This window comes from Tubulanus polymorphus, chromosome 7 (genome assembly GCF_964204645.1).
Source record: "Tubulanus polymorphus chromosome 7, tnTubPoly1.2, whole genome shotgun sequence".
In the NCBI taxonomy this organism is placed as follows: Eukaryota; Metazoa; Nemertea; class Palaeonemertea; order Tubulaniformes; family Tubulanidae; genus Tubulanus; species Tubulanus polymorphus.
Window position 1 is genome coordinate 8,340,091 of NC_134031.1, and position 144,179 is coordinate 8,484,269.

The following is a 144,179-nucleotide window of genomic DNA, read 5'->3' on the forward strand; positions in this document are numbered from 1 at the left end:
TCTTTCGTTTAACATGTTGTTATAATATTTCATCTCTATTTTCGTATCCGCGCGGTTACCTTTTCTAGTCGACGTGACACATGCGGCCAATCACGCGTGTCCGGACTTTTGTTCCAGCCAATGAGAGTGCGAAAGGGATAGCCGCGGGCAATGGAAGTCCGGCGCAGAGCGGAGATTCGAGGCCGACTTATCGTTCACTCGTGTCCGCCGTGACCGAGCTGTCCACGATTGAGAGTAACACAGGGCGCTACTTAAGTCGAACGAACATACGTTCCTCAATTGAAAATGTAATTATCCGGCCGTTTGTCGACGTGTCTGCACCCGGACCGAACTAAATTGCGGCGCCGTAGTGTATATATATAGTTTATTAAAGTGTCATCTTTACAAGTAAAGCCAGCCTATAGAAGGCTTACAAGACACAAATTTTCATACAATTATAACATATTCATGGCATGTTACCGTTACGTCGTAAGTGTAAATATGTTGTCCGCCCCGGATATTGTCCCCGGCACCGGACCGTTGTCCTGGGCAATATGTAAATACTAACATGATCACGATAACCGCTCACTGAGAGAACCCGAGTAATGCAAAAACCACGATGAACTTCAGCACCAAATATATTTTTTTCTTATTTATTACAAAAACGAATAACTCGTGAGGTCGTACGCTCCTGCCCGCTCTGAGGTGCGACGTATGGATTAACGGTTCCGGACGGTGAGGAGTTCACGCTAGTACCAAGAATAAGCCGATAAGAGGAGAGTAACTTCGCCCAACCGTATTACATGCATTCAAGAGAAGGACGAGTGAAAACTCGGACGGAGCCAACGTGAACCCGGTGGACACGACCGGTCCGGGACGGAGGGGAGGTTGGAGCCTCAATCCCATGACGCCGGGGCGTACGGACAGACACAGCTGCAGAGTTGTCTGTTTCGATGAGTGTTTTCAGTGATTTTGACCAGGGTGTCAAATGGTTTCGGATTTCCGTTACACAATCACGGCTCAGTGACACACTATCAGAAAGCAGAGCGATTATACGCTCCGGCGCGTATCAGGTGCTGCCGTCCCCATTGATTGCATTATTTTGTTATTTCTTTTATCTTATCCTATTCGGCCTATATCTACATTATATGATTCTCATGGAACTTTCACCTCCTGTCTTTACTTAATTGATTTTTTTTCTCGAATGTCTTAATATAAAATTTTTTGGTTCAATAAAGTTATACTGTACTGTCGTCGAGAGAAATCCCACAATAACAAAGCCAAAATTGAAAAATTCTATATCAGAGGATTGTATTTGAGGAGCGACGTTTCGGCTAACAACTGTTAGCCATTATCAGGCGTACTGAGAACAAAATCAAATAACAGGATATTTATACAAAAATATGACAAATGATAACGATTAAAGGATTAAGATTAAAGTAACTAAATAACAAAAACCGGAACACTAAGGAAGAAAACGAAGAAAGCAAACGACAATATATTGCATTGTATTGTATTGGCATCCGAGGCAAGTCAGGATGTCCCGATATAGATAACATCGGAGCTGCCCGCTATGCCACCTGCATGTACCTACCTGAAACTGTGTGATACACCGAGACTTTCGTGTCCTTTTGGCTTTGCGTAGGCCTTTCAATCAAGGAAGGACGAGGTAATACTTAATCGTTGCTTTAGTTTCGCAGTCGGAGAAAATTTCACAAACATCCGAAAAATCTGTGCTGTTTGTGCCTCCCACCACCAACAACAACCGTTCTCTCTGCATATATATATGAGCCATCCACGTTCCCGTCTCGACCCGTTACTGTCTCGACCCGTTCCCGTCTCGACCCTACCGTACAATAGCGCCACCACAGTCGATTATTTGAACTAAAACACTACGGCGCGTATCGGATTCGTTTTTCGCATGTGAACCTACCAACAATTTTAAAAAATCAAATTAGATTTTTGAAAACTTTTCATTGAAAAGATCGAATGATGGAAACGGTATAAGCTTAAGTGCAGATCCGCACCTCCCCGCGTAAACGGTTCAATCAATTACATTTAATATCAACACGTATTTCAGATTCAAAATTCAGCAATTCAGTGGTTTGCCATTGGTTAATTTTTAGATATCTTCACTAGAAAGATTTTAGCCTGGATTCTGTCATTCAGCAGATTGCGTCAATCACGAGAGGTGTGGATCTGCACTTACCAAGAAAACGCCTCCAATGTCAACAGAAGTAAAAATTCAAGATGCGAAGTAAGCAATTTCCCGTCGAGATTTCCTCCCAGAAATAATATATATTTACTGGTAAAGCTAAACTAATTTCAAATATAATCTTGAATGAATTACACGAGTGTAATTATTTTGGTTTCTAAAAAATAAAATCAACTTTCTTTAAATCTCTCAAACCGTTTTTTCAAAAAACGACCCGGCCCGGGGCATTTTGTTTGGGGCATGTTTATTGCCATTAATCAATTCGAATTCATCAAATTTATGAAGAAAATTAATGTCTGAATTTTGCAAAAAAAATAAAGATGATTGTTAAATTCATGACGCGTTATCTTTCTCTACAGATCCCGTGGGTTTCTCCATGGACCCTATGTTCCTGTCTCGACCCTTCAAACCTGTCTCTAGTCTCTACACAGTCCCGTGGACACTATGTTCCTGTCTCGACCCTTCAAACCTGTCTCTACTCTCTACACAGTCCCGTAGACACCATGTTCCCGTCTCGATCCTTCACACCTGTCTCTACTCTCTACACAGTCCCGTGGACACCATGTTCCCGTCTCGACCCTTTAAAACTGTCTCTAGTCTCTACACAGTCCTGTGGACACCATGTTCCCGTCTCGACCCTTCTAACCTGTCTCTAGTCTCTACACAGTCCTGTGGACACCATGTTCCCGTCTCGACCCTTCACATCTGTCTCTACTCTCTACACAGTCCTGTGGACACCATGTCCCCGTCTCGACCCTTCTAACCTGTCTCTAGTCTCTACACAGTCCCGTGGACCCTATGCTCCCGTCTCGACCCTTCACACCTGTCTCTACTCTCTACACAGTCCTGTGGACACCATGTTCCCGTCTCGACATTTTTAGTGGACACAGGTTTAGTGAAGCCATTAAGATGGTGGCTGTGTGTTACGTATCTTGTATCAAGATATTTCGATATAAGTAATGATTTGTCATTCACGATTTGTCGGGCTACAACAGGCAGAAAAAAAAAGAAAATTAAGATGAGAATGAAAGCCTTTCGTATTGAAGACCATGGGATTCAGCCAAGGAACATTGTAGCCTAGTTATACTTCTGATATACCTACCGAATTATCGATTATCAAAAATCTAGAATTTCGACTATTAGGACAATGTCGGTTGTAATCTTCTGGTTCTTTGAGTTCGTTCTAATGAGTTTTCATGGTAATGTGTATGGTACATATTCCTGAAAATTTCACTGAGTTTGATTGAAAATTGTAGAAATTTTCCTTATGTATACATGTATCAATATTCAGTCCGTCGGCATCGATTTTGTAGATTCCTCATCTTTTTAATCAATGAATATTCGACCAATTTTAATATTAATTTCCATCTTTTTTAAAGGCTCGTCCCACTGAGTGGAAATATTACAAGCCGATTAGATATGTCAGAGTATCCCAGAAACTGTCTAGAAACGGATGTGAAGGGTCGAGACGGGAACATGGTGTCCACAGGACTGTGTAGAGACTAGAGACAGGTTAGAAGGGTCGAGACGGGAACATGGTGTCCACAGGACTGTGTAGAGACTAGAGACAGTTTTAAAGGGTCGAGACGGGAACATGGTGTCCACGGGACTGTGTAGAGAGTAGAGACAGGTGTGAAGGATCGAGACGGGAACATGGTGTCTACGGGACTGTGTAGAGAGTAGAGACAGTTTTGAAGGGTCGAGACGGGAACATGGTGTCTACGGGACTGTGTAGAGAGTAGAGACAGGTGTGAAGGGTCGAGACGGGAACATGGTGTCCACGGGACTGTGTAGAGAGTAGAGACAGGTGTGAAGGGTCGACACGGGAACATGGTGTACACGGGACTGTGTAGAGAGTGGAAACAGATTTGAAGGGTCGAGATGGGAACATGGTGTCCAGTGGACTGTGTAGAAACTAGAGACAGGTTAGAAGGGTCGAGACGGGAACATGGTGTCCACGGGACTGTGTAGAGAGTAGAGACAGGTGTGAAGGGTCGAGACGGGAACATAGGGTCCACAGGACTGTGTAGAGAGTGGAGACAGATGTGAAGGGTCGAGACGGGAACATAGGGTCCACGGGACTGTGTAGAGAGTAGAGCCAGATTTGAAGGGTCGAGACGGGAACATGGTGTGGGGAACAACGTGATCTAGAAATCAACGCGTCATAAAATTGAACAAGATCTTTATTTTTTTGCAAAATTTATACAATAATTTTTTTTTCATAAATTTGATGAATTACATTTGAATTGATAAATGGCACAATGAAACATGTCCCAATTAAAATGCCGCGGGCTGGGTCGTTTTTAGAAAAATGGTTTGAAGGATTTAAATAAAGTTGATTTTATTTCTAAGAAACCAAAATAATTCAACTCGTGTAATTCATTTGAAATTAGTGTAAAGCTTTTAAACAGTGAATATATTGTTCCCAGATTCTGGGAGGAAATTTCGACGGGAAATTGTTTTTCGCATCCTGAATTTTTACTTTTATTCACATTGGAGGTGATTTCCTCATTCGATCTTTTCAATGAAAAGTTTAAAGAATCTAATCAAGTTCTAAAATTGTTGGGAAGTGTCACTGATCGTTCTGTGAAAACCGAATCCGATACGCGCAAGTGTTATGGTTCAAATAATCGACTGTGGTGGCGCTATCGTACGGTAGGGTCGAGACGGGAACGGGTCGAGAGAGTAACGGGTCGAGAGGGGAACGTGGATAGCTCATATGCAACTCTCTCTCTGACATCAGTTCAATTCAATAAAGGTTTATTGCTTTGCAGTATTCAGAATACCAGTTCCCAGTCTTATGTCTGATTACGCAGTTTGGGTTCCCTGTTTGGTAGTCAGTAACCTGGATCCAGTTCCACAGTGCTGAGTAAAATTTGAGAAAAGTTACTTTACCGTAGGCCTATATCATTTCTGATTGATTGTCTGATTTGGAGTGAGGTGATCATCTGTAGTGAGCTGTTCACTAATGTACGGCTAGTCTAGTACCTAGCGGTCGTTCTACAAACAGCATCTAGGGCGAAAGTGCTCATATAAGGTTAATTTTCGTCCTTCATTTTGAGGGACGAGGCTTTGAGCATCTATTTCACCCCTTAAAACACCATCAACTTACCTCAAACTGACTGTTCTGTTAACAGATGAAAGTTAATTATTGTTTGTGCATAAATTTGTAATCCTAAGTTTTTGACGATTGTAGTAGCTGAAAACTTTGGACTTTCTATATATCTTTGCAGATAATGGTGTTTTTAAACATAATGCAGCCAGTTAGATATATGGTACGAGCAGTAGCTAAGACATCTTTCCAAGGTAAGCATTTGTAGGTGATAGATCAACAACACTGATTTGACACAATATTTGGTTGGGTATAGATACATGTATGGAGGAGATGAATAATTTTTTGGGCGAAGAGCTTAGAAATATTGGATCCAAATCTTGAACCTGTGAAGCGGGGTCAGAAAGGAGGTACGCTGTGTCTCTCCAATGATCTTGGGTGGCCACTTACCTGGAAATCAGGGAAAATTCGGTTATTTTATAAAAGTTCATGACGGGGAAATATGTTTAGATTGCTATTCATGTATTGTTTCCATCTATGTCTTACGTATTTGACAGTGTTAATTGATTGGATTCTCAGCAGATCATGTTGCTTATTATAACCTTTACCGTTCGTCACATCCAGTATGAAATAATTAAAATTCTATTTGGGACAAAATTCTAGGTTTGTAATAACTGATAAGTCATTAAATCTGAGGATGTCATAGGCCTACAATGTAATTAGGTTCCACTGTATTCAGGGTGAAAGCAAGTCATATAAAAGAGTCCACCCTGAATTCAGAGCTATGAAACTAGAAATGCTGGTTTTCCTCTATCAGATGTATGAAGAAGAATGTGGGTGTGATCGCGGCTTAGCCTACATGTAACCAAACAGTGCTGGTCTAAGATAAGGTCTGCCCTGAAGTATCCCTGTTCAAGTGACGATGATACATTCTTTTACAATGCTTTACGCCCTAATTATTGGTAATTGATTGGTGGTGGCGCCCAAGATTCTTACTAAAAAATTATTGTCGTATAATTTATTTTTCAGGTACTGTTAGCAGGAGATTTTCACTGCCTGGACGATCCTACTCGAACTGTCAACATATCAGTGCCACTAGCACCGAGAAGCATTATGTTCTCCCAACGATACACCAGTTTTTCGCTACAAAAATCACTATTCTAGACCCCCGTACTGACAATAAAACGTGCTCTTTGCCACCGTGTTTACAAGACGTAACGAAAGCATTACCAGCTTTGAATGAATCGAAAAGTATATCAGAACCGTCTAATGGTTCACCGTTGGTTCGTAAGGAAGCGCAAAATGTGCTGAAATATCGGCGGCGAAGAATGAATCGACACAAACTGAAAAAATTACGCAAACGAATGAAACATCATTACGCGAGAGTTATACTGAAACGAAAAAAGCGTAAAGAGGATGCATTCGTTTCATTTCTGGACGGCCTCCGCGCTGAAGCCGAAAAGTTTGACCCTGAAAGAGATGTTCGAGAAAAGCTTCAAATGGCTCGTAAAGGCGGATTTAAAATAGATTTATTTGCTGACAATCGTTAGTTTTGTGAAATTCATTGAGTCAAATACAATAATTGTAGATTGATTAGTCTCATACCAATTCGACTTGATGATTTTTAGGTCCGGAGGAGCTGTTAGTGTTGTGTGATGTGTACTGTGAATCAAAGTTCATCATTTTTACAGTCATTGGGTTAATTGAAAATCCTGAGGTTAAATACGTTGCAATAAACACTTCTGGTTACTTAATATTCAACATTGTTGGGTCGAAGTCACCATTAGGCCCCATCATGACGGTAGAAAATTATCTCAACAGGCTGGTTCCATAGTAGTCACGACTTATGCTTAAGATCTAAGACCATCTACAGCGGAAAAAAACATTGGCCAAATCCTTCTCATTTACAGTTAAATTTCATCGGAAACAGCAACCCCTTTTCTAACGAACTTTCGGTTATAACAACCTTATTTTTGGAGTCCTATTACATATTTTCATCGGTTCTAACAATCGCCAGCCACTATCAATCACACTTGTTATGGACTTTTGCTTTAGCGAAGTCCATTTTGTTATCGCATATGAAACTTTCTTCCTTTGGTACAAAATAACTTCCAAACAAGGCTTAGTTTCTCTTTTAAAACATTCAGTGCAGTAATAAAAGCTCTGACCCTATTGAATTTCATCGGAATTCGTTGCTTATTTAGTTATTTATTTCTTGTTGGAACTACATTTCCTTTCGGAAGAACGCATGCCCTTTTACGTATACTCATGCTTCACACACGTGCCTCGCTGCTATGTGGTATATTGATTTGTGCTTGTATATGAAAAGTGCGCCTCGTGCCCGGCCTAGTTAAAAGTTTTCCTGGAAACTGCAAATGATTCAACTGCCAGGGTTCCTTGCGTCTGGCCGTGAAAAGCAGTGAATTTTATAGAAGGGCAGTAAAATTGACCGCTATGAACGTGGAGAGAGTCTATTTGAGAACTTAAGTCCCAGCGGGCTATAGCGTTCACTTTTCATCCGTAGATGGAATCCAGTTATTTTGGGAAGTTTTGAAGACGCTTGAATGTAATGTCTTGATATTTGGGTTACACATGTATCTACGATAGACACATCTTCAGCCCAAAAACTGGCCCTGTCAGAATCAAGATGGCCGACTGGCAGCCATTGTTGTTCGCCAAAATCAGCACTTTTTACACATTTTTGAACTTTTTGAGGGAAATTTTGTAGACGCTTTGATCAATTACCTTGATCTTTCGTATTTATTCGAATTACCCAAGGGCCCATCAGCTTAAGAAAAATTGGGTCGATCGGACTCGAGATGGCCGTCCTATGACCTTTTTAGTGCCCAAAAATGTCAATTTTTAGTGCCCAAAAATGTCAATTTTGGTCTGAATTCTGAGTCCTGTAGCTTCCTACTGGTTTGCCATTTCTCATTGCAATTTGTGATGGGTATTCTTTGGAAAGGGATGTTTTATACCTGAGACAGGTATCTTTGATCAGCCAATTATGGCGCAATTGGCGGCCAACTTGGTGTCATCAGTACTCATTCGTAGGTGGGAAAAAGTTTTTCCACATTATATTGATACCAAAGAATATATTTTGTTAGCACAATCAATTGGAAAAGTGTAGCTCATAACGTGTTCTATGATTTTGGTGAGTTTCATGGTCATTGGTTTTTGTATATGGCCGTCAGGGGGCGTTGAATAATATAATAACTTAGTATTTCTATATTATATTTGTACCTATGCATATTTTGTTACCACAATCAATTACAAAGTTGTAGCTCATGACTTCGTCTATGATTGTGGTGAGTTTTAAGGACATTAGTTATTCTATATGGTCACCAGGGGGCGTTGAATAATAGAATAACTAGCATTTCCTTATTTATTAGATTGGTACCTAGGCATATTTTGTTACCATGATCAATTGCAAAGTTGTAGTTCATGACATGTTCTATAATTGTGGTGAGTTTCAAGGTCATTGGGTTTTGCATATGGTCACCAGTTGGTTTGTGTTTCATCACACCAGAGGTTGGTCTCTTTTCATTCATGATGTTAAACGGATCCAGTGAACCATCGGATACTATGACCTTCTTATTTTTCCCCAGCGGTTCGCTAGATCGAGGTTCCATTGTAATAGTTCTATAGTCAAGCTTAAGATTTAAGACCACTTTGGACTTAAGTTTTGACTGTGAAACTGGCCCCAGGAAAATAATTATAACTACAGTGGAACCTCGTTGCAGAGAACTTCATGGGACCAGAAAATATGTTCGCTATAACCGATAGTTCGTAGTAGTACACATGTATTGTGTTTCTAGTATTCCTCACTTAAATATGGTAAACATTTTAGTAATATGGTGAATACAGGTTATTAAACTTTTGAAATTTTTATTTTGTATATTTATGTACTTAAAACACAGGAAGAAAATATTTCGAAGTTCCCAAAGCACTCAATTCTAGCTGGTCCAGCGCTCAACTTGGCCTCTATCATGACATTCATACAGAAAACAGAAAAACCTATATTATACCAGGTAATCGTCGGTAGCCAGTTCTACCGTATTCAAGTTTTTAACTTAGGGCCATTCGTTTGTTACGTACATTACATACCCTGCAGTGTTTAGGCTTCTGTATTGGTTTCTTGGAAACCCTCATTTTGAAATTACGCTGTTCAGGTCACTTTCAGGCTCCTAAGCTAATCAGGCTGTTTGATCCACTATGGAGGAAATGGAATAACGAGCACACACTACAGATTCCGTATTTTTATGTGATGTCAACTTTGGGACCGTCGTTTATTTCCAAATTGGCTCTCGTAGATTTCGATGACATTATCCTCAATTTCACCGCCCATAGGCACCAGCTTGCGTTTCAGGTGTGGTGGGTCTGCCAGCGACACCCGATCAAAAAATCAAACGAAATCTACCAACAAATAAATTACAGGGACAATCCCTATTTTAAGATAAAAAAACCCCTCTAAACCATGATACCGTGACTCCATGATCGTTTTCACTTCAACAATCTGTAATTCATTGTGGCACTCGTACTGTTGCAGGTCGAGCGCGAAACAATACATTTTCATAACCAGATATCGTAGTTTGACGTTTGAGTTCGCGAAAAATGAGCTTTTCCGGACAGATTGTTTACTGGCACATCTTCCGCAAAACTCAATTCGACAAGTTAGCTTTCAGTTTCACGTCACAAGAGCAGTAAATGCACTGAAAGCTACTTTGAAGAAACTTGATCTTTTTATCCAAACTCCATGTTATTGTTTGTACGACTTCAACAACTCCAGGTGCCACAGGTCTGGAACTTGCCCTGGCTGTAACGAAAATGCCTACTTGTTCAATCATCCACGCGACCAGTCATCCAATCACCAAGTCATCCAGTCGGCCGGTCGTCCACTCATCCAGCTGCCCAGTTATCCAGTCGGCGGGTCGTCCAGTCATCCAGTCGACCAGTTCATCCAGTCATTCAGTCGGCCGGTCGTCCCGTCATCCAAACACCCTGTAACCTACCAGCCATACTATGCGCGTATAATCATTTATGCGGAGGAATATCAATATTGTACTGGAACTACTTAACCGGGATTCTACACTTGGGCCCATCGGCCTTAATCCAGAGCTCTCAGTCGACTTACAGGTCGGCCGGTTCTCATCGGTACCCTCATATGTATTTATTTATTCGGGTACGGAGAGGTTATTTGGGAGACGGATATGGTACTTAATTTTGATTGACATTTACAAAATCATAGACATTCATCTCATTATTTTTCTATTTCCAAGGTAAAGGTGTACGATTTAAGTTTGTGTTTGCCGCGTGAAACATTGACACAATAGATGGCGTTGCGACTTGTGTCACACTTTTATTCACCATTAGCATATTGTGTATATTATGACTCGGCTATACCGTAGCTAGACCAGGTGTGTCTTTGTTAGATATGTGCCATATCTATCGGCTTGGCCTATTTCTATATTGTTACCTGTTCCGTGGTATATAATATACAGGCATACAGCATTTTATACATGTTATTTGATCATTCGTATACATTGCCATCCGATTGATATTATTTCGTTAGGTTCGTAAATTCGGCATTGGGAGACGGATATGAACTTTAGAAAGGATAGTGTATCGTAAAGGCAATTGTTGTGATATCGGACTCTAAAATGAATGATTTTATACTTTGCTCGCTTTCCATTGTAATACTACTAGGATGCATATCTGGTAAGTAAATACACGTATACATATATATACATATACATATGCTAATCGGCTATTCCTAAGTGTCTACGATGTTAAATGAATTATGGACATTTAAACACAGACTATACATGATTGAATGGTTGGATCATGAGTCGGTTGTATGTGAAAATCCCCATTAGATGATATTTCTGTTTTCTCGTATTATGATTTTTAGTATGTTTTGCTAAAGTGAAAATGTTTTTTCCCGGACTATATATTATTTAAGGAAACAAAATGAGATGCCTTTTGTCGCTTTGTTAGGACTTATTGTATTTCGCTTCGCAAAGTTAACTTTATTTCTTCATGTATATATAAGTCTATCTAGATGTCGACGGTTGAAAAATCATTTATTAAGAGACATCGAGAAAGTAACCTGTTACTATATTTTTTATGAATAACGTAGCTAATTAGCCCACTGACTCAATTGAATGAATGGGTAACAAACTGGTTAGGAAAATATGAATAAATTGACCTTAATCTAATAACACCCCATTCAAAAGGAGGGGTATTTTATATACTCTGTAGAATTGGGGATTTTTACCGCTAAACTGACTAGACACGAATAACCTAATCATCGAGGCGAATATTTGACATTTTTTCGCTTTTCATATGATATGGTTATAATTCATTTAATTTATCTTTTTATTTCGATTGCACATCATGTTTGAAAAACAGGAGATGACAGAAAGGTCAACGACCGAACATAGACATTTAGAATATTTCTGGCAGTTTTTATAGGGTTAATAGTTCATGTAGAAATACCCTCAGCATATTGTACTCCATCCCCTTTTACATGTAAAACAATATCAGACCTCATTTTCTGGACTGCTCTTTTCTGTGATAAAAGGTTCCTATCAGCCTTTCAGTTTCATAAGAACACTTTTCATTTTTAGCCCAATTAGGACGTTAGTCCCAGCGAGAAGACTCCAGCGGGCTTTTGCCATCACTTTCGTCCCGCCCCCTCCTTTCGTTCGTTCGTTCGTTCGTTCGTTCGTTCGTTCGTTCGTTCGTTCGTTCGTTCGTTCGTTCGTTCGTTCGTTCGTTCGTTCGTTCGTTCGTTCGTTCGTTCGTTCGTTCGTTCGTTCGTTCGTTCGTTCGTTCGTTCTGGACGAAGTCCAGTTATTTTGGGGTTTTGAAGGCGCATCCAAAGATTCTCTTTATATTTGGTTTATTATGTTTGGTTTCGTGTTTGTGTATGTTGTAACAGCACACCGGTGTATTTACCCAAAAATCTTTAACAATTTCTCTTAAAGATGGAAATCTAATTTTCCTCTTTTTAGGTACGGAAAGCATCAGGTGTCATAACATGGTTTGCACAGGTAATGTCGACTGGTGGGATAAAAAGTGTACGAAACTCAAATCACCAAACCAAATACTCGGGGAATGCGAGGATGGTAAATGGTGTGCGGTAAGGATTTCAGTTTAGAATTCACATATAGATGCACATCGCAGTGTTGAGGATCAATACTTGTTTCTATATCACCCAGTTGACGACCCCTGTCGGATTTCTTGATACCATAGACTAAAAAAGAGTCCATGCCTGCACCGAACGCGTGTGCTGAGTGTTGGCATATTGACCCGACCGAAGGCCTGAAGCGGAAACTTTTCTTCTTCCCTAAACACCTCACAGCGATAATCGTCGTGTTCATAGCGTATCTCAAACATTAATTCCTGTATACTTGTTACAGAAATCCGAAGGAGCAGACAAGTTTGGAAAAAGATTATCGATTCACGAGTGCAGCTTTTCCTGCAATCAATGGGATAAATTCCATTATAACGATGTTTATATGGAACAATATTGTTGCCGAACTGAAATGTGTAATGGTAGCGACCGTCCGTCCGGAAAGATAATACTTTTGCCGTTGTTCACAGTTTTATACGCATTTGCTAGCTGAATACTGTACGTACTACAATTAAAAAAGAAAACAACTAGCTTAACCTTCTTTAAATCGAGCTTTGCGATTGCAATTGATTTTTATTACCATATACCTTATATATTATGCTGTAAATTATTGAAAAAATAAACTATTTTCAATATCAACTTAAACGTGTGTATTTATATGTCCTGTGGAATGAAGTTTCGTTAGAATTTTTTATTTATGTTGATATTTCAATACCGGAACTTAACAAACATGTTGCACATTGGATTGTACCAATTAACGAGGTTCCGTCTTTGCTATTTGTTGTGCTTTATCAGAAATCGTGACGCGGTCAAGATTGAGGTTATCACCGCTCACCAGCAGACACAGTCACGCAATAATGTTAAACGTCTGGATTGATAGTGAGACCTACGAGGAATCATCTGTTCAGATGATTCTGCGCCAAGGAGGCGGGCAAATAGAATACTCGCTCCATCTAGCACCATCTAGCGAATAAGTAACAAAAAAAACGAATCAGACAAATCTACCAATCAAATAAATAGGGTCAATCTCTATTTCAAGATAGAAAATCAAAGGAAAGCCTCCTCATCAAACACAGCTATCAAAGGTCAACCTAGCGTTTTGGTAAAACTGATCGAAATGGTCAAAGCTGACAAAACAGAGATCTTGTTGATGAGTCAGATGAAATTGACATCAGAAGTAAATTTTTGGGGAACTGCCCAAGTTCAGCCAAAACACTGCCAACTACATTTTCAAATGAATAATCTCTTTGACATAATCGAAAACAACTTAAGTTTTCATAATTATTTTTAATCACTTATTTGATTTCTTATCGATGTACAAGATATAAATTTCGCATTACAAGCACATTATAATGGAGCTGATGGTGATCAATGAAATTTTTTCTTCAGTTTTTCATGAAGTGGGATTTTACGTTTAATGTTCATTTAAGATCCAATAAAGATCCTGCGTGTCCCCATTCATGATACACGAATAAATACGATATGTATGTGCAATTAGCACGGTGTCAGATATTGATTGTTATAATATAAAATCAAATCTGTAGATGTAAAATCGTAGAAATTGTGCCCGGGTAGACTCGGTTGTGTTTGTAGGTTCACGACGACCGCGATTGATGAAGTGAGTGTACGAACATGTGCGACACGTGGATTGTGTTTACTAACAGAGTAGATAGCATGCGCACTGCAAACAAGATGGCGGAAACTACCTTGTAAAAAAATGACAATATTGATAATCGAATACGCCCTATTTTACGCATGCGTAGTTGATACAAATGTCCGCGCTGTTGTGAAGATTTTATCAAATTTATCTGTGTATCGTCAAATGATTAGGCTTCTTCAAGTCAAATGATTGCTCGAAAGTTACTGGTACCGTAGTACGTTTGTACGTACGTTATGTATGTATGTATGTATGTATGTATGTATGTATGTATGTATGTATGTATGTATGTATGTATGTATGTATGTATGTATGTATGTATGTATGTATGTATGTATGTATGTATGTATGTATGTATGTATGTATGTATGTATGTATGTATGTATGTATGTATGTATGTATGTATGTATGTATGTATGTATGTATGTATGTATGTATGTATGTATGTATGTATGTATGTATGTATGTATGTATGTATGTATGTATGTATGTATGTATGTATGTATGTATGTATGTATGTATGTATGTATGTATGTATGTATGTATGTATGTATGTATGTATGTATGTATGTATGTATTCATCCTGGAACTACTTAACCGGAATCTTAACCGAAGTCGACAATCGGCATTCGGCAATCAGAAACCTGATAGTCGACGATTTCTCGGGTCGACAATCGGCAATCAGAAACCTGAGTCGACCATTTCAGATTCGACAATCGGCAATAGGATGATTAGACGCTGTGATTATGAGGGTGAAATAGATGCTGTGATTGTGAGGGTGAAATAGATGCTGTGATACCTGAGGGTGAAATAGATGCTGCAATTGTGAGGGTGATATAGACGCTGTGATTATGAGGGTGAAATAGATGTTGTGATTGTGAGGGTGAAATAGATGCTCTGATACCTGAGGGTGAAATAGATGCTGCAATTGTGAGGGTAATATAGACGCTCTAATTGTGAGGGTGATATAGATGCTGTGATTGTGAGGATGATATAGATGCTGTGATTGTGAGGGTGAAATACCGGTAGATGCTGTGATTGTGGGGACGACCATTTGGTTTCTGATTGCCGATTGTCGACGTGGAAACTGGTCGACTATCAGGTTTTTGACGGCAATTTGCGGGAAACCGAACCACTCACCTCATTTAAGAAAACCCTCCACGATGGAACTATATAGACCTATTCTGGAGTGCGTGTCACTCTATCCATTCGAATCTAACAGATTTCGTTTGAAATAAGTAGCAAATATGGGTCAGAAATACCCAGATACCTGGGCTCCTTGTTTGACACCGCGGCTGCAATCCAACCACTGAGTGTTATCCGTTTACCCTTGCGGACACGATTCCTTAATTTTAGAAGATGTATCTTTTCTTTCTTTCCTATTGATGTGACGAAAACCAAACGTACCGGTAATACATTACAGTAAAGATCAGATCATATCCTGTAACTTTCCTACTAAATATTTCAGCAACCCAAGATAGTATTAATGAAACGTTTACTCTATATAATGTTTATCATTTTTTACGCATGCGCACCGGTTAATATGAAATCGTTTTAGTTGTAAAATATATGGAGATTCCATACAGACTTGAAAATGAATAAGTCGTGTTTCTTAGACGACTATTGATAGATTGAGATCACCTGGTTGTTATCATGTTTTTTTACTATTCACGTGTACATTGTCGACCTAGTCTTTTATTGAATGTTGAGTGCGTCTCTGAATGAGCGTATAATAGCTTCCGTTTATCGAAGCTTATTTATGTTTTGCAAAGGACTAAGACTTAGATAAACTAATATAGATGTCATTTTATGAGAGTCATTCGTCATTTCTCTTGTTCATCTGCCTGATCATTGGGGCATCAACGGATGATGACACAATCCCACATCTATTGGAACGCGGGTCCGAAGAACCGGGGTTACCTGCAGCTTTGAGACGAGCCGTAGACGAGCTCAGAAATGGTACGACGAAGTTCAACTCGTCAGCGACCTGCTTGACGGATATAGAAACAATGCTGGGAGCCTGGTTACATCGAAAACCATGGAGTTTGTCGAGTATGTATCAGTAGATTGTATCGTAATCACGAGGTCTTAGGTTTTAACAGGGCTGCGTTTTTATGCCGATCTAAGACTTAGATAGCTGTACTTTCGATATATTCGAAAATCTTATCGCTGAGATAAAGCTATAAATAGCTATAAAGCTATAAACAATATATATATAATAAACAAATATGCAACAAATAAATGCTTTAAGCCGGCGACACTACGACATGATGTCATTATTAATAGTGAATAAGTTGTTTCAGACCAGAGGTAGAGAGGTCGAGCTCATAAAAAAATAAAAAATAAATTCTCGCATGCTCTAATTTATCTTTTATTTTTTACTCACTCTACCTCTGATATGAAACAACTTATTCCCTATTACTCTTATATTTATATATGCATATTTATATAATACAGTAGTAATTCAAATATAATAATTTTAATCTTAATAAAAAATTATATATTAAAATGGAGAGTAAACAATCACAAAACAATTTAAACTTTATTAAAGAGATTAAAGATACTACAAATGTCAAATCAGTAGATTATAAATTCAAAATAACAAAATTAGCATTACATAAAAAAATAACATCACAAATATTTAATTACAAATATTGAAACAATTACTAATAGATATGGTAATAGATTAGTCATTCACTTAGAATATGAAGGATTAAAATATAGATTATACGTTGATTCTAGAAAACTGCATAATCAAAAATCACATAATTTACATATACAATTAGATAGAGAATTTAAAAATTGTGTTGATTTAAAATTAGTAAATATTAGTTTATGTAATTCTTTTTATAATATTTCAAATAAAACTATTGAAGATAATGCTTTTTTAATTTTCATTAAAAATAAAAACCAATTGGTTACTTTATATCTAAGACCAGGATTATAATCTAGAAATTTATAATTTATAATTTAGAAACATTAGAGCAAGAAATTAATAGAAGAGCACGGTTGAAAATTAGAAGTGATGATAAATTTTTAATTAGATTTATGAAAAGTGATAGCAGTGATAGTGAATGAAAATAAAGTTAGATGATGAAAATGAACATTCTTTTATTATAAAAAACCAATAGCTAAATTCTTAGGAATTAAACCAGATATTGTTACAGGAAACGTAGAAGGTAGATCAAATATAATGCCTTTTACACACTTTTACATTTATTGCAATTTAATTGACCCAACGAAAACATTCGAGGCAACTAAAGATACAACTTGTAATTCTAGTATATTAAATATTTTACCATTATTATTTTACCGTTAAACAATTTGGAACGCAGATAGATTATAATTAAGCTGAGTGTGATTTCAAACCATGCATTCCTCAATTTGATAATTTTAAGTTAGAAATTAGAAATCACAATGGATACTTAATTGATTTGAATAACTTTCCTGTGATATATGAATTAGTTGTAAGATGAAGAGAATAATCAATAATTTTTTTATAATAATAAATATGAATATAACAGTAGGACCGAGTATATGTTTTGGGTTTGATTTTAAACATGGTAAAGAAAGGAGAGTTAAACTAAATGATGTAATCACTGATATTAAAAGTAAATCATTTAATAATGCATCAATGATTAATAAAGAAAATTATAATATAGAAAAAGTAATTGATTTAAAATATCTTTAGAATATTATGAATTAAATGAAGATGGAATTATTGATGATATTAGAAATATATAATCTAAAATATATGATAATCATAAAAGTAGCTATGAAATAAATGTTGAAATAATTATAAATAAGATAACTAAATATTTTGAAGAAGGTGATTTTTTGATAAATAAATGAGTGATAATAGGTGGATAATAACTGGTTTACATAATGGAGTATTACTATCAGTGGGAACGGTTGGTTATACAATGATATTTAAAATGGGAAGTATTAATGTTGATAGATTTGATATAAATGATATTTTAAAATTAACGTTAGCAGTTACTTTATCTAATTCAACTATTGATTATTTGGAAAAACAAAAATATATTCGTCCTATAAATGCATAATTTTTGTTAAATAAATGGCATCTGCAATTATAACTATTATAGGATCTGCAATTGTTAACGCTTTAGCTTTTACTGTTGGTGGATATTCATTTAAGCATATTGATAAAAATGGATCATTATCAGAACAAAAAAGACATAACTTAGCGTTAGAAAAATATAATAAAGCAGCAAAAGAATATAGAGAAAAAAGACAAAATTATATGGATTATATTAATCAAGAATTATATAATCAGAAAATTTTACATACAGATTTTCAATCAGTCGATGATGCTTTGTGTTTAAATAACGCAGCAACAAATAAAGAAAAATTACATCTATATAAACCTACAATATCAGATTATTATGCACCAAGTAATGAACTGAAGAAATATAAAATAATTTGGATTTAAGGTGGAACTGTTATTGTTATATTTGTAGCATATAACTTTAGAAATTAATCATATATTATTTTTAAATAAATGGATGATAAAGTTGATAATATTGATATCATTCCTCATGATATAAATAAAACTAAATTAAAATCATATTTGGAAAAACAAATATTAGAATTTGAAAGTGACTTAATGATAAAAAAATATTTAGAATCTAAAATTATATATTATTTTATTATAAGTGGTTCAGTTACAATTAGTTATGTAATAAAATTTCAAGCAATATTCTCGCCATTAACACCTTTAGCTATATCAATTGGTGTGCTAGGTTTAAGTTCTAGTGTATTGACTGGCGTAAGCTCTAAATTGAATGTAAAAAGTAGTAAAGAAAAATGAAATCTAATATAAAAGAAATTAATAAATCAAAAAATACATTAGATTATATAATTAGTTTAAATGGGAATAAAACAATTGGAGAGCAGGATACATCATTAAAAGAATCAATAAACTTATTAAGTTTTTTATTATATAAATGGGGTTTCCAAAAGCTTTCCGATATAAAAAATCAATTAGATACAATATTCCTGCAATAGATTTTATTAAAAATATTTCATATAAAAATTTAGTTTTAAATTCATTAATCAATTTAGAAATTTATATTACTGAAACAAAGTTTTTATTTCTAGAATGGAAAATATATTTAATACATATGAAGTTACTTTTACTCGCGATGAATATAATATATATACAATAAAATCTAATATGAAATATTGGCAGAATCAATTAAATTTTGCTGTTTATTTTGTGCAACAACAGGATGTGGTATAAGTTGGAACAATTATCTTAATAACTTAGATAAAAATTTGAATTATTCTGATTTAAAATTAATTCACACAATATATATTTCACACATATTTTCAAATTAGAATTATATTAAATGAATTTGAATGTCCTTTACCTGGATCTAAATATTTTAAAGAATTGGATAATGAAATTAATCTATCTAAGTTTTATCAAATATGTAATGAATTTAATATAAATAAATATAGATAATTCAGATTTTAGAGCGCATGGTAAATTACATGGTGTTGGTGAACAGTTTGAAAAGAAAGAATTGATTATATGCTTAGACTTGGCGCTTATCATAATTATAAAATTGATAATAATAATGGTTGGACCATACTTCATAGACCTAGTCGATGTCTTAGATCTACGAATCAAGTTATTCTGTCTCATGTACCTATTAATACAATATTTTTACGGTGAAAAAGCTTTTGCTTCGGCTGCTCCAATTTTATGGAACAATCTGCCCCCTTATTTACGCAGTTGCACAGATATTGATGAATTTAAATCTGGTGTGAAAACCTACCTTTTTAAACAACATTTTATTGAAATGTAATATGATAATATGTATATTTTATGTAAACCGCTCTAAGACGCAGTGGTGAGCGGTATGAAATAAATGTTATTGTTATTGTTATTGTTATTGTTATTGTTATTGTTATTGTTATTGTTATTGTTATTGTTATTGTTATTGTTATTGTTATTGTTATTGTTATTGTTATTGTTATTGTTATTGTTATTGTTATCTTCCTGAGTAACCATTAACTTTTCTGTATGAATATGATTTTCAGGTTTTATTTTTTTTTGATAGTTTGATAATTCTTCATGTGTTACAGTTTTATGTTCGGGACAGTATGCTAGATTTTTAGATTTAAATGTAGTATGTTCAGGATATTCCAAGTCTACAACAAAGAAGTATCCAGTATCTGAATCATCTGCAATATCTAGAATTCTTTTCTTCCAATCAAATTTATCATTATTTTCATACTGTAAAACGTCAGTTATTTCAAATACTCCATAAGGCTGAGGCTCCATCATTGCCCAACCATATAGATTATTTGCATCTATATATAATAAATTATAACCAGGATTATCATTTACATTGAAATTTCTATCACCTAATACACCTGAAACACCTCCTCTTATAGATTTTTCTACATAATAATAATTGATCTCCATCTTTATATCTGTAGATTTCAAACCACAATCCCAAGTTAATCCTGGACTAGAATAGCAATGACATGGATCAATATTAAAATATTTTAGATTTACATCTCTAAACCTTTCAAATATATCAGTTAATAATAATACATCTGATTGTAATATAAATCTACTACTAATTGTCCATGATTTTTTATTTTGAAATGATTCCAAATATTCAATGATCTATCATAAACTTCACATCTTTAGCTTATTCATTTTTTAATTCATCATAGAATTGTTCTTTTAACAATTCAGTTATATTAAAATCATTATGATTTTTATAAAATGAATGTGGAATTGCTCCTTTACATCTCATTAATTGAAAATCATCATTATTTGGATAATGTTGTTTTAATATTTTTAATTCATCATCAACTAGTGATTTTTTTATAAATTATCTAATGAACTAATTAAAAATCTATATGAATCTATAAATCTTAGACATCCAAATTGGAAAGATATATAATTCTCAGATGTTACCCTGATGAATTATGAAATATAACTGGAAGAAAATTGATTTTCTTAGCTTGTAAGTTACAATTCTCATGCGCTGCACCTCTACATTTACTATTCAAATGATCATGATCTCTTACTTTTTTATCAGATGAATAGAATACTTGATTACAATAATAACATATATCTGCAAAATCAAATTCTTCTTTATCTTGTTCTGTCATTATAATTTCTACATTTGTATCTAATAGTTTACTAAACATCATTTCATATTCAATAAATAAGTCAAAAAAAATGATTGATAACATTTTCATTTCTATAATAATAATATTCACTTTTAATTAGTTCTGGATAATCATGATTATCACATAATTGTTTATGATTTAATAATGCACTTTCATTACTGAATTTAGTAATACATTATCTACATAGATATATTTTATCATTTAAATCATTTAAATTTTTGGTATTTGTTTAATTCTAACAGGATAACTGTCTATCTTATAATTATTTTCAAATTGTTTATAATTTGATACTCTACAAATATTATCAGTTGCAGGACGTAAACAACTTATAATTGTCCATAGAAAACATTTATCATCAAAATTTTGAACATTGATAACAGCATTAGTTTTAAATGGTAATTTGATATAACTCGATGCTCCAATATCTGGTTCTTTATAATATGATAAATTATTTTCATCTATTGGTTTCGATTTAGTTAACTTATTATATTTTGTGTTATACACATGTAAAGTCATAAATATTATTTCATCAAATATTAAACCAGATCCTTCAAAATATTTCTATTCTATTTCATTTGTTACTTCATTATAACATTTATTTAATTTATCATCTATATGTTGTTTTGAAATAATAAGTTGTGAATGAGAATTTATATTATATATTGGTTTATCTTCAGATTTTATAAATTTTACTTTATTAGATATACTAATTTTAGGATATTCTATGTCTGTAATTATTTTTATTATATCTTTCATATTTCCTGAATGTTTTTTATTTTCTTCTAATAATTTGCCCTTATAAAATATAAATTCAATAGCAGCTGGTCCAATATCACTTTTAAATGCTTCAGTAATTTCAATATCTTTTTTATCATCTAATGAATCAATATAATTTCTAACATCTTCCATGTATGGTCTTTTAACGTTTAATTTATTTTTTATTCTTTAAATCATGCCTTGTTTCTTATTGATATCTTTATCAAAATAATCTTCACCTAAAATATCATTATTAATATTTCTAATATGACTTTTAGATTTTAAATGTTGTTCATAATATCTTTTGTTACTGAATGATTGATTACATGTATCACATTTATATATTTGTTTTTCATTCTTTAATTCATCTAATTTAGTTTCTAATATATCATCTTTATATTCTAATTTCAATTTATTCTCTAAGTGAGATTTAGTTTTATTATGTCTTGCTTTTTGAGATTTATCTATATTGATTTTACATGTTGGACAGTAGTACTTCTTATTTTCTTCCATTTTAATATCAAATTTTTATCAAAATTGATTTTATATTATTCGAAATCAATATCATGGTGCCCTTTTTCGTTCTTACCTTTGTATATGAAATAGAAATCACCAGAACACGCTTCTTCTAGATCTTCACTAGATAATCTATGAAATCTATCTGGTAAATGCGTTCTGAATTTGTATTTATTTCCTTTTAATCCTTCATATTCTAAGTGAATAACTAATTTATTACCATATCTTTTAGTAATTGTTTCAATATTTGTAATTGAATATTTCTTATGCAATGGTAATTCCGTTAACTTTTTGAATTTATAATCTACTGATTTGACATTTGTAGTATCTTTAATCCTTTTAATAAAGTTTATATTGTTTTGTTATTGTTTATTGTTTATTTTTACTGTCATTCATTTTTTGTTCAATGATGATGGATACATGTATATTCAATTCGTTAATTCCTTCTTTATCAACATTTTGTTCTAGTGTTTGATGCATCCGGTAAACCTAACAGCGATAATCTTATAACATTTGGAAAGTACGACCAATGCCGCAGTGTTGTCATCAACGAAACAGATGTCAGTTTTGATGCGCAGTACTGCTACTCGAAATTCCGTCTTGCTACGACGAAAGTTGTAAGTAAGGCTACCGATCTAGCAAAATGCTTTATTTGCAATAAGAATTTTTCTGACAACATGGTTTTTACGAAAGGCAAATTCTATATTTTACAGGACGTTCCCCTCTTATATTCGTATTACGGAACTTGTCTTCCTAGAAGATGCAGCGTCTACGATACACAAAACCTCGTCAATACTAGTCAGTAAAAAGAAATAATAAAATAATCTATTGTGTTACGGAATATTCTGCAAAAATAAGATGCATTCCTATACATTGCTCTATGCCATTAGTGCGATAATTGACAGTCAGTCTATTTAAAGTCTGTCTGACCTGATAAAAATCCATTCGATGTTGGAGAACATGTCCTGATTTTGCATTCCAGTCCAAATTTGCCCTCGAATCACGACTGGTGACACCTGGCGCTGGAATGAGATCAACTACAGATTGGCATAAATTGAGGTGTTTTTTTAGAAGTTTTGACGTAAAATTGGGCATTTCGTTTGCCACGATTGCAGTATGAGGTCGCTAATCACTAACCGCCAATTGCGGAAGGTCCTTGAATGCCTACTGATTAGCCGCGATCACAGGAGACGATTTGGCCCGGGCCAAATTGGCACGGATCAATCAGGCTCGAGCCAAAAACTTTGCCCGTGCCTAATTAGAGAGCGCGTTCACGCGCAAACCATTCCCTCGATACTAAACAATGCTCAAACAAAGCGAAGTGGTTCATTTCCGGGACCAGTTGCAGTTCAAACGCGATCATTTGTCTGGTGCTAAAATTTGGTCGGACGTTCGGGCAATATCTAGCCCGGGCCAAAAAAGCTCGTGTGATCGCGGCTATTATTTTTATTGCAAACCTGGTTGCCGTTACAATCGACATCAGTCATTTTGACATCGTAAATCGCGCATCCTCTGTACGGTATTTAAAATTCCGAACCAAATCGACAACGGCTGGTGACAATTGACCATAATGGCGTCAATTAACCATAACGACATAACGCTTAATCGTCTCACAATAATGCCTCTTGGCTTATCGATTTCAGTTTGATTTGCCCTTGAAGAAACCTTGATGGGAATGTTATTTTTCAATGTTTCTTTCTTTACATGCAATCAATATAAAATATCATACGTTAGAATCGATTTATCTTACAGTTGTTGGTAACTTCGGAGTGAACACTACGGCTACGCCAGCCCACACCACTTGTAAAAGTAAACAGAAACCAAAATTCTCTGCAGGTCATTGGATTGTCATGTAAGACGTTATCATAATTTCCGAGACCTAAATATTTACTTTGTAATACGACCGAATAACATATAGTTATTTACTATAATCATTTACTACCCCCTTTAGTTTTATTTTCGGTTCTGTGGGTATTTTTATCGCTGCTGCGACTGTTTATGATTTGATATTGAGAAAACGTCGTCGAGAAATCACGGATGATCCATCGGATGGGGTGGAGATGAAATTGGATACGCTAGAGACGGGAAACGTCGTCGACGAAACGAGAATTGAAAATGTTTCCAATGAGAACAGCGCGAACGCAGTGAAAACCAACAAAACAAACCCAAAATCTACGAGTAAGTTATTTTTTGCCCATTTGGGGCTTTAGTCCAAGCGGGCTATTGCGTTCACTTTTCGTTCGTCGTCCGTCGTTCTGTTATTTTGGGAAGTTTTGAAGACGCTTCAATGGATTGTCTTGATCTTTGGTTTATACATGTTTCTACCCTACGTAGATACATCAATTGCCCGAAAACTGATACGATCGGAATCAAGGCCGCCTGTCAGCCATTGATGTTCCCCAAAATCAGCACTTTGTACACATTTTGAAGCATTCTTGGGGGATTTTGAAAACGCTTTGATCAATTATCTTATGTTTGTCGCCTCCCTAGTTGCATTAGCATGACACAAATAAGATGGCCGTCGTGTGACCTTTTTGTGTCCAAAAGGTCATTTTTGCCCTGAATTCGAAGACCTGTAAGTTCCGGTTGGTTTGCCATTTTCCTCGATAGTTTTGATAGTTATACTTCGAGGAGGGCTCTTAAACATTCCGGACAGATTCGCAAAAACGAAATAACCGTTTTTGCGCGCTTAAAGTTTGTTTTTGCGCGGTAAGATTTGTATTTGCGCACAAAAGATTTGTTTTTGCGCGGTCGTCAAGTAGCTCGAAAAAATATATATTCAAATGATTTACGCGCGCTACTATGATGTCATGCTGTCGCCATCTATTAGATTAAACAGTAACGAAAGAAATAATCTATGTAGTCGTATTATATGGTGGCTGATTCGGGCCATGTAAAATTTTTTTTTTCGTCCTCCACGAAAACGCGCAAAAACAAATATGACCGCGCAAAAACAAATATTACCGCGCAAAAACAAACTTTTAACGCGCAAAAACGAAATAATCCGTTTTTGCGCGCTAAATCTTTGTTTTTGCGCGCGCGCAAAAACGAATATTTGTTTTTGCGCGCGCGCAAAAACAAATATTACCGCGCAAAAACAAACTTTTAACGCGCAAAAACGAAATAATCCGTTTTTGCGCGCTAAATCTTTGTTTTTGCGCGCGCGCAAAAACAAATATTACCGCGCAAAAACAAACTTTTAACGCGCAAAAACGAAATAATCCGTTTTTGCGCGCTAAATCTTTGTTTTTGCGCGCGCGCAAAAACGAAAGTTTGTTTTTGCGCGCGCGCAAAAACAAATATTACCGCGCAAAAACAAACTTTTAACGCGCAAAAACGAAATAATCCGTTTTTGCGCGCTAAATCTTTGTTTTTGCGCGCGCGCAAAAACGAATATTTGTTTTTGCGCGTGCGCAAAAACAAAGATTTTGCGCGCAAAAACGGATTATTTCGTTTTTGCGCGTTAAAAGTTTGATTTTGCGCGGTAATATTTGTTTTTGCGCGCGCGCAAAAACAAACTTTCGTTTTTGCGCGGGCGCAAAAACAAATATTCGTTTTTGCGCGCGCGCAAAAACAAAGATTTAGCGCGCAAAAACGGATTATTTCGTTTTTGCGCGTTAAAAGTTTGTTTTTGCGCGGTAATATTTGTTTTTGCGCGGTCATATTTGTTTTTGCGCGTTTTCGTGGACGAAAAAAAAAAATTTTACATGGCCCGAATCAGCCACCATAGTATTAAAAGGAAAACTAACTAAAATTTACGACCCCTTGATAAATACAAATAATTTATGCATATATCGCTTGTTATTGTCTTCGATTGATCACAATACAATGGGGTATATTGAGCTTGAAAATACCGATAGTTGAATTTGATTGACCGGCAACCAGTCTAGCCCCATTATATATTGATGACGTAGGCACATCAGCCCACACACAACCATATTAATAACGCGTGGTAGTTATTAATGCATATTAACATATAATAACGGTTTTTACGGTGTCACAAAACCTTTTAGAAAAATATCGGCGTAATTTTCTGCTAGTTTTCTACAATACATATAGAGATTCATCTTCATTTCTCAGAGATTCATTTTCTGAGAGACATCTAGCAGAAAATTGAATTGGAATCTGCAGCATTTGGTACGAATGTGTTAGATAGAAATACCGTGCACGCAAACTTTCAGCGCGCAAAAACGGATTATTTCGTTTTTGCGCATTGTAGCTGAATAAAAAAAAATTACCTGTGCGTGAAATATTTACCTGTGCGTGAATTATGAAATAGATTTGATTTGTATGTATTTCAGTTGTTTAACTCGCTCAGTCAAATATCAAATATCAATCTACAGCTATGCATAGTACCGGGCCCTCAGTTTGATTTCTCGAGAATGTATTATCGATCCACCAGTTTTATTTTCAAATGTGTTTCTTATTTCATTTCATTCGCAGTCGTTGGCAAGGATGTTATTCTTGCTTTCTCAGCTTACAGCAACCTACTTAAATTAGTGTCACTTGAATCGAGCAGCGAAACGATCAACTGCCTTCACGGAATTAGATTTATCACCATGTTCTGGATAATACTTGGTCACACGTTTTATAGTTACTTCCTTTTTGTCCCGTCTGGTAAGTTGTTAGATGCAGACCAATATTCACGTTTTCAGAAGATGAAATAGCTTTTGACGTTCTCTTTATAATTGTATTGCTTAATACAAAACTCATGGTTATCGCACGGCATTCTCTCTGCAATATGCTTGACATATCAGACGGTTTCATCTTGACTTCTGGAAAATAGAGTTTTATTTTCAGAAGAAAAAAAGTGGATGAAAAGAAGAACAAAAGTGAATTTATTCTGTATGTCTTTCAAATTCTTTTCAGAAAATTTCGTTGAATTCGGTACATCATTGCTGAAAAGCAAGTCGTTTCTGATTGTCTATGCAGCCTTTTTTTCGGTCGACACATTTTTCTTTCTGAGGTTGGGATATAAACACGGATTTACAAAATTTGGAAAATGTTTTTAGTTTGCCGAAGAGAACTAAAATATCGGACGTCATATATTAATTCTTTTCAGTGGCTTAGTTTTAACATACATATCAATGAAGAAGATGGTAGACAGTGGAGGACCTAAAAACATCAATTGGTTTATGTTTTACTTTCACAGGTTCTGGAGGTGAGCAAAATATTCGTCATGGTGCATCGTACCTTTTTACCGTTACCTGTCAACTATCTAACGAGCTTTCTCGTCGCGTGACGATGCGGTTGGCGCATGGCATATATACCTGGGTGTCTTCCCATTTCTCCTCCAATCTATTCCCATTTTGCCCCTTCCCATCTCACCCCTTCCCAATTGATCCTTTCCCATTTCGCCCCTTTCCCATTCTGACCCCCTTCCCATCTCGTTTCTTTTCCATTTCACCCCTGCCATCTTTTTCGGCCCTACTAACCCACTTGGGACTTTGTAACAGAGCTTGCTTCACTTTTCGTTCGTTCGTGCGTTCTTCCAGTTATTTTGGGAAGGTTTGAAGACGCTTCAATAGATTATCTTGATCTTTAGTTTATACATGTATCTACCGTAGATACATCTTAAAGAAAGAATGCCCGGAAAGAATCAGGATGGCCCACTGGCAGCCATTGTTGTACGCCAAAATCAGCAATCATACATTTTCTAGGGAAATTTTGAAAACGCTTCAACCAGTTATTTTGATCTCTCCTCATGTTTGTATCTCCCATCCCCATGGTGCATCAGAACTGGCGTGCATGATACAAACGGCAACCATCTTAGTGTCATCAGTACGGAAGAGCCAAATTGGGAAAGGAGAAATGGGAAAGCGGCAAAATGGGAATAAAGGGCGAAATAGAAAGGGGGCCGGTTTTACAGACTGGTATTAACTTTAACCCGCGGCTATCTCAATTGAAATTGAATTGAGGTAAAGAACGGTTAAAGAAAGTACCAGCCTATAAAACTGGCCTCTGGAGTTTACTATCCACGCTCATTATTTTGTTCTATCATCTGTGGCAATTCGTGCTCCAACTATCGCATTGAACACCTAGTTTAAAATCGTAACCAAGAGATACCGTCTTCATTTTTTATTGTGACTTTCATTAGCATGATTAATACGCCGTATTACAACACATATTGCATCCCTAGATTAAAGAAGACTTTTACGATACTAATAATTACTTTCAGGTTGACGCCATTATATACAGCCGTATGGATGATATATGTCACATTCGACAACCATTTCGGTGATGGGCCACTGTACCCCGATTACTCTAGCCTTGAGGGCGCGCAGTGCCCATATTCCTCATTTTTGCTCCACCTTGCTTACATCAATAACCTTATCAACAGTGGTGTAAGTAATTAGAAAAACCATTGCTCATAGCGTATATGCATCTTCGTGAGAAATGACTACTACGTACATGCATTGTCGGTTCACAACTTTCTTTTTCGTTTGCCAGTGTATGGGATGGACATGGTTTCTAGCCGTCGACATGCAATTACACCTGATTTCACCGTTATGTCTTTTGGCTTTTTTCTGGTAAGGCATCAATATAATGTATAATAAACACACGTAAAGGGACTTTAGTAATAGCGCGTCTATTCTCTCTTATTTTTTACCAGGCGCTATGGAGCTGGGATCGCTGTTGCGTTGATGTTTTGTTTGGTCAATTTCGTATCCGTAGGAATACAATCTACACAGCTTAGATCCTCGCCGTCTTTCTCAGATTTTAGGTAATTCATTCATTCAGCCACCATAATTCACTGAATTTAGACCAGGAATAGACGATGTCACGTCGCGTGTCTAATAGATGGCAAACTAGTCAAACCTCCCTGCCTTTGTTCTAAAGGAATAGTAATATAAATGCCCGATAACTGATCGAGGATCTTTGTCCACTTTGTCTTAGACTGGTTACTGCTCTCCATCTCCAATAAGAATATTGAACGGACAGGCAACCAGTCTATGGCTGTCTCTCAGTTGCCTCGCGGGTGTCCTGTAGAAAGCAACCCTGATTTAATAAGTTATAGTTGATAAACTGAATTATGTAATTTGATGAATATTTTATAGAATGCAGCCATTGGATGGTTTTTGTGTTAGATAGGGCTTGTCGTATTCATAATTCAAAATGGTAAAACGAAAAATTTTATACTTCTTGGATGACTGGTTCTTTGGCCTTTATGCATCAGTGATTTTCCATGAAAGTTTTATAGTATGAATCAAACATCCAATGGTTTCATTCTAGAACAAATTGCTTAAGCGACATAACTTTTTTTAATCATATCAAATCAGAGATTTTCATTAAACACAACCTGTATGTTTCCAATGTGTCAAATAATGCCATTTCACTCATGATATAGGCCAAAGGGTGGCCACTCATATGGAATTCAGGGAAATCAGGGATAATGAGGGAATTTGATTTTCACCTAAAAGTCATGGAATAGTCAGGGAATTTTATGAAAATGTCAAAATCATGGAAAAGTCAGGGAAAAGTGTTTTTATGCACAGGACATTATAACAAAGCCCGGTGAAACGTTTGCCCATTCAGTCCATCAGGGGCCACATGCACCAGGGTACAAAGCTGTTGGTATATAACATATACATAGGCTAAACATTTGATAATATGCGTCAGGTTCTTTGATGTAAAGATGTTTAAAATAGAATAAAGGTGATTTTGTATTGTTCAACAATGCATGCCTTTTTCATCGCGGTCTAAAAATTCGAAAATATGAAGTTACTTTGGTCATGGGATTTTGGTAAATGTTCAGGGAAAAGTCATTGAAAAGTCTGAGAAAAACTAAATCAGATAGAAGTGGCCACCCAGTAGCGGTATCATACGAAATATCTCGATGTTCGCGAGACCGAATCTGTTGTGATGTAACGTGCAAAACGTAAACCTGTTAACCTTCTCTAAAATAGAAAAACTGAAACTTACAGAAATTTTCGTTTGTTTTATTTTTCAGTTATTTACATTTGATATACACCAAACCATGGAGCCACCTTTCTCCATTCATGATCGGTATAATGGTCGGTTACTTACTGTATAGGACTAGAGACATAAAGTGGAATATTCACTGGGTACGTTCAAGCAACCTAGCCTAAAAATATAATCGAAAAAAAGAATATTTCTTTGGGAAATTTTTCACTGACACCATGCAACTCTCTAGGAAATATCATTCTTAAATTGACCTTTATGCAAACAAAAATCTAAAAGAAAAAGGAACAGTTTATATTTCTGACCTGTTATCAAAAGCTGCTTCCTTCCCTTTGATGCACTACATCGAAGCGACGTAAATAGGTATGTAACGAGAACGTCGTTAATTCTTTTCAGTTCCTGGTTTCAATCGGTTGGTTGTTTGCTGCTCTGCTTATGTTGATACCAGCTTTTAGTTTGTTCACCCCTTCGACGCAGCTCGAAAACTCAGTATATTTGTCGCTCGCAGCGACGGCTTGGTGTCTAGGACTTGCTTGGGTCGTCTTTGCGTGTCATGTGGGATTTGGAGGTATTTTGCCTTAGCTTCTGCGTACATTGTACTCAAAAGATCAATGTAATACAATTAGATAGAAGGCTACTCAGCGGCAGAGAACAGTGATTATTAGGACGTTCGTTAGACGAACGTCCTTATGTGATCGGTTTGCCGATTGATGAAGTCACTTCCGATTTGGTCGTGAGGCGTTTTCAGTCGTTTTCAAGTCAGTTAGTTGGAATTTTCCTCGAATTATACTGTAGAAAGGGTGTCTTCAAGTTGGGATTGAATCTGGTTAAAATAGCGTAGTTTTTGCTGTGCCCTCTAGAAAAAATGCTATCCACGCCGTTCTCGTGACATCACACATCACGTGTTTCCAATGGCGTAGGTTATAGTGATTGTGTAGGCCTACAGTTCAAGCAAATGATCGTTGTGTCGTGGAAGTAACTTTAGAGTATCCGTACAAAGTTTAAGGTGAGTGTCAACATATGGTGGCTTTACTGATTCCTCTTGAAGGCCCTCAACACATTGAAAAAGGCGTTCAACACATTGAAAATTATCGCTATGTTATGTTCAACGCACATTCACACGCTTTAACATAGTCTACGTGACGTAGCCGCCATTAATCAGAAGCCATCTTTCCACTTTAAAAGTCATGAAGTAAATATCATAACTAATAGTTATCTGATATACACCAATAAAACTTTAAGAAAAGGGATTCAGCATCGGACATTGTGTCAAGATATCCGAGTTGGTATTTTAGTCGGACAAATTTATATTAAAAGCCATTTGAATGACAGGTGCAGGTGGGCGTCTCCAATATGCCGAGACGTAAACAATTATAACCACATGCGCAATACAAACATGACAAATTCATGACAAATTCAATTCAAAAATTTTTTGAGCACCAAAACGTTTTTGGAATAGGCATATTTCAACAGGTTTCTAACAAAGAGTAACAAAAATTGGCTTTTTGCCCATTCATCACATATTTCTCCTAAAAAGCCAGCTAGGCCTTTAAGATTGTAGATGGAAACAAGAAAATTAACTTTAATAAATTATTTGACACCTGCGAAAAAATGTAGAATTTCTGGGATAAGCTAATGTGGAATTGCAAATTTGAAATCGAAGTTTTAAGAAATTTGGGGAATTATGAGATTTGGCGATTGGCTAGATGATACAGTCTTCGACTGGTCTAATTTTTAAAAAAATTGTCAACTTGTGACCGACTTCGATTCACTTTTACTCTAAGCTGGTCTGCAACTTCATTGAGAAAGAGCTCTTCTGATGTCTGCTTCATCATGACTTCGAGCATATCGTGTAGCCAGCCGGCCCGGTCCCGGGGCCCGGTTTGGCTGTCACTCGATATCCTAGACTTGAGTCTGGGTTGAAGTAGACATCGTCATTTAAATAACTTATTCATGTTATTCTGTATGAATTACCCATGTGTCTTGTATTTTGTATTTTCTTATTCTAAAATTTGTAACTTTATTGAATTTGGGAATTTCATCCCGGAATTTCAATGTAATAAGGATCAATAAAGTATTGAATTGAATTGTCACCTTATACACATGCCATCAGTGGACGCGGAGCCGTATATGACAGCTATCCTATTGTAGATTGCTAATCTCATGAAACCTGCATACCCCTAATATCGAACATATTTTCTAAAACATTTGAATATTGAAATTATTTGTTTACACGTTTTTATATAGACCGCTTGAAGCCGCCGATGAAATTCACGCCGGCCCTACTCAGATCGTTGATAGCTTCGTCATTCCACTAGAATCCCCATGTCAGGGTCTGACTTTTATATCGGACTTCCAAATCGTGTATACATCCGCCATTTAACCGAATAATCCGATTTACTTATCATTTCTATTTATGCCTGCCGCTCCTGATATAATCATACATCCTTTACTATTACAATACCTCTTATCATGATATTCAATGCAATATAACATTTCGATGTTCAAATAGAGGTCATTATATAATCACAGGGAGCCATTCTACATCTTTATCAATAATATTTTGCCAAATAGCTTGTATGTGTACACATAAACCTGTGACGTTTTGCACATCGATTTACGGTTGTCGTTTGTAAAATGACGCTGAATGGTTAACATTGTTTAGGTTTCATAATGGTAACGTTTTATAAGGCGTCAAAAAATAAGCAAATTCATTCAAAATAGTCTTCACTTTGTATAGAAACTGAATGATTTCTATCCAGGAGCACCTTATACGTGTTGGAATTTTCTTTACATTTTTAGGATATCATACACGAATTAGAACATCATGCCTGGTAACTCTCTGATGTTGACAAAACGAAATCTTGTACCAAGTCAGACAACGAGTAGTCAGCACCTGAACAGCCAAGAAGAAACATCTAGTAGACACACATTTCACAACAAATCACATCCTGTCATGCGACTATGTTTAAATTGTTTAATAAATTTTTTAGCCTTTTTAGTTTTAATGTCATTACTTCCTTGCTGTCTATTCTCATTTTTTAGGCCAAGGGCGGTTTATTACGTTCACTTTTCGTCCACTTTTTTTGATGCACCCCCGCCGGGTCCATTAGAATAAGGAAAATTTGTTCAATCAGGCACAAGCTGGGTGCCCTGGGACTTTTTCATTTTTGCCTGAATTCCGAAACATGTAGATTCCTAAATGTTTGCCATTTTTCTTTAAAAGTTGTGATTGGTATACAATCGGAAGGGATCTTAAACATTTCAGCAGGGTCAATGATCAGTCAACTGTCACACAATCGTCGACCACCTATGGATACCTTGTAACTGCAATGAACTGCACAGTTGTATCCAGACATGTCCTGATTATGGTGAACTTCATTTGTTTTGTATATGGTCACCAGGGGGCATTGAATAGCTGAATAACTTAGTAATTTCATATTGTATTGGTACCTAGGCATCTCTTACCACAATCAATTGCAAAATTGTACTTCAAACCACTTCTCGAGTGAGGTGGTGTCCCTGGACCCTGGTGTACCTGTTTGTCATCTAACCTCAACGGATGATCATTGAGTCTCATGTGAACTGACTCCTAAAATGGTTAACCTTGACCCTACTATTCATTTCTTGTATTGATGTAAAACCCATGACATCGAATTGATGGTTGATTCGTCCACTTTAGTCACGAAACAGTTTTATTATTCATCTATTACGAAATTCATCTCATCATCTAACTTTTCAAGAAAAAGTAGATCGCGGTTAAAGTTTCAAATTGCGACATACCTTGAACGAATGAGCAGTCCTCCAAAGAATCCTCACATTTTGCGTATTTTTGTGAATTGACCACGGTTGGCCTTCCTAATTCCGAGTTTCTTGTCGTAATTGAATGGCATCTTGATAGTTTAAGCCTGGTGGCGACAGAGTTTCTTGGTCGAAGGTTCTTCTCTGGTCTCTCCCCCATTGGTTAATAGAAACATCGAACCCGCTTATAATGCCCTGCGTGGCGCTAAGCGGGTTGAGGGTGTTCAAAAGAAATTTAAAAAATCTTGATCTTTTTCCCGGCTCGAGGGACCAAATATCCTGACTGTACTTTGACATACGAAAGAAGTTGACTAATTCTGCGGAGGGAAAATTGATTTATTCTGTATACACCGTTTGGTAACAAAGACTTAAACATATGTGACATATCATGTGACAATTATTAACATATATAGTTCTCCCGCCATAAACACTTGGTAAACATTATATATGACACTTATATTTATAATATATGACACTTTTGAAGATTCTAATTTTTCAATTGATGTGTGCAGGTTGCTAAACATAAATTTCATGAACGAACGTCCTCTTTTAAAGTTTCTTTCTCCAGTGGAACTTCACGGGACCAGAAAATATGTTCGTTGTAACCGATAGTTTGTTATATCCAGTATTAGATTAATCAAAATTCCTTATGCTTGGGGACTAAATGCTATATTTGTTATATATATTTATATCCGATGAATCGTTGTATCCGAAATCGTTATAACGAGGTTCCACTGTAGTTATATTCATATAATTAGCTACATGTATGATACATTTTTGATTAATAAGTGAATGTATGTATTTTAAATGACCGTATCAAAATTATAACCAATATATTATATTCTATGTTAGGTCCGGTAGATTGGCTGTTGTCTTTGAAGATATTTCTGCCATTAAGTCGACTGACGTACAGCACTTATCTTATCCATTCAATTGTCATAGTGGCCGTGTACAAGTCCCTAAAACCTGCAATCTTTGGAAACACTATAACGTTAGTAAGTACAATAATTTTGATTAATAATCTTGAGTCGGATACCCAATAATTGGAAAAGACAGACACATGAAATTATATAGGTGTTTTATCGATCATTATTCCTGTGCGTATTCTAAAAAATCAATGTCAAAAGAAGGTTCAGGTTTAAGATACTATATATCAGAATTTCTTTTTTCAGGTTTGCTATTTCTTGGCATTTCTCTGTTTGGCGTATGCAATAGCTCTAGTTGCGTCTATCTCGTTCGAATCTCCGATGATAGCACTCGAGAAAGTGTTATGCAAGGATTGTCATAGCTGCTGCTGTACGCGAAAAACCTCCTGTAAAAGTAGCTTGTGTTGTCACAGTTTACAAATAGATAGATAGATAATTCAATAGTACACAAAAAAATTTGCATTGACAAAATCAGTTTCAATAGTTAGTGCACGATATCAATATAAGTATTGTCGGTGACAGAGATTTAACAGCAGCCGCCGCAGCCGCCGCACCAGCAAGGGCCAGTCTCACATCAATTTTACATAATAAAAACCTAAAGGTTGCCATAAGCAGCTAATCGTTAAATAGCAATCAATCTAATCGTATGCATATGTAAGATATTGTATATTGTCAGCCTGACATAAATGGCATAATAGACAGGTATTCCGGGTTTCGAATAGTTGCTTTAGGTTTTCAAGGGCACGATGAAGTTCTACAAAATGTACTTCCAGCTTTGATAGCGCATTCGAATTAAAATGACACCTACGGCTATTGAACGTATTGAATATAAAGATCTCATCAAAATTACTGGGCACTGTTTTGTTTCTTATTCTGAACCGCTTTCGTCGGATCATATTTACGCATGTACAAATGAGAAATTTTGGTATTTCAAAACAGGAGGGTAACAATGTGTGGCCAAAGCTGATGACAAATTTGAATCTAAAAAATCAAACCTGCCAAAATCGTCACTGAATATGGTTTGTTTTGTATGATACGATTTCACGATTGAAATGACTAAATCTTGAAGAGCGAAGTCGGACACCTTTTTTTTTAATCAACAGCATATTCCGAGGTCACGGGTATCGTTGTCAACGTAGTCTATCAATATCACGGATTCCCACAACGCAAAATACGCAGAACATCCCACAGTTCTTGGTTGAGTTTGATACTAAGCTTACAGCATTGGAAATTGCAAAGTTAAGGGACCATCCATTTAGTACGTACGCACGATAGGGGGGGGGGGGGGGGGGGCGGTAAAATATGCCCTCTCTACCATATGCGGTAAAACGCATATGGTAGGGAGGGGTACGTGGTTCTGCGTACGGTATGCACCTAATAATCATCCATGCACTCTATTGACCGTTCATTCTGCATTCAAGTTAAAAATAAGATTGTGATTTGATACCAGGAACTAGCTCAGAATAGCCACTAAACACAAACGATATTGAAATAATTTAAAGCTTGATTTATTATCGAAACCAGAGCCAAAGAGAAAGAGAGCGAGGGATAGAGGGACGTGAATGTATATTGCTCCACTAGACAATGGCCAGACGTCAGTAGAACAAAGTCCAAATGACCAGTACCGAGTTAAGTGAACGGTTAGGATAAAAGAGATAAAGACAATATTGATCTTAATATTATTACAATACGGATATATAGTACATAATATGTTTGTAATGAAAACTGAATGATGACGTGGATATTAAATTAATACTATCCTCTGTATCAGATTTAAGGATATTATGTTCTCTATCGCATTCTTTATAATTTTGTATTAATGACTGCGACATCAGTTTCAATTGTCAAAAGTAGAAAAATTAATTGCACGAGTTGTTCTCTAATTTAGCTGATGAGAATTGATTAATTGAATTAGATAGATAACGGGCGTGGCAGTCGAATGTCTGGTCGATAGTGAGACGATTGCGATCAGTATCATGGCAATTCATGATGGTTGCATTTAGATAATAAATGTCTTAAGTCACTTCTGATTCCCTTTCCGGTAATCAAATACAAGTAAATATTTAAAGTATGATTAATCATTAAAAATACCAAAGGCAAAAAATATCTTATCTAGTTTAGTATTATTCCTGGCAAGAGGGCTAAGTATAGTATGTTGTGACCGCGAAGACGATGCACAGCACACCACAACCGTTACCTGTTTTGAGTTATGCGATGCTTGGGCCTTTTTTCCTTTTCTAAGTAACGTGGCAGACGTAATTGCGGACGGGTGGTTATCAAACATAACGGTCCTTCTGCAATAAACTCATCCTCGCTTGCCAAGGTTTTGATTGTCGCCAGCTGGAGCTCACGCCAACACGAACCCTGACCGCAAACCCTTCATCGGTCTATAAAATCGCCCACGATTTCTTGGGTGGACTGGTTCCCGCACAACCGGATGAATTTTGTTGGTTCCAAATGATTCGGATTCTACTGCAAGTGGGCATGGCGTCCCTGGAACCCTAGTTTACATTTGATGTATATACAACGCATTTCTCTGTCCTATCATTGGAACTTTGGTATAACGAACGATTTATCGGATAACAAGTTCCACCAGGTCAGAATACGTCATAATACGAATGAGCTCCATCAGACCGCTAACCGCCCATAAAAATCAATATGGAGCACTGACGATTTCTATGTAGTTTTCCTTAAAAACATGGCTGAATCAAGAAACATTCTATTCCAACAGTGAATATATGCAACCTAGCATTAGGCACTTTTAAACTACTAGGAGTACGAAGAAGGATTGATTTGCAAGCAGTTAGTTTTAGCGAAGAGCGAAGCAGGGGGTTTGATTTTGAAATCGGAAATCGAAGTACAGATATAGTTGCGTGATCGGCGATTGATTAAATCGAAGTACATAATAGGAAATTTAGCGGTTCATTCAAACAATCATCCATACAGCCTTAGCCGCAGGCCCGTACCGAGATTTTTTGAGGGGCAGTTCTATTTCAAGAAAAATGGCACATTTTACCATAAAAAGGGGCACTATGTTATTGAAAAATGGCAGATCTAAAACATGAAGTGCCCGGGTACCTGAATGAAATAATTTGAGAATGGATTGCGTTTCATTTTCACAACAAAAAACATGAAAATTGTTTCCAAATTTCGAAAAATCTTGACTATATTTTCTACACTGACTTTTTGAAGGGCACTTTGTAAATTTTAGTGAGTTTCGCTACCCCGTACCCCCCTCCCCCACTCGGCACGGGATCAGCCGGCAAGCAACTGATTCGGGTTAATTATGTTCGCTGCCTAATTCAATACATCGAGATCTTGGAAATAACTATATTACAAGGTTAAATATCATTTTGTAGTCCGGTAGTAGTTTTTACTCAGGTAGATGTTGATCTAGAAGTCCTATTAGTTGATTGTTCCGCGTGTTGATTGGAATAAAAGGAAGTTCGAAACGCAAATTATCTAAACATAGTTTAGATAATTGCTCGTAGATTACATCGACAGTGCAATCCAATGGGAATGGGTTTCTCCACAAAGGGATGCAGAGTTGGTACTTCACATCTAGCAGGCCCGTAGGCACAGGGGGTTACTGGTAACCCCCATTTGGCTGATAGTGCCACATAATGATAATATTCATTTCGCCATGTACATATGCAGTATAAATGATATATAGATTATAAACAATTTACATACATACGCGGCTGCCAAAAGCCAATGGAGGCTGTGTTCCGTAGGGATCCAAGCACCCGGAAAAAAAAGATCAAAATCAAATTAAATTAGGTAGAATGAGGGTGAAATGGAAACGCGAAATGGGAGTAATCTGTCCGCAGTAGACATTTTAGATACACCAGTTTGATTCATTAACTAAATAATTGTGCTTTAAATGTCTTAAGACCAGAATTGGATTTGGGTTCAATAGTCATTAAAAGTGATTTTCTTAAATCTCTTTATTAGAGTGTGGACTGTTGGAGCATTTTTGATTGAGAAATTTTGAGTTTACCAGATAATTGGTATTTTTCCAAGAAAAGATCTATTATATAAACTTGATGAATGGGCAGCAACTCTCGGATAGTCTCTTTGTCTAGTATTATAGTTGTGGTTGAATGAGTTTTTTTGAAGGATAGCAAGAATGGGTCGAGGAAGGCTAGTTTTAGTATATCTATAGCCAGTTTTAACCAATTCAAGTTTGACCAAGTCGGCCAGCTTCAAGATTTTCATAGATTTGAATAGTGGATTAGATGGTGCTCGGGAAGTAGAATGGCGCTCGCTTCTGTAATTTGAATAAGTGGTCTAAATTTGTCTTTGTTATGAGTGGAGCCCACAAATTCAGACAATACATTAAGTGACTATGGACGAAACTGAAATAGAAAATCTTCTTTATCCATTGAGGAACAAATTTAATTCATCTAATTAAATGCAGGTTTTTGTTGATTTTTGAAATAATACTTCGGACATACTCTTCAAAAGTTAAGTTCTCGTAAAATATTAAGTCCTAGTAAAGTAAAGCTACTCACCCTTTTTATTGTGTTATTTCCAAATTTTAGTTCTATATCGTCGAAATTAACTTTAAACGACCGTGGTTTGAATAGCATATATGTTGTTTTGCTGATATTCAGGTTCAATATATTTGCAGCTTTAAACCAGTCAATAATAGAAATTAAGAAAATATAGAATGCCCTTTTTCTGAGATTCACTTGTTTGATTTAAACCCCTTCACTTCTTTACCTTGGGCACACATTCTATGAAAGGGCACTTTCATTGAGGCAAAAGGGTGATTTGCATGCATAAGACGGAACAAGAAAGCGTCCTTTCATATCAAATAACCCCCACTCTCTAAAACCTGCCTAAGGGCCTGTCTGGTGATGTCTTTGCCAAAAAGCAGAACGTTCGGAAAGTTACCCATACAGTGGCAAATTATTGCCGGTCATTTTGTCTTAGAATCACTCTTGATACTCAGATCTACGGCACTTGTATTCATACCATAGTATACGTGCGTGTACAACTAGGCCTCGGATGTTTTAGGTCCCCGAACCCTCCTATCAAAAATTTCTTGATCCGTCCATGATAACACCATTCTATATATTGTTTTTTTATCTCATGGTCTTCATCCTGATACCACTGTTATACGAGAGCGCTTCTGACGTGCTACAAAGTGATCTGCACAGGAATGAATCAGCGCGCATTGGATTTCATCTCCAATGGCTAGAAGGCCTGAAAATATTTTCTGTTCTCTTTTTTTCTCCTTTCACCCTCCTATTTTTTGTTGAAAAAACCCGTTCTCCAAGTTGTCAAAAAGGCATTAAGTATTGTAGGAAAAAGACTGGTAATTGTTTCCTTTTCGTTGTAATATCGTATATTGAGCCGGTAAATAGATAATTGGCCGGTCATATCATTCTGATTTTCAATAAAAGGAAATGCAATTTGTTTGATTATTTTGTAATGACAATATAAAATTTGTATTCTTATCGACAGTTGACATACAAAGTGCCTTTTGTGCGGTTAGGGTTAGAAATATAGTTTATGTTCAAATTTAACAGACACGATCAATTATATTATTCATTCAGTGAGGTAATTCAATCCATAGCCATTTAAATAGTGAAAATACCTTCGCACATAGATACTGCAAACATCTCTGCCCCGCGCAACACCGGCAACCGCAAAGCGCCACACTCGGTGCCAGTGAGTGAAGGTGAAAGGAAGCGCTCTGATCTTATAATAAATACGCTAAGGTAAACGTGTAGTTAAGTTTTTATATGAGTTTATAGAAAAGTGACGTCTGTGGTTTTCAATTAACTTTTTCTCGTTTCTGTAGAAACTCTTGCAAATCTCTCAAAGTTGGATTAGTTTAGGCTGTACGTAATTTAAACTCATTTACCTGGTAAAGCCCCATGCACTGTAACGAAAGCTCGTGATTCTAAATGAAACCTATACATGTACAGTGTTTCCTGTTTTTACTCTTATTATAATAATAATGTTTTATTTACGAATTAAATTACAATATCATGTAGTAGGGTGAAGTTAAAATAAACTTATTACCTGAGAGGCCCAGTCGCCCACACACTCACATTCACGCCCCATTCATACATACAAGTTACATGACAAAAACATTCAACATAGAAAATATGATAATTCCAGGATATTCAGTACATTAGATTGATCAATTATTCATTTAGGTTTTGTTCTGTACCATTTGACAATGATAAAGCAGTTAATACCTCTGGAATATTTAATCCTATATATAGTACGCAGATATTCATTTCAGAAAATGTCTGCTATTTGGATATCTTTGTACATGTATCATTGGGATCCAAGCTTATCACTAGACGTAGCGGGGCATGAATTAACATGGAATCATCACAAAATAATTTTCGTGGAGAAAAATACAATATTACTCAATTACTCTCATTCCAATGCAGCCCTCTTCAAGATAATCCTCACACCTGACGATTGTTTTACATTGAGTTTAAAACGTTCAATCATTCCTTAATCAACACAGTCTTGAATAGTTCAACACAGTCTTGAATAGTTTAAGAGTTCAAAACTGACTGATTGTGTGAAACATTTTTCGAACACACCTGTCTTTACAGGCAGTTTAAAATTTTCAATTGACATATTACTGACAGTGCAGTTAAATACTAGCAAAAGAAAATATATCTACTTTATGGACGATATACAGTGAGCGTGTATCGTCAGTATATATTGATCGTTATACTCGAATGAGTTTCTTACTGAGGTTTCGGTTCGAGTGTAACGCGCAAAACGGTGAATAACTATAAAGACGTGAAAGAAAAAGTTGTGCGCCATGATAGGGTTAATCATTTGGAATAATTCTTATCCCAAGACATGATACAAACTTCGGCAAAACGACAGGTATGTCGCATGGAAATGGTTTGAAAATGTTTATATATATATATATATATATATATATATATATATATATATATATATAAATATTCAAAAATCTTTTTTAGTTTACGTTCACTTATATCGCGTGTCCCTTACAACACCGAACCCGCCGGAATCGAAAAACAGGGGGTTTGATTTTGAAATCGGAAATCGATGTACAGATATGTAGGATAGGCAGTCGAATAATAATCGGTGAACGGGAAATATGGCCAAGGAAAAAATGGCCACGGAAAAAAGGCCAAGGAAGATTAAAGGCCAAGGAAAATTAAATAGAAAACTAACTATCATTTCATTGACTAACAAGAAATCAAATGCATTGATATTTTGACATGTCACCACACAATTTCAATGCATTTACCTTTGACGCTGTGCCCTAATAGCTTACTTATGTGTTTTGAAATATTAATTTAGTTAATTTATTAAGTGTAAGTTTATCACTATTGAGTTTATCCATTGCCCACTTGCACGATAGTTCTTTCATGATAGTTCTTGATATATTCATATGTAATGAAATTAAATGTGAGTTCATCAAATTTCTGAACTCATTATACCGATTTAATTGTTTTTAGCCCCATTAAAAATAAATGATGTCATTAAATTGAAAGCCTAATGTTTTATTAACATCGTCAGTAGTTCTTATAATTTTTTTTCCGTGGCCATTTTTTCCTAGGCAAATACCTTGGCCATTTTTTCCATGGCCATTTTGTCCTGGCCATATTTTCCTTGACCATTTTTTCCTACATTCCGAATAAACAAATATGTTATGTTTGGGTTCTCCGGTTCGTGTAAACAATCCAGCCCGAACTGGCAAGCGGCTGGTCGGCTTTTTTATTTTCGTTGGCTGCCTAAATTTGATAAATCAAGTTTTGAAAATAAAATTTTGGGCATAAACTGACGTCTGGCAGACAGCGTCAAAACAGGAAATGATGCATATATGCATTTTTCACATCGGGTGGTTATATATTTTTTATATAAATGTGCGTGAATTAGCCTGATTATTCGTCGCTTCGTGCGTATGAATTCTAGTTTTGGCTTGTCGCTTTGATGTGATCGATTGGCTTCCGATTGACCGTAAATTTTCACCATTTATCCAACGAGAGAAACCGCCGTGATCCAAGAAAAAGTCAAATCCGACATAAAAACCCATTAACGCTAATATATAGATCCCAACACACCGTTTTTAGAACCACTTATATTCACACTTCACATACCACGCTTAATAGAATTGTATTATTTTCTAGTCGTAAACATCCGACATCATACGCAGTTCTAGCAGGTTTTTCGCTACCTCGTACTGGTGCCACCTCCACAATGTGTTGCGTCGGAATCCTAATTCAATTGCTGTGCCAGATAATATTTTTGTGAACCAAAAAATGTTGGGGGTGGCCAAAAATTACCACCATATACGTAGGTAGAAATTGGTTTCAAATTTTCCTTTCACATGTAGCTCATAAATACGTACCTTCATCTATCATGAAAGAAAAGATATCACACTGCTTAGGATAAAACGCATCTTCGCTGTAAAATTCTGCAGTCCATGTTGTTTTCCTTGAAATTGTTTTCTACATCTGAATGAAAATGTGCATGTCACGGATTTCAACAAAAATTCATAAAGACTATACAGTAGTCTTTGTGAATTTTTGATTTCATACATCTCTGCAGTACAGCGAAGTTGTCATGGCCCCCAATGTTGTAACTTTTACAGTTTTTTGCGGCTGAAATAATTTCTATGCGGTACCGATCATGACAATCTTCGTGGTGCCCCCTTCATACACCGCCATTCCCATGCTTTTAACGTAGTTAGGCCTATGATACCAAAATGATGATATTCAGAAGCTCAATGACGTTACTTATATATAAACGTATAAATAAGTAAATGTTGTACATACTAGAAACCATTTAGGGAGCATCTCAAAATTTCAATCGTTGTGTCAATTAGGATGACTGTCTAATTCTTTCTTACCCCCACCCCACCCTTTGATCAGGCACATGCAAAAGTTGAAACTATTGATTTTCTAATGAGAGACCACACACTAAGAAGGTATCACGATTTTGATCACTTTTAATTGAAAATAAGGCCACACAAAGAAATACCCTAGTTTCTCATCAGATTTTTTTTTCTGAAAAGTGACGAGGGCAAGCGAATTTTATTTTTATTGTTTTTTTAAATAAAAACGTTGAAATAAAAAGCTCAACCTGAGACTTATAGAACAAACGCGGGAGGGAAGATTTTTTACCAATGCCCAACAAATACCAGTAATGCAAGTAAAACATATGCAAAAAACTTTATTTAGAATTAAGTAGCTCCCCAAAACCTTTAAATCAAACCATATCGACTCATTTGATCGAAACTGAGACAATCATTTCGCTATTTTCACGCTTCCTCGAAATGAAGTAAAAGGAAACGAACATAGCGCTGTTTTTGTCACCGTAAATGTGGATAACCATTCAGTCGAGGATGAGCATATATAAACGCCCGCAGAAAAACCACTGTCGTACACTGCTCAGCTATGCGGGCGAACGGGTTTTGATTTTAATTTAAAAAAAGACGATTGATGCTTTGTCGATGCGGACGAGCGCATTTGTCTTTTAATTTTTATTAGGGACTTTTTTCATGATGCGGGCGGCATTTGACTTTCTTGAGAAACAAGGGTATTTCTTTGTGTGGCCTAAAATTGGAAAATTTCATGTGCAAGACCTATCAAATTCTTAATACACTTTTTAAACAAATAAACAGGCCCTCGCAAACTTCTCGTAAAGAGTGCATGGTTTCTCGAACAAACATACTTTTTGATTAATGTTCAAATCCTATAGTAATGCATTTTGATCGATAGTTCGGCAGTTGTGATCAATCTGCAGGAGTCTTCAACCCCAACCCCATACCGAAAGTTATTCTTATTGGAAAAGCTATCGAAATTTTGAGATGCTCCCTTACGCAATGCGCTTCAATGATTACTCGTGGGGGACATCAAACGACTTCCACTGCTCGATACAAACATTAGTAAAGCATAAATACACTTTTACTGATTAATCGGTAAATAATGTAAATGCTAAACAGTCAACGCGACGACACAGCCTGTGATCATACACTACAACAGACACATGCAATAATCTGATTCCTTTAATTTCATATACGTCCGTGAATAACAGAAATGGTAGTAACCCTCCAACTGTACCACGCAGAGTAAAAATCAAAATGCCGCGGAAAAAACCACTAAAGAGGAAGGAAAAACTGCCCGTATCCCTGGAACAAGAACATAAGATTATACAGAATGTATTAAAAGATTCCAATGAGGCACTAAGACAATACGAAGATGGGTGCCGAAACTTGAGTATATCGGAAGAAGGGTGCGAGTCAGAAGCATTCAAAGCGTGGTGTCAAGAGCTTTTACTTTATTGGGAAATCGAGGAAGCCGAGCTTATAGATGTGGAAACTTTCCAAAATCTTTGCAGACAGAATAAGATTGATCGAATTCATGAAAGCAAAGACGAATTCGAAAAGATAAATGATCTGTGCGAGAGATATGCGAAATTCGTCCAGGAAATACCGGCCGTCAAACGACATGTAACAAACGCGATTCGAAATCATCTATTTAAGTATTGCGTTAGTTTCTCGAAGGAACTAGAACAAGAATGCGAATTGAGTCCCGTGAAAGAATACGACCAATCCATAGCCGAATGGAGGATACTACTGGGCGAATACTTGAATCAGATAAAAAGGCATATAGATGACATGTCCAATCAAAGTAAACCGTTTATCAATTTCCTTTTGAATTCGAAGGCAATTTACCATCTAATAGATTCGGTAGTCGGCGATTTAAAAAAATGTTGCCATGTTATCCGCGACTGGCTTAAACATGATCACGATTACGTTAGAGAACTCCACGATAGTATGCTATACGAGCAACGCGCTCGAGATAAAGAGAAGACTAAAATACCACAGTTAAATAAAAAACTAGAACAAGCGAATAAATAGTTGCATAAAATATCGACAGCTCTCGAAAAAGCGATTAAGGATCTCAAACCGAAGAAACGACAAAAGATGAAGGTCAAGCACAGTTTGGAAACGATCGAAAAAAGCAAAGAGAGAAATCGGGAAGAAATTTTAACAATGGAAGATGAATTTGAAAAACTTAAAGTTAAAAAGGAAGCGCTTGAAAAACGACCTCATTTCAGTGATCCGGAATTGAAGAGCTACTTTCGTATCCTCGGACCGATTCCAGAATATCAAAAACAGATGGAAGTTGTTAAAGACTGGTTGCTAAAACTAGACGGTAACGATAAAGCCTACACGAGGCAGACAACTAGATTGACCAAAGAGCGAAAACAACTCTCCGAAACCATATACGAAGACGAAATACACATAACTGAGCTCGAATCCGAAAAACGAGACGCACAAAAAGTGGCCGCAGAATTGATGGACGATATCAGATACCGCGAAATGGAAATCGAAACCCATGGACGAAAACTGAATCAACTAACGAAACTATACGACCTGAAGCTTTCACCTGACTCGTTGAGAAAAATATACTACAGCAAAAGATGGAGTCAAACAAAAGGTATGGATTATCTAGTCTATATACTATAAGACAATCAACTGCATAAACACGAGAAAAAAACTTGTTCTCTTATTTCGAATGTTTCGGGATGTAGATTTTTAGCATTTTGCATCAAACTAGTATGTTTAAAGATTTAAAGATTGATTGAAAATATACCTTGATATCTTTATTTTAAGAAAATGACGAAACAATGACGAAAGCATGTGACTTCGTTTCGGAACAGATCGGCGAAGACTGGAAACAACTGTACGTGAAATTACCATTCCTCCCTAAACGAGCGATGCCAAAACGTCGCAATGACGTGGAAGTATTAGATGTTATCTACGCCAGTCCTCGCAACGATGCCAACTGGAAAACGGAGGCAAAGAAAAGCCTTGACCGCTGGCGACTTCTCCATCGTAGAGGAAAGGTAGATGATCTGGTTACGTCATTAAAGAAAACGGGAAAAAATTGCTTAGCCGATCAACTCAAAGAGTCATTTGTTTCTGCATGAGATTTAGTTTAATTCTTGAATAACCCCGGTATATAACATATTTCAATATTAGAGCTAAAAATTAACAAGCAGCCTGTCGGTTGATAAAGCTCCGCATATTTTCTATTTCACCATTCTAATTATGCGTCTAAGAGGTACTCTTAAGGGACCAAATCTGCTAGCCCATAAAACATCCATACAATGTCTGGTGATTCGATAAAAACTGTAGGACTTAAAGCAATTCATAGAAATAATTGCCCCCGCCTCTTAGGGCACTCCATGGGGTCAAATAAAAAACGGCTCTATATATTGCTTTAGGCATTGGTTCCAGATCATCAACTTTTCTCTTGATCTGATGAAAACTGTGGGAGTAGTGGCAGGAGCGGACCGGCGAATTTTGCTAGGGGTAGATGTATTCAAAAGGCCGCGAAGTTTTAGAAATTGGCTTACTGAGACGCATTCTCAGGTTATAGATGGGGGTAATGTGGTGGGTCGCTAGGCTTATACAACGTATATTTTTACTCTCTTGTCTTGGAACAGTAGATCCCGTAGATCAGTAGCTTTTAGGGGTTCACCAATAACCACTGGATCCGCCCCGAATATAGGGGATACGTAAACGGACGGACGCCGGACGACGGCGGAGAGCTAACCTCCTAATCCATCAGCTCCGCAGAGTACAAAGCAAGTTTCGTCTCTTCCGAAATTCGGTTCATACTGAAGAACTGATTCAAACAGTATTTAATGTTTTTTCTCGGTTATAAGAGGATCCACGAGGACTACAGCCAAAATTAAATTTGTCAAATTTTGGTTCTTGCCCAAATCCAAAACGGCTGGTGCCGCTCCTGGGAAGAATATCATAACATCGTTATTATCAATTTGAAGTCTTTGTCAGAAAATCAGGTAATAAATTATTGTTATACATTTGTATTTCTACACACTGTTTACTTTCCATTCACGATTTTTCTGTGATATTGATACTGGGTACCAGCTCAGAAGGTCACCAAACACAAACGATGTAATAATAATGTAAAGTTTGATTTATTGTAAATACTGAGAGAGATATAGAGCTCAGAGAGAGAACAGGATCCAAAGAGAACGAGAGACGTGTGTTTCTGGGTTTTATACCCATCAATACCACGTCATCTGACAAGTTAAAACAACAGCCAGAGGGCTAGACATATTATCTGTGTTATCATTACTGACCATACGACCAGTTCATAGGACTTTGATTGATCAGGTCATGTGTCCTGAGCACTCGTCTTCAGTATATCAGTTGCCCCTCCTTCAGGTGACTCGACCTCGAGGCATTAGAAATAAAACTTAGTGAACGTATCATCATCTTAAAATAGGTTAACAACATTAAATAGTCAGGAACTAGCCAATCGCGACTAAAATTTAGACAGTAGCAAGCACAGCGAACAAATCTGAATGTAAATGTTGAAAATCACTTGAGCCTGCGAGGAATGGAACCTGACCGTTGTAAGATTTGAAATCCCAACGGTTGCCAGATCCAGGAACGCAGCCAAACAAAAATAACAGACTGCCACGTGTCGCTTGCAAAACTAAACTAAACTATAGTTCCAACCGTGGCTTTTGACCCTGTCTTATCTCAACCAAGGGTAGTATAGATACCCATATGTAAAACTAATTGATACATTCGTTAAGTAAACATCGCTCCATTTCATTATCGGAAATGTAAATACATAAATTCATATGTCGTTCACCACTGAGACATTGATTATGTGATAATATTGAGGATAATAAGTGAAATAGATAATAATCTACATACATATAAACTGGTCACTTGCTCTTTCTCAAACAATTACATGATAGGCAAAATAAACAAAAAAATTATTCCCGAAATAAGTTCACTAGTTAGAAGTATTATATTTTTTTCATACAATAAATTTATAACCTGCGCAGGGGAATGACGCAACGGGCCATCCTCTTTTTCTGTGGAGGGGAGAGGCGCAAACCCCTCGATAGTTATATTAAAATCGCGCAGACCAATTTTCTGTGTCTGGAGTCAGTCTTCTCCAGTGGGAAAGTAAAGAGGTTACTGCGCAAAGATCAAAATTGTATTATCCCAGCAGAGACGTAACACTTAAAAATGGAAAACGGAAGCGGAAGTTTAGCCTTATGTTTAACTGTGGTAATTTACTGGGTATTGAGTGTCGTCACCGCCATCTGTGCCATCTGCATTGAAAAAGCTTAATCTCGACCATCTTAGGTGTTGCGATACAATAGGAATTCGGTATTGTACTATTTTCATCATGAACATCATCATCTCGACGGTTATTGCTTACGAACGTTTAGCGTGTTCGGTGAGATTCGCAGCAACAGGACGTCTTAATGCTGACTGTGACATCGTACGTAACGTTGGTTCCGGCGCCCCAGTCCACGTGGTAAATGACATATACATAAGGCTTACCATACATCCGGACCGTAACCAATTGGAAGTGAAACACCCGTAGCCAGGAAAACATATGCACATAACTTGCAGCAAGAAAAAAACACAACCTTTTTACGTACCCATGTTTAGCGGACGTTATGCTACGAATCATTCCCCGTTTATGAATAGAATATTCGAAACCCTGAAGAAAAAACATGTAAATATAATTTCTACCATGACTAGAGTCATCGATATCAAACAGCATGCGATATGGGTACTGGTATCATCCTACCATTTTGGTACGCCAGGTATAGGTAGGTATCAAAACTTGAATAATTTTCGAAACTCTAAAATATTGGATCCACGAAATTCTCGTGGGTCTATTCAATTTTATTACACGAAGTGTATTCGATCTGACGGTCAACAGGTGGTGTTCATGCCATTCTGTTATCAGATAAGGAAACCACTTCAAACTGACCATGATAAGAATTATCTTGTGGACCTCATTGATAAAGTAGGCGTGAGGGCAATTTGGCAACTCACGTATGACTATATTAATGCAGTCGTCAAGATAATTCAAAACTAACGAACAGTCCCTGTGGTGATGCCGTAGCAAGGGTCTCATACCGCTTTTCATGGATATAGCGCATCGGATGAGGATAAACCCAATTAAAAACAGGAGGATAAAGTGCGTATTCGATTGTACCTGTTCAGAGAATTCCTCGAAAAATAACAAGAGCCCCAAGGGGCACTATGCCCAGCCTGTCAGCTTTTCATAAAATTGCAAATGATGATGCATTCTGTGGGTTAAATTTGTCAAAATACACTCCCAGATCAGAGTCAATACCTAATAATTTACACAATACAATCGTAGAATACAAAAGTAGCACAGACAGCGACTGGATCTGGCAGGAACAAATACCCCAGATAAATCTTTTCCCTTGGTCTTATTGATTTTAATGCGGAATAGAATTGAATTTTCTGAAATTTGCTCGATAAAACAAAATTGAATTGGATTTGATGTTTTATTTGTTCAATAAAGTAAAATTGAATTGGACATGATACTTTTTTGCGGAATAAAATTTGATTGAATTTGTAGTTTGAGCACATGGCTAATTAGCATATCAAGGTCATCTATCCGATTTAAGAAAAAGCTATTTTTACCGGAGTTTGCACAATGGTCAATGATATTTTCTGTAGTGCCAATAAAAATATTCCTCCCAAAAACCAAATCAACTAAAGCTTTCACAGAAATCGATCTTGAAATACAATTTTAGATCTTAAAATAAAACCCGGAAGTAAAATGGTAGACGATACCGCGGGTTCACGTGAAGATATTCGCGAAAAAGCTAATTTTAACGGGGCCCTCTTTCAATATTCAGCTACGTAGAGTTTGGAGAATGGATAATGCTTTAATGAATGATTTGTTTGAATATATGCTCAGTTGCACAGTAAAAATGCCTTTGTTCTGGAAACCATGTCATTTAAATTCGCTCCAAGTAAAAGGCTCAGCCTACGGCTGGCCTACAAATGGATTAACCGAATCGGATGAGTTCGCCGATGGAAGCTCTGCTCGTGATGGCGGTAAGAAATTAAATCATTCGTTTATGTTTATTCGGAAGCCATGTGCAGTAGGTAAGGCGCTAGAAGCCACTGGGATTAAGTGCAGCACCTGCCCTCCTTGTCCAAAGCAAGTAACCGACACCAATGGTTGAAAAAATACTTAGAAAAAGTGATAGATAGCTAAGAAATTGCGATTGAGAGACACCAGGGATAAAGAGCTCGGAGTTTGAGCTCAGCAGTGGGGCAGCCAGTGCATCCGCCTGGGTGGCAAAGAGTTTTACTTTCTGGTGCCCTTTTTCGGCAATCTTCTTAAATCTGTCTGGAAGCCCCGGTCTGCGTGCGCTACGTTCTCCCATTAATCCTTGGTGAGTTTAATTTCGGGGAGGATAACCTGGTGTAGACGAGAAGAAAACACAATATATGTGTATAATGAATAAACGCGAGAAATCCCAAAATAAATATAGCCAAAACGAGAAATAAGAGTAATCATATTTGCGCAACGCATCGGCTAAAACCTATTAGCCATCATCAGGCGTACTAGTAGTTAACCTATTTTAACCAGGTTCAACTATAGTTTATTAACCTGGTGTATTTTTGATGAGTGTGTAGCAGGATCCAAAAGTGTCCTCTTCCAGTCGAGAGTCATATGCTTAAAGAATGATTATTTAACAGGATGTGAGTATATCGATGTAGTACGATGTGACAACTTTTTTTTGGCGGGAATTTTGAATGTGGCCGATGCGATTCCGCAACCGCACGGCAATCGTATCAGACACATGGTGCAAGAAAGGTGGCTTGTGCAGGTTTACCAGGTCAGGCCATTGACCAAGAGGCCTCCCGTCCACTTACCAGAACCCGGAACCGAGGTCGAGAGCCACCTCAAACCAGCCTGACTCCTGGTATCTTACTGCCTTGTCAGTTCTGGTGTAGAGAACGTTTCGCGCTTGGTAGTAATGTCCGGGATTCTAATATGAAATCGTGAATCCAGGATAATGTATCGAAAGAAAATTTAGGATTGCACCGATTGTTTTGGAAACCATGTGCGATGGTACTAGATTGATCGGCAGAAAGCCATCAATTAGATTCTGCACGCCGGCCAGTCATTTGTGTACCTCCATAGAATACTGTGCAGAAACCTCTTCCACCGAGGCAAAATACTGGAAGAAATCACTCATAGCCAGTAACAAAGCTTCCATGTCCGAGATCCGTACCCTATTTTTTCCGGCGAATTGGGAGTGTTTGATTAGGTTATCCTGGATATTATTGATGAGAGCATGATTGTTCCGCACACCCTCAACAATGTTATCCAGGCGGGATGATGTCAAGGAGGACACCTCCCTACCTTGACGAATGACTTCGTTTTTAACCAGTTCAGAAGCTTTTTCTAGTCTGCCTATGTGGCTCCGGATCTCGCTCACTTCGCTTTCGGTGGCTGTACCAAACAAACTCTTCGACACGCAACAAAGTTAAAAAGTCTACGTTTGGATCTGTGGCCAGAAGACGTTTGGTACACCCTGGCCGCAACAAGCCGGCTTATGTCGAACCGATAGAGCAGCAACTGGCGGCCTCTCGTAGGCCGCTAGTTGCCGCTAATCGGCGATAAACCCAGTTGCGTCGGTAGGCGTCGCGTTGCTTGTCGACATAAGTCAGCCTTAACAGCGAACCGGATAATAGTTTCCTTAATCAGCGTATGGGTTCCGGGACCGATATGTTGTAAAATAATGTCGTCGAAATGCGGGCAAAATATAATATATATCCCGCAAAATAAAGGAATACGTGTAAAACAGAGAAATGATACTACGGTAATAGGTAACGCACCCGCTTCGTACAGCAAAAAATACGCTTAAAATGAAAACTAGATTAACAAAACAAAAGAAGAAAATGATTAGTAGCGTACTTACCAAGTCCGTGGTTCTCCACTTCTTTGGACTAGGATAGCAGGTGCCACACGTTTTACCCCAATGGCTACTAGCGCCTTACCCTCTGCACAATGCTTCCGAATAAGCATAAACGAATCATTTAATTTCTTACCGCCTTCACGAGCAGAGCTTCCATCGGCGAACTCATCCGATTCGGTTAATCCATTTTTATTTTTCGAGGAATTCTCTGAACAGGTTAAATCGAATACGCACTTAATTCTCCTGTTTTTAATTGGGTTCATCCTCATCCGATGCGCCGTATCCATGTTAAGCAGTATGAGATCCTTGCTACGGCTTCGCCACAGGGACTGTTCGTTAGTTTTGAATTTATCTTGACGACTGCATTAATATGGTAATAGGTCAGTTACCTGATTGCCCTCACACCTACTTTATCAATGAGGTCCCCAAGAGAATTCTTATCGTGGTCAGTTTGAAGTGGTTTCCTTATCTGATTACAGAATGGATGAACACCACCTGTTGACCGCCAGATCGAATACACTTCGTGTAATAAAATTGAATAGCTCCACGAGAATATCGTTTCGAGAATTATAAACTCAAGTTTTGATACCTACCTTTTCCCAGCGTACCCAGATGGTAGGATGATACCAGTGCCCATATCGCGCGCTGTTTGATATCGATGACTCTGGTCATGCTAGAAATTATATTTACATGTTTTTTTTCAGGGTTTCGAATATTCTAATCATAAACGGGGAACGATTCTTAGCAACACCCAAGTCTACTATACTTCATGCTTATGTATAGATAAGAATACTGTCATTAATGATCGTTTCGTAACAATATTATACATACGTCATACGTCCGCTAAACATGGGTCGTAAAGAGGTTGTGTTCTTTTTCTTGCTGCAAGTTATGTGTATATGTTTTCCTGGCTACGGGGTTTCACTTCCAATTGGTTACGGTCCGGAGGTATGGTAAACCTTTTTTATGTCAATTACGGTACCACGTGGACTGGGGCGCCGGAAAAATTGGTCTGCGCGATTTCTATTAATCTATTGAGGGGTTTGCACCTCTCCCCTCCACAGAAAAAGAGGATGGCTCGTTGAGTCATTCCCCTGCGCAGGTTATTGTATAAAAAAAAAGATTTATTGTATGAAAAAGTATTTATTTCCGGGAGATATTTTATTGTTTATTTTACATCGTGATTGTAGTGTGGAGACAACTCCCATACAGCGTTTACCTTTCACTATCTCCCTAACCAGAACCACCCCTTATGCCTATGGCCTCCATAGTCTAATGCCGTTTGCATTCATTGTGTACTAAAAATGATGAATATGATATGCCTGTATATCGCCTATCGACTGATCTCGTACATCGTCTGTTTATTTTTCACTGATATTTGTAACACGTTATATTTCTAACTGAAGAAATGCTGTTTTTCATATTACTGTTGAAGTTGAAGCAACCTATAAATATTTCCTTATTAATGGGCGCCATGGAGAAATCATTTGGATACCCTGAAGCAGGCTTGCGTATTCGCTAAGATATTGTTCCCCTGCCAGTCCAAGTATTTTTGTCTTATGGTTCACATGAAGAGTCATTTTGAAAAATAAGTTTGACTGCGACTGAGGTTTTAAAAGCTGTTAATTCATCTCTGGGCTCCACTTCATAAAATGGACATAGTTTTATGAAGATTTAGAAAAGAAAAACATGCTTAAGTTGTGAACACATAGCACAATTTAGTCAAAGTGAAGCTCTTGATAAAATAATGCAGAAATGGTTATATAGTATGTAATGTGATTATGTAGTATTAGTTTTTTATTTTCATTCATGAAGTCATCAATGTTTTGTTCATGACGTATATGTAGATCACATCACTCGAGTAATAAAATGTATTTCAACTTCAAACGAATAAAAATTTCAGGTTGTTTTGTCTGCTGTAGTTGTAAGAAAAAAGTTATTTTTTTGCCAAGTTCAGATTCGAGGTCGGATCTATCAAAGTTGAGTAGTCTGGACCGATGCGTGATCAACTGATTTCGGGATCGGTAGGCCCTATTACAAAGTGCACAATGAATACATAGTTAGATTTTGACATCCCAATAACAGCCAGGAATAATCGGTGACCGATTCAATAAACTGTCTTGTAATTTAGTTTTGAATCTTACGGACTTTATATTCTAGTAATGGTAAAAGAAAAATGGGTTTCCTTATCTGTGAGTCAAACGTAGTGATTGTCACGAATATTTGGGAGATTTTAATTTTCATACCTTATTTCTTAACCCTACCTTCCCAAATGAAATTGAAAAAATATGTAAATCCTTAAAGCCTAAAAATACCTGATACAGATGATATCAGCCATAAAAATACTAAAATCAGTCATTGATCTTATTTCCAGTCCATTGGCTCATATTTTCAATCTCAGTCTATCAACTGGAATCGTCCCAAATTTATTTAAATCTGCCCTAGTAACTCCTTTATTTAAAACTGGTGATAATAGTCTATTTTTAAATTACAGACCAATCTCTATACTGCCCTCTATCTCTAAATTGTTGGAAAAAATCATGTACATGTATAACCGAGTTTTAATTTTTCTTGAAAAATAGAACATAATTTCTAGTGCTCAATTTTGTTTTAGAAAAGGATATTCGACTGAGCTGGCATTAACTTTAATTACCAATCATATTTTAGAAAATCTAGATTGTGGTAAATCGACTATTGGAGTTTACTTGGATCTATCGAAAGCTTTTGATACTCTAGATCATAAAATTTTGTTATCTAAACTATACCATTATGGCATCAGAGGCCCTCCGCTCTTATGGTTTAAAAATTATCTTCATAATCGCTCTCAAATCGTAAAATTCGAGGGCCATTTCTCGGAATATTCTAACTTAACTTGTGGTGTACCTCAAGGATCAATTCTCGGGCCCTTTTATTTATCATATACATAAATGATTGTGTTAATGTGTCTTCATTTTTATAACTAATCGTGTTAGCAGACAGATTATCCCTCAATTTGAAAAACCCATTTTATGGTCTTTAGTCTGGTGAAGAAATTGTCATAGATGATACTGCTATTGATTGTATAAGCTCTACTAAGTTTTTGGCGGTGTTGTCATATCGCGGAATTTTCCAAAAAACATGGAATTTCTTCATTTTCACTATACATAGTAACCGAGTTTTTCCACGGGGATACCCTTTGTTGGACATGGCACCGGACGCATGTTTTTCATTTTTTCATTGCCGGTACCTGGTAGGTCTATGTGATAATCTATTACTATCGTCGCTCGACTAATTAACGATATTTCCAGACGATAAATTGGAGAACCTACGCAGGCAATTAATCTATCAACATTAGAACCGCATCTACGAGTTCTGTGTATGTTACCATTAATAAACCTTTAACTAATTGAATATATGCTGCATTGTAAAATGGATATAAAAACGATGATTTATTTTTTTTGCACATTTTCACTGGTCGTATTAAGACCAAAATGAGGTATGTTTCTATACGGTCAAGAGAAATATCCCAAAATGAACGATGTCAGACGAAAACAGATATACATTTTGCATATTCTGGCTTGAGATTTTTAATGCGTCTCGTGCATCTTAATTGTGATTAATGCGAGTGTGGTGTATCTAGAAGAGTTAATAAAAGTTGTTGAATGATATCAAAGATTATTTTTCTAAATGGTATCTTTTCTTAACTCCGTTATTTGTGAAGAGAGGGCTGTTACTTAGTTGCTTCTCCTATTGATTCCTTAGGTCTGAAAAACGTACTATCGGTACTAGACGGCGGTTTCTATCAAATATAAGTTTTAAGGAACCGCGGTACATGTTTGGTAGTAGCACATTTCACGTTTGCAGCCATCTGAAACTACGGCCCAACCTAGAGCGACCGTGCTCAAATCTACTAAGATCGCAAAAAGTCGATTTACTTCGATAACCGATGCTTGCACTAGTGCCAATCTCTTTTTCCGACTACATTTTGAATGTTACTGAAGCTGCAGGTAACTGAACGGTATCATAAAACAATGTCAGATAAAATTGCGTGCGAATAGTGTGACTCGAAGCCAACTCAGTGCATTGATTGTTCCGGTTCCTTGTTCCCCGCAGGAAAACCTGGTGACTATTTATAGTGAAAGTGAAGAAATTCCGTGTTTTTTTAAATTCCGCGATTCCGTCATTCCGCGATATGACAACACCGGTTTTTGGGTATCATTGTTGATGATCAGTTCAAGTGAAAGGAACACGTCAATATTATTTGTACTAAAATTTCAAGAGTTATTGGTTTGTTCGCAGATTCTTCAGATACCTCCCGATCAAAGTACTTCATCAATTATACTACAGCTTAATTTATCCGCATATGTATTACTGCAATGTCATTTGGCATTTGGGGAAATGCATCACAACTCCATCTCTCAAAATTATTTCCTTTACAAAAGAAAGCCATTCGTTCAATTAACAAGAGCCAATAAGAAATCCAATATTCTAAAACTAGATGATATTAATCGTTTTGTATTGGCCAATTCATGTTTCGCTTTTTTCATAATAGACTACTCAAGACATTTGATAGATTATTTTCCTTTGTATTTAATCGACATAATTCTCATACTAGAAACACTACTACTTTCGTTTCGATGTACGCTTTTCTAAAACTTCAGCCAAATTAAATTCTCTGGTTGCCACGGGTCCTCTACTATGGAATACCCTAAATTTCGACATTATTTCCTCTAGTTCTATTGCTATCTTCAAAAAACGTTTAAAATAGTTTAATTGCTTTCTATTGATTTTCAATATTTCTCCTTACTGGCAATATAAACCCATTTCAGTATTGTTTTCAAAATACCTGTACACTAGTACGCAGAACATGTTTGCTTTTTTTCTTAGTATTTGCTTGTACTAAATCTTTTTGTATGATACCATATTTGTTTTTGTTCTTTTCTTATCTCTCTTTTTTAAGGTGCTTCGCATTTTCAAGCTTAAAGCTTTCTGAAGTATCCTTGCTGTAAAATCAAATTATTTATTACCTAATCACATTTTGTATATACAAATGTGTTCATATATTTGTAATATTGAATGATAATGTAATATATAATTTTAATTTGTTCAGAAATAAAGCTACCGTACCGTACCGTACCGTACCGTACCGTACCGTACCATACCATTATACATAGTTACCTTTTGATGATAAAGTCAATAATTTTGAGCAAACAGATGAGAGCTGCAATTCATTATATCTCCTCCAGGGATGCAATTTCTTTATTCTTGATAACAGATTTTATCATGTTTTAGGCATCATGGGAAAACAAAGAGGTAATTCATATTGTCGATGTTAGACAATGAAGTATAGGCCATGCACTTGTCTTTCAAGAGGCCTGGTGGCAGGTATTGCTAGCTCCACCGTTGGCAGTCCCATCCCAGTCTCTAAGGAAAACCACAGACATCAAGTGCCTGCAATGACGTAGACACATTTTTACTGCAAGAAGACTCCAACCGCTTACGGGTATGACTATAGGGCCAACTGTTTTGTTGTCATCAGCTACTACATCAGGCGTACTATAGGACTGCATCAGATGTCACTACACAAGAGTTCGCTGATAAGATTGCCTTGATGCCTACCTCCAACTTCTGGTACTACTCTGCTACCGCTCCGACATTAACGTCCCACGGGTCGACACAAACGAACTACTACTATAATACTACTTTCGGCGAAGAAACCACCTAATAATTCGATCATCTTGAAAGAAGCCTTGCTACAACCCGTTCATGCATAATGTTAGGGCATAGACGGTTACAATGTCTATTGCATGGCACACATGAATCACCCAGAGACTATTCACCACTATGCGCCCTCGTAACCTTGTCCGATTGCTAGACTAGGGAATGACTATCATTGGGAAATACTCTTTGCTGTCTCACTGGAGTACGTTTCTCCAACACAGAAACAGCTAATGTAAGATATTCCTCTAAATCTATGTGCCTGGACATAACAGAATACTCGAATTTAGAGTCCATAAAGTTCTATTGGATTGTATTGTGAACACTCCTATCTTCAACACTCGGTTGACGAGGACCCCATGCCACCAGCTATCCCACATGATGGCGTCCACATCAATGGGAACACTCGAACAAAATTCATTGATTTTCAATTAATTCTTATCTTAGATTTTAAGCCTCCCAAACACCTCCCAAACAAGAAATGACGCAAATCATGTCATTTGATAAATTAAGATGTTTAGGCTTCATATAACTATGGAAAGGTAGGAGAAATCCGGTGTCAATGTATGAACGCATACTAGTGAACCTGGCAGATCCTTGCCACAAGTGAACTCCCCGATTGCCACTGTCTAATGTAGGGTCCTTATTCTAACCAACCACAGATGACTTAGTTATAGCTCTATACATGTAAGAAAGCATCCTCGATGTTGGCAATAGAGCTACATGTATAACTTTCTTACATGTATAAATCTAAAGTGTGATCTAAGGTCAGATCCTTTCATCTCTTAACACGATAGACAATAATACATCAACATAAATGTTTCATTATTTTTATTCATATGTCTTTATCAAGATATCCATGCATTCTACGTAATTTTTGCTTTTTCTTTTGGTTACCATGTTTCTTCCATGGTTTAGCATTAAGAGATTGTGTACTCGACTGCGAAGAATTGCCATCCCTGGTAGTTGATAAAGAATGATGAGCAGTAAAGTCTGTTACACGTGTAAAATCAGCGACACCATTGATTCCTTTACTTCTTATTTTAGAGTCAGCCTGAAAAATTAACAAATAAACTCCAAAATATATTGACAGTGTCATAAAGAGAGTATAATTTGAGTTGACAACAGTGACTCTGACAGATTTAAGAAAGAATGACGCGATTTGCCATAAAAATGATTAACGCTCTTTAAGTCTTAAGAACCGGATTCTTCCAGGTTGTATCTATCTGCCTCAACATGGCAAACATAAAAGGTTATTGTGCATGGAACGCGATAAATGAAAAAAAAGATATGAGCGATGCACCGACGTATGTTTTTTGCAACATAATAGCATCTCGACATAAGAATGTATATTTCTACAGCGACGTAATACTTTAATGCATTTGCGACGGCGTAAGATACCAATAAAATACCAATTATGAAATATATCTAATTACAAAATCAACCCCAAAATTATGTCGAACAAAATTTTTTTCCCCCGACTTTTGACAATGTACTAGTGCGCCATCTTCATCTTAGTACAGATGGCGCACTAGTACAATGTCATATTGAGAGTATAATCTGAGTTGAGAATAGTGACTCTGAGAAATTTAAGAAAGAATGGCGCAATTTGCCATAAAAATGATTTAAGTTTTTCCGTAAATTATCAAACTGTTTCAGTATTCTCACGCAACAATTTTCTGAACTAGGGGTCCAGGGACGCCATGCCTACTTGGGAAGTGGTTTCAAATGCTCAACAATCTAACAATTTCAATATTCAACACCCTGGGTGACCATACACAAAAACCAATGACCTTGAAACTCACCACAATCATAGAACATGTCAGCAGCTACGATTTTGTAATCGATTGTGATAACAAAATATGCCTCGTTACCAATTTAATAATATGGAAATACTAAGTTATTCTACTATTCAACAATCATTGGTTGTAAGCTTAATAATCAGACGGGCTTATACCAACGTTAGAGATGACAAAACACGGTTGTAACACTTCCAAAATATACTTTCTATAGTCTTCAGTTCACAATTAATGGCTTAATTCACAAACTAACACCAGTACCTTTCGAAATAATCCAATTTTATGTATGTTTCGAGTGATTAATCAACATTTTTTTTTGAGAAATTAACTAATTTCTCCACAAATTCCGCCATTTTTATTAACGACAATTTTTATTTTTGATGATTTTCCAACATTTATTTCAAATCTTTGTGTTTTCCATAATAAATGATGAAATAATAAATTCTAGTTGAAGAGAAATGTGAATAAGTCTTGATATCTTAATTTTTTTCAATTTCGTCGTTCATTTCATTAGTTTGTGTTGTTGTCCTGGCCTCAGTCCACAGGTGCCAGCACTCTCCACATATGTTCAAAGTGGCCACCATTGAATCGATGAAAATTTACTCTCTCTTCGCGGCCGATCTGCACATGGATTAAGATCATCAGGTGAGGTGTTATAGGTATCAAACAAACTACGAATCTGTTGTGCGTCGATTACAACAAAACCAGAAAGAAACTTTCCATGATGGGTTTCAGTATTGACTTAGAACTTAGAAAAGTGAATGGAAATAACTGTGTTGATGCGGTGCATATTTAATCCATACTATCGAGGGAAAACGTCAGTAAGTATACTTACCATGACCACTGGATACAGTCTGCTCTCGGCACAATCGCCAAGAACCCATGACATAGGGCTATGACCATGCAGTCCATGGGGTACAAGCTTCACATCCATGATTTAACACAAAGTTTTGAAGCTGTTCACAGACTGAACTTTAAGGCCGACTGCTAAAATTTATTTATTTTTGATTGTCCACGATCTTTTTGGGATATTTCGCTTAACTTCCCAAAATAACTGGATTCTGCCTACGGACGGACGAAAAGTGAACGCAGTAGCCCGCTGGTACTTAAGTCCCAAGTGGGCTAAAAACAGGACGCCGTATTTTTGCACGATTTTACGGAACAGTTACTGAAAAATCAGAACGGTTGGCACTTCATTTTTCCAGGTCGTACCTATGTGCCCCAACATGGCAAACTTAAAAGGTTATTGTGTATGGAACGCGATAAATGAAAGAAATATGAGCGCCGCACCAATGTATGTTTTTTTGCAACGTAATAGCACCACGACATAAGAATTAATAATCCTACAGCGACGTAATACTTTGACATAATACTTTAATGCATTTGCGACGACGTAAGTTTTTGTGACGACGTAAGTTATTTCCGAAAATCACCACCAGGTGGCACTGCAGATGTTCATTCAATTGAATTGAATGGTTAAGACTAACCAGAATATCTTCCATGATTTATATCACGGCGTATGGCGCGCCACTTGACACTTATTCTGACACACTTTCTATTCCAGCATCGCCGTATTAACATTAATAGAGTCCGGGATTTTCCGCTAATGTTGCGTTGAATATTGATTACGATTACGATTTTATTTACACTCCAACCATTTCCACTATTACACATGTATATACAAATATTTACAAAACTTTTGAAAAGGGCCAGTATTAATGCCCAGCTAGCGAATTTGAGTGCCACTTATTGGTATCATGCCACTAAATTTGCCTTCGCATTCAATTTGCTTGTACCTTTTTTAGATTTTTGGCAAAATTTGCCCTTTTTCGATTATACTTCCAGAACAACATTAATGTCTATTTGAATGTCTAATGAATAGTGCCCTTTTGAGCAAAGGGCTGTGCTTATATTGCCTTTTTTATTTTGGGCAATTTATTTTCATTCACATTTTGCTTTTGGCCTAGTACAGAAAGGCAATTATTTTTTATGGCGCACAAATTGTGTGCCCTCTTATTTACCTATTTCCCGACACAAAAATTTTGCAATGACATTTGAAAACTGCGACTACCGCACATGCTGCATGTGGGACAATCTGGATCCCTGCCTGATTTGATAAAAATGATAAAAATTTAGAGAATGAAAACGTAACAAAGTATATACACATTAACTAGTGACAATACATGTATGTATACTATAGGAGGGATCTATATACATCTAAGCCGGTTTTAATGAATTTAGCCAATTGGACCGTTGGGTTGTTCAAAATATCAAGGGTATTAAAGGTATTCAAATTCAAGTAGTTTTTGCGGGGTCATGAAGTAAGGTACAGTCAAACAGAAAATGGGATTCATCACCTAAAGTATTATTAGCAGGGCATATTCTATCAGCTCTGTCTAAATGAAGGTTTGAAAATTTGTTCACAGGTAAAATATAGGACCCGACCCTAAATTCAAATGAAACTAGGGGTCCAGGGACACCATGCCCACTTTGGAAGTGGTTTCAGATGCTCAACAATCTAACAATTTCAATATTCAATGCCCCATCCAATGACCTTGAAAAAATCTATTGACCTTGAAACTCACCACAATCATAGCACATGTCAGCAGCTACAATTTTGTAATTGATTGTGGTAACAAAATAGGCCTAGGTACCAATACGATATGGAAATACTAAGTTATTCTACTATTCAATGCCCCTTGGTGACCATATGCGAAGCCCTATGACATTGACACTCACCATCATCATAGAACATGTAATATGGTAAACAGACAATTATTTTGGGATGGCCTTAATTGACACATTTTCCGCATGGTTGAGCCACAAAATCAACGATTGAATTGAATTGCGCCGGTAGCATCTTAAACATGGTCACAGTCCCGGACGCAGCCACAAGTCTAAAACCCGGCCCCGGCTTCGGCCAGACGTCAGATACACGGGCCGGTTCTGCGCTTGCCATTGGCCCTTTCTGTGTCACGCGTACAATCAATACAATGCTTACGATTCAAATAGACACAATAATATTGATTCAATTTGTACTGTCTTGGGAAAACACATATAATTGATGCTTTTACGGTTTGTAGCGCTTTTACGGCCGCTGTGATCAACCGATCTCAGAACTTTGTAACCCGAATTGACACTGTTTTCAAGAATGATGGAAGTGAAACTGAAATGTCGGAAATCGGTCTTTGAATAGGAGATTTTCATCCCTGAACATATCAAATTAAGACCAACCTTCGTACTTACTTTTTTGAAAAATTTGGTGTCTATCTCACTGGTGAATGGTCCCTTAGGTTCATTTAGTTCAGCTTTTTCTTTGCGAGCTTGCAAAGCTGCAGCTTTCCGTTCTGGTGCAACAGGTGCACTTTCATATGTATCACAATCTATACCAGGTGGTGCATGGCAATATGACAATTTACCCTTAAAATTAAAAGAAAAAGAATATCAAGACAAGTCTTCAGAGTTCATTATGAAATATCGTTTTAAAATATTCACTGTAATTAACAAAAAATTTATTTGTTCCCTTGCCCTTTCTAGCATGAAGGGAAAATATCAAAAATAGTGCTTAGATGTTGTTACCAAGCTTTGTTGTTTGTCAACGCACCTTAGGACTAGCAATTTACGTCATGATTTCAGAACAGGAGTAATGTGAATTAAGTTATATTGGCAAAAAGCATCCAGAAAAGAGAAAATCAATAATATTAATAATAAACAAGGGAACATCCTCCCTTGGCAGGGATTTGTACCTTCAGATCCTCGCAAATTTCAATTTCAAGCTAGTTTAGTGTAATAGAACTGAATCTGGCATGGTACTTAACCCTTTTGCTGCGTACACGCTTGCACCGCCCCCTACGTAAGGTATTTTCCGAAAAATTCGATTTTTTTCAAATTGTTTTTAACCCCGATTTTTCGCGTTTTTATCGAAGATTATGATGTTATTTAGTGAAAATCAGTAAAAAATCATACCAACAGCCTTTTCTGTAGGGGGGGGGGCGTGTTGGGGGGGGGGGTCAGGATGGGTTAAAAATTTTTTTTTTCAGTTTTTCACCCAAGTGCCTATCTCAGTCTTTGGTGATTGATGCTACGGTGTGGATGAAAGAAATTCAATTGATATGGGATATCCTTTTCCGCTGGTAGAGGTACGTAAGTTGGGAGCCATCTCAATCCCGCGCAAATTACCATGTGCTCAACAGGCTGACAGCACCAACTACTGACGCATTTTCGCCATCTGTTGTTTAGAAAGCTAACTATCTTGTCTTACATGCGTTTCCATACTGTTTGCTGTGTACGCGTTCGAGTTATAAATCAATAGGTGCATGACGTTTCTACAACGTCATACGCACAGCAAGTGTCACTCATATGACGTTTCCAAAACGTCACACGTAGCGAAAGGGTTAAAAAACCCTCAACCAAATTTTAATTGCAGTGACCATTCAATTTGAAATTGAATATGTGCCATGATCTATCTCTGAAATGTGATCAAACTTTCTGAAATCAAAATTAGCTGAATACGATTTGACCGTACAAGATAAGCCGAAACTAAAGTGCCAGTCTCTATTTACCATAACCCATTGGGACTCAGGAATTTAACTATGTAGTGCATATTCAGACCTGCCAACCCTGAACTTTTTTCCAAGTAACACATATCAAAATTTTAAGTATTTCAGAAATTTCTAAAGAACCAACCTTTTACCTGGTCATTTTCATGAAAAATAAGTAGTTTCCTTAACTATACACAAAAATCAAAATTTCATCTAACAAAATCAAATGTTTTATTGGCGGGACCATCTGTACGTTCTGTCTCAAGTTCAGAATCGTGTGTGTCACTAGGCTCAGATTGAGATGATGGATCTGAAGAGAACTCGGCATCAGACATGACAGAATTATCCACACCAAACACCATTTTCGATTCTACATAGATGGCGGTAGCTGTCGGAACTTCACAATAGCGGGTCACAAAGCAGTTCAGTGTTGCGCCAAAGATAGTTAAAAATTTATTCTGGCGTGATTTACGGCAAAAGCAAGTAAATGAACAATATGACGACTTTTATTTGTGTAATAAATGATAATTACCTAAACGTTATAGAAAGAAATTTCGCGTTTTTTCAATTTAAATGAAATACGTAACATTTGTGGAAAAACGTAACACCGTAATTTCACTTCAATTTATGTAACCATTCCAGGAAGAACAGAATGGTTGGCAGGTCTGTATATTACTCCTCAGAAAATTTAAGGGAATATCCCATCACAATACAGAATAGTGCATTACCAGTTAATTTTTATGCCCCCAACCCCATATTCATCCAGAAAGATATAGGCTAAGTGAGCACTCAGATCAGTCGAGTTCATGCTTGAGAATACTCAAGAATTTCAAATATGAAGATGTGGATTTCTATGGAATTCCGAGAACTTGGGTGTCTAGTTTATTACAAGCTATTGGGTTCAAATCCCACTATAACCATTTTTGTCTAGCAGACGAAAGAAGTCAGGAGCTGATTCGGTGGCTTGAGAAGTAATAGGCAGGCAGATATGGATGGCTTGAGTGTTAATGGGTTAAAAATATACAGCATAGACAGTTATTAGTGCAGAACAAACTCACATTGACAAAATCTTTAAGGATAATTCTTGCTGATCTGGGACCATCTGGCACTCCTTTGGTTGTCATGAAACCTCGCATAGCTGAAGAAAACACACATCATTGATGGTGGTGCAATAAACTATGAACATTTTTAACAAGAAGCCCAAAGGCAGATAAGGACAAATGCCACGTTCCCACTACCACTAGTTAGACCATTCTAAATTCTTGAGTTATCACTGGGCCAGTAAAATGTCACTATGGTGTTGTCTCCAAATTTAAAAATCTTAATCATAGATTGAAGAGCAGGGGTGGATTTAGGATACCTTACATGCCTCATGTGAGGCACTCGAAAAATCTGAAACGCCCTTCTCGGAAAGGCAGAAAAAATTTGAAATTAGTTTGAAAACTTTTCATGTTTAATGTTTATCCTGTAAAATTTCCTGAGAATGTTCATCAAATAATTGTTTCCTTAGCGTCCTCAATGGTGTTTCAAATATTCAATAGTACGCATTGAGAATATTAATTCAAAGTAAGAATATTTCAAGAACTCTTAAAATATTCCATGTGCCTTAAAGGACACTTCAAAATGATGCCCAAATAGGTACCGTAGATCTTCAAATTAGAATAAAGCAAGTCGCAGTAAAAAAAGCAAAATCAAATCTTGGCAAAGTAGGGCATCTGTTTCTAACTTAATTTTTCATGCAAGAATATGCCCTATTATGGCAAGGTTTGTCTATCCTCTAAAAATCCTAGCTATCGGTGAGTTGAATTTTTGACTCAACAAATGTTCATAATTTCAATACATACCGAGAATGACATAAAACCACTATAACTATGAGTGACTCGTATAAATATGGTACAAACTTGCTGAGGGCCTGGGTTTCATCGGAGGATTTTCATTATCATACAGACAATAATAAAACCAATCAGGACAGAAGCTCCAAGTTCTTCAAATTTGAGGCCAGTGCAGGCCCGGTTACGGACGAAATTAAGTTATCGACTGACATGGTTTCTAATAATTTCACAATAGGATTGTTTTTAGCAGGCAGGCTAAGCGTGAGCTTATATCTTCAATCAGGCAAATCATTGTTACGCGCGACCTACACCATGGCGCGCATGCGTTATCTGTATTTAATGTTTTCAACGCGAACACTCATCACTAATAAAAATAATCAAGCCCCAAAACGGATCGCTAATGCATACGTCAATAAAATGACTTTAATTAATGACGATAAAACAAGTATTCCAGTTGTGTAAATATCATACTATCACTAAAAATTCAACGCTATCAACGAATCAGCTGTGTGGCAAACACGGAAATAAATTTCCGCATTCTGAACCCACATTTTCACCAGATATCTTGATGCAACTTTACCTTATGCACAGGATTTCAAAATTAGATGAATCATTTAACATATTTACATAATAAATCACTTTATTGTACGCCGTGAGTATCAGTTATCGCGCTAGCAACAATGGATATCAACCTATTCAATTGCAGTGACGGATCAATAGCTTCGAGCGTAGTGTATTAAGCACACGAATGATTATCGATCGGCCACACCGTTGACATAGGCTCGCTAATGCCAGCCAAAAAATATGAAACCCACGGCTTTCAACTTTGCACACCATAAAGAAAAACAAATTTACGCAATATATTTTTGCTTAATGCGCTCAATTCGCCCATTAGTAGTGAAATTACAGGCTACTTAAATTGCGTTTGAGTGTGCTAAAAATAGCTTTGAGCGTAGCGTATTAAGCATACAAATGATTATCGATCGGCCAGACTGTTGACATAAAATAGATGAAAAAGACTTTAACTGTGCATTGGGGTTGATTCCTATATAATGTGCTTCTTTATGAAAGAAGTTTTTCTTTGGTGAGCCATCAAAGATCCGCCCTGAAGAGTACCAGTTATTTATTAAGAAAACTTTTGTTGACTGTATTTTATCATATTTCTGGACGCAGCAACATATGTTGAATTCTAAGATATTTTCAGCACACGCAAGGATGGATTTAAAGATAACACGGAACCAGGGATTATAATAAGCAGGACTAAACTGCAACAAGTGAGCAACATAGGCAGGAAGCTCAAAGTGGGTTCTGGGGACCCTCCCCAGGAAAGTTATTGAATTTGAGATGCTCTAAGATTGATTTTAGAATTTATTTTGACAAAAATCGAAATGAAAGTACGACGTCGTTCGATGATGATTCACTGTCATCTATCATCCAAAACCATTTGTAAGGCGGATGCTGATTGGACGTTTTTTTTTTTTAGGTTAAAAGTCAAAGAGTCCCGAAGCAAATTAAGATATAACATATTTTCACATAATCATTATTTTTACTTGCATTTTCAGGCCTGGATAAATATCTCCAATTTCTTTGCATGATTTCTAAAACTTGTCTTGTTTCTATTTTGGCAGCATGAACTGGTATTTTTTCGCAGTAATTTATATAGGTAATACCAGATGGCAGCACATAACAAAAAATGTTTGGGTCGAGTACAGTCAAGCATACTAAAAACACATGCTAACTAGGGGTCCAGGGACACCATGCCCACTTGGGAAGTGGTTTCAAATACTCAACAATCTAACAATTTCAATACATAACGCCCCCTAGTGACCATATACAAAAACCAATGACCTTGAAACCCACCACAATCATAGAACATGTCAGCAGCTATGAATTTGTTATTGATTGTGATAACAAAATATGCCTCGTTACCAATTTAATATGGAAATACTAAGTTATTCTACGATTCAACGCATCCTGGTGACCATATGGAATAACTAATGTCCTTAAAACTCACCAATATCATGGAAGATGTCATGAGCTACAACTTTGCAATTGATCTTGGTAACAAAATATGCCTAGGTACCAATCTAATAAGGAAATACTAAGCTATTCTACTATTCAACGCCCCCTGGTGACTATATGGAATAACTAATGTCCTTAAAAACTCATCACAATCAAAGACGATGTCATGAACTACAACTTTGCAATTGATCATAGTAACAAAATATGCATAGGTACAAATATAATATAGAAATACTAAGTTATTGTATTACTCAACGCCCCCTGGTGGCCACATACAAAAACCAATGACCTTGAAACTCACCAAAATCATAGATAACGTTATGGGCTACAACTTTCCAATTGAATATAGTAACATAATATGCTTAGGTATCAATTAAATGTGGAAAAACTTTTTCCCACCTACGAATGAGTACTGATGACACAAGATGGCCGCCAATTGCGTCATAATTGGCTGATCAAAAATACCAGTCTCAGGTATAAAACATCCCTTTACAAAGAATACCCATCACAAATTGCAATGAGAAATGGCAAACCAGTAGGAAGCTACAGGACCTAGAATTCTGGCCAAAATTAACCTTTTTGGGCACTAAAAAGGTCATAGGACGGCCAACTTGATTCAGATCGACCCAATTTTTCTTAAGCTGATGAACCCTTGGTAGATTCAAATATAAACGAAAGATCAAGGAAATTGATCAAAGCGTCTACAAAATTTCCCTTGAAAACTCCGAAAATGTGTAAAAAGTGCTGATTTTGACAAACAACAATGGCTGCCAGTCGGCCAACTTAAATCTGACAGGACCAGTTTTTGGGCTGAAGATGTGTCTAGGGTAGATACATGTATAGCCAAATATCAAGACATTACCTTGAAGCGTCTTCAAAACTTCCCATAATTACTGGATTCCGTCTACGGACGGATGGATGGACGAATGGCCGGACGAAAAGTGAATGCAATAGCCCGCTGGGACTTAAGTCCCAAGTGGGCTAAAACATGCCAGACACAGCCAACCTTCCACCCCCATCATTTTCTCAACTCATCTGGACAATTTGGAAAACTCATCTTTCTCATCACAAAAAGCGGGAAATTCTCATCCCTTCGTAACCGCAGGTAAAAATTGCAGTTTCTATATAACCAAATAAATTTTCCTGCAGTGGAAGAATTTACTCACCGCCGTAAGTAGAACATAATTCATGCGCGGTTGGAGGCCGATTAGGATCTTCACCTTCTCGTGGTTTTGGTAGATTCAATCCATAAAATGCTTCGAGTACTGAACGTGGAATCAAATCACAAACTCTACTGACTGGTGGTACATGATCTCTCATCTGATCAATTGGTAATATGCCATTTATTACCATATCTGCCTTAGTATTTACAAATGTAGGCATCACAAGTCCAGGGCAGTCACAGAGTAGTAAATCATTTTCAACAAATAATGTCTACAAGAAAAATACATTTACCAACCATTTAGATATTGTACATAAATCTTGTATCTTATGAAAAAAGACCAGCCTCTTTTTCAGGTTTTAAGCTCCAACATTTTCCTAATCAGATTTTGACATAAGGTCCTGCTTCTAGAGCTGATTCGAGATTGGGCATATTTTGGTTTACTCTTCCATTCTGTGAGTGGCTGGATCCGTATATCTGGTTTATTTGTGATGAAGTACAAGTCACGAAAGCTACAGCAGTTCAAAAGCAAAGTATCATAGCGAGAGAAGTTTTTATCTAAGGCCCTTCAAAATTGATACCTTGTTTCTCATCAAGCCGCCCGCGCCACTCCCGAAAGCCAAAATAAAAAGAAAATAAATTGCCCATGGGCAAAGTGTGGTTTACCTTGAATGCTAGAGGTTGTTTAGAGCAAGGGCATTGCTCGAAAAATCTTTTTTTGTGACTTCAAAATTCTACAAGTTTACACTGTATTTTATCTTTAAGAATTATTTTGTAGTCAAATAAGACCAAAGATATACATTTGTTGACGGTCCAGGTCCAAAATTTCGTAGGCGCAGCAGGGAAACTATCTTATATTTTCAAAAAAATATTTTTCACAATATGAAAAAATATTCAAATAAAATTCATATTATGTCACCAATCAGAATATTGAGTCTTCGAAACCTCTTCCGATGAATGGCTGCAGAAGCTAAAATACCCGTACAGTAAGAAATTGGCGTATTAGAATTTTAGCGTTTTAAATCCTGGAATTTACCACAACAATATTCAGACCTCAACCTATATACCTACAGTTTGCTGCTTAGTATTTTCAGGTCACAAGAAATTACAATTTATTACGTCTATCAAACAGAAAACACAGTGCTCATCTTCTGCTGAAATTCAGCCTTTTTTCATGTCAAACGTGCACGCGCCAAGCAGCGTTACAGCATCACCATATAGTAGTGTACTAGCTGTGCGAGCGCGTGATAGTGTGTGCAACAGTCTTGCGCAGGTGGAGGCCTTGTGTTAGTGAATGTTCGCTTACACTTCGATGTCAATCAAAACAATCACCGGGTGTTAATATGAAACAATACCTATGGCGGATATGTGAAATAATTATATTTTCACCAGCAATGAGCATTTGAAATTCGCACGTTTACAGCACCTAGTCCAATCAAACGTTCGCCATTTTGGCTTTCCCATAATTATTTTAGTAGCGCCGGAATTCCCCAATCACATTCGCTCGTAGAGACGACGCCCCCAATTAAGGTCATTGCAATTTTATACGCAAGAGCTAAGAATTTTCCCGCCAAAAACAAGTTTTTCGGCGAATTTTAACTGAGTTGACCATGTCATCGATGGAGGTTCACCATGTGTTCAATGGCATTAATTATACGTCATTTAGGCCGAGAACGAATTAAACAAATGCTCACATAAAAAAACGTACCGCAAATTTAGTTGGAGAGCCTGCCTGGTTTGAATTACACTATTGAGTACGAAAGGTTTGATAATCTCAATGAAGAGTGTATATGATGGCTTTCACAAATCGGGATTTCTTGCATGTTTGGGTCGGGGCTTTAAGGGGCCAGGGGCACCCTAAAACTCCCAAAATTAGGCTCCAATTACATATTTGAGTACGAAGCTGAAACTTGCACACATCTTTCCTTTTGGGCCACTGGTTTCGGAAAGTCAAGTCCATGAAATTTTTTTGGGGCCATTGCGTAATAAGAAATGGGGTCATATAGGGGTCAAAGTGGGTCCAATTACAATTTTGAGTACGAGTTTGAAATTAGTGCCATTCTACTAGTTTTCATATGCTGATTTCAAATATATAACGTAAGAAATGATATTTTGGGCCACTTTCAAATAAGAAGGGGTCAAACTTTCAAAAGGTCAAAGGTCAATGAAATGTATTTCAATTACACTTTTGAGTACGAATTCGAAATTAGTGTCATTTTACTAATTTCTGTATGCTGATTTCAAATACATAATGTAAGAAATATTTTGGGCCATTTTCAAATAAGACGGGGTCAAACCCCCGAAAGGCTGAAATATTAACTGTTAGTCAACAGCCGAAACATTGTGGTTTCAAAATAATTAATTCTATCGTATAATATAATTCGAAGTGTGAGATTGCTTCGTTTATCAATGACACGTATTTTCAATTAAACTTCTGAGTACGAGTTCAGAAAATCAGGAAAAACAGTGCAAGACATTCACCTACCAGAGTATATTGATTTTTACGTGTATGACCCACTTTTTTTCTACTGCAAGGAAGTTTGTTAAACACATAGCTACCTATTAAGACAATGAACTCTTAGGATGTGTATTCACACTATGGGCATTGAGAAATGATAGCAAATATTATGGCATCTGAAGCTGGCACTAATGGTGAGTAATCATTCATAATCCTAAATACTGGTTAATAAAAATGTATTTGAATATATTCAGACTTAGAATCCCAATTTGTTGTTGTTCACTAAAGGCCCAACCTAGGTTAAATGATATCATGATTCAGGTACCTAGATACTATGTTTCACTTTCACAAATTTCTTTTACAGGAAATGATGACCCTAGTGAGGTATGTCATATCTGCTTTAAGCCATCAGATAATTTAAAAAGATGGTCTGATACAACTTGGCAGTCATTCAATCGTTCTGCTGATGTGAGACGCCATATGCGGAGCTATGATACCTCAATTTATCATAATGCTATTGAAAAGAAGCCGCATCATTTACCGACTATTGGTGGTTATCACAGTAGGTGTTATAAGAACTTCACAGCTATTTCAAGTAGAAGTGCCCAGTCACCTGGGGATGAAAATAATGTTCCTGAGCAAAGATTGTTACGAAGTTTATCACCCCATCCATCTACCAGTCAACGAGAAACTACAAGTACTGTTGGCATTTTTCCTGACGCTTGTTTATTTTGTGATAAGCAGTGTAAGAAATCAGGGGGCAAAAGAGAGTATCTTGGTCAAATACAAACAAAATCTGCAGAGGAAACTATCCGCCAAATAGTTAGCACATTGAATCTTCAATCTGTAGCAGTAAAAATCGCTGGAGTCGACTTGATCGCTAAGGAGGCAAAAGTACATCACAGCTGTCGTGCTGCTCTGATCAGCAAGCTCAGTCGTATAAAAAAGTTACCTACTATTGATGAAGAAGTAGAACCAATTGACAATAAAATTCCTCTGGATAATACATATGACGATGTTAAACAAAAAATCATAAATGAAAAGCGTCCAGAATTACTACTTTCTGTTTATAATAGGTACATAGACTTTTGTAATGACATGGAACTTAATGGCTCCCCAATAACTAAAGTACAATATTTTGGAGAATTGTTGTTGCGTAGATTCCGTAATCAGATAAAGTTTCATACCCCTGGATGACCTTTTGAATACAGAAGATTTTCTGAAGGTGTTTGATGTTTATGCCAAGTTTACAGGAGAAACTCTTAATGGAAATTTAGGCAAAACGGCCCAGTTTTGTATGAAGTATGTAGAGTATGTCCATTTATTTCTAATGCTGGATCGTTCAGTCAGAGAATCTGACATCGATCTATACATACAGTGTTTATCAAGAGCGACTGACCTTTTCTTTGCAACAAACCGCCATAACTATGCCAGATGGATTGCAAAGCATCAACTCGACCTCATGAATATTGAAAACACCCACCCTGGATTGAAGCAGTTACTGGCCGATGGATTGTTCAGCATACGTCGCACGGATAACGACTTTAATCGTCTTCCTGAGTCAATGCTGATGCTGCGTCAAGGATGACTAGGTTAAGGTGGAGTTACCAAGTTTTGCCGTGCAGCACTAATTGGAGAAACATTACAAATGGCTGGCATGACAAAGAACAATGATTCTCACTGCGACCTGGCGAAAGGCAGACTTCAGCGTGACAACCAAGATGTCCAAAAGATCATGCAAACTATCGGATCAACAGCCAATCCTTTTCAACTGAATACTCCAGAGCATTTGATAAACATTCATACTGGTAAGAGTGCTGAATAAATTGCCCATGGGCAAAGTGTGGTTTACCTTGAAAGCTAGAGGTTGTTTGGGGTAAGGGCATTGAAAAATCTTTTTAATTCGTGACTTCAAAGTTCTATCTTGTATTTCATCTTTCTCAAAGAATTATTTTGTAGTCAAATAAGACCAAAAATATACATTTCGTAGGGTACAGGTAGGCGCGGCAGAGAAACTATTTTATATTTTCAAAGAAATATTTTTCACAATATGAAAAAATATTCAAATAAAATTCATATGATGTCACATATCAGAGGGTGGCTGAATATTTAGTCTTGGAAACCTCTTCCAATGTATGGCCGCGGAATCTAAACCGGCGCAGTAAGAAATCGGCGTATTAGATCGTTTTAAATCCTGGAATTTACTACTACAATATTCAGAGCTCGACCTATACTTGTAGTTTGCAGCTTAATATTTTCAGGTCACAAGAAATTACAATTAATTATAAATTATATCAAACAGAAAACATAGCGCTCATCTTCTGATGAAATATCAGACGCGCCAGCAAGCAGCGTTTACAGTATCACTATAGTAGTGTATACTGTACGATATGCAACAGTCAGCGCTCTGCGCGCACGTGGAGGCCTTGTGTAAGTGAATGTTCGCTTGCACTTCAGTGTCAATCAAATCAATTACTGGGTATTAAAATGAAACAATACCTATGGCGGATAATAATAACATTCTCATCAGCAATGAGCATTTGAAATTTGCACGTAATACGACACCTAGTCCAATGAAACGTTCGCCATTCAATGGCTTTCCCATAATTATTTTAGTAGCGCCGGAATTCTCCGTATATCCCAAAAACAGCCAATCACATTCGCTCGTAGAGACAACGCCCCCCAATCGAGGTCATTGCAATTTTATACGCGAGAGCTAAGAATTTTCCCGCCAAAAACAGTTTATCGTAGAATTTTAACAAAGTTGACCATGTACATCGACGGAGGTTCGTCATGTCTTCATGCGCATCGTTTATACGTCGTTTAACCCGAGATCCAATGAAACAAATGCTCACATAAAAAAACGTACCGCAATTTTACATGAAATTGGCTCAATGCCAACTTCATATCGCTGACAAAGGTAAACCAAAAAGAGGTTGCACAGTGTCTTCTTGGCATCGATGATCAAGGGAAAAAGTTAGATGATGACTTTGTCAAAGAATGTAACGAGGATGAGAAAAGATTCGAAGCAGTTATAAAAATAAACAAACTCACAACATTTGTAAAACAAGGAGCTAAAAACAGATTGTCGCAGAACCCTATCGTAAGAGAACTTCGCTGCACATGAGACATGTTCGGGAGATTGGCATTTATAGCTGCTGAACACGAAGTTGATTTACAGTACCTGTTGTCCTTTCCACTGACACCGGTTCCATTATCTTTATGCCACATGGATGGAACTATGGTACACACTGATAAGAGCTCACTGTTTTCAATCCTTGAAGGAAAAGTGACCCATGGCTGCCCAATAGATGTTAAGGCACAAGTTATTGACGAAAACTTCTTGCTCCATTGTCTTTCCCCAAATCTACCTCCTACATATGGTGGACTTGCTCGATCTATTCTCGTATCAGCACTTGCTAGATCACCTCATCGTGCGGATATCGTATTTGATACGTATGAGGAACTGTGGATAAAGGGGCTAGAACATGAACGGAGAGGCGCAGAAGATACCGTATTTGTCATTACCGGTCCAGATCAGGTGAGGCCAAAGGACCTCAACAAAGCTCTCAGGTCGAAATCATTCAAGAAACAACTTCCAGAGTTTTTGATGAAAGAATGGGCATCTCAGCATTATGGAAATTTACTAAAAGATAAAGTAGTTTACTTGGGTGTTGGTCAAGTGTGTTCACGGTTCTACGTTGACGGTGGTAAAGTCATGAAACAAGATGTCCCGGAATTATACTGCAATCATCCAGAGGCTGATACGAAGATATGTCTGCATTCAGTTCATGCTGATGGTATTGAAGGTAGAGGAGATTTGATAGTAAGGGCTGCTGATACTGACATACTGGTCATCCTTCTTCACCATGTCCATCGATTTAAATCGGGCCTGTGGATGGATATTGGAACAACAGGAAAGAGGAATCGTCGATTTGTCAATGTGAGAGCAATAGCTGATGAAATTGGTAGACCATTCACTGATGCGTTGCCTGGTTTTCATTCATACACTGGGTGTGATTACACAGCAGCCTTTCTTCGGAAAGGTAAGAAGAGGCCGTTCTGTATTCTTGAGAAAGATGTCCAATACCTCACAGCTCTATCAGCATTGGCAAATGCAGATCTGAGTAATGATGTCATCAAGATGCTCCAGGACTATACATGTGCAATCTATGGGTCTCGAAGATCCGTTCCCATCAACGACCACAGATATGCAATGTTCGAGAAAGCTTTTGCACCTAAAAGTATAGATAATCCTCTTGCCCGAGTAAAAGGGATTGATGCTAGCTGCCAACCTCCTTGTGCGCAAGTTTTAGAACAGAAGATAAAGAGAGCAGCATTTGTAGCCAAAATGTGGCATGACGCTTACAAACAAATCATTGTGAAGGTACCACAGTGTGGTTGGCGGTTTAAAAGAAACTTACTATGAGATCATCTGGCTCTCTAGGGAACAAATGCCAGATTCAGTAGTTCCGAAAGAAACACAAGACACTGATAGTGAAACTGAGGATGAAAAAAGTGAGTGTAATTCATCAGAATCAGAACAAGAAGCAGACAGTGACAATGACAATTAGGATTTTATCAGGTTGAATGAGATCTTTATGGTTGTACATACTAGGTACCATAATAGCGAGGTACTCATACTTCATACAATACTTATGATGTTGTTCACTATAATTCTATAGAAATACATAGTGTCTTTTGGTTTAGAAATCGTCCGAAGAGAGGTTAAGATTTATTTTATTCTCTTGTACACATATTTCATACAATACGACTTGTTCTATTTTATCTTAAATGTTTAATATTAGAGCATTATCATCAGATATTTAGAGTTTGTGAATATATCTTGTGTTCTTTTAAAGCTGTTTTGTTGGTTTACTTATTCTACTCTAAGGATTTTAAAGAAATTGAACATGCCTGAAAAATTGACTGAAGTATTATGTCCAAGGTGAGCTTTGTTGGTTATGAGTATGACCCCTGACGTGTAGGCATACTTCTTATTCCAATGATTCAAAATACGATTTATCGTGTTACATGCATTTTCCAGAGAACAAATTTACTCAATCTAACTAAAATTCATTGAAGACAATTCTTTATAATGCCAAATTTGTTATAATGTATTCGAAATCAGCATATCGAAATTCGTATAATGACACTTATTTCGAACTCGTACTCAGAAGTGTAATCGAAAATACACGTCATTAATATTTCAGCCTTTTGGGGGTTTGACTCCTTCTTATTTGAAAATGGCCCAAAATATCATTTCTTACATTTTGTATTTGAAATCAGCATACAGAAATTAGTAAAATGACACTAATTTCGAATTCGTACTCAAAAGTGTAATTGAAATACATTTCATTGACCTTTGACCTTTTGAGAGTTTGACCCCTTCTTATTTGAAAATGGCCCAAAATATCATTTCTTACATTATGTATTTGAAATCAGCATACAGAAATTAGTAAAATGACACTAATTTCGAATTCGTACTCAAAAGTGTAATTGAAATACATTTCATTGACCTTTGACCTTTTGAAAGTTTGACCCCTTCTTATTTGAAAGTGGCCCAAAATATCATTTCTTACGTTATATATTTGAAATCAGCGTATGAAAACTAGTAGAATGGCACTAATTTCAAACTCGTACTCAAAATTGTAATTGGACCCACTTTGACCCCTATATGACCCCATTTCTTATTACGCAATGGCCCCAAAAAAATTTCTTGGACTTGACTTTCCGAAACCAGTGGCCCAAAAGGAATGATGTGTGCAAGTTTCAGCTTCGTACTCAAATGTGTAATTGGAGCCTAATTTTGGGAGTTTTAGGGTGCCCCTGGCCCCTTAAAGCTCCAACCCAAACATGCAAGAAATCACGATTTGTGAAAGCTATCATATATACTCTTCATTGAGATTATCAAACCTTTCGTACTCAATAGTGTAATTCAAACCAGGCAGGCTCTCTAACTACTTCATATCGCTGACAAAGGTAATCCAAAAATAAAGTCCGAAACCAGCGTCAGATTGTTGTGTATTAGTGATATTCCCGGCCGGTGACCCTGGAGATTATATGCCATTTTAGACTGCATTTGTTTGAAATTGTGCAGTTAAGGATGTTTTAGATAAAGAAAATAAACAAATGAACATGTCTTGGTGCTGCCCACCTTCTGTGGATTGAGACTCTTGAAAAACCCTCGTCTTATATCAGTATTACACAGTGAAAGATTTTTGGATTTAAACACAAAAACCTCCCTCCCTCGTCTCCTAGTAAAATATGAAAATGTGGTAGCCAGTATTTTCATTGCAGCTATTAGCTCAACTTGCTTCATGGTTGTATTGTGCTGCCCTCTGAGGAACACCTGATATCAGCTGACCAGATCAGTTTTGCCTGGTCATTGTGAGAATCAGGTTGATGTAATAAACTTCATGATCATATGGTTCATGCTCGTTTTGTTATTTAATATTCAGGTAAGATCATAATCTTCTTGAATTTATTATGAATATATGTCTGTGATTTTGTGGTGCATGTGAGCTGAGGGTTCCTGGGATAATTTTGGGAATCATTTATATTGAATTATATGCATTTTTCTAATTGATCTGAAACTCCCGGGTTATGCTGGATCGTACTGGTAGGTGGAGACATTGTCTGTTAATTTGTATGAATTGTTGTTATCATTGATGTCTGTGTGTTCTAGGTTTAAGTTTATATAAATAAGTAACAGATTATAATATCAAATGCAAAGTGTTTTATCTAGTCAGTAGAAGAAATTAAATGTTGATTAAATGTGAATGAATAAATTATTAATGTCGGTGTAAATAGCAGATCAGTTTTGCCTGGTCATTGTGAGAATCAGGTTGATGTAATAAACTTCATGATCATATGGTTCATGCTCGTTTTGTTATTTAATATTCAGGTTGTTGTCCCGGATGGTGAGCAGTCAACTGTGAGGATTTTGTCGCTGTTTCTTCGAGAAATCCAGTCGTCGAGGCCTCTTTAATCAGTAACCCGCGCATGCTTTATTTTGCGGTTACGACAAAAATAAGAGTTTACTTCCACTTTTTTATTTTAAAAAAGCTCATAACCAAACTAGGGGTCCAGGGACACCACACCCACTTGGAAAGTGGTTTCAAATGCTCAACAATCTTACAATTTCAATAATCAACGCTCCCTGGTGACCATATACAAAAACCAATGACCTTGAAACTCACCACAATCAAAGAACATGTCAGCAGCTACAATTCTGATATCCATTGTGATAACAATATATGCTTCCTTACCAACATAATATGGAAATACAAAGTTATTATGCTATTCAACACCCAATAGTGGCCATATGCAAAAACCAATGACATTGAAACTCACCACAATCATAGAACATGTTTTGAGCTACAACTTTCCAATTGATTGTGGTAGCAAAATATGCTTAGGTATCAATATAATCTGGAAAAACTTTTTTCACCTACGAAAGAATACTGATGCAGACCTGTCAACCCTGAATTTTTTTTTCAAGTAACACATCTAAATTTTAAGTATTTTCAGAAATTTCTAAGGAACCAACCTTTCAACTGGTAATTTTCATGAAAAATAAGTAATTTCCTTAACTAAACACAAAAAACAAAATTTCATCTATCAAAATCAATGTTTTTTTTTGGTTGGACCTTCTTCTGTAGGTTCTGTCTCGAGTTCAGAATCGTGTGTGTCACTAGGCTCAGATTGAGATGATGGATCTGAAGAGAACTCGGCATCAGACATGACAGAATTATGCACACCAAACACCATTTTCAATTCTACATAGATGGCAGTAGCTGACGAAACTTCACAATGGCGGGTCACAAAGTAGTTCAGTGTTGCGCCAAAGATCGTTAGAAATTTATTCTGGCATGATTTACGGCAAAAGTAAGTAAATGAACAATATGACGACTTTTATTTGCATAATAAATGATGATTACTTAAATGTTACGCAAAAAAATTTCCCAGATTTTGAAATTAAATGAGATATGTAACATTTCTGGAAAAGCGTAACACCGTAATTTCACTTTAATTTACGTAACCATTCCGGGAAAAACCGAATGGTTGGCAGCTCTGCTGATGACACCAAGATGGCCGCCAATTGCATGATAATTGGCAATTGGCTGATTAAAAATACCTGTCTCAGGTATTAAAGATACCTTTCCATAGAATAGCCACCACAAATTGCAATGAAAAATGACAAACCAGTAGGAAGCTAGTGGACTCAGAATTCAGGCCAAGATTGACAATTTTGAAAATGGTTACAGGATGGCCATCTTGAGTCCGATCGGCCCAATTTTTCTTATGCTGATGGGCGCTTGGAGGATACATTGATCAAAACTTCTTTCAAAATTTCCTTCGGAAACTTGAAAAATGTGTTAAAAGTGCCGATTTTGGTGAACAACAATGGATGGCAGTTTGCCATCTTGAATCTGATAGGGCCAGTTTTTGGGTTGAAGATGTTTCTACGGTGGATACACGTGTAACCCAAATTTAAAGACATTACATTGAAGTGTCTTCAAAACTTCCCAAAGTAACTGGATTCCAACTACGGATGAACGGACACTATGACGGACGACGGACGAAAAGTGAATGCAAAAGCCTGCTTGAACTTAAGTCCCAAGTGGGCTTAAGTCTGGTTAACCCTACTTTCACATGAGGAGATGAATCTCATGACAGTGATAACATTTATCAAATATCACGACTAGACGTTAAAACCTATTTCTATCGACATATGACTACTGATGAGTACAAAGACGGCTCTCAACTGTGTCATGCTTGACTGATCGAAAGATCTTTCGGATATATGCAAGATCCCTTCCTAACATACACTCATAACCAAATTCAATGAAAAATTCCATAGCAACAGGTCACAGAATTCAGGGAAAAATAACCTTTTTGGGCACAAAAAAGGTCACAGGACAGCCATCTTGTGTCCAATCAACCCAATTTTTTTCTCATGCAGATGAACCATAGGTGGATACAAACATACATGAAAGATCATGATAATTTATCGGAATGTCTTCAAAATTTCCCTTGAAAAATAAAATAATATGTAATCTTGTGAATGAGAATCTGACAGTGCCAGTTTTTGGGCTGGTTGTGTCTAAGGTAGATACATGTATAACCCAAATATCAAGAAAATCCATTGAAGCGTCTAGAAAATTTCCCATAATATCTGGATTCCGTCTATGGATGAATGGACCGACAGATCAAAAGTGTAAAGTCCGTTGAGACGAAAGTATCAAGTGGCTAAAAAGTTATCTACCTATTAACCTAATGTTTTTTTTAAAAGCAACTGGAGTTAAACATTTGTCTTTTTAGGCCTTATCGCATCGTTTGAAAGACTTGAACAGGCCTCACAATGCTCCTTATAAACCTTAGAGGACAGTTCTTAGGTTGTTAGAGGACATGATTTGAAAAGTAGAGGACATAGAGGACCAAAAATCACTAAGATAATGTATCGGTAACAAATAGCAAAATATGCATATTTCAATTCTCATAAAATATTTTTGATAATCAATTTTAGGTAGTTAAATAATTGACCAAATCAAGGTATTTGCAGACCAGTCATAATGCTTATTACATGAAATTTGATTGGCTCAATTCACCCCGAAACACCTTATGGCGAACCTTCAGTGACTATGATGTAGAGAGCTCAACTTGAACAAAATAAAAATGTATGAAAACAAAAAACAAGATGCGGATGCATCTAAGCACGTTCAGTCAGGTGCTAGATAAAGGCACAGTATGTATAATTTCAGAATTAAAGATGGCCACCAGTCGGCCATATTGGATGATTTCTTGCCCTAGTTTAGTCATATTCTATTGACCATTCCATTACACCATCTCATATGAACTAGGGTTCCAGGGACACCATGCCCACTTGGAAAGTGGTTTCAAATGCTCAATCTAACAATTCTAATATTCAACGCCCCCTGGTGACCATATACAAAAACCAATGACCTTGAAACCCACTAAAATCATAATACATGTCAGCAGCTACAATTTAGCAATTGGTTGTGATAACAATATATGCCTCGGTGCCAATATAATATAAAAATACTAAAATAAAAGTCATTCAATGCCCCCTGGTGACCATATGCAAACCCAATAACCTTGAAACTCACCACAATCATAGAACATGTCATGAACTACAATTTAGCAATTGATTATGGTAACAAAATATACCTAGGTACCAATATATTAAGGAAATACTAAGTTATTCTACCAATACATTAAGGAAATACTAAGTTATTCTACTATTTAACGCCCCCTGGTGACCATATATAATAACTAATGACCTCGAAACTCACCACAATCATAGATCTTGACATGAGCTATAACTTTGCAATTGATTGCGTTAACAAAACACGCATAGGTACGAATATAATATCGAAATACTAAGTTATTGTATAAATCAACGCCCCCTGGTGGCCATATTAAAAAAACCAATGACCTTGAAACTCACCATAATCATAGACCATGTCGTGAGCTACAACTTTGCAATTGATTGTGGTAACAAAATATGCTAAAAACTTTTTTCCACCTACAAATGATTACTGATGACAACAAGATGGCCACCAATTGCGTCATAATTGGCTGATCAAAAATACCTGTCTCAGGTATAAAAGATCTCTTTTCAAAGAATACCCATCACAAATTGCAATGAACAAGAGCCCCAAGGGGCACTATGGCCAGCCTGTCAGCTTTTCATAAAATGGCAAATGATGATGCATTCTGTGGGTTAAATTTGCCAAAATACACTCCCAGCTCAGAGTCAATACCTAATAATTTACACAATACAATCGTAGAATACAAAAGTAGCACAGACAGCGACTGGATCTGGAAGGAAAAAATACCTCAGATAAATCCTTTCCCTTGGTCTTATTGATTTAAATGCGGAATAGAATTGAATTTTCTGAAATTTGCTACGTAGAGTTTGGAGAATGGAAAATGCTCTGATGAATGATTTGTATGAATATATGCTCAGTTGCACAGTAAAAGAGCCTTTACTCTGGAAACCATGTGATTCAAATTCGCTCCATTTGTATAGTAATAAGCTCAGCCTACGGCTTAGTTAGTTACCTAAACGTTGGTGGTAAGCTTTTTATTATCAGATGAGCTTATACCAACGTTAGGGATGACAAGGACCAAAACACCGTTGAAATAAATTGCCCATGGGTAAAGTGTAGTTTACCTCGAAAGGTAGAGGTTGTTTGGAGTAAGGGCATTGCTTGAAAAAATCTTTTTAATTCGTGACTTCAAAGTTCTAGAAGTATTTATTGTTTTTTATCTTTCTTAAAGAATTATTTTGTAGTCAAATAAGACCAAAGATAAACATTTGTTTATGGTCTATGTCCAAAATTTCGTAGGGTACAGGCATGCATTGGAAACTATTTTATATTTTCAAAAAAAACTTTTTCACAATATGAAAAAATATTCAAATAAAATTCGTATGATGTCACATATCAGGGGGTGGCTGAATATTGAGTCTCGAAACCTCTTCCAATGTATGGTCGTGGAAGCTAAAACACCGGGTGTAGTATTAGATCGTTTTCAATCCTGGAATTTACCACTACAATATTCAGACCTCAACCTATATACCTACAGTTTGCTGCTTAGTATTTTCAGGTCACAAGAAATTACAATTTATTACAAAGTCTATCAAACAGAAAACACAACGCTCATCTTCTGCTACGACGATTATTCAGCCTGTTATCATATCAAACGTGCACGCGCCAAGCAGCATTACAGCATCTCCATATAGTAAGTAGTCTGTATGAGCGTGTGTTTGTGTGCACAGTCTAATGTTTAGCACTCCCGTCCCGCGCACGCGGAGGCCTTGTGTAGTGAACGTTCGCTTTACTTCAATCTCGATCAACACAATCACCGGGTATAAAACGAAACAATACCTATGGCGATATGTGAAATAATTATATTCTCACCAGCAATGAGCATTTAAAATTCGCACCTAGTCCAATGAAATGTTATAACAAGAGCCCCAAGGGGCACAATGGCCAGCCTGTCAGATTTGCTTTTTATAAATGATGTAATCTGTGGGTTATATTTATCAATATACACTCCCTGCTCAATATCATTTACATAGTAAAATCGTGTGTTAACACAGACAGCAGGAACGAATGTAATATAGAAATACTAAGTTATTGTATTGTTCAACGCCCCTGGTGGCCATATACAAAAACCAATGAGCTTGAAACTCACCAAGATCATAGACCATGTCATGAGCTACAACTTTCCAATTGATTGTGGTAGCAAAATATGCATAGGTACGAATGTAATATAGAAATACTAAGTTATTGTATTGTTCAATGCCCCCTGGTGGCCATAAACAAAAACCAATGAGCTTGAAACTCATCTCGATCATAGAACATGTCATGAGCTACAACTTACCAATTGATTATAGTAGCAAAATATGCTTAAGTATCAATTATGATGTGGAAAAACTTTTTTTCCACCTACGAATGAGTACTGATGACCCCAAGATGGCCGCCAAGTGCGTCATAATTGCCTGGTCAAAAATACCCTCTCGGATATAAAAGATCCCTTTCCAAAGAATACCCATTACAAATTGCAACGAAACATGGCACACCATTAGAAAGCTACAGTACTCAGAATTCAGGCCAAAATTGACATTTTTGGGAACAAAAAAGGTTACAGTACGGCCATCTTGAGTCCGATCGACCCAATTTTTCTCATGCCGATGGGCCCTCGGGGGATACAAATATATACGAATGATCAAGGTTATTGATAAAAGTGTCTTCAAAATTTCCCTCGAAAACTTCAAAAATGTGTAAAAAGTGCTGATTTTGGCGAACAACAATGGCTGCCAGTCGGCCATCTTGAATCTGACAGGGCCAGTTTTTGGCCTGAAGATGTGTCTAGGGTAGATACACGTATAAACCAAATATCAAGACATTACCTTGAAGCGTCTTCAAAACTTTGGAACTCTCACGAACTATCTAGATGGTTATCTCTCGACCTAAATAGCTTCAAGACCCATCTCAAAACAACTTTGTTCCATGCAGCATACCATTAACTCTCGGAAAGCGAATTGTATTTAACATTTTTTGGCAGAATAAAATTTGATTGAATTTGCAATTCGGGCACATGGCTAATTAGCATATCAAGGTCATACACCCGATTTGGTAAAACCTTTTTTTTCGCGAACCTTGCGCAATTGTCAAGGATGAATTTTCTGTAGAGCAAATAAAAATTCCTCCCAAACACCAAATCAACTAAAGATTTCATAGAAATCGATCTTGAAATACAATTTTAAATCTTAAAATAAAACCCAGAAGTAAAACAGTAGACGATACCGCGGGTTCACGTGAACACCTGATTTCTGTAAACGAAATGTTGGTTGTGACAAAATTGTTCAGACGGTTTTAGGTGGTAATAAGTACGGAAACGTAACGACCATGGTCGACTTATTCGATGAAATCAGGCCTGTGATATCTAAATTTTGACTTTTTTATTCTCCAGACCTCCCTGATATAGAAATAAAAAATTTTGGTGGTACGAAAGTGCAATCACAGCGCCGACGGGGACAGAGCCGTGACGAACACGAAGAAGTAGGCTATTGCGCTACTTACTTGAATCACGAAAACTCCTGGCGCGGCCCCGACGCTTTTCGTTGATTAAGTAATACAAATATCATGCAATGGGTTTTCACAATCTACCGCTGGTATTTACCGGATTTCAATATCACTCCAAAATTCAAAGAAACCTCGAAATATCGAACCGGAATACTTCCGGTAGATATCCGCGGCTGCCCAACCGGGAAACTTATTAGTTTCAATAGATATTGATAGGATCCATCATCTTCACCCGTCAAGGGATTCGAACCCACTAAGCTAAAGCCATGCCAGAATCGGGTCGGGCCAATCACAGCGCTTGTAACAAACCACATTAGGCTTCTGTGGAATTTCCCAGTAAATGGGCCAATCAGACAACACGTAGCGAACGCGGAAGTATTGTCGCGTGTTGATACATGAAGTCATGCGCAAAAGCGCCAGTAATGAAATCGCGATAATTCACGTGAACAGCTGCTGATATTTTCAGATAAACCAATCACAGGGAAGACACAACTTCCTGATTGGCTGATAAAAATTGAAATTTTCCCGATTTAACTTTCGTGAAAAATGCAGAAAACATTTTTATGAGACCCTATTTCAAAATTCTGCTCGCTACGATTCCGAGAATGGATTACGCTTAAATACGTGATTTGTTCGAATATGCCCTCACTTGGCAAGCAAAAGAGCCTTTTGTGTGGAAACCATGTCATTTAAATTCGCTCCATTTGTATAGTAATAAACTCAGCCTACGGCTGGCCTAATAATTATTTTAGTAGCGCCGGAATTCCCCGTATATCCCAAAAACAGCCAATCACATTCGCTCGTAGAGAAGACACCCCCCAATCGAGGTCATTGCAATTATATAGGCGAGAGCTAAGAATTTTCCCGCCAAAAACAGTTTTTCGTAGAACTTTAACTCAGTTGACCATGTCATAGACGGAGGTTTGTCATGTCTTCAAGCGCATCGATTATACATCGTTTAACCCGAGAACCAATGAAAAAAAATGCTCACATAAAAAAACGTACCGCGATTTTACATGAATTGGCTCAATGCCAACCTCATACTGCTGACAAAGGTAAACCAAAAAGTAACACTTCAAAAATATATTTTCTATTCAATTCAGTCCACAATTAATGGCTTAAATCACATACTAACACAGGTACCTTTTGAAATAATCAAATTTTATGTATGTTTCGAGCGATTAATCAACATTATTTTGAGAAATTAATTAATTTCTCCACCAATTTCGCCATTGGCCGCCATTTCTCTGTATTGCATGCATGTGGCATGATAGACTAGGTGACCTACAGGGATTTAAATAAAACTTTCAAAACGAAACGACAATTTCTATTTTTGATAGTTTTCCAACCTATATTTCGAATCTTCGCGTTTTCCATTATAAATAATGAAAAAATAAATTCTGGTTGAACAAAAATGTAAATAAGTGTTGATTTCTTAATTTTTTTCAATTTCTTCGTTTCGTTTCGTTAGTTTGTGTTGTGGTCCTGCCCTCAGTCCACAGACACCAGCACCCTCCACACGTTTTCAAAATGGCCACCGTCGAATCGACGGAAATTTACTCTCACTTTACGGTCAATTTGCACATGGATTAAGATCGTTAGGTGAGGTGTTATAGGTATCAAACAAACTACGAATCTGTTGTGCGTTGATTACAACAAAAATTAGACAGATATCTTAAGAGACAATGAAATGCCAGGCAAATTACTCGTGCACGAAGATTTCATTGAAAAATGACCTTCCCATTCCTGACTGTGGTTTGTGAAAATATCCGATCGTGAAACTAAACCACAGTCAGGTTACTGACTACCTACGGCTGGACTAAAAATGGCAAACATTAGGAAGTTACAGGACTCAGAATTCAGGCCAAATTAACATTTTTGGGCACAAAAAAGGTCACAGGATGGCCATCTTAAGTCAGATTGACCCAATTTCCAATTTTTCTCGCGCTGATGGGCCCTTGGGGCAAAAAAATATATCAGAAAGATCAAGGTAATTGATAAAAGCGTCTTCAAAATTTCCCTCGAAAACTTCAACAAGAGCCCCACGGGGCACTATGGCCAGCCTGTCAGCTTTTTATAAAATGGCAAATGATGCATCCTGTAGGTTAAATTTGTCGAAATACACTCCCAGCTCAGACTAGTCAATCCCAGGCTAATAATTTACACAATTCAATTGTGTTTTCATAAGTGGCACAGACAGCGACTGGAGTTGGCAGGAACAAATACCTCAGATAAATCTTTTCCCTTGGTCTTATTGATTTTCTGGTATTGCTCAATAAAACAAAATTGAATTGGACTTGCTGTTTTACCTTGTTCAATAAAGTAAAATTGAATTGGATTTGATATATTTTGCAGAATAAAATTTGATTGAATTTGTAGTTTGCGAACATGGCTAATAAGCATATCAAGGTCATCCATCCTATTTGAGAAAAAGCAATTTTTCCCGGACCTTGCACAATTGTCAATGATATTTTCTGCAGTGCAAATAAAAATATTCCTCCCAAAAACCAAATCAACTAAAGATTTCACAGAAATCGATGTTTTGAAACACAATTTTAGATCTTCAAATAAAAACCAGAAGTAAAACGGTAGACAATACCGCGGGGTTCATGTGAACACCTGCTGATCTCTGCGGCTAAGCCAATCATAGAGGAGTCTTTGCTTTCTGATTGGCTTTTTAAAACAGATATTTTTGCAATCAGATTTTCATGAAAAAGCTCATGTAAATTTTAACGAGGCCATCTTTTTAAAATTCAGCTTCATAGGGGTTGGATAATGGATAATGCTCTAATGAATGATTTGTATGAATATATGCTCAGTTTCACAGTCAAAGAGCCTTTACTCTGGAAACCATGTCATTTAAATTCGCTCCATTTGTATAGTAATAGGCTCAGCCTATGGCTGGCCTAAAAATGTGTAAAAAGTGCTGAATTTGGGGAAAAAAAATCGGTACCAGTCAGCCATCTTGAATATTTGAGAGGGCCAGTTTTTGGGCTGAAGATGTGTCTAGGGTTGATACATGTATAAACCAAATATGAAGACATTAACTTGAAGCGTCTATATATGTATGTGCGTATGTACCTGGAAATGTTTCGTTCGTCCTGGTGTTGACGAAACTGGCACCTTTTTACTTTGAAGAATTGCATTTATTGTCGAACTTTTACCAACATTTGGATAGCCAACCTGTAAAGAGCACGCCATCAAAAGTATATGTTCATATGAAAAATGCAAGACATTTCAACAGACCACCACGAGTTAATTAGCTACAGAGTATATTTTTGATCTGTTTTGCCAGGACAATTTTTTGACTTCTCTTACCAATCCAATTGTCAGTACATCAGGTGATGCTCTTACACCTTTATGAACATTTCGGATGACTTCAAGAAGTTCATCCCCAGATACAATATCAGTAGCATTTATCCCATCTGCTTCACTGCATGACATTAGATTGTTCGACCCATGCTCAATCCCTCTGTGTACTAACTAAAATGAAAAATAAAACCAGGGGTTCGAGTAGGTATGGTAAGGATTAACCCTTAATCTGCCAGCAGCTTCGAAGTCCTGTGTGTGCCAGATGATTTGCATGTTGATGAAATTAACTCATTACATCCTCATAACTTCCAAACTATTGTATATAGGGGATTGAAACTTCACAAAGCAGTAGTTTATAGTCATAGCCACAAAATAGTGCTGAAAGACTTAAACTTCCGATTTTTGAAAGATGGGGGTCCACTGGGTGGGGTCATTTATGGGGGTCCAGTGCAAAGACTCCCTAGAAAGTCAGAATACATGTACTCATAATTTCGTGTAACATTGTCGATATCCATATATAAAGATGCTGTAGAATACTATTTCCATCGTTTAAATCATTATTAATGCTTCTTATTACAGTCTAAATGTTTGAAGCTTCATCAAAATCCATTCAAAAAGATATCAAATTTACGGGGGCGTTTTTGAGGTCACAATTTATCAAAATGAGAAATTACTTCCGGGTTTGGATTCTCGAGTATCGGCAGTTGCCGTGCATTAACAACTACGACTCAACGCGCTGCAAGGCGCTTGTGACATAAAAACTTAAAATGCGAGATAGGTCAGGCTGTCTACTACAGTCGTCTACAGCAGTTCCGCAGTATGCAACTACAGTCACCTGCGACAAGTTAAGGGTTAAAATGTAGGAAAGAAATTAGAAACATTTTTTCTTCTAATAATCAATTGAAGATCTTACCTGAAACTCTTCACTTTCGGAATTACTTTCACACTCAGAACCAGAGTCAATTTCCTCAGTAGAATCGTCATTATCATCATCATAATCATCATCATCATCATGATCCTCATCGCTATCTTTTGCTTGTGCTTTGTGCTTATCATTTTCATTAAGCGCTGACCAGAATACAACTTTCAAACCAACATTGTCAAAGTACTCTGCCCAGTACTTTCTGAAAGTGAAAATCAATTATCCCATCATTGAAAACATGTTAAAATGAATGAACACACCAAAGGCAGTGTCACTGCCCAAAACTGAATAAATTGCCCATGGGCAAAGTGTGGTTTACCTTGAAAGCTAGAGGTTGTTTGGAGTAAGGGGCATTGCTTGAAAAATCTTTTTAATTCGTGACTTCAAAGTTCTAGAAGTTTATATTGTATATTATCTTTCTTAAAGAATTATTTTGTAGTCAAATAAGACCAAAGATAAACATTTGTTTATGGTCTACGTCCAAAATTTCGTAGGGTACAGGTAGGCGCGGCATTGGAAACTATTTTATATTTTCCAGAAATATATTTCACAATATGAAAAATATTCAAATAAAATTCATATGATGTCACATATCACAGGGTGGCTGAATATTGAGTCTTGGAAACGAAACCTCTTCCAATGTATGGCCCGGAAGCTAAAACCGGGGCGTAGTATTAGATCGTTTTAAATCCTGGAATTTAACACAACAATATTCAGACCTTGACCTATACCTATAGTTTGCTGCTTAGTATTTTCAGGTCACAAGAATTTACAATTTATTACAAATTCTATCAAACAGAAAACACAGCGCTCATCTGCTACGACGATGATTCAGCCTGTTATCATACCAAACGTGCACGCGCCAAGCAGCGTTACAGCATCACCATATAGTAGTCTGTATGAGCATGTGTTTGTGTGTACAGTCTAATGTTAGCGCTCCCGCGCACGTGGAGGCCTTGTGTAGTGAACTTTCGCTTCACTTCAATCTCAATCAACACAATCACCGGGTATTAAAATGAAACAATACCTATGGCGATATGTGAAATAACTATATTCTCACCAGCAATGAGCATTTAAAATTTGCACATATACGGCACCTAGTCCAATGAAACGTTTGCCATTTTTTGATTATGTAATAACTCGGATGAATAACCTAGTTAAAACATTTACTGCCTGTATTTTAAAAAATGTTGCCTGATATTTTCAGTGTTTTATCAATTGAATCTGTGTCCATAGCATTTGTTGGGGTTTGAATCTTTAGCCTCGAAAGTGCTTAATTCAGAAAACTGGCTTGCTCTATCAAGTCAAAAGGCCATGTAGAATCCAATTACTTTCAAATGTTTTTAATAATTAGACAACATTATGACAACGGAGGTCGTAAGTATGCCATTACCCCAATGATCTGTCAAAGGAGGCAGTTTTGAGTGCATAAGCCAATCAGAGGATTTTGGGGGTACTCCTCCATGAAAATCTTTAATTATAAGTGCATTTAGGAGCGCTTGAGTTTTCAGTCAAACATAAAATACCTGAAATACTACTAAATAAGGAACACCAACTTGGTAAGTGGTCTGATATACTGACTATCGGACAATTTCAAAATCCAATGTCCTCTGATGAACAAGCCAATGACCTTGGAACTCACTAAAATAAATATCTCATGAGCAACATGCAACTTTGCAATTGAATGTCGGAACAAAATATGTACATCCCTATATAAATGGAAATACTACACAATTCCACCACTGAATGCCTCGTGAAATGTATGCAGAAGCCAATACTCTTGAAAATCACCACAATCATAGACTAGAAAGATACTTTTAATAGGATGACGGAGATATAAAAATTAGAACTCGAACTTAGCGCACTGATGACGAGTTAGATTGGTTGGTATATACTGTAGTGCTTTTCAAACATTAGTGCAAGTCAGGTCCAAATGATGTTCCACTGTATTGGACAAAGAATAGAGATTTAAGACAACATACGTATTAATGCAAAGTTTAAGGCGAAACCGAGCTGCTGGCACTTTGATAACGGTCTGCTCTTGGCACAATCGCCAAGAACCTATGACATAGGCCAACTAAATTGACCATGCAGTCCATGGGGTACAAGCTTCGCAACCATGTGTGAACATGTTGTCAGCAGGTTAATAAGCGATATGGACAGATTCAAGTTCTTGAATTACTCGTTTGATGGCGCTAGTCAGAACCAGAAATTGGAACGTAAATCGACGTGGTGTTGCAAGTCTCTAACAAGATAAAGACCATAGGTGAAAAGTTTTCTGTGCATATAATACCTTTGGATTTGTGAAAGGAGATCTGCTTTATTGACCAGAATCATATTTTCTTTTTCAACACTGACTTCCTTGACATATTTCTCTAAATCTTCACAACGAAACAGAAGAGGATTTCGAGCATCGACAATCTGTACCACAACATCGCTGAAATGATAATGGTTTTTTATGATAAGTGCTGATGAATTCTTTGTGACATCTTTATTTGAGAAATTGCCAAATAAAAGTGCTTAATGAAGATTTGAAATTAAGAAAGGACCATTGGTCTTGTGGGTCAGTTGCACTTAAGACGTAACTTTTGAATATAGCATAGATTAAGCATATCACTAGTAAGTACAGTTATTTAAGTCAAAAGTAATTTCACAATGTGGAAAAGTGCTTTTCTTAAATACGCTACCTCCTTTCTATTACTCTCCAGAGTTGTCTCCAAAAATCTAGATTCTTTTCAAAAGGAGTAAGAACCAAATGTTTCTCTTCTTGCAAACTGAAAATCAAATAAGCCTGAAGTACAAATATTGTTCATATGATTTTCGTAGGGAAGTGTATGATCAGGATTTCGGACAGTACATGCCTAGCATAGCCCTAAACATCAGGGGCCAGGTTTTAATGGATGGATAGCCTAAAACTAGGTTTCTCTATCATATCATGGCAGAGTATGTAATGACATCAGATTCAATTTGAAAGAGAATTGCTCACCATATCAGACTTGTGATTTCATCAGATTCAAATGAAAGGGGTTAATGTATTGTGACAGTCTCATGGCAACATCAAGCTGAAATCGCTGTGGTAGAACTACCACAGACGTATGAACTAGACCATAATTCTACTGGAACATGGAATGTAGGCCTACTGGGTAAAATAAATTGCCCATGGGCAAAGTGTGGTTTACCTTGAAAGCTAGAGGTTGTTTGTAAGGGAATTATTATTTTGCAGTCAAATGAGACCAAAGATAAACATTTGTTTATGGTCTACATCCAAAATTTCGCAGCAGGGAAACTATTTTATATTTTCAAAAAAATATTTTTCACAATATTGAGTCTTGGGAACGAAACCTCTTCCAATGTATGGCCGTGGAAGTTAAAACACCGGGGCGTAGTATTAGATCGTTTTAAATCCTGGAATTTACGACTACAATATTCAGACCTCAACCTATACCTATAGTTTGCTGCTTAGTATTTTCAGGTCACAAGGAATTACAATTTATTACGAATTCTATCAAACAGAAAACACAGCGCTCATCTTCTGCTACGACGATTATTCAGCCTGTTATCATACCAAACGTGCACTGCCAAGCAGCGTTACAGCATTACCATATAGTAGTCTGTACGAGCGTGTGTTTGTGTGTGCAAGAGTCAAATGTTTAGCACTCTTGCGCAAGTGGAGGCCTTGTGTAGTGAACGTTCGCTTCACTTCAATCCCAATCACCGGGTATTAAAATGAAACAATACCTACGGCGATATGTGAAATAACTATGTTGTCACCAGCAATGAGTATTTAAAATTCGCACATATACGGCACCAGTCCAATGAAACGTTCGCCATTAGTGGCTTTCCCATAATTATTTTAGTAGCGCCGGAATTCCCCGTATATACCAAAAACAGCCAATCACATTCGGTCGTAGAGACGTATCTTAATGCAATTTTATATGCGAGAGCTAAGAATTTTCCAGCCAAAAATTTCATTTTTCGATTGAAAAATTGTATTCCCTAAAAATACTTACCTGTACTGACATAATAGCCAAGTTGCTTTAGATGACTGGCGCCCGCCATAAACGACTTTGAGAGTAAGCCAACCATCAGCTGGCGCCACCTACCCTACTCATCTTTGTTTTAGATAGACTCAAGATAGCGGGGATGGCTGGGAGGGTATATTCGGTATGTCAGTACAGGTAAGTATTTTTAGGGAATACAATTTTTCAATCGAAAAATGAAATATTCCCGTCAAAAAACGTTCCCTGTACTGACATAATAGCCAGAATACCACAGAAAAGGACGGCTGGGCATCTCAAAGTCGTCGACCAACCAAGGTCTAAAATCGCTAACGATTTACTACAATAAAAACATGAAAAAACACTCACCCATTACAATCCATTATCGTGAGACCGGAGAGCTTTCCATCCACATCGCACGAGAAACCAAAGAGATTGGTAATTACGAGGCCAGCCCTCTGTTTCCCGTAAAACTACAATACGCAACCCCTGAACGATGACCCTTTAATTACTATCATCGATAAGACTATAAACAAAAAGAGCCATGCCTTGAACGCAAGGTCTTTGATTAGACCTACGCGTATATACACACACACAAACCATGCGTGTGTGGCCCGAAGGTAATACTATGGTTTCCGTATCTTTATGGAACACTAATCTTGTAATACTTCCAAAACAACACCACGACTGTGTCTCAATCCCCAGGACCCGGCAAAAACGGATCTGTGGGGACCGTAATATCAAACCGTTTTGGGGGTTTTCTCAGCCCTTGAGCTAAAACTACAGGGCCCACTGCAGAGAGGCTACCTAACTGCCCCGAAACATCCCTCAGATAAAACGAGGAGAACGTGGACGGGCACGACCAGAAAGCTGCCTTGCAAACCTGGTCTTGAGAACCTCCGGTGAAAACGGCCCAGGACGTGGCCAACGCTCGCAACTGGTGCGAAACCACCTCCTGAGAGAGCGGGGCACCTCCATGGTTTAACGCCTCCTTAATCACTGATGTAATCCACCTAGCCACAGAGTCCCTAGAAATGTCCTTCGAAAGATCCCACACTATTGGGAGAAACAATCTCTCCCTCGAGCCCCGTAATTGCTCGGTCTTTTCCAAATACCTCTTCAGGGAGCGCACTGGACACAACATCCTGTCAGGTAAGTCTCCTGAAACCCTATGCCCCAGAGCTTCTACCCTCCATGACCTAGCCGCTGCTAAGGATTTCTGATTCTTCGCTATGAAGGATAACCCCAGACGAAGTATCATGTATCTATCCTCGGGCCCGAAAACTATATGGCCCGGTCTGACCCAGGAAGAAAGAAACTCTAAATATTTGGATGGATATATGAAAGCTGTGGGTACTAGAGTGTGTGTGTAATGGGTAGTGTAGTGTGATCTGTGTGCATTTGTGGCCAGCACACAGATCACATTGTTCAATGGGGTTTGGTCCAGGACTCGCGAGATTTTCAACAACACGGAAGTAACGTGTAATAAATGATGACTTGAATTGCATGACTACCTACCACCCCTCATTATTGTTGGAAAACTAAACGTTCGGCACTGACTAAAAATTAGTAATAACATTTTAGAAATGGCCAGAATTTTAACTTAGGTTCTATCTCATTTTTATTTTACAATGGCGATTGGTATAATCTTTTTTTAAACGGCCGTTAAGGCTTCATGTTTCGTCTGCAATTCACTGCAAATAGTTACGCAACTACGCACATTTCAGTGTTTTTGGCAGCTGTACACTCAATCGGCACCGTTCGTGACTAGCTTCACTGCGGAATTATCATTAATTAACATCGCCATATCACATCATCAACTTATATTGTGCCTTAAAACCCTAACAGCCGAAATAATTGAAATGCACACACGATTTCTATCATTGAAAATTGAGAGAGTGGCCATGTTTGTGTTTGCTGCTTCGCGTAAATCCCGCGCCGTGGCGCAACCACACAGAGTGGGGCCGATACGTCGAGAGTGCGTGGACTTCTGAGCGACGAGCGGCCATAGCCAAACAAAGCAAAAACACTGTCTTCCTAGTTAACCGTGACAAGGATATCTCCCGTAACGGTTCATAGGGAGGACGCATCAAATACTTCAGTACGACTGTAAGATCCCATGGAGGAACCTCCCTCACCTTTCTGGGGTGAGCCACTGTGAACCCCGCAATCAATTGGGAAATTCTCGAGTCCGTGGAAACCTCCGAGACCCCGGCGGACGGATGCGTATGCGAAATAGCCTTTAGTAGTCACCACTTGAAACCCTTTCTGATTAAACAGAAAATGAAAAAAGTCCGCTAGATCCGCAACAGCGGGGCGGAGAGGATCCACCTGTCTCCGAGAGCACCAATTGCGAAAAAATTCCCACTTAGCATCATAGACTGTCCCTGTCGAGGGTCTCTTGGATAAACGAGGCAGGCCCTTGCGAAAATCCCTGATCCGCGAGGGATTGCTGGACAGTGGCCAAGCGTGAAGATCCAAGAAACTCACGTTGGGGTGAGAACCGCCCCTGGGATAATACAGTCGGAAACGTTGGGAGCCGACGCGGCTGATCGCACAGAAGATTCAGAAGTCTCGGAAACCAAGTCTGAGCTGCCCAGCAAGGTGCCACGTGGACCAAGACGCAGTTGCGCGCCTCCTCCACCCGCTCCAACACCCAATTTATCAGGGGAACAGGGGGATAAGCGTAGGCATGAACGTTTTCCCACTCTAGGGAGAACACATCCACGGCCCATGCCCGGTCGTCTGGGAATGGACAGACGAACACTGGGCACCTGGTGTTGAACCTGGTAGCAAACAGGTCTAGATTGGGCCAACCTATTAGTGACCTGACTCGATCCGCTACCGGCTGAGACAGTGTCCACTGTGGGAATCGGCTTGTCCCAACGCGACAACTGGTCGGCCACCACATTCAATTTTCTGGCTAGATGGGATACCGAAAGCGAAATCCCCTGAGCCTGAATCCATAGAAGGATCTCTGCAGTTAACCGCGTTAAAGTCCGAGACCTCGTTCCCCCTGATTCAAGAGATAGGCTTTGACCATCGAGTTGTCCGTGGCCAACCACACATGGCGCCCGAAGAACTGCAATGCTTTCTGCACTGCTAACAACTCCAAATGGTTTATGCAAACCCCCCTCCCTCGACGTCCAGGCTCCTGACTTCCGAGAAGCCTCGAGATGGGCTCCCCATCCGTAAAAACTGGTGTCCGTGAAAAGATGAATCGGCGCCTTGAGCGGAGCTAGGGACGTGCCTTTCAGAGGGTTGACAGTTAGAGTCCACCACATGAGATCCACCACCAGGGCCGGTGGAGGCACCGGGAGAAGACTGTCCCAGCATGGATTTGAATTCGACCAAGAACTTTTCCAAAACTGCTGTAGTGGACGACTGTGTAATCTGCCCAGCGGAACGACTAAGGACATCAAACTCATCTGTCCTAGGACCTGAGACCAGTACCGCACCGACCGGGGAATCCCCTGAGTCAGGCCGGATACCGCTTCTTTTAGTTTGTGTACCCTTGGTTCGGCTGGATAAACTAGACCGACTTCCAGATCAAAGTACATCCCCAGATATACAAATCTCTGAGTGGGGAGCAGATGCGACTTCTCCAGATTCACCCTGAAACCCAACTTGTTTATTAAGGCCAAGGTTTTCTCCAACCCTTCCTGGCACTCCCTTGCCGAATCCGCCGCCACCACCAACCAGTCGTCCAGGTAAACGAATAGACGTACCCCTTGTGACTGAAGGCGACGCTGAACCGTTTTCACTAACTTTGTGAATAGCCAGGGGGCGGCACTGAGCCCGAACGGAAGAGCACGAAATTGGTAAGTTTTCCCTTGCCACTTCACCCTGAGTAATTTGCGGGACCTCGGGTGTACAGGGACCTGGAAGTAAGCGTCCTTTAAACAGAGCTGCCAACCTCAGAAAGATGTTGTCAGTACAATTTTTTTGAGTTTGTCAGTATTTTCTTGAGGTTGTCAGTATTTTTCCAAGAATAACGCGACACGAAAAAAGCTGATGTTTTTATGATCATCAAAGATTCTAGAGTTTTTGGTTCTAATGATAGCGGTTCTTATTCTAAATCTAATTGCTTTATTAATTCATAGCCCCTTATTACAGTTTATGATTCATAAAGGTCTTAATTTACTCGTAATTTAAAGCTTTTATTATCATTGAATTAAATCATAAGACGCGCGCCACGTGTGTCTCAGTAGTGTTACAATACAGCGCATGTATTAATAGCTATATATGTTCTCTATTGATCACTGCTACTACAGCAGGGAAGTGTGTCTGTGTGTGAGACTATAGTATTACAAAAGCATTGGCTGCTCTGGCTGCTTGCCAACAGGTGTTGAAAGATGAGACAGTACTGACGGGAATAATGACGGTTGAAAAGATGAATAGCTATCTGATAAGATGAATAGCTGATAGCGTTCCACTACTAATTGTAGGCCTACTATTGACTATTGAGTCAATTATTTTATCAACTTTCAGAATTCTATTCAAGACCCTACTAATTACTTCCTTGGGCGTGGTCATCTTGAACTTTGGACACTTGAGTAACTTGTTCAAGGACGATAGATCGATCACTGTCCTGAGACCCCCGGATGCCTTGGGTACCGTAAACAAACAGGAGTACCAACCGAGAGAGTTGGGGTCCCGAACTAATTCTAGGGCCCGTTTCTCCAACAGCTCTTCCACTGCCGGGATGACATGGGACTCTTGCCCTTTCTTGGGTCTCATGTCCGGTGGGTTTCGACACAGTCGTGGTTTCTTTCGAAATTCCAAGCGATACCCCGCAGAGACGATTCTGCTCTGCCAGGTGTCGCCAAAAACGTCCTACCAGTGGGAAGCGTAGTCCTGAAGACACGCCCCCACTGGCCGACCTTCACTGCTGCCCAACTTTGGGTTTCGGCAGAAAGGACTTCCCCTTTTGAGGGCCTTTCCCTTTACCACGAGACCGAATTCGTAGCCCTTTAGTATCCTTAGAGTCGGACCCAGACCAGCCTGGTCTCCTAAACTGCGCCCTGGGTAGTTCCCCCGTCGAAGGGAGGCCTACTCGCTGGGTATCATTGTTGGATACACTCTTTTTCGGAATCCTGAAATTGGGCTTAGCCCTAGATTCCTCCATCCTTTGGACCTGCTCGAAGGCTTTCGAACCCCATCCCGAGAATAAGCGATCCGAGGTTCCTAATGGAGCCCTATAGAGACATGTCTTAATCGAATCGGGTAGTTTAGAATCTTTAAGGAAACTATGCCTGACCGACAGGGCTAAATTTGCCTGAAGCCTAATAGCCAGAGGAACCTGATGGCAGACCGCCCGGCTCATAGCCTGCAGCAGACGCTCCAAAGTAGCGATCCCATCTGCCATGTGATCCAAATCGGGATTATTCTGTGAAACCGAGTCCTTGACCGCCTCCAGCTCTCCATGCATCGCTATCAAACACATATCCTGGAAGGACCCTATCTGACACAGCGACTCCCCTAAGGCCTACATGGCATTAACTGCCTGTTTCGGGATATGGAAACTTAAGGGCTGCGAGGTTGGCAAGCCCAGCTGATCTAAATCTGTGTCTATACGGCCGTGTGGCTTAAATGACGCAGTGGGGTATTATAATAGACCGGCCGAAAACCCGGAATTTTTGGATCCTAGGGCGTGAAAAATCTAAAATCTTTTATGCCCGATTCCAAGGGCGGCTATGTCCAAGCCTCGGAAGCCCGGGTCTCACCCCACACAGCCGGGTCTAATGCTTCCTTCCATTCCGAAGCGTAATCGGGATGTGGAGCGAGAACCACCGCATCCGGGTCGTCTGGGGCTTTAAAAATCTTCGCACAGGAGCCCCTATGTTGGGTGACCCGAGGCTTTGGGACGGTTCCCCCATATTTCGAAAGAACGTCCGTAATGAGCTCCTTATAAGGCATGTCACCCGTATTCCTAGCATCGTGCACATCAAATAGTGAAGGCGAGGAGCCCCTAGGCCTACAGCCTAAAATCGCAGCTGAACCCGACAAAACGGTGCTCTGATTAGCCTGATCCTGAAAAGCCCCTTCTTTCTCGGAGGGCTCGTTTTCAAAATCGTTGACGTTGCCTATCGACAATCGATCCCCTTGCTCCTCGTCCTCTTCCGAGAGCAATTCGGGGTGGGGCTCAGTCTCCTGAGGGCGAGATTTTCCCTGCTGGGTTTGAGCTCTGAGCGAGTTCAACTCCGCCTTGAAAAATTCACAAATCTGCGATAAATCCCTGTCCCCATGTTCCAGCGGACAGCGGAGGCAGAGGCTGTGGAGTAGGATCCCTAGGCTGATCTTTATGGCGCACTGGGGTCCTACCCGGTGATCGTGATCTAGACCAGGACCTACTACGTCCGTGTGCTCGAGACCCTTCTTTATAGGGACGATAATCCCTCCAGGTTCTATGAACCCTAGAGCTCGCAGAACCTGACCTACGTGATCGCCTACTAGTTCGACGTTGTCGGGAACGAGCCCTGTGGCCGTGGTGCATCCCTCTGTACCTGTGGGACCTAAGGCCCTCGGAAGAGGAATCCCCTGACTTCCGTGATGAGGCATTCCCTGACGATGAGACGTCAGAGGAACTCGAACGCGAGCGGGTCCGTCCTCGGGTAGACCTCCGTGACCCCTGAGGGGACCGGGATCTACGCACAGAACTTGGGGCCGGGCCAGGTTTCGAGCGAACCAGGGACCGGGATATCTCGCGAGGCCAATCTAAGGCGGCCTTCAATACCTGAGACCCATCACCCCGAGTGGGGCCAGACTAGTCTGTCGGACCTGGGCACCGGACTGAAGCTGCGCCTGAGCTTCACTCTGGTCTGAGCTGTGTGGAGGAATATAGCTTGACTTAAACTTATGGGTCTGTGACCTGTCCAGTCGAGTCCATAATTCCTCCGACCACTCCATGCATTCCCCGCAGTGAGCGGAGCGGTCGCAGCTGGAACCCCGCTTAGCCTTTCGGCAAGCACGGCAGATTTTGTGTGAGTCCCCTTCCCCCAAAAAAGGGGGCAAGAGCGCACTGCACAACTTCTCTGTCCTTGATTGGACATCTGAAATTAATAATCTGCAACGATAAAATCTATTATAATCAAAATAAAATTGAATACGGTATTACTTACTTGTAATAATAACTCCTCTACCGATACAATAACACCCTTTGTGCAGTCCCTAGAGTAACTATAATAGGGATCGGGAGATAATAAATGGCCTACGTGACCTGAACAATAAAACGATGAGCGGTCACGTGCATTGAATAAGCCGCTGTCACTTAGAAACGTGAAGCCACGCCCCTACGCAACGTCGCCGCGGTAAACGAAAAAGGACGAATTAATTAAAAATTAAATTTATATAAGCGGGCACAACTACGGGAAACGGAGGGCGTTGCCGACCGAAAAAGATTGTAATAAAAAGGGACGATCGATGGATTGCTCTCACCCGTAAAAATGTCGATTTAGCCAGTAAAGTTAGTCGATGACGACCATCTTTCTACGCGCCATAAAACAAAGATGAGTAGGGTAGGTGGCGCCAGCTGATGGTTGGCTTACTCTCAAAGTCATTTATGGCGGGCGCCAGTCGTCTAAAGCAACTTGGCTGTTATGTCAGTACAGGGAACGTTTTTTGACGGGAATACAGTTTTTCGTCGAATCTAAACAAAGTTGACCATGTCATCGACGGCGGTTCGTCATGTCTTCTATCGCATCGATATTACGTCGTTTAACCCGAGAACCAATGAAAAAAATACTCACATAAAAAAACGTACCGCGATTTTACATGAATTGGCTCAATGCCAACCTCATACTGCTGACAAAGGTAAACCAAAAAATTCATACAATTGTCTCAGTTAGTTTTACCTGGCAAGTTGTCTTCGCCATTCGAGAAAACTGTCCCTTTCTCTGCGATCAAGTTCATCAGCAGTTGTATCTTCATCCCATTCTGGCCTGAAATGTAACTCATACACACAATTTCTCAACAGTTCATTTTGATTACAAAAGCAATTATATTAATAAGAAATGAGATTACCTTCTAGGGATATGTAAAAGATCACGGAATCTATCTTGCACATCAGCTATTTCCTGCTTTTCCTCTTGAGACAAAATTCCTGTTGCTTGACTCGGGTCGATGACTTGAATGTTCAACTTTTCTAGAAAAGAAAATCATTTTTCTAGCGGAATAATGGTTTTTTTCGTTCTCTGAAGTCTGTAGTATAGGAGGAATTGACAGAAAACCATCGAGTGATTTACCTGCAGAAAATTCAGTACCAGCTAGCTCAGCAGTTGCCAGGAAGTCGTCAAGGTTGCTTTGTTCAGTGACCGATTGTAAATTTAATCGTCCCCAATCAAAACCATCATTCAATTCACTGGTGTGAACCTATAAATACATTAATGATTTATTACATTAGAAGAGAACTTACTTTGGAGTTGATCACATTCATAACTTTTGAATAAAAAACCCAACATACAAATGATTCATGGCCTTTAGTTTGTCGTCCACCAAATCGCTCTTTGATTACTGCCCGTCCCAAACTTGACAATTGCTTCTTCTTTTTGCCCATCTTCTGTTGAACTTATATGATAGGCTAGTATGCGTAGTCCGAATGCACTTAAAAACATAATAAATCAATGATTATTTATCAGTTACAATAAGATAACTGAACGAACGAATGAATGTCCGGACGAAAAGTGAACACAACAGCCTACCGGAACTAAAGTCCCAAGTTGGTTAAAGCTGTTAAGGTCCCTCCCCAAAGTAAACTCATCACAAATTTCAATGAAAAATTAGGAAGCTACACTTCCCAGAAGGATGACCATTATGGGCACAGAAAAGGTCACAGGAGGGCCATCTTGTGTCTCATCCAGCCAATTTCTTTTCTTATGCTGATGGGCCCTAGTTAAATTGCGTATAGAAGAATCTAGATCGCCTTCAAAATTTTCCTCCAAAACCTCCAAATGAGTAACTAGGGGTCCAGGGACACCATGCCCACTTGGGAAGTGGTTCCAAATGCTCAACAATCTAACAATTTCAATATTCAATGCCCCCTGGTGACCATATACAAAAACCAATGACCTTGAAACTCACCACAATCATAGAACGTGTCAGCAGCTACGATTTTGTAATTAATTGTGATAACAAAATATGCCTTGTTACCAATTTAATATGAAAATACTAAGTTATTCTACTATTCCACGCCCCCTGGTGACCATATTCAAAACCCAATGACCTTGAAACTCACAACAATCATAGAACATGTCACGAACTATAACTTTGTAATTGATCATGGTAACAAAATATGCCTAGGTACCAATAAAATAAGGAAATACTAAGTTATTCTACTATTCAACGCCCCCTGGTGACCATATAGAATAACTAATGGCCTTAAAACTTGTCACAATCATAGATGATATCATGAGCTAGAACTTTGCAATTGATTGTGGTTACAAAATATGCATTGATACGAATATAATATAGAAATACTAAGATATTGTATTATTCAACGCCCCCTGGTGGCCATAAACAAAAACCAATGACCTTGAAACTCACCACAATCATAGAACATGTTATAAGCTACAAGTTTCTAATTGATTGTGGTAACAAAATACGCTTAGGTATCAATATAATGTGGAAAAACTTTTTCCCACCTACAAATGAGTACTGATGACACCAAGACGGCCACCAATTGCGTCATAATTGGCTGATCAAAAATACCTGTCTCAGGTATAAAACATCCCTTTTCAAAGAATACCCATCACAATTTACAATGAGAAATGGCAAACCAGTATGGAGCTACAGGACTCAGAATTCGGACCAAAATTGACATTTTTGGGCACTAAAAAAGGTCATAGGACGGTCATCTTGAGTCCGATCGACCAAATTTTTGTTATGCTGATGGGCCCTGGGGGATTCACATACATCCGAAAGATCAAGGTAATTGATCAAATCGTCTTCAAAATTTCCCTCAAAAAGTTAAATAAATTGCCCATGGGCAAAGTGCGGTTTACCTTGAAAGCTAGAGGTTGTTTGGAGTAAGGGCATTGCTTGAAAAATCTTTTCAATTCGTGACTTCGAAGTTCTAGAAGCTTATATTGTATTTTATCTTTCTTAAAGAATTATTTTGTAGTCAAATTAGACAAAAGATAAACATTTGTTTATGGTCTACGTCCAAAATTTTGCAGGGTACATGCAGGCGCGGCAGGGAAACTATTTATATTTTCAAAGAAATATTTTTCACAATATGAAAAAATATTCAAATAAATTCATATGATGTCACATGTCAGAGGGCGGCTGAATGTTGAGTCTTGGAAACGAAACCTTTTCCAATGTATGGCCCGGAAGCTAAAACCGGGGCGTAGTATTAGATCGTTTTAAATCCTGGAATTTACCATTACAATATTCAGACCTCAGCCTATGCCTATAGTTTGCTGCTTAGTATTTTCAGGTCACAAGAAATTACAATTTATTACAAATTCTATCAAACAGAAAACACAGTGCTCATCTGCTACGACGATTATTCAGCCTGTTATCATACCAAACGTGCACGCGCCAAGCAGCGTTACAGCATCACCATATAGAAGTCTTTATGAGCGTGCGTTTGTGTGCGCAACAATCTTAATGTTAGCATTCCCGTGCACGTGGAGGCCTTGACATAAAGTGAATCTCAATCAACACATTCACCGGGTATTAAAATGAAACAATACCAACGGCAATATGTGAAATAATTATATTCTCACCAGCAGTGAGCATTTAAAATTCGCACATATACGGCACCTAGTCCAATGAAACGTTCGCCCTTAATGGCTTTCCCATAATTATTTGAGTAGCGCCGGAATTCCCCGTATATCCCAAAAACAGCCAATCACATTCGCTCCTAGAGACGACGCCTCCTAATCGAGATCATTGCAATTTTATACGCAAGAGCTAAGAATTTTCCCGCCAAAAACAGTTTTTCGTCGAATTTAAACAAATTTGACCATGTCATCGATGGAGGTTCGTCATGTCTTCAATCGCATCGATTATACGTCGTTTAACCCAAGAACCAATGAAAAAAATGCTCACATAAAAAACATAGGCCTACTGCGATTTTACATGAATTGGCTTAATGCCAACCTCATACTGCTGACAAAGGTAAACCAAAAATGTGTAAAAAGTGTTGATTTTGGCGAACAACAATGGCTGCCAGTCGGCCATCTTGATTCTGACAGGGCCAGTTTTTGGGCTGAAGATGTGTCTAGGGTAGATACATGTATGGACCAAATATCAAGACATTATCTTGAAGCATCTTCAAAACTCCCCAAAATAACTGAATTCCGTCTACGGATGGACAACAGACTTAAGTCCCAAGTGGGCTAAAAACTTAGCTAACGTGGTTATAATTGAGGCCATGGAAAGATCGCGCAGTACAAGAGAGTTTTCGGTACATCGCTTATTACCCATCCGTTACCGAATGTCTATCTGACCACTCGCAGAGCCTACTGTGTGACCGTCTCGTGTCCACTGGAGACCTCACTGTCTCCTGTCCACCTGTCTACCTGAATGTCTCTCTCTTCTGTTAACCTGGCCGGAGACCTGACTGTTTCTGTCTCCTGTCCCAATCTGTCTACCTGGTGAACTGACTGTGTTTCTGTCTTCTGTTGACCTGACTAACCAGAGACCTGACTGTCTCTGTCTGACTGTCTCTGTCTTCTGATGATTTGTCTCACCGGAGACCTGACTGTTTCTGTCTCCTGTCTAACTGGAGACACATGCAACTGTTATGTCTTAGCGCATTAATTTTGTACTATTTTCGACGTATATCGGGTAAAAGTGCAGATCTGCACCTCTCCGCGTAAACGGTTCAATCAATTACATTAAATATCATTGTTTCAGATTCAAAATGTCATCAGCAATTCAGTACATTGCCATTGGTTAATTTCAAAACTTCACTAGAAAGATTTTAGCCTGGATTCTGTCATTCATTAGATTTCGTCAATCACGAGAGGTGCGGATCTGCACTTTACCGTATATCGGACTTGGGCCATAAACCTCCCTACTCGATGTTTTTTTTACAACTTCTGATGAGAATCAAGTAATTTATTTTACATGGCCTTCCCGGCAATATGCTGCCCCGGGTTCGAATCTATTGTTAAAGGCACAGGGACCTGACAAAAAAACATTTTGACCCCAGTATCCTAGGTACTATATATAAAAAGACAAGGGAGCCAACTCTCCGTCAGTCTGAATACCAGTCGTTGTTACGGTTCCGTACAACGTCTGACGCTAAAGTATCATATAGTGGTTAACTCCTGTTTATTGCAATGCAACAACTGATTTTAGTGTCAAATCAAACCTTTGTACTAAAATAAATTAGTTACCTTGTTGACTTTGAAAACGTGTTTTATAATAAATTTTTTGATGATTTAAATCGCGAACCGGGGAATTTATTGATTTGATTTGAATTGATTGCCACTATCGGGATTTCCAATACGGACTAAATTAATAAAATGTGAAAATTCAATGTCTCTCTAAAATTACTCTAAATGTTATTTTTTGTTGATAAAACGCATAAATTTTGGTCAATTTTAACCTTAATAATTTGAAACAAGAATAATATCTGCATTGGCACCAAGTTTAAGTTCGAATCCGCAATTTACACTCCCATCATGCACCACGAAAAGCTGCCATATTTGTTATGTTGCTTCACTTCCACTGTTTTTTGAGGCGACTAGTCAAAAGTTTTGAGCTACTACGATCGTCAAAAGCTACTTAGGATTACAAATTTATGCACAAACAATAGTTAACTTCCATCTGATTACAGAACAGTCAGTTTGAGGTAAGTTGATGGTGTTTTAAGGGGTGAAATAGATGCTCAAAGCCTCGTCCCTCAAAATGAGGGACGAAAATTAACCTTATATGAGCACTTTCGCCCTAGACGTTGTTTCAGGAACAACGGCTAGATACTAAAGTCTATTTATTTTTGATTGTCCACGATCTTTTTGGGATATTATGCTTAATTTTGGGTGTGCATACCTCAAATAGGTCTTAATCGAATCAGTAGAGTTGTGCAGTCCAGATAAATCATCGTTTTTATATCCATTTTGTACCGAGTGGAAGGATTGATGAATATTCTCGAAAGTTGAGCTTAAAATCGGCGAGAAAGACCGCCATTTGGTTCCAGTTTGTTTACTTCTTTATGCAAATGAGCAGTGTGTACCATGTGATCTGGGTAAGTTTATTTTTTATGGGGGAGTACGTTGCTCGCACGTGTTTCACTACGTGGGTACGGCCGTAATGGCTGCGCTATCATAGGCCTAAATCATTGCCAAACCACATTGTTTTGATACCTTTGACAAAGCAATCTTTATTCACTAAAACGGCTTTCTAGAGTAATATTGTGAGTCGTTGATTGGTCTCTTGGCGACAAGAAGCTGCTACATCCCCCATGATATAATTGACGCATCCTCGCCTCATTTGCATAAAGAAATAAGCAAAAACGAACAAAATGGCGGTCTTTCTCGCTGATTTAAACCTCAATTTTCGAGAATATTCATCAATCCTTCTAAACAGTGTTAAATGGATATAAAAACGATGATTTATCTGGACTGCACAACTCTACTGATTCGATTAAGACCTATTTGAGGTATGTACACTCAAAATTAAGCGAAATATCCCAAAAAGATCGTGGACAATCAAAAATAAATAGACTTTAGACTAACTCTCCGTCAGATCGGTCGTTTGGTAGGCTATGTCACTTCAACAGTTCGTAACTTCGTTAATTATAATCCAATCCACTTCAAGTAAAATTAATCTTAAAGATAACAAATTTCTGCGTTAGACTGGGTGGTTTGAGAATGATTTGAGTGCCTTTGAGATTGTTAAATCGTTCCGATTAATCCGAAAAAATTGGCAAAATCCGTCTGTACCGCACCAGCATGGAAGTAAATATGACCATGATTTTTGAAAACAAACGGCGCTTTCGACCAGAAATTCTGAACCAATTTTTACAAACGAGGGCGTGTTGGCAAACACAGGATCGTAGAGCGATGGAGATCACTGTGGTGTGGAGACAGCCACACCACAGGGGTTTGGCGATGGGCTTGGATTTTATTTCCGGGTTGTTGATAATCTCGCAAGAATGGTGCTAAATATGAACTGCAAATAAATTCAAAATATCATAGAAATACTTTGTGATTATATTGTTTATTTATCCGCTATAAAGTTCCGATAAACAATTGGTCGTTAAGGATCATCATCAGACAGTCGTCACGCTTTACTATATAAAATAACAAGGGATGAAACGCAGTTCAATTCGTGCCTGCCAGAAAGTTGGGACAGTCACGTGACATTCACGCTTCTTATTTGAATGAATGCAAACCCGAAGCATCTAAGATGGAAACTATGATACGAAAAATATTTGAGAATAACTTACATTCAAATGCATTTTTTTTCTATGAATTATATATTTGATCATAATTTATTCTTTATAAGTTATTAATTTCATATGAATCATAATCCGACAATTGATATCGGTCTGTGAATATGTTAACTTTTCATGTTAAAGTTTTAAATATGATGACATCCTCAGAATGTCACATCACTGTCCCAACTTTCTGGCTGGCACAACTCTGAAGGCGTTTCATCCCTTGTTATTTTATAGTAGCGTGACGACCGTCTGATAATGATTCTTAAAGACCAATTGTTTATCGAAACTTGATAGCGGATAAATAAACAATATAAACACAAGGTATTTCCGTGATATTGCGAATTTATTCGCAGTTCATATTTAGCGCCATTCTCGCGAGATTATCAACAACCCGGAAATAAAATCCAGCCCATCGCCAAACCCCTGTGGTGAGCCACACTGGTTGGTGAAGCGAAGGATACTGGGGTCAAAATTTTTTTGTCAGGTCCCTGTGTGGTTAAAGGTGGTACCTCTAGCTAGATGGATACTGTATCGAATGCTTAAACGTTGAATCGGTGATCGACCCGATCAGAAGAATAGTATTGGTCAGTTGGTTCACAAGTCTTGGTTCGATCGTTCGATCTCGGTCTTCACGTGAAATTTATTTTCTGGCTATTCAGTGGTGAAACAGAATACCACTACAAGATGGCGGCTATGTAGAGGGCGTTATAGGTCGATAGCGATGTATCTGCCATAAATACTAATCCGATATACACTAACTTTAGGCAATATAAAAATGATATTAGGTTAGAGAAGTATATAATAGAACTTGGTGATGACTTAGGAACTAGTTTATTTGAATTTAGGGTCGGGTCCTATATTTTACCTGTGAACAAATTTTCAAACCTTCATTTAGACAGAGCCGATAGAATATGCCCCACTTGTAATACTTTAGGTGACGAATCCCATTTTCTGTTTGACTGTACCTTACTTAACGAACAACGCAAAAACTTTTTGAATTTGAATACCTTTAATACCCTTGATATTCTGAAAAACCCAACGGTCAACTTAGCTAAATTCATTAAGACCGGCTTAGATGTATATAGATCCCTCCAATAGTATATATTATATAGTATTGTAAATAGTTGATGTATATAATAGTATATATAGTATTGTAAATAGTTGATGTATATATATATTTCGTTACGTTTTCATTCTCTAAATTCTAATCACTTTAGTGTTGTTTTGTAAATATTTGTATATACATGTGTAATAGTTTTCCTCCATATACCATGGAAATGGTTGGAGTGTAAATAAATCGTAATCGATGTATTGCTGGTGAACTGTGCGGACGTACTTTCGGCGCGCTCCTTGAATATAAACAACCGTCGAGGTAAATTTTCACATTTCAGTTACAAACATTATCCAAGGAAACTATTTTTTCTACCTTAGTGCTATTATATTCCGTTGCCGTTTTTGTGCGTTTAGCCCGTATTAGCTGAGAATTTAGTATTAATTATTCGGCCACGACAGACACTAAAAACTAGTTTACGCATCAAACGAATTAACATTGCATAGTCGACAAAGACTAATTGAACCGGTTGATAACAAACGAACTAACGAGCGTAGGGCCTAGATTAGTTTAGCCTAATTCTTTGCGTCCAGTTAATCCCGTTTCTATATTGAAACTTAACCGATTTGTTTTTCTTTTCAACCACAGAATCTGTGTGACATTCGGTGAGACCTGGAGAAAATGGCGGGAAGACAAAGTGTTTCACCCCCTAACAGGAAGCAGAAGACTGCAGCATCAAATCGACCCAATCGCCAGAATCATAAATCGACTGAGGAAACGGCATCACGTGTGGAAGCAAACAATGGAATATCGTCAAAACTTGATGCGATTCTTTCCCAGCTTTCGAAATTAGAGCTTTTAGACGACTTGCAGAAGGACATGACCGAAGTTAAACACTCGCTTGAATTTTGCCACCAGGACGTACTAAAGAGTGAAAACGAACAACTTAGAAGCAAATTTTGCAATTTAGAGAAAGTTGTCGCTGATCAGGACGCAATTATCAAATCGGACCATGAACTACTCCTAGATCAGCAATGGCGTAGCATGCGCGATAATTTGATCTTCTACGGCGTCGTGGAATCCGAAAATGAGAATACCGAGGACTTAATTAAAGGCTTTTGCGAGAAAGACCTTAAGTTACCGAAGACGACCGTGGACTCATTCAAATTCGCGAGAACACATCGCCTAGGACGAAAGAAAAACGAACAGAAAAAACCGCGCCCAATTGTTGCGAAATTCGAGTTCTTCAAAGATCGTGAACTGGTACGTTCAGTTGCGAGAAATCTCGCGGGCTCGTCTTTAGGACTGAATGAACAGGTGCCTGAGGAATGGGCGACGAGACGACGCGAAAAGCTCCCCGAGCTGAGAGCCGCGAAAGCGAACGGAAAACAAGCTTTCTTTGTACGGGACAAACTCGTTATCCGCGAAAACCGTGACCGCGTACCGATGGACAGCCACTAGGAACCAGCGGAGGGACTATTCGTAGACCGGACTGTCCTTGTATCTCGAAGTTTTTGTTATGTTATAGAATTTGTAAATAGTGTAAACTTATGTGACAGTAATCCAAATGTAAATAGAAATATCGTTGGCTCGCATGTAAATTCTCATACGGTAGATACATACCCTGATGTAAATAGTAACTATCATGTACCTGATGTAACTCCTAACAATTTCATTTCTGATGTAAATAAGCGAAATGTTAACACTTCTGATTTAAATAAGCAAAATGTAACTAAAGTAACTTTAGTACAGCAAACGCAGCAAACATAAGTGAAATGTCTTGTATCAAATCATCATTAAAGTTTTCTACGCTGAATGTATGTGGCCTTATAGCTAAACTCGATATCCCAGAATTTAGTGAATTTATTAGCAATAATGACATCACATGTCTCACTGAAACTCACTTAGATGATTTAGACGGTATTTTAGGTTGTAGCTAGCCCGCCTCCCATATGGCCACTTTAAAAATAGGAAAAAGTTTTCAAAAAAAGGATCAGGTGGCGTCGGTATCATATATAGGAAGTTCTTGAAAAATGAAATAAAACCAATTTCGACTGACTCTCAGTTTGTATCTTGGTATTTATTAGACAAACATTTATTTAATCGCGACAAACATGTACTTTTAGGTGTAATTTATATTCCTCCAGAACATAGTCGTTATTATTCAGAAATAGCTATCAGAGAAATTGAAATAGATTTTATTGCAATTGAAAGTTGAGTATGATTTCAATGTGTTAATTTCTGGTGACTTTAATGCTCACACCGCTTGTATGCCAGACTTTTTGGAACCTGATAATCACATAATTCAAGATGATAACTTAGACCCTATTGTTGACTCATTGATTAATTTAGGCGTTCCCACTAGAAATAATCAGGACAAAAGAACGAATAATACAGGCTATCAACTAATAGATTTGTGTAAGAACCATTCATTAATTATCCACAATGGCAGATGTGGCAATGATCAGACAGGTAATTATACTTTTAGGAACACTAGTGTCATCGATTATTTTGTGTGTGATTTAGAACTGTTTGGTTATGTTGAGGACTTTGAAATAATGCCTTTTGACCCATTATTATCTGATGGACATAATCCTATTAATCTGTGCGTGTATACGAATTCTAGGGACACCATTGCTAGCGATAATGAAAGGGGTAATGAACTCGCGAACTTTAAAACTTCAATTAGGTGGGACAATACTAGATCAAATCAATTTTTCCTGAATGTAGAATCAAAATTACGAGATAATGATTTAGATAAGTTACTTTTGGATGGGTTGCGAGATCTAGGAAATCAATCGCCAGATGACATATTCATTAATGGACTTCCCGATAGATTTGTATCTTCTTTATTATCAAGTGCTGATGAGTGTAATTTGATGTACCATAGAAAAAGTAGGAAAAGTAATAAATGCAAAAAAACGGTTCGCAACAGATAGTTTGGCAGGGACTGTAGAGATGCACAGAAGAAATATAATTATATGAAAAAAAGATATAGGGGTTGCCCTACCCCTTCCAATTTTGAATCCCTTAAGAATTCATCTAAAAACTATAAAAAGGTCATCCGAGGAAACATGAAAAAACAAAAAGATGAATTTATTAAGGAATTGAGAGAATGCGAAATTAATGACCCCAAAAAGTATTGGTCGATGCTAAACTCTGCGAGCGGAACAAAAAATAATGAGGCTAATATAGATATTGATATTTTTCTTGAACATTTTATGAGATTAAATGATTTGAATAATGTTAACAATGAAACCGATGACGGTGATGAGCCCCCAGACGTGGGTGACCCTCCTGTCTATGACAATTATATTTTGAACAGTGATATAACCAGTGATGAAGTAATTAAGGCTATCTCTTTACTCAAAAACAATAAGGCCCCAGGCATTGATGGAATCACGAATGAGCTGTTGGGAGTTAGTCAGTATCCGTTTTTAGTTGATATATTACAAAAATTATTCAATTTAGTTCTTAAAACTGGATATGTTCCAGATATGTGGTCTATAGGCGTCATCAAACCATTTTCAAAAAGATTGGCGATCCCTCTAATCCTGATAATTATAGAGGTATTACCTTAGTTAGCTGTCTTGGTAAATTATTTACAAGTATCCTAAATCAAAGATTGTCAACAGTAATAAGGATAATAGGCTTTCAGATCAAAGGTCGAACGGTTGAGCTCATTAAAAAACAAAACATTAGAAGTAATTTAAAACTATAATATATTTTCATAACCGTGTGCATTTTATATTATAACTAAATATTTATTCTAAGATATCAATAATTTAAAAAGCATAATATATTCAAATAATAATATATAACAAATATATTCAAATAATAATAATTATTCTGTTATTCAACTGAAATACACACGGTTATGAAAATATATTATAGTTTCAAATTACTTTTAATATTTGTTATTAATGAACTCGACCATTCAACCTTTAACCTGAAAGCCTATTATCCCTATTACTCTTAAAATATTCATGTAGATGAATAACATTTAAATTGACAGATTATTCAATATAAAAGTATATATTTACAACATTATTTCAATATTCATATTTGTGTTAGTTAGATGTTTAAACATTAAAAGTGTTAGTAAAGTGTGATTGAAATAATGCATGATATAAATCATTGAACTTCTAAAATCAATTTTAATAAAAAATTTAGTATTAAAATGGAAGCAAATAAGTACTACTGCCCAACATGTAATATCAATATAGATAAATCCCAAAAAGCAAGACACAATAAAACTAAAACACATTTAGAGAATAAATTGAAACTAGAATATAAAGATGATATATTAGAAACTAAATTAGATGAATTAAAGAATGAAAAAAAAATATATAAATGTGATACATGTAATCAATCATTCAGTGATAAAAGATATTATAATGAACATTTAAAATCTAAAAGTCATATTAGAAATAAGAATAATGATATTTTAGGTGAAGATTATTTTGATAAAGATAATGATAAGAAACAGAAGACAATTAAAAGCATAAAAAATAAATTAAACAATAAAAGACCATACATGGAAGATGTAAGAAATTATATTAATTCATTAGATAATAAAAAAGATATAGAGATAACCGAAGCATTTAAAAGTGATATTGGCCCAGCAGCTATCGAGTTTAAATTTCATAAAGGAAAAACATTAGAAGAAAATAAAAAACATTTAGAAAATATGAAAGAAATAATAAAAATAATTACTGATGTTGAATATCCTAAAATAAGTATATCAGTTAAAGTAAAGTTTATAAAATCTGAAGATAAACCAATATATAATATAAATTCTCATTCACAACATATTATATATAAACAACATATAGATGATAAATTAGATAAATGTTATAATGAAGTAAAAACTAAAATAGAAGAGAAATATTTTGAAGGATCTGGTTTAATATTTGATGAAATAATATTTATGACTTTACATGTTTATAACACAAAATATAATAAGTTAACTAAATCAAAACCAATTGATGAAAATAATGTATCATATTATAAAGAACCGGATATTGAAGCATCGAGTTATATTAAACTACCATTTAAAACTAATGCTGTTATGAATGTACAAAATTTTGATGATAAATGTTTTCTATGGGCTATAATAAGTTGTTTACATCCTGCAACTTATAATATTTGTAGATTAACTCATTATAAACCATTTGAAAATAATTATAAGATAGATAAGTATCCTGTTAGAATTAAAAACGTCCCAAAGATAGAAAGAGATAATAATTTAAGAATAAATGTATTTGATTTAATCAAATTACCAAATACAAAAGGTAACAACATAAAACATTATACATAAGAACCTTTATATCTATCAAAAGATTATGATTCGAATGATGTTATAGATATATTATATTATGAAAACCATTATATGTGGATTAAACAAATTGATTTATTCTTTAGAACAGAAAAAGATCACCATAATAAAATATATCTATGTAGAAAATGTTTACATAGATTCAGTAATGAAAGTAGATTATTAAATCATAAACAATTATGTGAAAATCATGATTATTGTAAATTAGTTTTACCAAATGAAAAGGATAAAATATTAGAATTCAAAAAATATGATTACAAAAATAAAGTTCCATTTGTAATATATGGAGATTTTGAATCATTAAATAAAGAATTAACTGATCAAGATAGAAAAGAAATTTATTATAAAAGAAAGAAATTAAATTCTAATGAAAATGATTTTTCAGATGAACCACCAAAAACAAATACTATTAAAAAGATTCATCAATCAGCTGCAGCTTTCGGGTTATATATTAAATCTGATTATCCAGAACTAATTGAAAGTGAATATTATAATTACAGAAATGAAAATGTTATCAATCATTTTTGTGACTTATTAATTGAATATGAAATAAGATTTAGTAAATTATTGAATACAAATATAGAAATTATAATGACAGAAGAAGATAAAGAAGAATTTGCGTTTGCAGATAAATGTTATTATTGTGAAAAGATATTTAATTATAAAGATAAAAAAGTAAGAGACCATGATCATTTGAACGGAAAGTTTAGAGGCGCTGCACATGAGAATTGTAACTTACAAGCTAAGAAAATTAATTTTGTTCCAGTTATATTTCATAATCTATCAGGATATGATGCACATTTATTCATCAAACAGTTATGTCATAAAATAGAAGAAATCAATAATGAAATAGAAATATTAAATTCAAATAGATCAAAAGATAAAATACCAACTTATAAATTTAGAATGTTAGCTAAAACATGTGAGAATTATATATCATTCCAATTTGGTTGCCTAAGATTTATAGATTCATATAGATTTTTAAATAGTTTATTAGATAACTTATCAAAATCATTAGTTGATGATGAATTAAAAATATTAAAACAACACTACCCAAATAATGATGATTTTAAATTAATGAGATATAAAGGAGCAATTCCATATTCTTTCTATAAAAATCATAATGATTTCAATATAACTGAATTATTGAAAGAACAATTCTATGATGAATTAAAAAATGAATATGTTAAAGATGAAGTCTATAATAGAACATTGAATATTTGGAATCATTTCAAAATAGAAAATCATGGGCAATTAGTAGATTTATATTTAAAATCAGATGTATTATTATTAACCGATATATTCGAAAGGTTTAGAGATGTAAACCTAAAATATTTCAATATTGATCCTTGTCATTGTTATTCTAGTCCAGGATTAACATGGGATTGTGGATTAAAATTTACAGATATAAAAATGGATTTGTTAACAAATATAGATCAATTACTATTATTTGAAAAATCTATAAGAGGAGGAGTTTCAGGTGTATTAGGTGATAGATATTTCAATGTAAATGATAACCCTGGATATAAGTTATTATATATAGATGCAAATAATCTATATGGTTGGGCAATGATGGAACCACAACCTTATGGAGTATTTGGAATAAGTGAAGTTTTACAGAATGAAAATAATGATAAATTTGATTGGAAGAAAAGAATTCTAGATATTGCAGATGATTCAGATACTGGTTACTTCTTTGTTGTAGATTTAGAATATCCTGAACATATTAAATTAAAATCTAGAAATCTAGCTTACTGTCCCGAACATAAAACTGTAACTCATGAAGAATTATCAAATTATCAAAAAAGAATTAAACCCGAAAATCATATTCATACAGAAAAGTTAATGGTAACTCAAGAAGATAAATATAATTATGTAGTACATTATAGAATGTTAAAGTTTTATCTAAAACAAGGAATGATTCTAAAAAAAGTACATAGATATATTTCATTCAGTCAATCTAAGTGGTTAGAAAAATATATAGATTTTAACACCAAACAGAGAACTAAAGCTAAAACTGATTTCGAGAAAGATTTCTTCAAGTTAATGAATAATGCATTCTATGGTAAGACTTGTGAAAATATTAGAAATAGAAATGATATTGAGTTAGTTAGTAATGGTAAAAGAATTAGACATTTACAAACATATCCTAAGTTCATTGGTAACAGAATATTTGATGAAAATTTAGCCGCAGTTAAGATGAGAACATCATTGAAATTTAATAAACCAATCTATGTTGGCGCTTCAGTTTTAGAAATATCAAAATTACTAATGTATGAATTCTATTATAATGTATTACAACCACTTTTTGGAGAAAAACATATAGAAATACTATATTTTGATACAGATTCTTACATATTAAAGATAAAAACTGATAACATAACTGATGATTTAAAAACATTAAAACATCATTTTGATTTTAGTAATTATCCTAAAGATCATGAATTGTTTAGCAATGATAATAAAAAAGTTCCAGGGAAGTTTAAGGATGAATTAGGTGGTGAAGAAATGATAGAGTTCATAGGTATTAGATCTAAAATGTATTCATATAAAACTAAAGAACATGAAGCTAAAAAGTTAAAAGGAATAACCAAAAGTGTAGTAGAAAAGAATATTCATTTCAAAGATTACATCAATTGTATATTCAATGAAGAAGTTAGAAAACATAAGATGAGATGTTTAAGATCTGAAGATCATGAAATGTTTATTGAAGAAATTGAAAAGATAAGTCTAAACCCATTTGATGATAAAAGATATATTTTAGATGATGGAATTCATACAGTTGCTTATGGTTGTAATTTCGATGAATACTTAAAATTTAAAAGAGAAGAAATAAAAGAGAACGAGATAATGAAAAGAATTCTAACGTGTTAATCAAATTTTAATAAAAATATGTTATTAAAATGGAGAGTAAACAAACACACAGTGAGAACAACAAATTATTTCTAGATAGAATAAAAGATATCACAAATGTAAAATCTGTAGATTATAAATTCAAAAAGTTAACAGAATTAACAATCCATAAGAAATATCTAATTACAAATATTGATACAGTTACTAATAACTATGGAGATAAATTAGTTATACACTTAGAATATGAAGGATTAAAAGGAAATACATATAAATTCAGAACATATTTACCAGATAGATTTCATAGATTATCAAGTGAAGATCTAGAAGAATTATGTTCTGGAGATTTCTATTTCGTATACAAAGGTAAGAATGAAAAAGGGCACCATGAAATAGATTTCGAATAAGAAAATATGTAAAATAAATGGTAGAATTAAAAGAATACAGAATATTTGTTGATTCTAGAAGACTTACAGATTATAAATCACATAATTTACTAGTACAATTAGATAGAGAATTTAAGAATTGTGTAGATTTAAAATTAGTTAATATAAGTTTATGTAATTCTTTTTATAATATGTCGAATAAAACTATTGAACATAGAGCCTTTTTAATTTTTAATAAAAATAAAAATGGATGGGCCTATATATATTTAAAACCGGGGTTATATAATTTAGATACATTAGCACAAGAAATTAATAGAAAAGCCTGGCACAAGTCAGGTAATAATTCCGGGTTTAATATTAGATTTTTAAAAAGTGAGAGTACTGACAAAATAAAGATAAGGTTGTCTAATAGTGAAATACATGCATTTATGGTAAAAAACCTATAGCTAAACTGTTAGGAATTCCTCCAGATAAATCTTTTACAAATATTGATGCTACACCAAACTTAATACCTTTTACACACATTTATATCTATTGCAATTTAATCGATCCTACAAAAACATTCGAAGCAACTAAAGATATAACTTGTAATTCTGGTTTACTAAACATTTTACCATTGAAGAATGTTAAAGAATTTGGAACGCAAATAAATTATAATTTAACAGAATGTGATTTCAAACCATGCATTCCTCGTTTTAATAATTTTAGATTAGAAATTAGAAATCACAATGGATACTTAATTGATTTAAATAATTTCCCTGTAATTTATGAATTAGTTATAAGATGTAGAGAGTAATTTTTTTCACTATATAAATGAATATAACTGTTGGACCGAGTATATGTTTTGGTTTTGATTTTAAACATGGTAAAGAAATGAGAATTAAACTAAATGATGTAATTACTGATATAAAAAGTAAATCATTTAACAATGCATCAATGATTAATAAAGAAAAATATAATATAGAAAAAGTAATTGATTTAATTAAATCACCTTTAGAATATTATGAATTAAATGAAGATGGAATTATTGATGATATTAAAAACATATTAACCAAAATATATGATAATCATAAAAGTAGTAATGAAATAAATGTTGAATTAATCATAAATAAGTTAACTAAATATTTTGATGATAGTAATTTTTTTGATAAATAAATGAGTGATAATAAATGGAAAACAACTGGATTATATAATGGAGCATTACTATCAGTTGGAACTGTTGGTTATTCAATGGTATTAAAAAAAGTATTTAAAATGGGAAGTGTTAATGTTGATAGATTTGATATAAATGATATTTTAAAATTAACATTAGCAGTTACTTTATCTAATTTAACTATTGATTATTTAGAAAAACAAAAATATATTCCTCCCATATAAATGCATAATTATTTTACTAAATAAATGGCTTCTGCAGTTATAACTATTATAGGATCAGCAATTGTTAACGCTTTAGCATTTACTGGTGGTGGTTATTTATTTAAACATATTGATAAAAATGGTTCATTAACAGAACAAAAAAGACATAACTTAGCGTTAGAAAAATATAATAAAGCAGCAGAAGAATATAGAGAAAAGAGGCAAAACTATATGGATTACATCAATAAAGAATTATATGATCAGAAGATTTCACATAGAGATTTTCAATCAGTTGATGATGCAATGAGTTTATATAACGCGGTAACCAATAAAGAAAAATTACATCTACATAAACCTACAATATCAAATTATTATACCCCAAGTAAAGAACAGAAGAAATATGAAATAATATGGATTTTAGGCGGAACAGTTATTGTTATATTTGTAGTATATAAATTTACTAATTAGTAATTTTTTTGCTAAATAAATGGAAGATAAAGTTGATAATATTGACATTATTCCTCATGATATAAATAAAACTAAATTAAAAACATATTTAGAAAAACAAATATTAGAATTTGAAAGAATATTTAAAATCTAAAATTATATATTATTTGATTATAAGTGGTTCGATTACAATTAGTTCCGTAATAACATTTCTAGCAATATTCAGTCCATTAACACCTTTAGCTATATCAATTGGTGTATTAGGATTAAGTTCAAGTGTTTTAACTGGTATAAGTTCAAAATTAAATATAAAAAGTAATAAAGAAAAAATTAAAACTAATATAAAAGAAATTAATAAATTAAAGAATACACTAGATTATATCATAAGTTTAAATGGCCATATAACAGTTGAAGAACAAGATAAATTATTAAAAGAATTAATAAATTATTAATTTTTTAGTTATATAAATGGTAGATAGTTTTCCAAAAGCTTTCCAATATAATAAATCAATTAAATATAATATTCCAGCAATAGATTTTAATAAAGATATTACATATAGAAATGAAGTTTTAAATTCATTAATTGATTTATATATTTATGTTACTGAAAGTAATCATTTTCATGTAAAGATGGAAAATATATTTCATGTGTATACAATTAATTTCAAAAATTTAAATGAGGCAAAACAATGGTTATTAAAATCTAATATGAAGTATTGGCAGAACCAATTAAATTTTGCTGTTTATTGCGCAACAACAGGATGTGGAATTAGTTGGAATGATCATTTAAACAAACCAAGTTTACCATTGATGTTATCACTTTTTAGATTTCATACTTATTTTCAAATAAAATTAATATTAGATGAATTAGAATGTCCTTTACCAGGTTCAAAATATTTTAAAGAATTGAATAATAATATTTATTTTTCTAAGTTTTATAAAATATGTAATGAATTTAATATTAATTCAAATAAAGATTTTAGAGCAAAAATTGGAACAATGGGTGGATTAGGAATATTATATACTAAAGAATTTGGAAAAATAATGACAAATTCAGATATAAGAACACTAAATTGGAATGAATTACCAAAATATTATAATAATATACAACAACAAAACAATATTGGTTGGGTTAATTTCATTTTAGAAAATAGTGAAGGTTTTACTAAAGCTGGAATACAAAGAATAAATCAATCTATTAGAACTTATTTGATATGTATTCTAGGTGCGCAAGTTGAAACAAGATCGCCAATAATTGGAAATGATAACACTTCATTCGATGCGCAGAAACAATTCAAAGTATTTTTTGAAGATTCAATTCATAATGATAAAAATAGATCGATTCCGGAAAACATTGTAAGATATCAAAATTATTTAGATAAATCACATATTAGATTAAATTATTGTATAGGCCCTAATCTATTTATTATTTCTAATGATTTAGTATTAAAGATGGGAAACATAATTGGTTATAATAATCTAATTAAAACTGCAACAATAAATAATTCATTTGGATTAAATGATATAAATAAAAAGATTATTACTGCTCCAAAATTAATGGAAGGTGAAAAAAATAAAAAACACATTCAATCAACTGAAACTAAAACTAATAATATTAAATTAAATAATGATTCTAAAATAAAATATTACAATACATCAGAAAATATTAGAACTGATAATATTCAACATGATATAATTAAAACTGATCATGATAATAAATCCCATGAAAATACTAAATTAGCTTTAACTTGTATAGGAATTGTAATCGGAGGAATATTATATTTTAAATTTTAATTTTTTTATTATATAAATGGAAGAAGATATTCCAATGGATCCTTTAGATGAACCTGGTATAAGTGATGAACAACAACCTGATTTTAGTGAAACAAGTTTTAATGATGATAATAAAATAGAATATAATACTAATTTAGATGAAGATGATGATTATGATGATGATGATTCCGAATTACGTGAAAAAATTATATAAATATTTTAAAGTTCCTGAAAGTGGTAGAATTTCAACTAGAACAGAAAGAAAAGAATTTATGAAACTATTAGTAGAACAACAAGAAAAATATCCTGATAAACCTATGGAATTATATAAAATGAAATCTAGAGTAACAGATACAATTGTTAACGAATTATTACCAAAAGTTGTAATACGTGAAATTGATACAGAAGATGTTGTAGAACAAATTTTTAAAGATGACCCATATTTCACGAATAATTTAGAATTTAAAAATGATTCATGGTATTATAATCTTGAATTAAATAGGAATACTGTATCAATTCAATTATCTAGGATGGGTCAAGAAAATATTTTTGAACCTGGAATGCGAGCATTATCTACAATTGAAGGTTCAAAAGGTGGTAGAGAATTTCTCAGAATTATATGGAATGCACTTGATAGAATAAATGAAGAAGAACCAATTCATAATATTGATATAAACAAATATTCACCATTTAAAATTCCAAATCCAAATCCTACTGATGAAGATTTTGTAAATCGATTAGATAAATTAAGATCTTCAACACCCGAAACATCGAGAAGAGATATTCAACAAATTGATAATGATTCAAGTCAACTACAATTAACATTAGAAAAACAAATTGATAGATTAAGTGATTCAGAAGAAGAGATGAATAGTACTGGAATAAATCGAATACAATCTATACTAAAAAAGGATTTCTTAAATTAGCTGATGAAGAATTAGAAGCATTTCCTGAACAAACACGTAGAGAAATTAAAGGTATTCAAGAATCAGCTGATGTAAATGCTAATATTAATATGAGATTTTCTAAAATAGCCATGTTAGAAAAAGAATTAGCTATTGCAAATGAAAAATTAGAACAATTAGAATTAAATAGAGATCTTAATGTAATTTATGAACCTGATTATGAAAGCAGAAAGTTAGCTTAAGTAAAAGAAATAGATGATTTGAAATATAACAAAGAATTACAGGAAAAAGAAAGAGATATATTATTAAAATCATATGATCTTAATCATATTAAAAGATTAAAAGATGTTTTTAAAGATTTGTTGATAAAACCAAATTCTGACATATCATTAAAAGATAGAATAAAATTATTATTTAAACTAGAAGGAATAACAATTCTTTCAATTCTAACAGCTGTAACTATGGTATTTACAACAATTGGTTTAGCAATATCAAATGCTTTGAAATCTACTCCTACTCCTACTCCCAATAAACCGGATAAACCCCCGAATGATAATAATTCTATACAAGATAAAGTTAAGGATGGTTTAAAGAAATTAGCAAAATATTTATGGGAACTATCTAAAAAATCTGCTGCAGCATTGCCAGGAATTATTGCATCAATTGTTGGTTTTATATTGAAATCTGCAGGAAACATTATTAACTTTGCTGCTGAACATATTATTTTATTTTTAATTACAGTTGTAAGTGCAATTATTTTTGGGTTAGTTAACATGATAAAAAATAAATAATTAATATTTTTGTTAAATAAATGAGTGGGAGTTATATCAATCCTTCTAAGAATCATAGAATATCTAATGCTATTAAAGCAAATAGATCACATCATATAATTACTCATAACCCTTCTAATATTAATCCCGATGAAACTTTATATGTTAGAATCCCTCGATTAACACAAAATACTTTTTATGTTCCAAATAGTATTTATTTATCAGCCGATATAAAAGTAATCGGTAATAATAATAATTATGCTGTTGATAATGTTGGAAGATATTTGATTAAAAAATTAACTATAAAGATTGGTCCAGAAACAGTTTTCTCATTAGATGATTATAATTTATTTATGCATTATGAAGATTTATGATTAACTAAAGAAAATAGAAATAATATGATATTTCAAGGCATCCAATCAGAAAACCAAAATAAATTAAGATCTGAAGCCAATAATGCAGTAGTAACTAATGCTGTAGATAATTTGATAAAAAAGATTCATGGAAGCAAATATAAAATTCCATTAGACTTTGAATTGATAAATAATAATGCACCTTTATATAAATACGCAATTCAAGAAGATGTTATATTCGAAATAACATTTGCTCCTGTAAATGAAATTGTATTATCTAGCGTTGTTAAAGATATGAGTTATAAATTATCGAATATATGTTTAGAATATGATACAGTAACTGATGAAAATATTTCAAGTATAATTCAAACTCAATACAATCAAGGATTTTCATTATTATATGATTATATTGATAAATTTAAAACTGTAACTATTAATACAAATGATGAAATTATTAATGAGAATATTAACTTCCCAAGAAGATCTATTAAAGGTATATTAATATTTTTTACCATTGCAACATATTCTAATGGCGCAATAAATGTTGATAATTATTATAATCCCGAAATAACAAAAGTAGAAATAACTATCGAAGGAATAGCAAATAAAATATTTTGTCAAGGAATGAGAATGATTGATCAATGGCCAGAAATTAGAAAACATTTTATGAATGAAAAAGTAAAATCATAATATTAATCAAATTGATTATTATACTGGTAATAAATACGCATTATGGTTAGATTTTAGAACAACAGAGGATAATTCATTACATGGTTCTGGGAAAAAATTACAAAACACTAAAGATGGAATACAATTATTCATGACAAAGAAAAAAGGAAGCCTAAATTTCAAAATGCATATTTATATTATATCTGACGCGCAATTAAATATTGTAAATTCACAATTAGATAGTGTTATGTATTAAAATTTTAACTTTAATAAAAATATATATAATAAATGGAAGGAGGTAAAGTATATAAACATATTCCATACATCGATACACATGAAAATAATGATGGTTTATATTATGTAATACCTTGTAATATAGCTTTGATATTTGATCCTATTTTCAAAATTTATAAAACTAAACTAATAGAAATCGATAATAATAAAAGTGGTGTTGTTGATAATTTAAGTAATGTAATTGATAATAATGTAATACCTTCTACTTCTAATAATGTAATACCTACTACATCTAATAATGTAATACCTTCTACATCTAATAATGTAATACCTACTACATTTAATAATGTAATACCTTCTACATCTAATAATGTAATACCTTCTACATATAATAATGCAATAATATTAAATGTTAGTGAAAATAGAAATTATTGTGATTATTGTAAAGGTGAATTTTCAAACGCTCCATCAAATTGGAATAATCATATGAATACAAATTCACATATTATTAATGTTATAGAACGTGTTGGTTTAAAAGAATTTATAGAACACCCATTTAATTATGTTACAAAGTTTGTTTCAAATAAAAAAGTAGATGGTAAAGATTTATATAAAGATTTATTAGGTGAATTTTTATCTAAGGAACCTAGTAATGATGAATTAGATTTAACTGCTGCTAAGAAAATACTAGAATCAAGCATTGTAAATACAATATTAAGGTCTAACACTAAGAAAGATGATAATGAAAATGGTGCCATACGGCACCCACATGGTGATATAGTTACAGGAAAGCGCATTGATAAAGATTCTATGAAACTTAAATCAGAAAATAAAGATATAAATGAGATGACTAATAAGTATATCAATAAACCAATTATTTATGAAGATACGGTAGAGCATTTGAATACATTGATGGGGTATGATGATGAATTGGAGAGTGATGATGAAAGTGATTCAGAAAGTAATTATATAACACTCAAAAAGTAATAAAGGTTGAAAATTGTATAAAATAATAGTAAATAAAAAAGGGGGTTTTAAGTATTAAGGTATCTAACACATATCTAATACGTATCTAATACGTATTCAATACATATCTAATACGTATTTAATACATATTTAATACATATCTAATACATATTATTTGAAAATACCTTAAATTATATTTCTTTTTTAAATTTATATTATAAACCTCAGTAATAATAAATAACCTTTATTATTTTCAAACTTATTCATATATTAGTTGAAAAAATAAAAATAAATTGGTTGAAAATTATATGAATAATATTTATTTTAAAAATGGGGTTTTAAGCATTAATGTATTTAATACGTATCTAATACGTATTTAATACGTATTAGATAGATAGATATATAAATAGTTATTTTATAAATTTATATTCATAGGGAAATTGTAATCTCAGTAATAATTTTGAACCTTTATTATTCTTTAATTTATTCATATATTCATCATGTAATTCAGTAGGTATAATTTGATTTTCTTCCAATGATTGTTGCATAGATTTTCTATCTTTGTTATAAAATAAAACTAGAAATCTTATATTCTCCCTAAAGTCTTTAACAATTGAATTATATTTTTGATTTAAAACCCATGTTGTTATCCCGAAATGTCTCCCAGAGAAAGCCAGATAACATAACTCACTTTCTCTAACTTTTGAATCATGTAAATTTGCGCAATCATCTACAATGAATAATGTATTTGATCCTTTATAAGTATCAATTGATAAGTATCTATTTTAATACAATTATCTAAATTTTCTTTTACTGTTTTAGGATTTAATATAATAAACTTTTTTATCTTAACTATATCTCTATTATATGTTTTATTCATTTCATAAGTAGGGCAGAATAATATTATATTATCAAAATGATTCTTATAAATAGTTTCTAACAAGTCTAATATGAAATTATTAACATATTATGCGGTTCAAATATAAATAAATCGTTATTCATTTAATTTTTTTAATTTTACTAGATAAAATCCATTCATTAAATTTATCATCGTATTCTTTATATTTCACCAAAGAATACTTTTTTCCTTTAAGAGTTTTTGTTTTCAATACTTTTTCTATTTTGTATTCTATTTCATCTGGATTTGGTACAAGTGATAATTCTTGTTCATAGAAATAACCTAATATTTCTTCGTCTTTTATATCTTCTTATTTATAAACAAATGGTTTAGTTAATATTATCTTTTTAATCTTGAATATTTCTTCGGTAAAATTAGGGGTATAACCTTTATAAAATGTTTTTCTATATTTAGATATTCTTACGTGTTGTCCTATTTTAAATTTAGGTTCTCCGAAATCATGTGTAACAAATGCGCCATATAAATTATTCCAAACTATTTCTGAATTATCTTCTTTTCTAGCTTGTATAGGTTTCATATTTATAGAACTATGTTTAGAATTATTATAACCTTTCACTAAATCATCTAACACATCGATATATTTATATGATTCATTAGCAGTGAAATATTTCCACATTCAGCTAGTTTTCAATGTTTTATTAAATCTTTCTATAATAGATGCTTTTTTATCTGAATGTGTTGAAAAATATTCTACATCGTTATCAGATGATAGTTTTTTAAAATGTTTGTTATAAAATTCCTTACCTTCATCAAATTGTATCTTATCTGGAATAGCTTCTTTAAATATAGATTTAAAAGCATTTGTAACTTCTATACCAGTTTTATTTTTGACTGGAATTGACCATGCGTATCTACTGAATATGTCTATAACATTTAATATCCAGAAATATCCTTTGTTGTATTCTTCTAAGTTCTTCATGTCAATTAAATCTGCTTGCCATTGTTGATCGATATATGAAACCATAACTTTTCTTGTTAAATAAGTTTTATCCATTTTCTTGTGGATTTGATATGTTGGTTGATTTTGTAACCATGATTTTAATTCACTATATTTTATATTACCATTTTCCTTATCAGATTTAATTTCATTCCATAATTCTGAAACGCTAGAATATGATACTTCACTTTCTGGGTTATAATATAAATCTCTTAAATATTGTTCTTTTTTCATCTTATTTTAATCCATTAATAATAATCTTGGTTTATTTTCAATGACTTTATCATTTGATTTATTTTCTGGTATAATAGGTTTATTGTCATTGGAATCATCTTTATCATTAGATTTGAATTTTGATTTATATATTACACCGGATAATATAATAACGGTTACTAATCCAATTGTAATATATAATTTATAATTACTTCCAGCATTAGAAGAATCAGATGGATTATTATTCGAATCAATATCAGGTGATTCATTTATATCAGTTAATTTCTTTTTCTTAGCTTTTTTTAATTCTGAAGATCTTTTACCTAATTTTCTTGCCCATTTAATTTGTTTCTCTGATCTAGCCTTTTTCTTAACTCCATCACTCATTTATTTTAGTTAATTTTTGTTCTGATTCATTTTCTGTTTCGACGTTTGGTTGTAGTACATCTGTTTCATTCTTACCTGATTTACATTCCATAGGCTTGATGTTCGAAAATGTTATGACACCAGTAGAAATTAATGTCATAACCGATCCTAATTGGAATGAAGCGTAACCAACCCATTTTTGTAATTCAGTCATAACTAAGTAGTCATTTTTCAAATCACTATATAATTTATTTTCATCATCAATTGGTATTAACTGGTTACATAACTTAGAATAACATTTGACAATACCATCTGAAATAGTATCATTTATTCTAGCTAATCTAGCTTCTTCATAAATCTTAAAATATTTTATTACTTTATCTGGTTTCATAGCATCTAATTCTTGAAAAGTTATTATTTTTCCCAAGAAATCCTTAGTTTTTCCACCGGCAATCAATAGTTCTAGATGATGCGTACAATATAAGTAGTGTTCATAATCAATATTGTTATTAACTTGAATAGAATTAGAAACAACTGGATCCTTATTATCACTAATGCCCAAATCATCTAATGTTTTTTCAATATCAATACTATTCTTACTTGATTTCTTTGACATTTATATTAGAGAAATTTAATAAGAAAAATATTATAAGTATTCTTCAAATGATACTAGTATCTCTTTAGATTAATACTAGCTTAGTTAAAGGTAAAGAATTTTAGTATTAGTTATTGTTTTTTTAGTATTTTTTATTTGTGATATAAAGTATTCTTTTGAAAAGAAAATATTAAAAAAACAATAACTAATACTAGCTAGTTGAAGATATGTAATTTTAAATACTTTTTATTTAAGTTAGCATTTAGATTATCTCACTACTATTGTTTATCTATAGGAGCAGTAATTATAACTGTCCAGATAAGTCATTTCGGATTCTTGATAATAAATCCTAAAACTGAAAATAAATTCAAAAGAAACGACTGGTGGAAATACTATTTCATAAACACACATATATTTTATTCTACAATCATTATCGATTTCCACATTCTAAGCCGCTCCTGAGAGGAGCGGTAAGTTATGCGTGGAATGCAGGAATCAATAAAGTACAATACAACATCTGTCACTGTGTGTCATTAACAACAGCTTAATGACGCAATTGAAATTCCGGCAAACGTAATGCATTGGAAGCCTATACAGTATGGCTAAACTGCTACAGTCTCATGAGTTGAAATATCCATTATTTCTGATTCCACATCAATCTATCTTCACTTTCTTGATTCAATGGTCTTCATTTTGTTATCTAAAAGATAAATATCTAACGTAGAATAAAACTAACTTGAAGTTGTAGTTGTAAAATATTAATTACAGCACTTAAACATGACTATTTGTGGCGCATCTTACCAGGATAAGTTTTACATGTTTAACGTTTCCCAACGCCTTAATAACAACAAAAACAGTACTTACATTTATAACTGTAAACTCCTAAAATTGTGTTTATAGAGGGAATATCCTATACGTTCCTATGCTTATGTGCTGCGCGTTTATAACTGGCAGTTATTCACTAGCTAAACACTGTCTGTGCAACAGATGTTCCTTCCTTTGTAATATAATTGATTAATCCTTTTCAACTGAAATAGAACATTCGATCAATATTCAAATGAGGTGCGCCCCATTCAACTGAATATGAAATATGGCACAGATGTTTTTGTAAACAACCTAATATAATTACATACAGGCGGTTTGACATAGATCGAGAATAACCGGTTTTCTAAGCGTTTAACATTCAACGTATTTTTCATTATGTGTTGAGTTCCATAATTCAACAAATGTCTTTGCTTTATCCAGTTGATCTAAATATAATTTCATATCTAGTTTGTTAGATTTAATTATATTTTCTTTTTTTCTAAAGGCCTTAAATTTCTCCAGTTCCAGATTAGCTTCTTATTATAATCATTACTCATGTCAAATTTAGAAATCGGCAACACGTGATCAATATGAAAGTATTCACCATAATTATCTATATTCATTTTATCATCGAATTGATATATTATCCATGATATGAAAAATTCATCTGAACAACCCAATAGATTAGATAGTGTTTCTGAATGTGTTTCTTTGTTGAATAATTGTGTTAATCTAGATCTTAAGCATTGTTTCAATCTAAAATTAAGATCTGTTTGATATCTTTCTCTCATATATTCTGTCATATAATCATTGTAAGCTTCTCTATTATCTTCTCGATATTGTTTGGTATATAGTTTAGTACAAGTTTTACAGCAATATTGAAAACCATCTTTGCTAATCTTACGCTTACTAAATTCTGTCAAAGCTAATTTATCTAATTCACATTTAGAACACTTCTTGTAGTATATATTTATAACACCACCAGTGTTATTTGTAATATTGATAGTTTGTGGTTGTTCTGATTCCATTTATTATACATATTTTTCTACTAAATTGATTTTAGAAGTTCAATGATTTATATCATGCATTATTTCAATCACACTTTACTAACACTTTAAATGTTTAAACATCTAACTAACACAAATATGAATATTGAAATAATGTTGTAAATATATACTTTTATATTGAATAATCTGACAATTTAAATGTTATTCATTTACATGAATATTTTAAGAGTAATAGGGATAATAGGCTTTCAGGTTAAAGGTTGAATGGTCGAGTTCATTAATAACAAATATTAAAAGTAATTTAAAACTATAATATATTTTCATAACCGTGTGTATTTCAGTTGAATAATAGAATAATTATTATTATTTGAATATATTTGTTATATATTATTATTTGAATATATTATGCTTTTTAAATTATTGATATCTTAGAATAAATATTTAGTTATAATATAAAATACACACGGTTATGAAAATATATTATAGTTTTAAATTACTTTTAATGTTTTGTTTTTTAATGAGCTCGACCGTTCGACCTTTGATCTGAATGCCTATTATCCCTATTACTGTCAACATTCCTAGATACGAATGACATTACAAGTAAGCCCAGGCTGGCTTTAGATCGAAATATTCCATCATTAATCATATTTACACGCTTAAAACAATCGTAGAGCTGCATCTTTGTCAGGGAAGAAGACTTTTTGCGCCTTTGTTGATTTTAAGAAAGCTTTCGACTCGATTTGTAGGGTAACGTTATGGCGAAAATTAATTGCTAACAGTGTTAATGGAAACTTTTTCAATGTGGTCAAAAATATGTATAATTCCATAAAATCATGTGTTAAATTTAATGGTTGCACGTCACAATACTTTGCAGCTGATAGAGGCTTAAGGCAAAAATCTCTCATCTATCCTCTTTTCGTTATTCTTAAACGACACTGAATAATTTTTCATTGAACGCGGAAAACCGACATTGTCATTTATTGAAAAACTAAATTTGAATCGTGACCAGGATATTGATACTTTACTGAATTTATTCATAATACTATACGCAGATGATACAGTTATTCTTGCTGAGGATGAGAAATCTCTTCAGCTACACTTAGATACCTTATTTGAATATTGTGCCGCTAATGGTCTCACTGTTATCTCAGAGAAAACTAAAGTACTAGTATTTGCGCGAAGTAAATCCCGAGTAAAAAACATTTCGAAATTTATGTTTGGTGATCAAGAGTTAGAGGTAGTTGAAGATTATGTTTATCTCGGAGTAAAATTTAAATGGTAAAATGGTAGAGTTTGGAATGGTAACTCTGCTAAGGCAAAAAAGTATCTTTACGATAAAGCTATGAGAGCTATGTTTTCGATCGTTCAAAAAGGCAGACGTTTGAAATTGCCCATAGATGTTATGTTTAAATTATTTGATATGTGTGTTGCTCCAATAGCCATGTATGGGTGTGAGATCACGTACGCGGTTAACCTGTGGAGATCACCGTACAGTCACGTGCGGTTAACAACTACGTACTTAAAATGGTATTGGCTTCTATATAATAGGCCTATAGACAAATAAATACCGGTAGGCTTTCTTATAATCTTAGCTTCCACACTTCACAACCGAACCAACTGACCAACCAGTATATTTAGTCCCAGTACGCACCAACCGGCACAGGCCTAACACTGTTTGTCAACTGTGTGTACCGTTGTAGGCCATCGATAATCACCTGATACTTTTCTGTCGTTTGTTTTCTCTCTGAGACGAAGACGAACGTAATTCTAGGCAAAAGGTAGAAAGTTTCTAATGTCCGATCGACAGTACCGGTAGCGCCGCTACTTAGCAATAATAAGAACTAATGTTATTGACGATGTTTTGTTAAGTGGAAAGACGCCGAGTACCAGTATATATCCGATAGGTTCGAATCCCCAATTTCTTCGGGATGATTTGATTTTAAAATAGCGATCGTTTTAATAGATTTGGTGTACCTTATTAAACTTACCCACCGTCAACACACCTGCCGGATGTGAAACAGGGGACGTCCTATTCCAATGACGCTAAAGATTTTGTGTGAATTTTATGGTACTGTAACGGCGGTATGAATTAAATTCAGCTTAGACTGAGAGTAAAGTATTTTAAGGCAAACTCTAATGGGCTAACTGCACATCGTCGAAAGACTTCTCATCCATCGATACTTGATAAAAATGAAATAAAACATCTAGTTCCAATTATCTCATGTAAGCATAACATTTATTTTGAAAATCTCAACCATACATCAAAACATTTTAAAGCCTTCTATATCAGATTCAATCTTTTGCTAACATAAACAATAGACAAATGGCCATATCTCTATCATATTAATTATATCACGAATGCTAAATATTGCGATATTAATTGAAATCGTTCAACCAACAAATGAATTTAGTTAACATAATATCATCACAAACCATTCATATCCTTGGCAAAGGACTTATAAGCTTTTAGAATATCCAAACAGGAAAACTTTAGTCTCATTTCTATGCGAGTAGAAATACATTATCATTATCTTTGCATTATATATAACATCCATATCTGTGCATTATATATATGTTTATAATGTCATATCTCTTAATAATAATCAATCCAATAATTAGGTTAATAATACAAATTTATTTATAAATTAATAATTGGTAATTAAACTATCAACTCTGCTATAATTGAGTTACACATGAGGTAAAAAAATTATGACATAAAAACTCCTGTCAGAGTAATAGAAGTAACTGTCTAATACATGAAATAACACATTTTATACAATGAACTGAGCTCTGAATCTGATGAAAATATTCAATCTGAGATCTTACGAATGATGTTATTTTAGCCCTCTACTTCTGAAAACTGAATAGCGCGCTGTGAACTTCAACTTCAAAACAAATTTGTTGAACAGCAGTGTATCGAAAAACTGTACGTACAGTGTACCGCGAACTGAACGCGGCGTCTTCTCACTTAGAAAATTATCGACTTGACAGATTAGTTCGATTTTCGACCGCAGCGGCGCTATACGACATTGGACAAAAGAAACATTCTACCTTTTGCTAATTCTAGTAGCCTTCCGCGACTCAACGACCTTGATTTAAACTTGATCAGTTCAAAGTCTGTTTATTGACGCTTTTGGTTACATGAACTGATCAGCAATATACTTAAATAAAATAATCGGAATAACAAGAAATCAAAAATATTAAAGAGGTAACAAACAAATGCCCGTAAACCTGTCAGACACGCGAACGCCGGACTCGTAAACTCTTGGACTCGGACCCGCTGAGCAATAAATTCATAAAATTGACTTTGAAATTGATTGTGGAGAAGAGAGGGAATAATTCGATAGCTCTTCCTCGAAAAGAAGAGAGAAATATCGGTAAGAAAACACAACATGGCTACTAATTGAATGGAGCCAAATTTCCGATGTTTACGGCTCGACAGTGCCTATAACGTGGATTTATCAAAATTCCCATGCAGTATCTGGAGATTGAAGTGAGCTGAAGGACATCATACGGATTGTATCGGCGACAGCGGTAAGGTAAGGAAGCCTTTACACTTTTAACAAAAACTATGTGGAAAAGGGAAAAAAAATAATAAATATAGCTGCAAAGCAGCGATAACGGGTTTTCTGCACAGTCTTAGAATCCTGTTCAACGGTGGATTTCGACAAAGCATTTGATAAGGCTCAACATCAGCCATTACTAAACAGGCTATTAGGAAACAGTATCAATGATAGGTCGCCCAAATGGCTCAGCAGTTATCTCTGAACGGAAACTTGTAACCGAAATCAACGGAACGCCTCATCTTGGAATGAGACGGTCTAACTAGTGGAGTCACGCAAGGTAGTATCCTAAGTCGTCTTCTGTTTAATCTCCTGACAAATGACATACACAGTAATCCAAAATATACCAGACCGAGTAAATTTCCAAAACGACCTTAACACACTGTTCGACCAAAAAACTTAATGTTCCGACAAAACCACGGGCGACAAAACCAAAATTATGAATTGTCGCGGGTGACAAAACCAAAATATTGAATTGTCACGGGTGACAAAACAAAAATAATGAATTGTCGCGGGCGATAAAACCAAAATAATGAATTGTCGCGGGCGATAAAACCACAATAATGAATTGTCGCGGGCGTTAAAACCAAAATATTGAATCGTCGCGGGCGATAAAACCAAAATAATGAATTGTCGCGGACGGCAAAATCAAAATAATGAATTGTTGCGTGCGACAAAACTAAAATAATGAATTGTCGCGGGCGACAAAACCAAACTAGGGGTCCAGGGACACCATGCTCACTTGGGAAGTGGTTTCAAATGCTCAACTATCTAACAATTTAAATACATAACGCCCTCTAGTGACCATATACAAAAACCAATGACCTTGAAACCCACCACAATCATAGAACATGTGAGCAGCTTTGATTTTGTAATCGATTGTGATAACAAAATATGCCTCGTTACCAATTTAATATGGAAATACTAAGTTATTCTACTATTCAACGCCCTCTGGTGACCATATGCAAAACCCAATGACCTTAAAACTCACCACAATCGTAGTACATGTCATGAAATACAATTTTGCAATTGATCATAGTAACAAAATATGCCTAGGTACCAATCTAATAAGGAAATACTAAGCCATTCTACTATTCAGCGCCCCCTGGTGACTATATGGAATAACTAATGTCCTTAAAAACTCACCACAATCATAGACGATGTCATGAACTACATCTTAACAATGGATCATGGTAACAAACTATGCCTAGGTACCAATCTAATAAGGAAAAACTAAGCTTTTCTACTATTCAACGCCCCCTGGTGACTATATGAAATAACTAATGTCCTTAAAAACTCACCACAATCATAGACGATGTCATGAACTACAACTTTGCAATTGATCATGGTAACAAAATATGCCTTGGTACAAATATAATATAGCGATACTAAGTTATTGTATTATTCAACGCCCCCTGATGGCCACATACAAAAACCAATGACCTTGAAACTCACCAAAATCATAGAACACGTTATGGGCTACAACTTTCCAATTGAATATAGTAACACAATATGCTTAGGTATCAATTTAATGTGGAAAAACTTTTTCCCACCTACGAATGAGTACTGATGACACCAAGATGGCCGCCAATTGCGTCATAATTGTCTGATCAAAAAACCTGTCCCAGGTATAAAACATCCCTCTCTAAAGAATACCCATCAGCAATTGCAATGAGAAATGGCAAACCAGTAGGAAGCTACAGGACCTAGAATTCTGGCCAAAATTGACATTTTTGGGCACTAAAAAGGTCATAGGACGGCCATCTTGAGTCAGATCGACCCAATTTTCTTATGCTGATGGGCCTTTGGTAGATTCAAATATAAACGAAAGATCAAGGTAATTGATCAAAGCGTCTTCAAAATTTCCCGAAGAAAACTTCGAAAATGTGCTGATTATGGCAAACAACAATGGCTGCCAGTCGACCATCTTGAATCTGACAGGGCCAGTTTTTGGGCTGACGATATGTCTAGGGTAGATACATGTATAAACCAAATATCAAGACATTACCTTGAAGCGTCTTCAAAACTTCCCGAAATAACTGGATTCCGTCTATGGACGGACGGACGGACGAAAAGTGAACGCAAATAGCCCGCTGGGACTAAAGTCCCAAGTGGACTGAAAAAGAATTGTCGCGGGCGACAAAACCAAACTAATGAATTGTCGCGGGTGATAAAACGAAAATATTGAATTGTCACGGGCGACAAAACCAAACTAATGAATTGTCGGGGGCGATAAAACCAAACTATGAATTGTCGCGGGCGATAAAACAAAAATATTGAATTGTCGCGGGTGATAAAACCAAAATATTGAATTGTCGCGGTCGACAAAACCAAACTAATGAATTGTCGCGGGCGATAAAACCAAACTATGAATTGTCGCGGGCGATAAAACCAAAATAATGAATTGTCTCGGGCGACAAAAACATAATATTTAATTGTCACGTGCGATAAAACAAAAATAATGAATTTTCGCGGGCGACAAAACCAAAATAATGAATTGTCGCGGGCGACAAAACCAAAATAATGAATTGTTGCGGGCGATAAAACCAAAATAATGATTTGTCGTGGGCGACAAAACCAAAATATTGAATTATCGCGGGCGACTAAAAAAAATAAAACCAAAATAATGAATTGTCGCGGGCGACAAAAACAAAATATAAAACCAAAATAATGAATTGTCGCGGGCGACAAAACCAAAATAATGAATTGTCGCTGGAGATAGAACCAAAGTAATGAATTGTCGCGGGCGATAAAACCAAAGTATTGAATTGTCGCGGGAGACAAAACCAAACTAATGAATTGTCGCGGGCGACAAAACCAAAAAAGAATTGTCGGGGTGACAAAACCAAAATAATGAATTGTCGCGGGCGATAAAACCAAAATAATGAATTGTCGCTGGCGATAAAACCAAAATGGTGAATTGTCGTGGGCGACAAAACCAAAATAATGAATTGTCGTGGGCGATAAAACCAAAATAATGAATTGTCGCCGGCGATAAAACCAAAATAATGAATTGTCTCGGGCGACACAACCAAAATAATGAATTGTCGCGGGCGATAAAACCAAAAAAATGAATTATCGCGGGCGATAAAACCAAAATAATGAATTGTCGCGGGCGACAAAAACAAAATATTGAATTGTCGCTGGAGATAAAACCAAAGTAATGAATTGTCGCGGGCGATAAAACCAAAATATTGAATTGTCGCGGGCGACAAAAACAAAATATTGAATTGTCGCGGGCGACAAAACCAAACTAATGAATTGTCGCGGGCGACAAAACCAAAAAAAGAATTGTCGCGGGCGACAAAACCAAAATGGTGAATTGTCGCGGGCAACAAAACCAAAAAAAAATTGTCGCGGACGACAAAAACAAAATATTTAAAAAAAATAATGAATTGTCTCGGGCGACAAAACCAAAAAGAAGAATTGTCGCGGGCGACAAAACCAAAATAATGAATTGTCGCTGGAGATAAAACCAAAGAAACGAATTGTCGCGGGCGATAAAACCAAAATATTGAATTGTCGCGGGCGACAAAACCAAACTAATGAATTGTCGCGGGCGACAAAACCAAAAAAAAGAATTGTCGGGGCGACAAAACCAAAATAATGAATTGTCGCGGGCGATAAAACCAAAATATTGAATTGTCGCGGGAGACAAAACCAAACTAATGAATTGTCGCGGGCGACAAAACCAAAAAAGAATTGTCGGGGTGACAAAACCAAAATAATGAATTGTCGCGGGCGATAAAACCAAAATAATGAATTGTCGCTGGCGATAAAACCAAAATGGTGAATTGTCTCGGGCGACAAAACCAAAAAGAAGAATTGTCGCGGGCGACAAAACCAAAATAATGAATTGTCGCTGGAGATAAAACCAAAGAAACGAATTGTCGGGGTGACAAAACCAAAATAATGAATTGTCGCGGGCGATAAAACCAAAATAATGAATTGTCGCTGGCGATAAAACCAAAATGGTGAATTGTCGTGGGCGACAAAACCAAAATAATGAATTGTCGTGGGCGATAAAACCAAAATAATGAATTGTCGCCGGCGATAAAACCAAAATAATGAATTGTCTCGGGCGACACAACCAAAATAATGAATTGTCGCGGGCGATAAAACCAAAATAATGAATTATCACGGGCGATAAAACCAAAATATTGAATTGTCGCGGGTGATTAAACCAAAATAATGAATTGTCGCGGGCGACAAAAACAAAATATTGAATTGTCGCGGGCGACAAAACCGAACTAATGAATTGTCGCGGGCGACAAAACCAAAAAAAAATTGTCGCGGGGGACAAAACCAAAATAATGAATTGTCGCTGGAGATAAAACCAAAGTAATGAATTGTCGCGGGCGATAAAACCAAAATATTGAATTGTCGCGGGCGACAAAAACAAAATATTGAATTGTCGCGGGCGACAAAACCAAACTAATGAATTGTCGCGGGCGACAAAACCAAAAAAAGAATTGTCGCGGGCGACAAAACCAAAATGGTGAATTGTCGCGGGCAACAAAACCAAAAAAAAATTGTCGCGGACGACAAAAACAAAATATTTAAAAAAAATAATGAATTGTCTCGGGCGACAAAACCAAAAAGAAGAATTGTCGCGGGCGACAAAACCAAAATAATGAATTGTCGCTGGAGATAAAACCAAAGAAACGAATTGTCGCGGGCGATAAAACCAAAATATTGAATTGTCGCGGGCGACAAAAACCAAACTAATGAATTGTCGCGGGCGACAAAACCAAAAAAAAAGAATTGTCGGGGCGACAAAACCAAAATAATGAATTGTCGCGGGCGATAAAACCAAAATATTGAATTGTCGCGGGAGACAAAACCAAACTAATGAATTGTCGCGGGCGACAAAACCAAAAAAGAATTGTCGGGGTGACAAAACCAAAATAATGAATTGTCGCGGGCGATAAAACCAAAATAATGAATTGTCGCTGGCGATAAAACCAAAATGGTGAATTGTCTCGGGCGACAAAACCAAAAAGAAGAATTGTCGCGGGCGACAAAACCAAAATAATGAATTGTCGCTGGAGATAAAACCAAAGAAACGAATTGTCGCGGGCGATAAAACCAAAATATTGAATTGTCGCGGGCGACAAAAACCAAACTAATGAATTGTCGCGGGCGACAAAACCAAAAAAAAGAATTGTCGGGGCGACAAAACCAAAATAATGAATTGTCGCGGGCGACAAAACCAAAATGGTGAATTGTCGCGGGCGACAAAACCAAAATAATGAATTGTCGCGGGCGATAAAACCAAAATAATGAATTGTCACAGGCGATAAAACCAAAATAATGAATTATCGCGGGCGACAAAACCAAAATAATGAATTATCGCGGGCGATAAAACCAAAATATTGAATTGTCGCGGGCGACAAATCAAAAAAAAAATTGTCGCGGGCGACAAAACCAATAAAAAAATTGTCGTGGGCGACAAAAACAAAATATAAAACCAAAATAATGAATTGTCGCGGGCGATAAAACCGTAATAATGAATTGTCGCGGGCGATAAAACCAAAATAATGAATTATCGCGGGCGACAAAACCAAAATGATGAATTATCGCGGGCGATAAAACCAAAATATTGAATTGTCGTGGGCGACAAAACAAAAAAAAAAATATTCGCGTGCGCCAAAACCAAAAAAAAAATTGTCGCGGGCGACAAAAACAAAATATAAAACCAAAATAATGAATTGTCGCGGGCGACAAAACTAAAAAGAAGGATTGTCGCGGGCGACAAAACCAAAATAATGAATTGTCGCTGGCGATAAAACCAAAATAATGAATTGTCGCAGGCGATAAAACCGGGACAAAAAAAAATTGTCGAGGGCGATAAAACCAAAATTATGAATTGTTGCGTGCGACAAAACCAAAACAATGAATTGTCGCAGGCGATAAAACCAAAATAATGAATTGTCGTGGGCGACAAAACCAAAATATTGATTTGTCGCGGGTGACAAAACCAAATTAATGAATTGTCGCGGGCGATAAAACCAAAATAATCAATTGTTCCGGGCGATAAAACCAAAATAATCAATTGTCGCTGGCGATAAAACCAAAATATTGAATTGTCGCGGGCGATAAAACCAAAATATTAAATTGTCGTGGGCGACAAAACCAAAATATTGATTTGTCGCGGGTGACAAAACCAAATTAATGAATTGTCGCGGGCGATAAAATCAAAATAATGAGTTGTCGCGGGCGATAAAACCGAAATAATGTTTTGTCGCGTTATTTTAGTTTTGTGGTTTTGTCATAATGTCGCCCTCATTTGCATATACGTGTTTTTTTTACGCATGGCCCTTATCAGCCACCATACTAAAGCCTTAAGTTCGCGTAAAACTCGATAAACACTTCAAGCGACACAGCGAACGATCTCCTTTCCCCTACAGCGAACGCTTAACCTAGTAGAGGCTACTAGCCTATGTAGGCCTATGTATATGCGTAGGCCTAACATCCGGACAGATTGGTCGTAGGCCTATTGAATTTAACAACCCACCTAAATATCGTAAATTTTGTTTTGAAGTTCAATCCAATGAGTCCGTTAATAAACGCAACAATTGTACTGCGTTTGTTTGATACAGTAAAGCTCAGTACCGGTAGGCCTAAAGCCGCGTCAAACTCGATAAACACTTCAAGCGACACAGCGAACGATCCCTTTCCCCCACAGCGAACGCTTACTCCGAATGTCAAGTGAGTCCAGCATACGGATAGGAGTGTGTTATATACTTGTATTTAGTAAATAACTTGTGCATTTGACAATGATCGGTATGTACTGTAGGAAATATAGAGTATTGATGGTATTGATATAGAGGTTGAAGCCCGCGGCCGAATAAAGTAATATATTCTTTTATTTTGATACCTCGTCGACATAACAGCTTTTCTCCGCTATATCTATCCGGCGTGTTTAGTTTAGGCCTACGATTCCCCGGTACACTAAAGATTTATCTTAGTAAATACACGGTTAATTCGGTAAAGAAAAATAGGTTTTGTTATACTAACTCCTTGAAACCCGCAGCCAAATCACTGGTAGTAATAAATTAATTTGTACTCGATTTGATTCTCATGATGAGGAGAAACTCGTAGCTGATCCCCGGAACGACGATGTAGTAACACACGTCGATTCGTCGATGTTTACGGCTCGACAGTGCTTTTAAAATCTAAAGTAGTAAATTTCCAGTGTATCGGTAATATGATTTGATGAGGAAAATGGGCTATTGTTAAAATCACTGTTTGAAGACCGCGACTGAATTTGAAGTCTGCGGCAATAAATTAGTTCATTTATACTTGAATTGATAATCGAAGTGACAGTCGGCCTGCGGGTTGATTTCGGGATGACGACTCGAAAAACATGTCGCCCCATTGAATGGGGCTAAATTTTCGATGTTTACGGCCCGACAGCGCTTTTGTAACGATGATTCGTGAAAAAACACGCGGGCTATTTGTAGATCTCAGTGAGCTGAACGATATTATATGGATTGTATATGAAACAGCGGTAAGGTAACAAAGCCTATGTTCTTTTGGTAAAAATAGTGTGGAAGAAAATAATAATAATAATGTGAAGTCAATGTATATGTTATATGTAAAGTTATTTGTTTGTATAAAGTGTAACGGTAGTTGGTCGTTCTTTTGTTCGTTCTCTTGTCAGTATTCCAGTATTCGGTAGTATTGTGTTGTATTGTTGTTGTTGTCTGGTATTGTTATTTTCCCGCCTCAAAGTTTATTGGCATATCCGTTTCCGGGTTACTCCCGCATTTTGTGTAATATTTTTGGCACTTGGTCGTTCGAGCTCCTCGGAGTATCAGTGCTTGTCTGTGTGCTTGCTATATTGGAATCTCCCTCAGTCGTCATGTAAGTTTTGTGCAAATTTATATTAATTAATTATTGTAACTGTTTACGACATTTCCTACCCTTATAATATTTGTTTTTGTAGAAACGTGTAATATTCGTCGTTTGTTTTTTGTCGTCGTAATTTGAAAATAAACACGCATCAATGAGAAGTATCGACTGACTTCGTTTGTCATTTGCAACATTGTTTATGACGAGGGAGATGGCATCACTTGACGAGAAGGTTAAATCGAGAGCGGGTTTCAAGGCCAACGTCACAAAAAGAAGCAACATCCTTCGGAAGGCGTTAAAAGAAGGGCTACCGTATGATGATGTAAAGAAATTAATCGACGACGTTACACAATCGTGGGAAAAGTTCGAAAACGCGCACGACGCCGTTCATTGTCTGTATATCGAAGATGATGACATTGAAAATTCATATATGTATTTCGATCGGGAAGAGAAAAAGTATCGCGAGTTGCTAGAAAAGGCAACCAAAGTTCAAAGTCCTGTGGTTTCGGATTCCGTAGCTGCGTCAACAGGCAATAGTGATAGTGATCTTGCTGCGATGGTAAAAAGTCTAAAACGAATGGCTTTACCACAACAAGAAGTGCCAATTTTCGGCGGTGATCCTATTGAATATTGCTATTTCGTAAAAGCTTTTGAAAATATAATCGAAAGTAAAACCGATTGCAGTAGCCAAAGGCTGTATTATCTAATGCAATATACGCGCGGTGAGGTGAACGAGTTAGTGCGAAGCTGCATGGAGCAACCACCAGACATCGGGTACTCAGAGGCGAAGCGTTTGTTGAAAGAACACTACGGTAACAATTATATAATTGCATCAGTACTTGTTGATAATTTAATTGAAGGCCCGGTGATAAAATCAGAAGATGGTCAAGCTCTCCATAATTACTCTATGAAACTTATAAGTTGTAAGAATACTTTGGGTGAAATAGGCTACTTAAGTAAGGTTGAAAACCCAGATAATCTGCGCCGAATTATAGCTAGACTCCCTTATGATTTGCGTAAAAAATGGCGTGTCAAAGCAGATTATATCACTACGTTTAATGATCGCGAAATTCGACTTGACGATATTTCTAATTTTGTTCAATCGGAAGCTAGAGTGTTAAATCATCCGGTTTTCGGTAAGCTTTCCGATGGTTATAAAAGATCCGATTTAAGTGGTCAAAGCTCTTTATCCAAAGGCGGTTATCGAAAACCTAATAATCCAGTCGGACAGTTGGGCCAGCGTAATTTTGCTATCAGCTCGTATAATCAATGTATGAATCGTAATCAAAATCAACGAGTTAATCTCGATACTATTAGAACACCCAGTTCTACGGTTTGTCAATTGTGTTCAGTTAGTAATCATTCTTTGTCAAACTGCTACAAATTCAGAGGGTACTCATATGACCAGAGGGTTAAGGTATTGAAGCAGAAGCGGTTATGTTTTTTATGTTTAGGTCAAAACCATATCGCGCAGCAATGTCAAAGTATGGAATTCTGCGAAGTGTGTCACAGTCGACACAACACGCTATTGCACAGATACACTTTGTCGCCAAACGTTGTCAATAGTAGTTCTGTACCTTGTTCAAATCGGCTTACGGAAGGAATGATTCACCACGATAATCGTAATTCACCACAGCCATCGACGGCAACTGGCAATGTGACAGAAAATGGGCAAACTTTATCTGCAACCAATCAGTGCGTTAAACAAAATATAACACGTCGCATAGGTTTGCCAATAGTGCCAGTGAAAATCAAGGGTTGTGGTGGGTTCGAATTTATTACATACGCCTTGTTAGATACCGGCAGCACCTCTACATTCTGCAACGAAAATCTGATAAAAGATTTAGGATTTATTTACAGTGACTTGCGTCAAACTAACCTATCGTTATCAACTTTGACAGAGGCTGACAATTTGACTCAATCTTATGTAACTGACTTGAAAGTATCGGACTTAGACGGAACATACAGTACGGAATTGACAAATGTATTTTCGAGACCTTCTTTGCCTATGTCTGAGAAAGACATTCCCAGACAGTCCGATTTAAACGGATACTCGTATTTAAGCGGTGTTGTTTTAGCTGACGTCAATGCTTACGTTGGGCTAATCGTAGGTAATGACAATCATCAC

General features: G+C 36.1%; 6 protein-coding genes across 8 annotated transcripts in view; 5 read left to right on the top strand and 1 right to left on the bottom strand.

Moving 5' to 3' along the window:
* Window positions 1-4,624: 4,624 nt before the first annotated feature.
* LOC141908623 (uncharacterized) lies at window positions 4,625-7,425 on the top strand. The gene is made up of 3 exons (XM_074798729.1): window positions 4,625-4,849; window positions 5,428-5,500; window positions 6,276-7,425. Exons 2-3 carry the CDS (start codon window positions 5,431-5,433, stop codon window positions 6,794-6,796), a joined length of 591 nt encoding a protein of 196 aa, XP_074654830.1. The 5' UTR covers window positions 4,625-4,849; window positions 5,428-5,430; the 3' UTR covers window positions 6,797-7,425.
* A 3,175-nt stretch (window positions 7,426-10,600) lies between these two features.
* Window positions 10,601-13,006, top strand: LOC141908816 (uncharacterized). The gene is made up of 4 exons (XM_074799029.1): window positions 10,601-10,663; window positions 10,819-10,964; window positions 12,263-12,390; window positions 12,671-13,006. The coding sequence occupies exons 2-4, from the start codon at window positions 10,907-10,909 to the stop codon at window positions 12,875-12,877; spliced, it is 393 nt and encodes a 130-aa protein (XP_074655130.1). The 5' UTR covers window positions 10,601-10,663; window positions 10,819-10,906; the 3' UTR covers window positions 12,878-13,006.
* Window positions 13,007-14,101: 1,095 nt separating this feature from the next.
* On the top strand, window positions 14,102-36,405 carry LOC141908639 (nose resistant to fluoxetine protein 6-like). 3 transcript variants are annotated; one of them, XM_074798754.1, is made up of 16 exons: window positions 14,102-14,250; window positions 15,814-16,093; window positions 22,961-23,109; window positions 23,206-23,290; window positions 24,245-24,344; window positions 24,444-24,670; window positions 26,936-27,109; window positions 27,362-27,458; window positions 27,555-27,653; window positions 28,671-28,836; window positions 28,943-29,022; window positions 29,106-29,216; window positions 30,444-30,558; window positions 30,812-30,983; window positions 35,069-35,211; window positions 35,389-36,405. In XM_074798754.1, exons 2-16 carry the CDS (start codon window positions 15,841-15,843, stop codon window positions 35,572-35,574), a joined length of 2,157 nt encoding a protein of 718 aa, XP_074654855.1. In that variant the 5' UTR covers window positions 14,102-14,250; window positions 15,814-15,840; the 3' UTR covers window positions 35,575-36,405. The 3 variants fall into 3 exon arrangements, with proteins under 3 accessions (XP_074654855.1, XP_074654854.1, XP_074654856.1); XM_074798753.1 differs by lacking the exon at window positions 14,102-14,250 and having other exon boundaries at window positions 15,686-16,093; XM_074798755.1 differs by lacking the exon at window positions 14,102-14,250 and having other exon boundaries at window positions 15,686-16,093; window positions 30,812-30,827.
* An 8,839-nt stretch (window positions 36,406-45,244) lies between these two features.
* Window positions 45,245-47,146, top strand: LOC141909134 (uncharacterized). The gene is made up of 3 exons (XM_074799520.1): window positions 45,245-45,938; window positions 46,044-46,607; window positions 46,784-47,146. Exons 1-3 carry the CDS (start codon window positions 45,245-45,247, stop codon window positions 47,098-47,100), a joined length of 1,575 nt encoding a protein of 524 aa, XP_074655621.1. The 3' UTR covers window positions 47,101-47,146.
* A 12,308-nt stretch (window positions 47,147-59,454) lies between these two features.
* Window positions 59,455-109,371, bottom strand: LOC141908894 (large subunit GTPase 1 homolog). The gene is made up of 14 exons (XM_074799167.1): window positions 109,202-109,371; window positions 102,759-102,898; window positions 102,541-102,667; window positions 102,320-102,440; window positions 102,151-102,237; window positions 92,987-93,073; window positions 92,593-92,736; window positions 90,291-90,501; window positions 89,384-89,548; window positions 89,147-89,248; window positions 69,990-70,257; window positions 66,028-66,107; window positions 63,675-63,848; window positions 59,455-59,683 (listed from the first exon to the last, which is right to left on the bottom strand). Exons 2-14 carry the CDS (start codon window positions 102,849-102,851, stop codon window positions 59,465-59,467), a joined length of 1,878 nt encoding a protein of 625 aa, XP_074655268.1. The 5' UTR covers window positions 102,852-102,898; window positions 109,202-109,371; the 3' UTR covers window positions 59,455-59,464.
* A 32,891-nt stretch (window positions 109,372-142,262) lies between these two features.
* The window catches only part of LOC141909135 (uncharacterized), a 5,412-nt gene continuing 3,495 nt past the window's right edge, over window positions 142,263-144,179 (top strand). The window contains exon 1 of the mRNA XM_074799521.1: window positions 142,263-144,179. This exon is cut by the window's right edge and continues 3,495 nt beyond it. Within this exon, the coding sequence (XP_074655622.1) occupies window positions 142,263-144,179 (1,917 nt within the window).

Bases quoted from the DNA above. Each gene is read 5' to 3' on its own strand.
- LOC141908623 (XM_074798729.1), top strand. From the start codon at position 5,431: ATGGTGTTTTTAAACATAATGCAGCCAGTTAGATATATGGTACGAGCA. The intron at 5,501-6,275 runs GTAAGCATTTGT...TTTATTTTTCAG, and splicing joins AGCTAAGACATCTTTCCAAG to GTACTGTTAGCAGGAGATTT.
- LOC141908816 (XM_074799029.1), top strand. From the start codon at position 10,907: ATGAATGATTTTATACTTTGCTCGCTTTCCATTGTAATACTACTAGGA. The intron at 10,965-12,262 runs GTAAGTAAATAC...TCCTCTTTTTAG, and splicing joins ACTACTAGGATGCATATCTG to GTACGGAAAGCATCAGGTGT. The intron at 12,391-12,670 runs GTAAGGATTTCA...TACTTGTTACAG, and splicing joins AGGATGGTAAATGGTGTGCG to AAATCCGAAGGAGCAGACAA.
- LOC141908639 (XM_074798754.1), top strand. From the start codon at position 15,841: ATGTCATTTTATGAGAGTCATTCGTCATTTCTCTTGTTCATCTGCCTG. The intron at 27,459-27,554 runs GTTGGGATATAA...AATTCTTTTCAG, and splicing joins GACACATTTTTCTTTCTGAG to TGGCTTAGTTTTAACATACA. The intron at 35,212-35,388 runs GTAAGTACAATA...TTCTTTTTTCAG, and splicing joins TTGGAAACACTATAACGTTA to GTTTGCTATTTCTTGGCATT.
- LOC141909134 (XM_074799520.1), top strand. From the start codon at position 45,245: ATGCCGCGGAAAAAACCACTAAAGAGGAAGGAAAAACTGCCCGTATCC. The intron at 45,939-46,043 runs GTATGCTATACG...AAATATCGACAG, and splicing joins CGTTAGAGAACTCCACGATA to CTCTCGAAAAAGCGATTAAG. The intron at 46,608-46,783 runs GTATGGATTATC...CTTTATTTTAAG, and splicing joins AAGATGGAGTCAAACAAAAG to AAAATGACGAAACAATGACG.
- LOC141908894 (XM_074799167.1), bottom strand. From the start codon at position 102,851: ATGGGCAAAAAGAAGAAGCAATTGTCAAGTTTGGGACGGGCAGTAATC. The intron at 102,668-102,758 runs GTATGTTGGGTT...ATGTATTTATAG, and splicing joins CTAAAGGCCATGAATCATTT to GTTCACACCAGTGAATTGAA. The intron at 102,441-102,540 runs GTAAATCACTCG...TTTCTTTTCTAG, and splicing joins TGGTACTGAATTTTCTGCAG to AAAAGTTGAACATTCAAGTC.